We start from the raw sequence: 137,123 nt of genomic DNA, 5'->3' as shown, positions 1-137,123 counted from the left end.
CTGATCTCAGAGGTGGCCCTTGGGGCCTGCCCTCTTGGGTCCATCTTGTTGTATGTCCCAGAGGAGGAAAACACAAGATGCCCTACCTCTCAGTGTAGAGTGACAACAGTGCCTGCTGAGCCCTTCAAGTTTGGAGCAACTCTTACTGTAGGTGGTAAGAACATTTGCCAAGTGCCTTAAGGTTATTCACTGCAAGCATGAACACATCATGACACTGCTGTGTGGTATGTACTGTGTTCACAGTCTGATGTCTTAAGCTCTATCCCTGTAACTCTTCTTACACTAATTTAGCTGTGGTTTGTGGTTGCACCCAGCTGGCAGATGTATGTGATTCATATTGGTTTTTTTTTATATAGGTCTAAAAGCTGTGCAGACAGCATAACTGGAGAGCAATACAAAGTTCTCTTAACTGTTGACATTGTAAATATGCTCTTTCTGTTTTCCTTTAGCATTAAGATTAAAATAATACATAATGGCATTGGCCTTCAAAAGCATAAGTTGTTTTTCAAGGAATCATTTTCAGGTAAGATATAAGTACTTAATATTTGACTGATTTCTCATGTAAATATATACTGCCTCCCCCAAATACCACTCTATTGAAACCTTATCTCCTTAGGACTGGTGTAAGTGCACTAGTTGTTCAGCAGCACCAGTTGATAAGATTTAAAATAAATAAATCTTGAAGTCTTATAGCTGCAGGCTGCATTCCTGTCCTACAGAAGTTTCAGCCAGTGTTCTGTTTGAAGGGGAAAATGTCATTTTAAGTTGGGCTTGGTTTGGGGTTTTTTCTTGGGCTCCTGGCACACCTGGAATGTCTTTCACAGTGTCTAGCAAAGTTTAGGTCTAAAAAACTTGGAGATTGAAGTGTACTTATGTGTAATGGAAATACCTCCCTTCAGTGAGATAGAAGATCCCTCATCCAAGGCAGTAGTCTGATGCCAGTGTGGTGGTGTTCTCTCCACAGGGTGCCTTCAAGATATGTTGACAAGAAAATATTTCGGACATCTCAGCACTGCCTCATTTGACAAATGAAAAATACCTCTTCAAGTATCTCCTTCTGCACCCTAACAGACTGCCTGAATGTTTCCAACCTCAGTGCAAAGGGGCCATCAGGCTTCTGTGTATTGTACCATCACATGCTTCAAAAATTATAGTGGTGCAAGAGAAGTAATGCCCTGAAAAGAATCATCTTAATGTGGCACTGGTTCAGATTTGATTAGGAGTGAAGAAATGGTTTTGTTTAGCTCTGGAGGTATGTTAGCACATAATGCTGCATAAACAGAGCATCACCTTTCAAAAGATCAAAGCTTTTGCTTCTTGCTAAAGAGATTTCAGGAACAGCTGTCAGCAGTGAGCATAGTTCAGTTAACTAAGGAATAGTTTTGTGAACTTCTCACTGGGCTTGTCTTCCATTTGGCAGGCAGCAGCCTGAGACAGGATGGTGGCAGCCAAGGGCACCCCCTCCAACCCTGCATTCTGAGGAGAGCTGATGCTGAAATGGCCCAGGGCTCCAAGGAACTCGGTGTTACAGTAGTCAGTCCATGCCTCTCATCCAACAGTGGCTTCACTGCTGAAGCAGGAGCTTCCTGTCCCATCTGACACCACACAGGTGTCCTGGACCTGGTGGGCTCAGCCTCCAGGGAGCTGCACTGTGAGCGGCCCAGGTGCTTGCCTGGGCTTGTGCTCTGTGAAGCAGGGAATTGGACACAGGTTTCCATGCTGCTGGATGTTTCCAGGACACAGGTTTCCATGCTGATGTTCTGGAAGAGGACAATCCCCACATCATCAGCTTTAAGGTGTTTCCGTCGCACTGTTGTAGCCAGTTACCTCCAGGTAAATTTTTCTCACAAGAGGATTAAGAATTTCCTGGTTGCCTCAAGAGTTTTTATGAATTAGGTGGAATGTTTGAGCTATGCTTTATTTATTATGCAGAAAAACTCCATCATTTCAGCTTGCAAGATGGAGCAGCAATTCTTCCAATTTCTTCCAAGTTAAGCTATTCAAAATCAAGCCTTTCCTAACAAGAGCTGAGTTTATTATGCTTAGTCTGAGTCACAAGGGTTTGTGATAAGTTACTTACAGTTCTTGTTCATAGTTGAAAGTTTAATAAAAGTATCATAAGATTCATAAGACCATAGGGGACTTAATAAAATTAATTTTTAAAAATTCAGATTTATACTAAATCATGAAAGGAATGCTGCTTTAGAAAAAAGAGCTAATACTGGCCCTAGTCTTTAGGTCATTTCTTACCCAGATGAATTCATTTGGAAAACCATGAAATGTCAGTATTTTTCTCTAGTGCTCCATCTGAAGATGTCTTCAGCTGTTGGTTCTTATTGTTCTTCTTCATTAACCCAATTAAAAAGTGTGTGGGAAGGTGGTTTTAATTGCAGATATACAAGTATAGTTTTGTTCTGTTCTGCTGTATTTGAAGGATACATCAGGAGAGTGATTCTGATAAATAGCTGAAGTTTGCCTAGTGTGCTTGTGTTCATGGATGTCTTGCTCAATATAGATCCTGTGTTGGGATTTGTGTGTGGGGAAATGTCTAAGAGACAAAGACATTGGAGATGCAAGTGGAGGGTGGGAATCATTATTCTATTTTAGGACAATGAGATTGCATTGAGAACTCCTACATTGTTTTGCTGGGTGGGTCTGTGCATAGTTTTGAGACTTCAAAATTGAGACCAGAGCTGACTGTGACAGTCAGCCAGCCAATTGCTGGAGTTAGACTTCTGCCTTTTGAAGGACAGGCAGCACAGCTCAACTACAAACAACTGCACGTGCAGGGATCCTGCTGCTCCTGTGGCCTTGGCTCACAGCTTGGACTGACCAATGTCAAGTGAAGATAAAAACTGCAGATTTGTGGCTCAACTGCTACATGCAAAGCTGACATGAAGCCTTTCTTAATATCACCAAAGGTTCTGGTGTATCTTCTGTACCACTGGGGTCATGTACAGAGAAAATCCTTTAAAACTGTCCTCCCACTGCAACCTTCTGCTTCCAGACCTGTACAGGACAGCAGAGGGAGTAACAGTGCTCAAAACTAAGTGGCCATGGAATGGCAACTAGCTGAACTTCCCTGTTCCAGGCTGAGCTGCCACACATCATGTGTTGCTACCTTTGATTTAATATTTCCCTTTTCAAGCACGCTGTGTTTGAGCAGCAAGGGATAAAGATCAGGTAAGCCAATATGTTACTATTGAAGGGGTTTTGTTTCCTAATATAACTGATGTTAATAAAAATTGGAAATGCAGCACAAGAATGTTTTCTAGATGAAAGGGTATTTCCAAAAGAAAAATCAGTGTGCCATGCACACTGAATTTTAATTTTTGTCATCTATGCATGAAGAATACTATGAATTTTTTAGCAAGGCACCTGAAATAAAACATGACATTTTGGTTTCTCCAATATCGGTATTTCCTTCAAAAGCACAACACAGATAATGATAAGGGTTGCTCTTGCACTGTTTGTTTTACACCTTGACTCTCTCTGGAGAGTGTCTCATTCCCAAACTAAAATCCCCAAGATGATATTCCTTCTAACAAAATTCTTGTCTGGCTCATGTGGTGTAAGGGCTGGAGCCCAGCCTCTGCTTTCTGCCTGAGCTGTAGTAGCCAGCAGCCAGCCTGGGTGAGAGCATTGCTCCTGTGCCAGGAGTTGTTCCAGACAACATCCTCAGGCTTTTCAGAAGCAATCCCGCTCCAGACCTGCAGCAGTTTGGACAAGAAGTTTTGTCATCCCAAACAGCTTGTGTGCTAGCTTTGATTTTGAAGGAGAGGATTTCTCAGTGTTTAAGCCTTAGGAAAAGTTTCCTGGGTTTGGGACTCTCTCTATGGGACCTGCCCTCTGTTGCCACCTTCAGAGGATGGATTAGTCCCTTCTTTCTCTTTTGTGCTCTTGGCTTCTCCAGAGCAAGGGCTGGCCTGGAGGCTGTGCTTTTGGACACCATGTCCTGCTGCAGCCCAGCAGTGACCCTTGGGGCAGTTGGTGGCAATGATTTGCCTGCTGCCTCCAAGCCACTGCTGCAGGGCTGTGGGTGGTAAAAACAGACTCTTCCAGCAGTTTCTTCCCAGTGTCTGCAAGGTAGGGGCCTCCAGCAGCCATACTCTGCTGGTTTTTACCTTTCCTCTGGGAACCTTGGGTCCTGAGGATGATTGCAGCCTCTGGAGTCTCCTAGTGGCTGCTGCTAACATCAATTGTTCTCAGCACCTCCTGAGTTTGTTCTGAAATTTTCCCTTTGCCTTGCCCAAGTCAGAGTGAAGCTGTGTAGGACTGAACCCTATATGGAGCAGGCAGCACTGCTATGCTGCACAGCAGGTTTGCCCTTAGCACTGGCAGTGGCTGGGGAGGGGGAACATGCCCTTCTGGAGTCATTCCTGTCACCCATTAGTCTGGCTTGGGCCCCTTCTGGCCACCTAAGTGTAAATCAGTTTAGAAAACTCTGCAGAGGCTCCCCTGTCTGCTTTCTCTCTCTGGCTCCAGATTGCAGCATCCCTTCTGTACTAACCTCCCTTCCCTGGTGGCAGGAAGCTGAGCAGCTTGGGGTGTCTCCCTTGTCCAGCACATCTGTCACCCCTGCTCCAGGCTGGCTGCAGTTTTGGACTGCCACCAGCTCTCAGAAGCGCTGCATGGCTCTGCTCTTGCTCCTCTTCTTCCTCACCACACTTACCCTTCTTGGGCTGCCAGCGCTCACAGCTGCTGCTGTCAGGTTATGGCAATGAAACTGCCAGCCTTGAAGCCTTGAATTGAAAGTGTTTCTGCCTGGGACAGCTCCTTTGTCAATCTGCCTTGAGCCATGAGCCTTCCTTGTGCTGTCACTGCTCAGACTGAACCATGCATCTGTGAACCAAGCCTGGCTGTGGCTGACAGGCTAAATGAGCTGTGGAGGCAACCAATGTGTTTGGAAAGGCATGAGGTGCTTTGCTAGAAAAGCTCTGCAGCTTTGTGCTGCCAGACATAAGCTTTTCTCCTAACCTTGATGCAAGTCTGGTCAGAGGCAGCTTTTATTGCTAGGAGATGAGGCATTGGGTTTTCAGTAGTCAGAACTTAAAATTCACACCTCTGGATCATTTCCTTCACTGATAGTACCCAAGCTGCTGCTGTAAGAGAAGGTTTCTTATGCCAAGCATTGGACCTGTAAACAAGCAGCCTAAGGACTTGCTTAAAACATCCTTAATCTACAAGTAATCTGATAACAGTGGGAATCCCACTGCAGGAAGCTGGGTTAATTATCTGCACTATTCTGCAAGTGAAATATTTGTACTTTGATGAGGAACTGGCATTGGTTCTCCTAAAAAGAGTAGATGTTTACAGCATGGTTGGATTGATTCATCAGACCTGGCAGCAGGCTACACAAAAAAAAAAGGTTTTGTGCTTCTCTGTCTCCTTCTCTGGAAAGGCAAGTAGTGCCCATGGGTTCTTGCCATGCTACTCACCTGAAGGGGCTGCTCGGGTGTGACCACGTGGAGGTGGTTCCCCTCCCAGGACAATGAGGGGATGTTACTGTTGGCTGTGAAAACAGAATGGTGTGGGGTTTTTTACTTGTCAGAAAGCTAAAGAAATTACATATTAAAAAGCTGAGAAATTAATAGCTCTTTATCAAGCTGCCCATTGTTTTAGAATACAGCCATGCTTTCCCTGATTTTCCATGTTAGTGTTCTTCAGTTGCCCTCTTACACAAAGGCTGGTACCAGGCACCACAAATGCTAAGGAAAGAAAAATGGAATGGCATCCATTCGTAAATTCCTTCCATATTTCTGCACTTCTGGTTTTAGTACTCTACCCCTGATTTACCTGTACAAATAAGAGAGGTCTCTGTTAGAGCTGGCCAGTGTCCTCAGCCTCTTGGGAAGACAGCCCATGGAAGCTGAGCCATTGGCACTGCAACCTGCACTCTCCCAGCAGGAGCCCAGGTGATCTCCCAGCTTCTGATGAAGGAAATCTGTGAGAACTGCTGCTGCTTCTGGAGTAAAGCTAATGTTTGTGTTCATCCTTAAATAACTGCTTAAAGAGTAGCAAGCCTTTCCTCCTCCCTTTGCTCCTAGGGCGTGGAAGGAGGAGGATTGCCAACACAGAACAGCAGAACTGTATCTGCCGCAGTGAGGCTGCAAGAGCAGCTGGCAGCAGCAAGCCTCAGCCCTCGTGAGCTGGAAATGATTGCAAAATCTGAATTTCAGAAACAAAAGGCCTGACCATCTTCACCCTAGAGCTTGTTCCTCAGAGCTTGTGTGGTTTTCCCCCCTCAGGCACCCTTCTCATGCTCTGGGCTATGAATGGGACTGGGGAGGAGAGAGGAGTCCCAGATTGATGGCTTCCCTCAGGAAAGCTGCCACAGCTGAAATCTTGTGTTTTAACTGCCTGTACAGTTGCCAGATCCATTTAGTGCATAATTTGTTTTGCTCTCAGGGATACATGAGATGTTTTTGCAAATAATGAATTATGTAGAGAAGAGTTTGATTCATTCTGTTTGTTCCAGGTTGGAAACATTAATAGAAGAGCTGGGGGACCTTGAAGCCAAGTGCAAATGCTGTCATCTTGCAAATCTTGAGGGTGAAGAGTAGCTCTCCTTTAGTCTGCCTGTGTCACCTCACTGTACAGCCTGGCCAGGTTTGGCCTGTGAATGTCTCATCCTTGGTGCCAGCAGTGATACAGACACAAGTGTGTCTTTCAAAGCCACCAACACACGGACCAGCTCAGAGAAAGCACCAATGCTTTTGTGGGGGCAAGGACAATGAGCAGTTTGGTTTCTAATGTAAAGTAGAGCCCTTGTATTGTACATTAATAAATATTTGGCAGGAATGAAACTCTGAAGCCAATGCCTTGGAGAAAAGAGTTTTTAAAGCATGATTGTACTTTCCCTGGGCTGTTTCTGAAGAAAGAACTGCACTGTAAAGAAAACCCCAGTCCTTGGCTGTACAAATACATGAGCTGTTTTGCTGTTACTGCTGCTTCTGAAGTCCAGTTCATTGAATTTGCCAAGGCAGTTTTCTGCTCTAAAAACTGTAAAATAAAATAATAGGGAATGAAGGTAAAAGGATGGGGAAAGCCCTGAGAGAACTTCAGAGAGGAGCAAGGCTGAAATCATTTGCTGTCAGGGTACAGGGTCCACAGCTTGAAGCCCTTCCCCTGGCAAAGCTCACTCCAAGCAGCAGCTGGAGCATGGTGTGCCACTCCACCACCTCTCCTCTCCTTTTGCATGTGGAGCAGCTGTTCAAACCTCTCAGACTTTGCCCATCTGGTGTCTCACTCAGCACAGGCAGTTTGGAGCAGCAGTGCCACCCATGGCTACCTGCTTAGGCCCATGTGAAGTGAGTGCTGTGGCCATTAAATCTATTTCTAGATTCAGGCCTATGTTCAAATGCTCTGTAAGCACTGCCCTGTGCCTTGCTTTCTCTTGTGGCAGGGTCAAAGAACCAGCCCAGCCCAGTCTGCGCCTGGCAATTTTTGGTAGGTGACCTGTGTGCAAGTAGCAGAAAGCTGCACACACTGATTTCTGCTAGACAAGCCACTGTCCCTGCTGAGGGACAGTGCCAGCCTGCCTGGAGCTGGGAAGGGAAAGCAGGAGACAGGTGGCAGCAGCCTGGCAGGCTCTGTGCCCCGTGGGACCTGGCAGCCCTTGGGCAGCGACATAATGGTCAGGCTCTTGTGCCTGTGTGGTACCTGCAAACACAGGGATGGTGTCAAAACTGGGCCCAGGACCAAAGCTGTGTGCCAGCTGTGCTGTAGTGAGGAGAGACACCATTCCCACATAGTTTTCTGTCACTTCAGATCTCTGTTCCAGTTAGCAATTTTCCAGGCCATGTAATGGTGATGTGATCAAAGTCTGTCTGAAACACTAAAATCTAGAGGGATATGGGTAAGAGAAAGCACAGAGTTGCTTGAACATTACTCAAAATATTTTAATGTACATGCTGTAGCCACATTAAAGAAGAGGAAAAAACATCTTACAGAGATGAAAGACGCCAAAGGATGTGATTTCATCATGCCAGAAGCTGTATGTTTCAGAGTGACTGAAGCCAATAGCATCAAAATGCTCTTTTTCTGGTGTATGAAAACCAGATCAAGAGGCATGGAAAGGGAAGAGCAAACATGCATTTAACTGACAGATTAGGCTGTTCTGATCCACCAGGTAAAGACGCAGTCCTGTGGTTTTTAGGGTTTTTAAACAGGTATAAATTTGGTATAAAGAGTACTTTGAACAGTTTTACTCATACATACCTAGTGGGCTGGAATAGCTGTGCTATGTTGGGTATTTACAGAGAATGATGGAGAACATGTCAATATGCATGAAACCCCTACCACATACAGTGGGTTTGAGTCACACACCAGTGAATGTCAGCCAAGGCGAGTGTGGTACCCGGCTCTGTCACAAGGTGGAAGTTGAGCAGCCTGTGACAGCCCTGTCTGTGCTCACAGGGATACCTGCAGTGAGCCCAGCTCCATTTCAGCCCTGCCTGCCCCTGGGTGGGACCAAGGGCACTACCCTCCTGCCAAAACCAGCCTCTCAGCTCCCCCATTTCTCTCAAGCCCTTAAAGAAGGTAAGGCCAAGATTCAGCTGATGAACCAATACTCCTGAGTGCCACTGGCCACAAAGAGACATTGATTACTTTCCAAACTACTTATTACAATCAGTGGATATTTTGATAATAGAGGTTAAGCCAAATCTAGGGAAGATCCATAAGCATAGCTGGCTTCTAGGCTAACACTAACAGGAATTTAGACAAGGGCCATGTGTGGACCTTACTACCCAGTTGTCCCTTTGCCAGAGTTGTTGGCAAAGCTCCATTCCTTAATCACTGACAGATTTGTCTCCCTCACCAGACTCAGAAGTGTCAATAGAAGGGAACAGCTGCTTGCCTGGAGACGAGGACTTACTCTGAGCAGTTGTACTCAGTTTAGCAAAACTGTCTCTTTTCATTCCACTGTCATCCAGTTAAACCACCCTCTTCTCAGCGGGCTCCTCACCAATTTTCCAACAGGCCATTGATCCCAGATGCTGTCATAACTCAGGCCTGAGGACAACTAAGGTCAGAGCACTGCTCATAGAAATACCTAATGCCACTGGAGGATCCCACGCCATACATGCTGAACAGCCTCTGCTGTTCCATACTTACCAAAAGCCAGTGAGATTCAGGAGGATGAAAGTAACATTGAGGAAGTTGCATGACAGCAAAATACTGTACAGCAAAAAATGAAAGCTAGTATCTTCTGTGTTCTCCCTAACTAGTAAAAACAAGGTAGTGTGACAACTACTTTGGAGAAAAGAAGGCAGCAAACAGCACAGGGAGATGGAGTAGACATCCTCAGAAGAAATAAAAAGGAAGAAAACATAGGCCTAAGTGACCAGAATGACTTTGCAACACAGGGCTTGTTATCCTTGCCTAGCAGAAAACCTGTTGTGGGAGCAAGCTGCCTGGCAGGCAGTGACAGCCTGCCCTGCCAGCCCATGGGATTTCTCAGTAGCTCAGGCAGTCCCTTGGGATTGCCCCCTTGCCAGGGAGTTCACTCAGCACCCTACATAGGGGAGCTGCACACACCAGGGCCCTCTTTTCTCCTCCCAGGTTTGGTGAAACTGTATTACCCTTCCACCAGTGAGCTTTAGGGGGACTCCCTTCCAAGTGAGGGTGTTACCAGTGCTAATGGAACTGCGCTAAAAAAACCAGAAGGGAGCATCCCCCGCTCTCTCCCCTGGCGAAGCAGTTGCAGAGCAGCAAAGGCTGTCACAGACCCTGCCAGAAGGGACATGAATGAGCACTGCTACTCTGTCAGCATGGTCCTTTGTGCAGAGCCCAGCTCATTAGAGAGAATCACACTAAAGCATCCGAGCACATGGCCATTTCAGACACGTGCAGGGTGCACTGTAATGGCCAGGTACCCGACACTGCTTAGCTGTCATCCAACTGTTTGCACAGACTCTAAAAGAACAAAAATTTTGAGAAACAGACATCCATCCATGCATTTAATCAGCTACTAAAGTAGCAAGTTAGAGCAGGGTACCCTATGAACATTTTTTAAGCTCTTAAAAAGGAAAAAAAATTAATCTCTTCTACTTAAGTACAATGCCTTCTTAACGCATGATGTGCAGGAAGAGACAATGTGTCAAGACCTACAAACACAACAGACATTCTGAGCAAGACTTGTAAGAAGCCCACTCTCAGTACAAAAAAGTACCAAGTGCTGGACCAAATCTCCCCCCAAGAAGGTGACAGTGTTCTATTTACAAGAAAATACTGCTTCAGTTAAAAATGCTAAAAACCATTCTCTTGAGTTCATATAAAAATAATTATGTCTATGTATGCACACACATATTTACATACATTTATGGCTTTCAGTGCTTCAACCTTCTCCAATAAATGAGGAAATATAAATAAATACTCCATTACTGCTTTTTCTCCTCCTCAGGTTTTTCAGCCTCTGCTTCTGCAACTGATAAGCTGCCACTACCGTATTTTTTTACTCGGGTTTCTACTCTGGCAAGTCTCTGTTTCACCTTTTGTTGAGATGCAGTGTATTCTGCCATGAGCCTTGCAAACCTAGTCTGCAGCGTATCCAGAGCTACTTCAAGTCGTCCTATTTTTTCTTCCAAGTCTTTTGGGTCAGCTCCCGCTTTTGCTGCCTCCTCATCTATTAAATTGTCTTTCATCAGAATTTGACGTCCTTTCTCTTCCAGAGCCTTTTTGGCTTCTGGATATTCTGTGAGGGCTTCCATTAAATCATCCTTAGACAAGCAGAACAAATCAGAATAACCAATACTCCTAATGTTGGCTGTCCTCCTGTTGCCAGATTTGCTACCTTTGATGTTTAGGATGCTGATTTCACCAAAGTAGCTGCCATCGCTTAGGACTACAAATTGGGTTATGCCATCATCCGCCACCACAGCCAATTTTCCCTCTTTAATAATGTACATTTCTCTTCCAATATCTCCTTTTTTGCAAATGTAGTCACCAGGACTGAAGACCGTAGGTTTCAGTTTCAGCACCAGCTCAATGAGAAGTCCAGCTTCACAATCCTGGAATATACGCACTTTCCTCAGCGTGTCCAAATGGACGTTGATGGCAATTTCAGCCTTCAACTTGTCAGGCAGATTTTTGAGAACTTCCTTCTCATCTACCGTTTTCTTGTTGGTCCAGAGGTAATCAAACCACTTAATAACCCTGGCTTCCAAATCCTTAGTCACCTTTCGGAACTGCATGTACTGTTTAATGGAATCCACTTTGGCCTGGAACTCTGCCCTGGAAGCATTCATGTTGGAAATCATGGAGCCGACGTTCCCGACAATGGTGGCAAAGATGAGCACGCCCACCAGGAAGTCGATGACCACAAAGAGATACTCCTCATCCTTCACCGGGGGCGGTGTCTCCCCGATAGTCGTCAGCGTGAGCGTTGACCAGTACAGACTGTAAATGTACTTCCTGGACAGGCGCGCGTACTCCGGCACGGACACGTTGGGATACACCCAGGTGTCGGTTCCGAACCCGATCACCTTCGATATCGCAAAGTATATGCAGGCGTTCCAGTGGATGATGATGAGAATGTACAACACCAGATTGCCAATGCGGAACATGTTTGGATAATTTGTCCTGGTCTCGGTACGGTCAAAAAACTCAAAGAGCCGAGCAATCCTCAGCAGGCGGTTAAACCGGAGCTCGGGGTAGTTCAAACCAAGCTTGAAATATGCCAGGTCTGTTGGCACAAGAGACAGCACGTCCAGTTTGAACTGCACAGTTTTGGTATAATGTTCTCGTAACTTCTTCTCATCCTGAACTAGCAAGCCTTGTTCAAGGAAGCCTTCAGAGAATAAAAAGATTTTACATTAGAGTAAAAATACCATCAACAGTAGTGAGTAACTTAACATTTCAGGCCTAAGAATGTTACAATTTGTACTGTTATGCCTACAGATATTGAGGTCATTTAATTGCATATTTAAATATTTCAATCAAGTTTCAAAGCTGATATATAATGACTAAGAACAATGACTCTATTTTCACCACAGTGCTCCCTGAGGCTTTCTACTCTTTCCTGCGACAGCTGTATCTTTTTCTTTTAAGTATCTTTGCAAAAAAAAGAGGGATATTCAAGTGTCTAATTTTTCATGAATCATTGGCATGAGTCATAACTAAAGTTAAGCAAGTGTATATAAAATAGGAGTGGAATATTTTAAAATAAATACCAAGAATAAGTTGGCATAATAGATTGTTGGAAACCTTTTCCAAACAATATAGATACCCTTGAGATAAAGAAATGCAGTCACCCCCCTCCCTAAGTCATGCTTTTCTTCTTGTGTCCAGTGTTAAAACTGACGTGATTTTCCTTGGTTTGCACTTTGCGTTTCTAGTGAGAGAGCTGCTAAGCAGACTTTCACACATCAAAATTTCTTCATTCCAAAGACTTTGAAAAGTATTAGATTTTAAAAATTTGCAAATAGATATAAACTGCAGTGAGAGACAAAGAGTACAGCTCTTTTGTGCCTCTGAGGGCATTAAAAATGTTCCACAAGGAACAGCCTATATAATTGATAGGTATCAAATACTTGCTGCAATTGGAGATATCCAACTGTCAGCCCATTGGGCCACTCAGGAGAAAATGTCCACTGAGGAAAAAGCAAAACATTCCTGGTGTATCCTGGATTATCACATTTTACTAACCCCTTAGCAATCTACAAGGCACCTACAGCTTTCTCAGGGAAGCCTCTCCTGAGGAACACCAAGCTGTATTTCTTTGTGCCCTACACAGCACGGTATTTCTGGAATGTGTGGTTCATCTGAAAATGCCACATCTATTTGTGTGTATCTGGCTTTGGATCTGCAAACTGACAGCAATTACGAATGGAAGTAGTTCCTGTGCCATGCATGTGCTGCCTCCCAGAAGACTGCTGAAAAAGCTGGTCAAATATGCCCTTTGGTTGTACAACTAAACAGAAAAGCTGGCCAGACTGATCAATTTCTGATACACAGTTATGAAAAATAACTTTGAAAACACCTTCCTCCTGAAAGGAGATAAAACCTCTTGGCTTTTTGCTCCCTTATGGAACTGGTCTTACAGTAAAATCTTCTGAAAGCATTAGAACACAGGGTATGCTAAACACAACCAGCTGCTGAGACATGAATCTTTTCTGTTTCACAGTGCACAGTCACCAAACAGGTGAAATGCAGTCCAACTGGCCCTGCAGCTAGACAGAAATGCACCATGGAGAAGCTGCTGATCAGAGTAGTCGTGAGGCTACTAGATGTCAGTTCCAAGGCAGACCCTGCCCTCAGACAGCAGAAAGTCTCACTCTCCCCCAAAGGCTTCCAGGACCTCCATCCCCAGCACAGATGGACCTTGTGGACTCACATGAAAAGGCAGCAGGCAAAGGCAGAGCCAGGAGGAACTGTTAAGAGAGCTGACAAAGATTCTGCCACCTAAAAGAAGCAACTTCTTTCTTGGAGTGCCTGGAACTACAGCAGACACCTGCACTGAAGCATTTGGGAGACAGCTCCAGCAATTCTGCAGTTGCAAGCCAGGCCTGAAAATTCAAATTGCAGTCAGGCTTTAACAGCCATATAATTATTATCAGGACAGCCCATGGAAATTTATAACTCGCTTTGCCTGGACATGCCTAATTTCTGCTCTGTTCTTTCCCATTACATTAACAGATGTAACTGCAGAAGGTAAATTTAGTTGGCACAGTAGACATTTTAACTACATAAAGAAGATGAACACCCCTCCCCATCCTGCCCCAAATACAACACTCTTGTGATTTTGGCTGGTACCTGAAACTGACTTTCCTGTTGAACAAGGTACTTGCTAAGTTTAAGAATTTGGCTTGCCATGGGTTGTGTGCTTCCCACATGACAGCATTTTTAGCCCATCTTGTAGTTACGTTTACAACTTCTCATAGGCCATAATTAACATCAAGCTGTCAGCACAACTTAAAATAAATAAATAGATAAAAATGGATAAGATGTTAAAATGAAAGATCTAAAATTACTCTCATTTTTAAATGATCAGTGTTGTTTTGGACCCTTTCAAGGGACATTTTGAAGCTGTGTCTGTACCAGTGAAGAGAATGAGACAGGAGATGTCTTCTGGCCCAAGACCAGCTACTATGACAGCTTCTATTCACATGTAAGTTCTTCCAGGCCCTTCCAAAAACACCACGATGAACAACACCCAACCCCTGCTGTCCTCCTAGCTGTCCCCAGACACTGGGTGCTCTCTGGCATGGACCAAAGTGCAGCACCAAAGTGCATCAAGGACTATTCAGTAACTTGGTGACATGGATCACTGAATGCCATTGCTTAGGCCTATATTATGACCTTGCTCAGTTTAAAACAGATACCACTTTAAGGCTGGAATCGCAGCCGGCTGGATTACAGAAACAAGGACAAGAAGCTGAAGAGAACCACTTCACACATAGCATGGCACAGTCCTCATAAATCCTCTGGGTTTACACTTCCTCCAGGAAGGCAGGACCTAAGCAGGGGTTCCTGGGTTAACCCTGTAGCATCACCAGGCAGTGGGAACCTGCCAGGACCTCGCAGAGCTGCAGGAAGCACAGATGGTGGCAGATGGTGGCAGAGGGGCTACACTGCCTGTTCCAGGCATAGGAGCACAGACAGAAGGCTGGGACAGGTGCCAGGTCTTGATCTTGACCAACTCAATAACCACTTCTGACCAGGATGCTGCATAGCTTGGTTAAGGAAATAGCACTTGTGGGGTGCAGCTGGTTTCCTGCCCCAAGTGCCCTATTGTCCCTTCCCCACACAGCCTGTTACAGTGGCTATGCACTCAGCATCTGGCACGCCTATTACTGACAGAACTGAATTTAGAGACAAGTGAAGAGCAAGTGTTGGAATGTATGGCCTTAGAAAATCCAAGCTGATCAGACACTTCATCTTCCAAAAGCCTCCACTGTTGCACTCTGACAGGCTATTACAGTGGTCATACCCCACAGGGGAATTTTGTTTCCAGCCTTTAAATACATGCAGTATTAGAAACCAAATCCCAGAAAGACTCACCTGTTCTGAACCTGACGAACATGTCAATAACATAGATAATATCAGAGAGATAATCCAAGAACAGCCATATTTTAACATGGTCCATTTGTAGCTCATCAAAGCAGGCTCTAAATAAACAAAAATTTAAAAAATAATTAGGCCAACTGCATAAGCAGAGTACTTGCATTACATGCCCTAGCAGCATGTTAGTGCACATTTCTGCTCCAGAAATATTACAGCATATCTCCATCTGCAGACATCTGCATACTAGAGCTGTGTCCAAACAGACACCAGGATCTTTCAGAATTCAAAGGTGTTCTGGACAGGAATAAAACTCAAACACATAAATGCCCCACTTATGGAGGATTACACATACCCCTCCAAGTAAAAGTGCACGAGATTTCATGGGATACATATCTCCATGAAGATAATTCCCAAATAAAAGATTTGTTTCTCAGTGGCAAGCAATCCTCATCTCTCCCTACCATCTTACACAGTGTAAGGAAACCATTTCTACAGCCCTCCATCACTTTCACTGAAACTGATTTCTACATTCTACCATGGAAAAGAAATACTTGAGTTATATCCTCCTGCTCTTCGAGCATCCAAAAGATGTATTATATGAATTTAAGATGCCCCATCCACCACTGCCCACATCCCTCCTTTCTGTTCTCTCCTGGGTGGTGGGAAGCCCTCATCCCTGGCAGTGCCCTGGGATGCAGTGGCCAGGACACAGCTCAGCCGGCAGGTGGCACACAAAGGCCACACCAGCGCTCATGAGGACACTCACTCCAAGTTACATCCACCTGCTTTTAGACAAAAAGGAGAAAAAAAAGAAGAAACATTGGCAATCTATTCCCAGTGGTAGGCATATCATACATCCCTAAGGGTGTATGAACTGTAAACCTTCTAGGTAAGTCATTCAAAAGATACTGCAGGGAGATAAGAGGGTGATTTACATAGGAAACATAATGATTGAAATGTAAAATTGTTATTAACTTAAATCCATACCTGCACACTAGCATACACCAGTTATAGAATACAGGTGCTGCAATTACAGTCAGCCAGTTGTAGTACAGATTGCTTGAAGGATCTATCACAAAGACCTCCTTTTTCTGCCTGGAAAGTAAAACATGCAGATTTACACTGGAAATGTAAGCAAGCAACCTGCTGGATTTCCCTCTTCTTGGGGCTGCTCATTTCACCATGAACTCACAGCTGCCCAAGAAGAGAAAGTATCCATGCAGGCAGTGCAGATGAGATACCAGGCATCCCATCTGACAAGCTCTACTTTTTTGTTTGACCCAGCTTTGGAAAAAGTAAGTAAGAGTGGAAAGAAAAACACAGACATTCATATCTCCCTGGATGAAACCCACAGCCTTCTGTATTAAGCCCCACACTGAAAAAAACCCCTTAATTGTTAAATGTCTCTTATTATCACTCAGATTAGAAGGTTACATTTCATGCATTTCTTTTGCAGGTTGATTATTGATTTTCAGCAAATTCTCTTATGGAAATGACTGTATAAGCATGCATTTGAACAAGTAAAACATGTATGTATTCAAATAAATGTCTGTACAAGTAAGAAACTCTGTGTGCATATGCACATACAGTGTGTGTGACTAGAGCTGAAACATGTCTTTGTGTAAGGCAAATTTAAAACATTCACAGTCCTGGCCCCTTAGGCCTCACAACAAGGAAGTGATGCTAAAGGAAGCATACAGGCCTGGAATGTAAAGATTTGAATGTAAAGATTTGAAGAACAGCATGGCTAATAGCGCAGGGTATGCTCAGAAGTGCCCACCACCAGCATGAGAAAGGTTGATATGGAACAGAGAGCAATCAGGCTTGTAATCAGAGGAAATCAGTGGATTTGAGGTCCACAGCTGCAAAATTAATTCAGCAGCAGAACTGTGATCTGTGGACTGTATAATAGTGTGCAGAATATGTGGCAAGGCAATGCTTGAATATGTATTTGTGGGACTTTTCCTAATCTCCAAGAATGCAAATATATTAAAATATAATGATAATTTATTTCAAATCTGTGTGTATTTCTGGCATTGCCATTGCTGTCAGCTGAATACCCAGGCAATGTGAGTAAAGGAAGCAGCTTTAATCTAAAATGTATTTATTTACCTTACTATCTTCACTACTGGTTTTGAACCATTTCTTCTAGGAAACTGATCACCACCTCAAAACTGAAATGTGACCATGAAATATGGTCCTTATACATCAGAGTATACTACCTTGTAGACATTAAAACATTAATTTGCTTTGAGAAAATGTCTTAAAACACTCTTGGCTACTGCAAAGCTCACACTTTCACTGCACAGTAATTAAAGACAAAAGAGAGTGTTTAGAACAAAGGCTTTGTAATTGGGAAAAAAAAATTAAAAGCTTTGATTAATAAAGATCTTGGGATCAATCAGATTCCATTTGGAACACCCTCATGTCTATGTAGCAGGTGCCACCATATACATACATATAAACCTACAATACATTGCTGTAACATACTCCTTAACTGTCAAATGCACTCAAATGCATTCTTTTTTTATCTGGCATCATCATTACTTTTAATCCCTGGTAATAGTAAATTGAAGTATATTTGGGTCATCTTTAGGGGAACAAAGCAAGAGCAGGATCCATTTCTGTCAAAAGCATTCGACTTATCTCATTTTGTTGCAGAAATACACCATCTCCTAACCAACAGAAGCAAATTTTAGTTCTTACTAGCAATGAACTGCACTGTATTAAGTAATTAAATAACTAGTCAGTGAAATAAGTAAACTTATTAGCAAATCTTTAATTTTCTTCATATAAGATATTTCTACATGGTAAGATGAACCAGACTTTTGGTTCATCTTCTCTGAATCATTATGGAAATTCTGGAACAATGAAAAGTCTGCAGCTCTGCAAAGCAGGCTGCTGTCCTAAAGTGTTGTCATAATTGAAAAGTGATCTTCAGTTCAAAGTGACCACAGGTAGCTCAATTCCCTTTTACTGATGTAGGCAGCTGTTTCTAAAAGACCTAAACAGAGGTCTTTAAGATACAACTTTGCTGAGCAATTGAAACCTTCCCAAAGAGGAAAATGTATTAAAGATTTGACAGGCTAAGAATCTGCAGTCTACGGAACAATTGTAACATTATAATGAATGCTATACCATGTTTTGTAATGTAAGAGACGTGCTACGATCACACATTCATTCTTCATACTTACTCTTCCTTTTTTTTATCATCTTTTTTGTCATCTTTTTTGTCATCTTTCTTTTCCTCTTTTTTCTCCTCTTTTTTCTCCTCTTTCTTTTCCTCTTTTTTCTCCTCTTTAACCTCTTTCTTTTCTTCCTTTTTGCTGTACAACATAATGCAAGGCTTAGCAGTATTACCAATACTGAGCAGTTAAGGGAGAGGGTGGAGGTTTGGGAAACTATTCTAAACTCCAGACAGAATAGGACAGGGATCCAACTGGAAAAAAGGGTTCTCAGGCTGAGGCCTCTCACCCTTGACACCACCACACCATCACATCAGGTAACCAGCTGGCTGATTCTCTGCATTAGTCACCCACACCTTCTTGACCTTTTCAGACATCAGTGTACCAGGCTGATTTTAAGTAAATGCTTTCAGTTTGATTGACCCTTAAGAACCCAGGCACTTAAAAAGAAACATATCAAATGATGACAGAATGTGAAATGGCTTAACAAACTGTCAGCGTTCTTTGCACAGCTAAAACCTCAACGTGACTGTCTGAAGCTTTTGTAGTAATTATAAAAAATCAGGATGAATCTCCTCTCATGGTTCTATAAAACCAGAAAAAAGTCTATTAATTAACTGCCTCTGGATGTGAATTGTCCCATTCTTAGGTTTGTCTGAACATAAGAGTTCTGAAATATGTTAACTTAGGCAGACAGGCCCACAAATACTTTTCAAACCTACAGGAAGTTAACATCTTTCACAAGATTCTGACAATACTTAAAGCTAGATTTGCTACATGCCTTGGTCATCAATCATGTAATGTGTTGTGAAGATTGGTGCTCACTTGCACAAGCAGAAAATCCATGATCCGAGATCTCCTTCTTTTTTATTTGAACATTTCTAGTCCTTGAAGCAGAAAATGTCCCCCCCCAGAGAGAAAAGCCTAAGAGTGTTCCTCACTACAGTGTATGTGGATCACAGAACTCCCCACACATAATGTCTGGTTTGAATGAAAGCCATGGATTCCTGCTCCCATGGGAGCTCTGTTTTCTCCTCTGAACTGCCAAGGCTGGTTCTGAGTCTCCCTTTGCATGGGTGTCAAGAAAGGACAAATTATTTTAATGAGAGCAACACCCCACAGCAAGGACAGAGTATGCAACAGTGCTGCTTACAGGACTAGTGCTTTCTGTGCACACCTGCTCATACTGCTCAGACAGAAAGGTCTGTGCTGTGAATGGCAGTCACATCTAGGAAAGTGCTTGATACAGGGAGAAAGAAGTGCTCCAAAGGAGATGACAGCCACCAATTTTAAGATAGTAGCAGCTTTCACCAATCAGCAATGAGCACCTGTTCCAGTCCTTACACTTAGACTTTCCACAGTGATGCACCACTACAGTGTACTTTGGAAAAGCCAAGACTCATTTGCTAAAAAAATGCCAAGATCCCACACTCTGCCACATCCAGGGAAATACCTACCAAGCTGACCAACACCACTGACACCTTCAAAATTACACAGTAAAAGGGAGCAGAACTGGAGGGGAAAAGAACCTTTGGCTTGACTGATCTTCTATTTCTACTTGCATCTCAAATCAAAGAAAGAGTTTTTCATTTACCAAAGATGATTCCTACACAGCAGTGGGAACTGCTTCTCAAGAATTTATTTCTCTGGACTGACTGTCCAGAACTTTACCTCTTCATTTTCCAATCTACCTTTTAACCTTTTTAAACCTACCTGTTTAAAAAACACGTCAGGAATTCACTTGAGATTACCATGCATGGTGTCTGACCTAGAGGGAAATGCACAGTTGCTGTTGTTAGCATTAATGTAGATCCTCAATACTTCAAGTGCCTGGCATTCTTACCAGAAAGGAAGAACTACTAGTAAGCAAAATTTTCAAAGGGTAGGGCTGCCTTGTGCATTTGCGGATCCTGTTATAAAGGGAAAAGTAGGCTGAGATTGAGAATCAGCCAAAAAGTCTCAGTGGTGGTGAACTTTGGAGGGAGTATTTTGACAATTACAACTCCCTCCTATATTTGTGTTTTATTTTTTAAAAAGTGAAAAAACTTTATTTCACAGAGCATCTAATGCCAACACTTATTTTTCTCTGGCCTGAGATCTCCTACAAACTCATCTGTCAACTACAGGTACCTTTTGTAAATTAGTTTCTTCCATTCATGTTGCCTCTGTTGTTTTCTGTTGTGGTAACTCCCAATTTATCATACTCACATCTACTTGCAGTCTGACTGGAAATTGCTCAGTGGAAAAGGTTGGCCATAATCAAAGACTTGAAAGCATCATGTACAGTTCCCCAAGACATGGCACACTTAGCTCTTTAATATAATGAAAAGTCCACATTTCTTTTACTTTACCAGTAACACTGAGCAAACTGAAATCCAGTAACCAATAAAACAGTTTGTGTCTGTCCTCTTTGACCCCAACACAGCAGAATCCATGCTCTTTTTTAAGCTGTGTGCGGCTTTAGACTTAGAAATCTACTTCATCAGCCCTTCTAAAAACACTGTCATAGTCTTTGAATGACTCAAATGTTTGCATTTCTCATCTGTCAAGTACTTTGCAAATCAAGTATGTTTCAGACTGTTGGACAGGTAGACAGACAGGTCTTGTCTTCATTTAAAAACAATGAAACAGTGAAAGGATGAAAGTTCTGCCCAAGGTACCTGAGTCACTGTCAGAAACAGAGTAAGGCAGAAGTGTTTCTGTCCTAACCAGTCCTTTGGGCTCCATCTAGCAGGCTTGGCTCCAAGCTTATAGCACTTCTTTTGTATCAGTCTAAATAAAACCCTGCATATTTCTGTCACTGTTCACTGAACACAGATTTTCCTTTTGAATAAAAACTACGCAAACCAAACCAAAAAGTTGCATCAGGAAGATCTCTTGTTCAGCTATGTGCACAAAGGTTTTGCAGCATCATTTAAAATGTATGGTTTACACTTGCCTATGATAGAATTATTTGGAGAAAAAAAAAATCCAAGAGTTTTCTAGAAGTATTTCTGACACAATCAAAAGATGTACTGATTAGTTTTAAATTTTTTGTTTTCATCTAGAAAGCAATGAAAAAAACCTACTATCATTATGCATGAGAACATATCTGCTGCTGGATACTAAAGAGCAGATATGTCTTCAGATTGCTGTGATCTAAGACAAGCAACAAACATTGATGTTGGGTAATTTTAAATTACAGGAGCTCTTCACATTGTTTAATAAATTTCTCTTTGGTGTAACACTGTGAAATAGCTTGTCAATTATATGAAATAAACTCAAAAGGACAGCTTCTGTCAGACACTCTGTGGCAATACCAGCCTTATTGCTTATTATGGTGCCTGTCACTCTCTCTAAGACAACAGTACCTGCTGAACTGAAACACACACTTTTAAAAGATGGACATATAAATTGGTTTTGGTGCCCTCATCAGTATCTACTTCTCATTTGACAAATTTTTGGGACACTTGATTTGCAAAAAGGTACCAGTGTGTTAAAAGAGGAAAACCACTATTAGAAAATTTACACATGAATCTCATTTAAAAACTGAAAAATGAATGCATCAATTGGTAATGCAGTAAAATCAGCCAGCTGAACTACAGAAGGTAGGGACTAAATGCTTAGTCAAATTCACTCCTCGAGAGGAAGGGGTAACTTCAGACAAAAAGAAGTTCACAGGGAGCACAAAGGATGCTTTTCATACTAAGAAAACTGGACCTTTCTCAATAATAAAACTATACTCGTAGGAAAGGCTTAGCAAGAACTAAGGAGTTTATACTACAAATGTTACTAGGCTGGATAGGGGAAAAGAGAAGGTGCTGGTAGCAGAAAGGTCTTTGGAGTTAACAGTATACTTACTCTTCATTAGTGTTGTTGCTGAAGTTGACATTGAACCTGGCCAAGGGCCAGTGACTGCAAGCAAGTTAAATAAAACACATTAAAGAGTGTCAGTAAAGGCTGCTGGTGTTTCACGCACGTGTTTGCCGACACGACAGACGGACTCACGAGCTTCTCACATAGGCACTGATAAGATTAGCAAGGTCAATTTTGACTGCTGTGATAAGCCCCTTTGCATAACTGCTTCAAGGCACCAGTTCCTTTCAGTCATGTGCCTGGCATACACATTTGTGACCACATCTGATGTCTGAAGCCTGTTCTTAGGCGTATTAGTGCATGGCAAGATGCACCGCACTATTTTTAGTCCTGTACTCACTGGGCTACTATTTTAAACTTTCTCCAATCCTTTCAAGTCCTCTTCACAGATGCAGTGTCAAGGCCTGTGGATAAGTAATGAGCATACCTACCCATTGCTGCAGAAGTAAGCCTTCATGATCCAACAACTGAGAGTTACTGTCCACCAGCATAAAACTGAGAAGGCAAGGATGGGTGCCCACAAATTAATTTCCAATAGCTTTGTGCAGAGGTTTGTTGGCCTATGATCAATGTTGTTCTCTCTAATTACTTCCCATCTGCAGATGCTACTGATCCAGACACCTGAGAAATCAGGCAACAGTCTGGCTAATTCAATAAAATGTGCTCTTGAGATAAGTTTTTAAGAAGCAGATCAAGTGAAGATAATAAGGCTGTGCTGGACTACAACAAATCAAAGTAACCTGTGTAATGCACAGATATTCAAAGGTTTTTGCTTTAATCTGAATTGCTTACTGAGATTTTTGAAACTAATTTGCTTACCTACCAGTCTTTAATTATGCAAAAAAAATATAGGAGTCTCTGTTTCAAAGCCTAACGCCAAACAGAAAGTCAGCTTTTGTCTTGGGATTTCATTTTCCCATTTTAGCTGGAGTTAAATTTAAAACACTGTATTGTACATTTATAGAGTAATAAGTCATCACGTCAAAGAACTGTAAACACATAAAGGTTTCTCTTTTGTTTTACTGGAAAAAAATTAAGACTGAACCTGCCTTCCATACCAAAGACCACGTATGTGCTAATAAGCAAAGTCAGCATCCAAACGATTTTGTCATTTCTGCATCAGAAGCTTTCTGTAATGTTATCAGATGGACTTCTGAATAGATATAACAAAGCAATTACACATTTTGCACAAATGCTTCTTTAGAGTTTCCTAACACTTGCAGATAATGCACATTAAGATCCTGAAAAGCCAAAAGTAGAAACATCCTAGATTCTTGAGATAGAAATTGCATTCTCCTCAGTAGAAAGCAGTTTAGCAACATCAAGTTGCGTATGATAAAATTCCAGTTCTGAGAAATCACTCTGCCTGAAGCAGCATGATCAAAATCCTTCAATTCAAGATCTTGGTCACAGCGTGCTTGAGGAAGAAAATCTGTTGAAAGTGCAATACTTTAGTTATCTGAAGATTCCTGGGCAGCATTAGATACTCTGTTCATCTCCCACGCTAAGCTCCTTACTCTCTTCTTAAAATACAACTTACATCCTAATTACCAAGAAAACATGATAACCTCAGCTGTCTTCAAGTACAAACATGTCTTCTTACCTGTTGGCTCCCCCGGGCCGCTCCCGGGCACCCAGGAAGGAGCGGATGTTGCTCTGCCTGGTGGACACCTCCACGAGCTCTGGGCCCCGGATCCGCTCCAGGAAAGAGTCAGGCCTTTGGTCCTCGTGGTGCGAGCGCCTTGTGGCCCATGACCTCACGGATAACACAAACCGTGACAGCCTGCACGGAACACACACACACAATGGACTGAACCAGACAGAAACATGAGGTGGCTTAAAACATACCCACAAACACCAGCCAGGATTCTTCTCCACATCTCCACCTGTGATGAAATTAAAATTGATGGAGTAACTGTATGAACTTGGCACAATTTCATAGATCACCTTCTGCACTGGATCAGGAAAATACCTCACACATCAGTTCTTATTCTACTGTATCCCCACTACAGGAGCAGTAGAATATTCTTGCTGAGTGAGGGCCTTTGCATCTCAAAGTGAGATGTCAGTAAAGTCCATCAGATGCAGTTGTCTTAGATCCTTGAGAATTTCCATTCAAGACTCATGTTGTGTTACCCTAATATTTAAATTGCTAGGCATTCATGTTTACATTACACCACAGACTTCCCTGTATATTCAGAGCATACATAACTGTAGCTACACACACATCATTCAATCTATCCTGAAAAAGGGTAAAGAAATTAAAACCAAAGATTAAAAAGGAAGCTCTCTGTATGAATTTATATATTCATGTGCATTATGTTTACACAAAACAAACAACTATAATCTTTTCTCATCTAAACTCAACTTCTTGCAGACTTTGTAATCTACATCTGGTGGTGTCATTACCTGAAAACCAAGCAGGAAATGTTAAGTTTACTCTCCACTATCCAAAATGATGAAGTGTGAATAATACTCTTTAAATTACCCTAGATTTACAGTAATTTTTTTCTTTGCTCTTTGAAATACACTGTGCTTAAAGTGACTGTGGTCTGTGTTATGTGGAACAATGGTATCTGAAGGCAGAGCCCTGCTGCCTCAGACACAAAGCAGACACAACAAAGTTTTGAAGCTCCACTTCAGGTTTATATTTAAGTCCCAGTAATACAAACAACTTAAGACAATGGTCAGCTTCAACCTTGCTGACTAGGGCTCCAAATCCATTATAAACATAACTGGATTCTAAAAACTGAGGGAAATTCTTGCACTCAAAACACAAAGACTCCCTGTCTCCTCCCTTTCCAGAGCCATCTACAAAAAGGAGACAACCATTATGTTTCATTTGATAGGGAACAAACAATGCATCAGCTATCAGAACCAAACACACATTTATTTTAAAGTCTGGCCTCACAACTCCATGCATTTCCCCAGCATTCAATGTATTTTCAGATACAGTTATGTAAAAATAATGTATTCTTTTATATTTGAAAAATTTCTTTGGGCTTATTCAGCCTCTCTCAGATTCTAAGACTTTTATTAGCAATAAGTAAGTGATGAATCAAGGTCAAATGCAACTTCTGTTACTTCTTACAGACATTCTTCAGCTGGACTCCATCCACTTTCTTTGGATGTACTTACTTCTTTCTTTGACTCCAAATTGTGACCAGTCTCTTCCAGCAAATCTAACTTAATATTTGAAATTCTATTAGTTAGTTAACATTCTATTAGTTAGTATGTTACCTTGCCATTGCTCCCCTGCCAGTGAAGGAGCTTGCCTGGGACTCAGGCACATGTCCTCCCTCCACAGAAATGACTCCCTGCAGCTCTGCAGATGCATCCTCATGAAGTGAATGGGCTCTGCAAAAACAAATTTATTTTTTTTTAAGGAATTCCATGCAGACCTTCCCCCATCTGGTTCTCTCCACCACTGCATCAGGAAACAGTCCAGCACATTGTCCTCGCCCTAGCATATATTTGACAACCTTATTGCTAAGCCTGTGCTCCTGTGCTCCTATTCTTCTGGAGCCATCCAATATGAACTGAAGTCAGAGGAGGCTCTGCCATACATTCCAGCAAGCTCAGAAACTAAAGACTTATTAGCACTTAAAAAATTAGCATTTGGGAGAAAAAAAAGATTAAATTTTAGCCTCATCTTTCAGAAACAGAGTTTTGAAATTGATTTCACTGGAAGCTGAACCTTATGAGGGTTCACTCCAGATTTTTTTATAGTACTCCTTGGTTTTCTCAGTGTTTTTCAGTCTTCAGTATTCACTTTTACAAGACTTTTTTACGTCAATTAAGAATCACTTTCTTCCCCCTTTGTAATGGAAACAAGAACTCTCACATGGGTCTGTTAATCTGTATTGCCAGGAAAACACTGACAAAAATGATACTTGCAGCATCTTCATAAGAGCAGCAGCATTGTGAATGCCCACAAAAGGATAATCAACATCTCAATTTTATGTGCACTCACAGCTGAAAAACTAACAAATAAAGAATTAAAACTTATTATTTCTACCCAAAGAACAATGCTAAAATAGATACTGACGGTCCTAGGATTCTCAGCTTGTTAACTGTTTTCTACTTCTCCTCCATTAACAAAACACCATTTAGTATTGAAAAACTTTTATAACCTAATTTATGTTGCCAGTGCTGAGAATACTGTGGTTGCCAAAGTTAATATCCTTCTAAGGGACAATGAACAAACTCATGGAATAGGCATTCATCACAGATTATCAGAACTCTCTTGAGCTGAATGCTGAGAGAATGATAGAGTTTGTCCACCTTTTTTAGTATTTCCTGGAGAAATTTCCTACAGACCTGCTGGAAAAAGGATACTGGACTAGTTAGTGTTTTAGACTGCACTACCACGGCTGCTTTTAAGTATTTTATTCCCGTTTACCGAGTAATATACATTTTATGTGATCTTAGCAATAAATTCTAATATTGTTAATGGCAGTGCCTAAGAAGTATCTAAGTTCCCATCATAGCCAATGGCCATCTCAGGGCTTGATTCAGCTGCTTCAGAATAGAGTCTGGTACAATCTGTAACACCTCAGAATACTTTATTGGACTTCTCCAGAGCATACAGCTACATCCACTAGTGCCAGCTAAATGCTTCAAATACTCTGTAGTATCTCAAATAGCATTAGATGCCTATTTCAGGCAACTAAATACCTCTCATAATCAAGAGAGCCAAAGGAGCCTGAAGAGTTTCTGAGTTTAAGTTGAGCAGTTCCCTGGGTGCTGCTACCATCAGTACTGACCACAACTCCACTCTGGACAGCAGGAATGTAGGCATCTGCTCACATAAAGACACTGAAATCCAGATGTCTACAGGGCACAGCTGAATCCTACTTTCAACTTTAGATAGCAAACCCGTGTCTATAAGCTGATGTGCTGCCTCTCCTATTTGAGCTGTTTCTATACAGAGGCTGGGTTTTAAAAATGGAGATTCATTTGTTATTTTTTGGGGGTTTTTTGATTTTTGTTTTAACAAAATGAACCAACTTTATAACACACTACAGAGTAAGAATATGAGCACATGAATCACTGCAGCATGAACGAGCACAGCATTTTAAAGATCAGTAGCAACTTTCTGTAAACTGTTGCAGTGAATGCTTTTTCTTGGTGACACCTCATTTCACAGCAGAAAAGTGCTTAAGCACATCCTTAGCATTAAGCATAAATTTAACACCCACTGACTTTATTAAGAACTAAGTAATGTGTTTAATTGCTCTGTTGAACTATAGCAAATAGGAGCTGGAGGAAAGCAAAGGCAAAGAAGAAAAGCTGCTACTCTAGCAAATGTTCTTTTCTTCCCAACATCTATAGTTGCATATTTTGATGTAAGATAGAGAAACCTAAAATCCTGGATGGTTTCTATCTTTTGGTACAGACATATTCTAAAGCAAATCTGAATTAGAAAAAAAAATGGTATTATAAAGATATTGTATATACTTAGCAGCACTCATTTCAAAAATCCAGAAATCTTAAATATGAGATCTTTTTTTACAGAGCAAGACTATATCTCCTTACCCATCTATGAAGTCCTGCAATTAATGCTGATAATATCAAACTTTCCTTTAAAAAAATGCCTCTTCAAGACCAACACCATGATGATAAAGTGCAATTCATATTTCAGTCCCTCTATCTGTCAAAGTCATTGCCTCTGAAATTGCAGATGACCGCAGGGATTTAATTCTACATTTAAATCCTTAAAACCCCACTCTCGCATCCCAGCCAGTAATTCCATTCTGTGAGCTGCCAATCACTGACATCCACTACAAATAGGGCATTAAAATAAAGGAAAGGAAGAGGCTCATTTCAATCTGTGTTTTCACTTTTTCTAACACATCACTGTTAATGGAGGGAAAGGGACAGGGCTCTTAAATCTCCCTAAGGAGACCATGGGGTAGTGCAAAAACAGCAAGCAAGCCTTACTGTGCAGAACAAATCAGATCCATTTTCACTACTGTAGGTACATCCCTGTGACAGAAGGTATCATGTAAGCAAAGCAAGAAGAAATAAAGGACCAATTCAAACAGAGCATCCATAGCAGCTGCTAGGGATATGCAATCCAAAAATCACCAAGTGCAAGGAGTCCCATCAGGATTCTGGGTGCTCTAGTCTGGTGTGCATTTGAACAGCAAGAGACAGCCTGGCAAGATCCACATAGAGGAGGTGGTTGGCCATAACAAGCCAAAAGCAGAAAACTTTTTCCAGCCTTAATGGAGACGCTATGGATTATCAGGCATCTTTCCACAGGCCCAGCAGGCTTTGCCCAATCTAGAGGAATGACTGCTACTGTGCAATAGGTAAGTGCAAGCTCCCTGGCATGTTTCAAACAGCCACTTTAAAACTATCAAAACTAGAGAAAGGTGAATGTAAAGAAACTATTACATTTCCTCTGTACAGTGAGACATTCTGAAAATCCAGCACAAAAATGCTGATACTCTTTATACACTACAGATTTTCCCTATTACAGGAATAGGCAATTTGTAGAGGCTGCTTTAAGAAAACCAAATGTTCCCAAGGCTTCTCACTGCATGGTGCTCAAAGGATCTTTTTCTTGACCATATCCTACATACTTTGTTGGAAGCATAGACCCTGTGTGCTACCTGTGTGGTGACTTGAGAAAGAGGTTTCTCTTCAATGAGTTAGTGCAACCTCCTGTGTCTGTCTCTTCTATACTTTTGGATAGATGTTGTCAAGACTGTAAAGTGCACTGGGCCAACAATACCACAACACAATATTCCCATAATTCTAGCTGCCATTCCCAGAGCTACAGGAGTTCCACAAACTATGCAGCAACCTGTTCTCTTGACTGTGATGAAAGGAAAATATTACCTGATATAGCCATTTTCAATCCTTTCGATATCTTCATCAGCAGTTCTGACAGACAGGCTGTGTACACCAGGGTAGGAGTGCCGGGTGTTGATTTTTGCCATTTTGTTTTACATATCAACATCTAAATGACAGCTGAAATGGGGAAGAAAAAATTATGAAGGCTTCAAAAGGAATGCGCTCAGTACTCAAAGAGTTCTTTATTAAAACAGTGGAACAGCAAAAAGCAATTTCAACCATTTGAAGGACGGTCAGTGATATTTACACACACATATGACACGTGTTTCTTGATTTATTTGCAGTAGACAGAAGAAAAAGTATTGTTAGTAAAAGTTCATCATGACCAAAGAAAAAGGGTTACATGACATCATATTCTTTTAGTCTCTGGGCTTTATGGAGTACATACACTCTCATACCTATTATCCATAGTGAAATTGCTTTTAAAACCTCATTAAAACACGGTTAGTAAAAAAGTCAACTAAAAAAAGCCTGGTAATACATGTGCTAGGACAACCTATTCCACTTTACATTGATTTCCCTGTGCTAATTTTATCTATTTTATGATTAAGACTTTTATTCCAAAAATCCATATTAACCAAGCAGATAATTAATGACATTTAGCCCTTAGTTTAATGCAGGCCATGCTATAATTCTATATTATTAAAACTCTGCAGTAAACACACACTAGGGGGTTTTATTACAATGCTTCAAAAGAGTCTCTGTTAAGATATTTAGCAGCTCAAATCCTACAAGTTTTAAAATGTTTGTCTGAATTTCTTTCCAGATTTGATCTTCAATGCCTTTCCAAATTCATATCACATCAACTACTTACAAAATGAGTTTTAAGACTCAAGACAAGTGTCTTACAAATGAAGGACTGAAAGAATTTCAGTGAAAGCTTTGAATTTTTCAACAAGAAAAAAAAACGTTTAGAAACTCCATTCAGGAACCTTTTTTCTTTGAAATATGACTAGAATGAAATTCCCTCAGGATCAATCAATTCCCTCACACTAGGTCGTGTCCATTTTTCGCCTGTAATCCTCTGTGTCACTGACCACACAAGATCGACCTTCAACACCAAATGAAACACAGATCTTTCAGAACCTTTGTGACCTGAATCATTCAGGTTATTACCCATGGTTAGAACATTATGCACCCACTTTCTTGAAAACAACATACCTGACTTACCCTCCACTCAATTCCCAGACAATTAAAGAAAGTAATACACAACTTTAAAAATTATTTAATGTATTTTAAAGTGTTTTTTTTTAATCCAGAAATAATGAAATTACTCTAGAAACAGCCTTGGGCATCACTTCATATTCAAAAATTTTATTAGTACTCCCCATCACTAATTTTGCCTTAATTTAAATCAGTTACTGTCTGTGTCTCACCTTAAACTGAGCCTTGTTCATGCTGATTAACTGAAGTTTAACTGCGGAAAAAAATGGCATTTTTATTACACATTGATATGAAAAAATTCAATTCTTTCAACCCACTCTCAGATTGGAATGTTCACTCAGAAGAATTAACTTCTAAAGTGTAGATAATTTATGTTAAAAAACAAAACTCAGTTTTAAAAGCTTGATAGTGGGAAGAATTATTCATAAGTAACAAAGCATTAACCTTTTTTCTAAAGTTGTAATTTCAAAGTAAATTTAGCACTGAGTGAAGCTCTTGACTAGTTCTGACACTTAACAGTTCCACTTATCAGTTCTGGTGATTCACAATCAGATTGATGTCCACCTACAGCAGTTCTTAAAAACAAGGGTCACCTGGTTTATAAACCTGCTGGTTTGTTGGAGGTTATAAAGTAAGCAACTCTGTTAAAAAAAGTAAAACTGTTAAAACAATAAAAGCATGAGATAGTGAAACCCTTCTGAAGTCTTGGGGTGATGTAGATAATTTGCTGCTAACACCAGGGATTCCCTCACTGATAAGACACATTGCTTATGAAACTGGAGATGAGTGAGCAATGCCTATCTATGTTTCAAATGCTGTAGGTGTGGCACATGGATTTCCAGATGCATTTGTGTATCAGTTCCCAAAAGTTTGGTTAAAAAACATGAAGTACAGCGCTTCTTTACACTTAAAACTGAAATGGCTGAAATTGGATATTACTAATCTGGAATTAAACACTTTTAAAAGATATTGGAATTAGATACTCCAAACCTCCTGAAAGGCTTGAGTATGCCAGTGGAGCACTGAATACAGGAAACCTTATTCAGGCTTTCAAAAGCTATGCCACTAAAAAAAGAAAAAAAAATAATAGCATATGAAGTCAAACACTATATTGAATTAAAAAAACAAGAAGACAGAAAGCAAGAACTGGACTAAATAGTCACCTTCACCACTACAGAAGTTTAATAACAGTATTCCTCAGGGCTCCATAGGAAAACCTGCTGTTAATGATGCTGGTAGAAAGATGAAGTGGTGATACAGTAAGATCTCAGGATGGCAAAAAATTATATAGGCAAGAGAAAAAAAAGGACTGCAGGGAACCTCAGGGTGACCAACATCAACTACAGCAATTTCTCAATTTGATAAGTGATATACAACACAGGCAAATGGAACCCATGAATACAGGTGAAAAGCATGCAAACTACTGCCCTACATGCTTCCAAATTAACCATATGCACTCAGAAAGGGATCCTGAAAGGGTAGTTTTGGATTAAATATTAGGAAGAAATTCTTCACTATGATGGTGTTGAAACACGGGACCATGCTGCCCAGAGAAGCTGTATATTCCCCACCCCTGCAAGTGTCCAAGGCCAGGCTGGATGAGGCTTTGAGCAAACTGGTTTGGGGGAAGAGGAGTTGGAACTACATGGTCCTTATAGTCCCTTCCAACACAAACCAATTTATGAGCTTAGGACACAGGTACAGCTCAGTGAAACAGCGTGCTCACTGCAGGGCAGCCTTGCTGACACAACTGACAGTGTACACATGGAACATGTTAATGACACAAAACCCACCAAAACTGCCCCATGAAACAACAGTGCAGACTTATCTGGAGCACTCCAAGTCCTTCTCTTAATCAGAAAGATAACGCAGAATAACAGCATGGCAAGAATGATTAAAGACCTGGAAAAGGGAGAGAAAGGAAAATGGGGCCTGCTCACCCTAAAAGGTGAAGACTAAAAAGTTACAAAATAAAAACATGTAGGCAAAATTTCAGGTCATTTCAGATCCCTTACCATCATTTCAGCAGTAAAATTCATGTTTAATATACAGTGGGGTCTGAACTCTTATTCTGCCCTATACTGGAGGAAAGGAGGTGAGAAAATTTTCACAGAAATACAACTCTACTACTAAGCAAAAAAATACATTAATATATTTTTGGAAGGAGGTAGGAAGAGTGGATGAAAGTGTGTTACCTGTGCCCAGCTGTGGTAGAGAGAGACTGAACACAGGACAGATACAAATAAACATTGAGGTAATTTGGGTACAGTGAAGGTGCTGAGACCTCCTGAAGCAACGTGGTTTGGCCCATAAAGCCCATAAAGTTCTGACAAATTACTAACTATCTGATGAAGAAGAAATATTTGTTCCTTACAGGCCTCTAAGAACCCTAACGACAAGTGTTTTTAATAGTCTAGGGAGGAGATTGACATTTCAACATTGGATCCAAAATATGGCAAGTAATTAACTAAGGAGCAGCTTAACAGGAGTCAGCCAGCAGGAAAGTCCTGAAGAGTCAGGAGGCTCCACAAACACCTTCTGCAAGGACACAGAGAGACAGCTCCAACCATCTGGGACCCGCAATCCCAAAACTGCCACTAAACACTGGTTCTCACAAGGCAGTTTTAAGAAGTGAGTAGAGCTGTTTCATATTTAAAACCAGGCAGAGTGGTGGGTTGGCCTTGGCTAGCTGCCAGATGCCCACACAACTGCTATTGCACTTCCCCTCCTCAGCAGCCCAGTGGGAGAAAGCTCACCATTGGTCAAGAGGAAAAAACAGGAAGAAAAAAAGACATTGGAAGACCAATTGTCATCACAGGAAAATGGGCTCAAACTGGAGAAAACTCAATTTAGTGCAAATTAAAATGGAGTTGGATGGCAGGAAACAAAGGCAAAACACTCTACCACTCATTTTCCCCAGATTCAACTTTACCCCTCTATTCCCAACTCCTCCAGCTCCTCTACCCTACCCAGCAGCACAGGGGCTGGGAACAGGAGGCTGCAGTCAGTCCCTGTTTCCTCCTTGCCACTCCTTCCTCCTCACACCGTGCCCCTGAGCCAGTCTGGGTCCTTACTGCAGGCTGCAGTCCTGCACAAACTGCTCCACAGGCTGCAGTCCTGCAGGACAAACCTGCTCCACTGCGGGTCCTCCATGGACCACAGTCCTGGTGAGGAGAACCTGCTCCTGCACAGGCTCCTCTTCACTGGCTGCAGTCTGCTTCAGGAATGGCTCCACCAAAGGGTCCTCCACAGGACTTGCAAGGGAATCCTGATCCAGTGCCCACAACACCACCTCTGCTCCTTCTTCTCTGACCTTGCCTTCTGCAGAGATGGTTTTCACCCTTTCTTTTCCCCTCAGTCCCCAACACACTGCCCTTGTGGCATCCCACTCTTCTTTAAGTGCTTTTTCCCTGAAGTGCCACCCTCTTGGCCACAGGAGGGATGAGTTGGAGCTGGCTGGAGCCAGTTGTGTCCAGCACAGGCAGCCCTGGCTGCTGCTCACATCAGCCCCACAGCTCCTGCCAGCCCCTGGCACTGCACCCACCCTGGTACCTGCCTTTTATAAATAACAGCTCCTACTACAGTCTCTGCTCTGAATATTTAATGCTAATAATTACACTGAGGGTAAAACTTGATTACCTAAAGGCTGACAAGTCTTGTAAATCCATGTTAGGCACTTAGAACAGGTATTTAGCTTACAAGTCATTTAACAAAAACATAGATAGACAGACAGACACATTGTCCTCTGAGCCTCAGTCTAGTCACCCAGCAAAATAAAACTTGAATCTCTCCTAACTTGTGAAAGATTGGCATCTTCACCAATGCCCTAAGCAGAATTTTAATATGCTTTCTCACCTAGTCTTTTCTTCCTTGCTACCTATTGGGTAGGACTGAAAGAGATTAATAATCCCACACTCAAGAATATTGCTTTTCAGTGCCTAAATAACTGAGACTGAAACTACAGCTAAACAAGACAGATGTATTATCCTAAAAATGTAACAATTTACATACATGTAATTATTACATACATGATAGCACTCCCTACTTGAAATGTAAATTGTCAGGCTCTTCTACCCTCTTCCTTTTGGATTCAATAGCAACTAAGGTTTTGTGTAAAACTATTTTAAAGACACCCTCTGGTATAAAAGGAGCATTTTTAACAAAGCAGACAGTTGTTTTTACAAGTATGAGTTCAAGTAACATATGAAAATTTTGGATTCACTTAAGTATTTCCTAGTTTTGAATATCAAGTTCTACTTGTCTCTTTAGGGCTGCATCATTAAAGACCTAAAAGTAGAGCTACAAAGGCTGCAGTATCTAAATTTTAGGAGCTCTGCCATCCAGTGAATTTCCTGAAGTAGGAATGCAGAAATGCAGGTGAGCAGGAACATGGCACTAAGAAAGAAGCTACATATGTGAAATGACTGAAACCAAACTGGGATATGGAGAATAACTGGGCTTCTAACTCCAGGCCCAAAGCAGTGGCATCCAATTAACAGCCATAACTCCCCTCTTTCTCAAGTCAATTCACCTGTTTGCAGCAAATGGCACTGTGCTGAGCAGCTGCACCTCAAAAATGAGAAACCTTTTCAAGTCTGCTTCAAAATAAGCAAGGAAAAACCAATTTTCCTCCCTTTTCCAGAGCCTGCTATCAGTAGCTTATGGGCTCCAAATAGCTTTCTTATGGGTTTTCAGCACTCTAGAACACCTATGGCAGCAGCAGTATCTGTTTTCAGCACCATTGCAATCTGGACACAGTCAAGGCCTCTGAGCGGCTTTGTGGCCTGGGTTTCAGACAATGCATTTTGCACCCTCTCAGCAGGAAAAAAAACCCCATCACACAGGCATACACTTTAATATTACAAATTATAACAAATTTAGGAAGTTGATAGCTATCCACTAAGCCATCAAAGTGAGCTCTGCAGATTGTCAAATATCTGTGAAGGATCTTTAAATCACTGTAGTCTCCCTCTCAAGAGCACTGAGAGTTCATATTTGGGCTACTCTAGCAGTCCCCTTTTGGGGTAGAATATGTCAACCCAACCTAACTTAATCCAAAATTGTTAACCAACCAAGAATTAATACACCTGATACAAAATAAATGTAGTTGTTCATCAAGTAATAATGACAGATCAAGCTATTTATACCACCACTTAGTATTCTTAATGCTTATTTGTTTAGAGTAAAAGAACTACAGAAAGAAAATATGGCAGAATTCAAAAAAGAGCTTTTCAAGGTGAAATATGTATCACCGCCACAAAGTAAAAGATGACTTTACATATGATTTTGTAATGCATCCTGTGTGTTTGTGTAGTTGTTAAAACACTGTTGTTCTTGAAGCTTTCAGCATTTTATTGCTGTAGAAGCAGTGATAAGCTGTATAGGATCACTAACATCATTTTAGTTAAGACACGTTCCAAATCCTCACACAGCCTCTCAGGTTCAACCCTGATAAGTCTTTGGGATTTATTCTGGGATTTGACCTCCACCTACATGATCCTTGTTATATCACTTGCTAATAGTTGTGGCTCAGCTGTGCATTATGTATCTTGTGTGTGTTCTGTGTGACAGGCTGCAGCTCCAGTGATGCAACCACTAACAGCAACAAATGGACATCAAACACTGGACACTGGAACTTCTAAATGACGACATGTGTGGAAGACAAGGCACAACCTTTTCTTCAAGGATTTGGAGGTTTGCAAATTCACCTGCACACTGGACTCTGGCACACTCATCTGGAAATCAGCTTTGTATGAAGGCTATTAGATCAAACTCAGGGAGTTGAAAAAAACAATCAGCAGTACCAACTTACCCTCAAGAATTCATTACAGTTTAAATCAACAATTCTTAAATTCTAGGGCCTCTTTTAAATCAACAATTTTCAAAATTTATTAGTCTCTGCTACATCATATTGCATTTTCTACAGTCTATGAGCACTGAAATCTCCTGAGAATTTATGCACATAATTTATATGCATAGCCCAGCAGCCTCAGGACCAACCAAGGATTTCAAATACTCTACCTTTCACAGGTACTTTAGATGTGCATACACTTCATAAAGCATTGCATTATTCATGTATGTATAATTTATAGTTTTACAATGAAATGCACATGATTACCTTTGATCTATTTGATGGCTGAGTCTCTGGCACCTTTTATAATCAAAATAATCATTCAAACAAACCAAAATAACCAAAATAATCATTCAAACAAACTGAATTATTGGGACTGAGTTTTCCTTCTGTAATTATGAACTATTAGCATTATAGTTCAATTTTCTAAGATTTACTAAAGTTTTCTGCAGACAAATTATTTTTTAGATTGGAAACTTTTCAGGAGAAACTAGCTGTGGATATTGAATTTAATATTGTAAATTAAAACAAAAAATATTTAAAATTACAGCTGACAGCACAAGCAAGTCTCATCATGTCGTTTCTGCTGCCACTATGGTTAACAAGGCCCAGGTGCCCATGTTTCTATACAGCAAATAAGCTCTGTGCAAAGCTTCTGTAGCCACTGCCTAAAATTCACTGGTTCTGCCAATGTCTCCTGTCAATGCATTCATATATCAAGGTAGCTCTTAAAAGCGAACATAGCAGGGGCATGAATACAGCGTGAACACAGCAGGTTTGCAGTCCTGAATGTATAAAATAAATATGTATGTTTGCATACGTGTGAATGTCACCCATTTAAATTCACTCCCTGCTCACTTTATGCAAACCATCGGAGCCATGCCTTTTGCCTGGGGAAGGGAAACACGAGGGGTAGGTACATCGTGTCACGTTTCACAAGCCGTAAGGAGGCATCCTACCGAAGAGGATTTAAGAGATGCTAATGAAAAGAGATGGCAACACTGGAGAAGGCTGCCGGACAACGTGCTGAACCGAAATGACTGAGCTTGGGTGCAAATTGGATGACAAAGGCTGGGATACACAGAAGGCCAAGCTGACACATGCTGATATGGAAGGATGAGGTATAATTTTTTAAAGCTGATATATTCTTCCCTCAAGTCATTCACTACTTGTTTACCATGATTACCCTTGCTGATTCAACATCCCGACAGTCCCATTTTCATTTGCAACATGTATTTTTCTAATCAGATGGTTTTAAAATACACACTCAAAGAAAACAACATGAAAAATACCAGAGGGAAAAAACCAAAGACTGTGCTAACTGAAGATACATAGTTACGCTATTCCAAAATTTCTAACATCTGAAACTGCAGATGTAGTTTTACTCAGTAGTAAAAATGAAAATTACAGATTTTAAATACAACAATCCTTTAACTATTTCCTTTGAATGCAGCAACTACAAATCTGGAAAACAAAATATAGTTCAAACAGGTAGATCAACAGGTACCAACATCATTTCTTCAGAGATCTAAAGTAATGTCCACGTCATTTTCCCTTATCTTCTTTAGGCTTTTCCTCTTGGCAAGTGAGGGGACCTTGCACTACAGAAAGACACTGATTATTACTGCATCTTCTACATTCTTAGGCAGACTATGGCCTGAATTACAGTACAGGATTTTTGCAAGAGATGTCATATTTCTAGAACCAAAGTCAATTTATGGGAAGCACCAGGAATCACTGGAAAATTATTCTCTTTCACTGCTTGTAGTATTTGCCAGCATTTTTTATGCAGGGTTTGATAGCCTCATGCTTAAACCACAGGCACCAGACATTGGAGAAGTGAAGAGACACATGGATCAAGCTAGTAAAATTAAGTGTCAGTCAGCGGGAGTGGAATAAGTCTCCTCAGCTCCATTTCTGTTCAGATTTGTGCCCTGAATCCAATTTAATTGTAAGTACAAAAATCACTGCATCAATTAATCAAATTAACACTTTTCTTTAAAATTAAATAAATAAACAAAGTTTACGTTTCCATTTCAAGCTTTTGAGCTAAAGCTTGAAGTCTGGTGCTGGATGCCACTCTCACAGGCATGACAGAAGGCTTACTGCCTCCTGCTTCACACTCACCTGCCCACGCTCTCCTCCGCAGCATCCGAACTCTGCAGCTCCGTCCGTCCGTCCGTCCGTCTGTCTGTCTGTCGGTCCGCGTGCCTGGATGCGGGGCCCCGGGGCGTTCTCGCTGCGGGCAGCGCTGTCCCTGGCCGGCCCGGACGCGCTCCGGCCGCGCCGGGAGCCGCGCAGGGCAGCGCAGCCCGCCCGGCCCGGCGGGGGCGGCGGGGCAGGGCAGGGCCCGCCGGGCCGCCCCTCTGCGCGGCGCGGGCGGATTACGGCCGCAGCCCGAGCGCCTAAACCCGGCTCACCGGGAAAAGCCGCTCGAAGGGCTTTGCGATCCTGTTAAGTTCTCGGAGAGGATCAAGACGTCAAAGGGGCTCGGCGGCGCCCCGGGCACATTTCGTGCCACGCCGAGGAAAGTTGGGAGCGCGGCGCGGGCAGGGCAGGGCCGGCCCGGGGCCGCTGGCGGAGCGAGGATCCGCAGCCCCGGGCGGCGCGGCGAGGAGCGGCGGGGCCGTGAGGGGCGGCCACACGCCCCTCTGCCCGCGGCAGCCGCTGTGCCCCGGCGGGGCGGAGCCGTGCCGGGCGGGCCCTCACCCCTGCCCGCCGGGGCGGGGGCCGCGGCCCCAGCGCCCCTGGGCCGGGCAGGGTTCGGCTGCCGCCGTCCGCCCCTGCCGCGCCTCAGCCGCCGCGGGCCGCGCTGCAGGGAGAGCCCGTGCGGAGCGGGAGGCAGGAGAGCTCGGGGCCGGCACGGAGAGCCGGGTTCCCCGCCGCCCTCCCGTCGCACACACCGCCCGCGGCTCCCTCATCTGCCGCCGGCGGAGGGGCCGGAGGCAGCGGGGATGCTCAGGAGGGCGGTGGGGACGTGCCGCTGCCGCTCGAAGCGCTTCCCTCTCGGCAGCCGTCGGGGAGTGCATTTCCCAGGGCTCTGGCTCCGCCGTCCCTGCGGGTCCTGCCCGAGGGGAACCGCGGGAGGACGGATGGAACCCCACAGCCGCTCCCAGCGCTGCTGCTGGGGCCGACACCCTCTCCATTGTGAGAGGCGCTTCTCCTCGCCGTACCGATGAATAGGTTTCTTCTTCAACTCTCTGGCCCTCGCTCCCTGACCTCCTTGAGGGTGCTGACCCTCATTTTCCTGTGCTGGAGTTTCCTCAAGGCTTTCACGCTCCCCCAAACTCCATCTGTTTCTGCTTTTCACAGGGTTCAGAAGAGCTGGAAACAAAGAGTGTGTATGATTCATAAAATGTTCATCAGCTGGGAAATGTCAGCAGTAGCCATGTCATTCCTAACTGAAAGGCTGCTGCACTTTGCTGCATGTCAATTGAGCTACACTGAACACAACGGGACATTAGAAAAGCATTCTGAGTGCTCGGGTTATTATCGTGCTTGTCAAGAAGGATGAACCACATCACGCAAAAAGGACTGAGGAGAGGAAAAGACGATGGCTAAAACTGTTAAAACCCCATCAGAAGCTCGAGTTGTTTGTCTCCTATAGCTGTCACACCAGTCTTCAGAGTAACAGGGTTTTTAAGGATTAGAATATAAACCCTAGGCAGAAAAGCAGAAGAAAGAAAGCATTTCAAGAGCATCCTTTATCATGTCCTATCCTGCTGGGCTGACTCCTCAAGAGTTCTCCAGGCAGCATTTTGGAAGCACTGGGACCACAGCTAACCAGCCAGGTGTGCACCAAATGCCAGGCTGCTGTTGTCCCTCCAAAGGCTCAAGCACTGCTTGCACTTCCCAGGTGTTCCATGTAGATCCTTGCAGGGCCTGGCTTCCTCCTTAGACAAGGTTGTACATCTTGCTCTTATGTTCTGGTTGCTACATGAAGGAAGCCTGTGAATGGAAAACAGGAAAAAGCTATGGAGACTTCCAGAAGGTCCCAGATATGGTCATTAAGGGGACCAGGCTGAACCAACAAAAATGAATGAACCAACATCCAGAATGGCATCACTGTCCAAAGTCTATTGGTGAATTCAGTAGTACTGCCGCAAGGGAATTCTGGAGAAAAGACTGTGTTAAAGTTGTAATACATCTTCACAGTACCTCTAAACCAGTTGCCTAGGAATTGAAGATGACAAAACCAAAAAATTCTGTTTTCCTTTTCCATTTTCTGAATTGTTAAGTATAAATTAAAACATGCTTATTCAGGGAGAAAATGTTGCTTCTTTCCAACATATTAATAATTTCCATGAAATTTTCTTTCCAAGTTTAGTTCTTGCTTCATTTGTACAATCATTAAGCCAGTCCCCTGAGAGCCATCAGCAGGTATGTTCAGCCTGCTTACAGCTGCAAGGTACCATCCATCAAAATTATTATGTTCATCAAGGCACTACTGGTGATTTATCTCAGTGGCCTAAAGTTATTGGTCTTAGATAGACACCTCTTTAAAACACAACCATGAATTACCATGCCTAATTTCAACAAAGCATTTTTCAGTTTTATATGCAAACTAAAGATTAATTTTGTACCACGGTGTATGCAATTAAGCAAACCCTCCATGATAGTTTGTGACTGGAAATTATAATTAATAAGAAAAGGAAAATCAGGAGTTCCAGCACAGTTGGACTTCAGTGATGCTTGTGGGTCCCTTCCAGCTCAGGATATTTTATGATTCTGTATAATGATAGAAAGGAGTGAAGAAAGCATCCTTTCACTGCAGTAAACTGCCAGTTCTCAGTTGCTGTAAACTGATATAGGTCCCAGGTAATCAATGGAGTTGAGTTTATTTACAGTACCTGGCTTTGTCTACACAGCTCCCTTTTGAGGAGTTCTGACATTACTCTGATAGTTCTCCCAAGACCACTGTGCTCTGCAGTGAAGCACTGCCAGGATGCATGACAAAAGAGCAAGGCTTAACAAATAAATAAATAAATAAATAGAGGAATGTGTTATAAAATCTCATTTTCTTCAAATTGAGAAACCATAATTTCCTGTTTGCATTGTAGCTCTGCCCTGTTTCTTCTGATTGTTCCGCTTCAGAGAATTAAATGAACAAAGATCTGTGAAATAATTGGACTGAATTGCCAACCTTGGAAAAGCTCATTTGGTTTTGTTCCCAAGAGAAACACTGATTAGATCTGCCTTACAAAGCCATTCTCATTTGAACAATGTGAGTTATGATTCAGAGAGGACCTGCAGGATTGGAGCTCCACTGAACAAAACTGTGAAGTCAACATGTGCAAATGAAGGACAAAAAGATTCAAAAGACAGAATAAATAGAAACAAAGAATAGAAACATCCAAATGAGGCATGTGAAATCCACATCATAGGTATTTTCACAGTTTTTGAACAGCCTGATCCTGTGAAGAACTAACTACTGTAGAAAACTGAACATAGCCAAGCTGCTTTCATAAACAAGCCCCACCAGAGCCAAGGATGTCCTGATAAATAAAAGCAAAAGGTCACACATACCTGTGTAGTGTCCTACACTGGAATCTCCATGTTGTCCTAAGTATAAGTGAACAAGCTCTATTTATTTTACCTTACTCTGCACCACTGGGGTGAGGTACAGTAATGGGGCAAGAAAAGAGTCCGTTATTCTTTTTTAACCAAAATTAATGAGTTTTTACCTGGCTTGAGTAAAAAATAAATGCGGAATGCAAATTAGCTGTTGTGTCCCTGTGAAATCAATGAAAAGCATCCCCCAGGTTTTGGTGTAAGAGGGTTGGGTCCTTGTTATGCACACACTAAAGCCCTAGCATCCACCTAAAACCAGTCCTTTTTTCAAGCAAAATCAGAGTGCAAGCCCTTACAGGCTGAACTCTGCAAAGAGTGAATGGTAACCCTCTAACTTTACTTGGTGACGGAGGCATTGCCCAAGAGCAGGGCAGGGCACGGGCAGGTGAGGATCCTTCCCCCGTGCTGTCCCTGCTCAGCTGGAGCAGTTTTGCCACATGGCGTTTCACAGGTGCCCCAGCCCGCTCTCTGTCACCAGAGAGCCCCGAGGTACGGGGAGCACACGGTCACCTGTCAGCAGGGACACTGGCTCCTGGCCCAGGAGAGGTGTGGAAATTCCTGCTGACTGCAGCCGAGCTGTGAGCTCCCTCACCAGCCTGTGTGAGTCACACTGCCTGAAGACACCAGCTCCTACAGACGAGCGAGCGGGGAGCTGTGGAATTCTCCTGTGGATTTTCATGCTCCTCTATTTAAACAAACACCTTTGCAAATGCAGCCTTGTTAGTGTTCCCCAGGTGGCTAGCTGCAGATAATAAGTATTACTATCACACAATAGCGCTTCTTTTGTTATTATGGTTCTCAGGACAATCCTATCTCTTAATGAAAATAAAACTATCCTGCTGTCTCTTAGGGGAATTTCAGCAAAATGCTAGTCAGGCCTGAGGCACAGACTGGGAGACAGCCCAGCTCCTGCAAACAGAATGAATTGACATTTCCATTTTTGTGAATTCCATTTCACATAATGGTGGTCCATTAGCAGCAAGCACAGGAAAGAGAGACACTTATGTGAAATATAAATTAGGGCTTAAAAACCTTTCCCCTTGTGCTATATCATGGCAGTCACTGCCATTGCTGGGCCTCACTAATGAGTCTGAGGAAAGCCAGCTGACAAGTCTGCAGCCAAATGTTGGTAATCACAGATTAAAGATGCCTCTTTCATGGACTCAGAAATATCTTTACTTGGATCTAACAGCAACCTGCACAGGCTCTGTGAGGAACTGTTCTGAGATACAGGAGACAAATGATGAGTGGTAGATCTCTGACTGCTGTCTGTAAGCACTGTGTCAAGTTGTAAACTTAGAACTACAGAAATCAAAGAACTAAAAAATGTGTATAGGAGGGCTACTGGGAGCTAACAGCTCCAAGTGTCCTTGTTCTGACCCTCATTGTTCTGACCTTCATTTCAACAGCAATTTGAGTAGTCAAATGCCTTTTGCTATCTTGCAGATAGCAGTGACAATCCTATCCTAGCCAAACTTCATTTTAGGGGTTGCATCTAAATGATCTGTAAGGTTCAACCCAAGCCATTCTATGATTCTATGATTTGTCTTGGAGTTTTTTAGGCAACACCCTTTATTTCCATCTGCTATATACAAGGCTCAAGGTATAAGATATATCTCCGTGGTCATAAAAAGCAAGCATTTGAAAATGTGACAGAAAGTTCAATATTTCAGTAGAGTGCTGAGTTCTGCTGAATCTTTATTTATCTGGCACTCTTAAATGTCTCTCTAAGGTTTCTGTGGACCAGAGATTAAAGCAGGGCAGGAGCAGTCCAGCTAATACAAGTTGAGATAAGGCAAAGGCGAAATACTGAAATAAGAAATGCTTTTAAAGAACAAATATCACTGGCTGGAACAGGTGGTAAGTGTTGTCTTATGAAGTGGAAACAACCACAGACAACAAAGGCAAAGACTCAGGAAATCTTTGCCAATGGGAACATTCTGTATACAGGCTTTGCTTAAACAAACAAGCTGTCTGAGGGCTGGGGTCAGTGACTGCTGTGCTGCTCTGCTGATGTACCTGATCTGAGTAGGTTACTGGCTCTCACTGTAATCCTGGCAGGAGAGACAGGTTCCTGCTGGATGACTCTTGTCTCTCTTTGGAGGAGATGCCTTCTTTTGTAGAGTGAGTGCCAGGCTATCCATGGCTTGTCCCCTTTTGGCTTACACACACACATGGCTACAGCATGATAGCTCACCATGGCCTGGCATAGCCCATCAGAGCTGACCAGAATCAGAGATTCCTCCAGACAGTGAAATCATCTTGGTTCCAAGCCAGCTTGTCCTAGTTCCATATCAACAGGAGTTTTATTTCAGCAAACTAGTAACACACTTGAAAGCACCATTACAGTGCTCAAAGACCTTCCATGCAGTAACTACCAGCAAAACCTAAGTTTCAAAGTTGGTGCTGCCTGTGCATTAGGAATGAGGAGGACTTTTGAGGAGGAGCTGGGGGAGCTGGGGTTGTTTAGCCTGGAGAAGAGGAGGCTCGGGGGGCACCTTATTGGTGTCTACAGCCACTTGAGAGGATGGTGCAGCCAGGTGGGGGGGTGCCTCTTCTCCCAGGCAGCCAGTGACAGAACAAGACAAAACAGCCTCAACAGCCTCAAGTTGTGCCTCTTTGCCCAAGCAGACCTGTGGAATTGCCTGGGGGGTGTTACAGCTATCTTTGGGGGCCTCAGGGGTATCAAGATGTCTTTGCCAATATCTCTGTAGCACCTATGAACACTATTCTGTTTCTTGTCAAATAACGTCATGTTCAGAGGGACATCAAGGCAGTGTAATGCAGCAGTCTGGATTAGCAGCCTGCAAAGAGATTGCAACTAATCTTCTGATGTCACTTGAAAGTCAAATGAGACATGGCAGCACAGCTGCCATTGGGATCTCCCAGAATGGTGCCTTCTTTTCAGCACAGAGGAGACTCAAGGAATACTCTAAGTGGTTTTCCTGAGGGCTAGAGACAGACCCAGAGAGTTTTTGGGAAAAGCTTCAGAGGCTGGCAGTAAGACAGAAGAATTTATGAGATTAACACTGCTAAAATCCTGAGTGGCTAATAAGACTTCACAATGCTTGCACCTTCCCATGCACAGAAGAGCAGATAGGGGCTGATTTGATGCTGGTAATGGTTAGAGGGGAAGGAATGATTTCACAGAACATATTCATCAAGATTAGCTTCCCATTTATTGCCTTACCTATAAAGAATAGCCTGAAGGACGAGGTTCATGAGCTTAGCAAGCAGCATTCCTAAAGTTCATCCTTAAACCCTTTTCTTGCCAAGGGAGGTGGGGATTGTTAGAAAGCATGATGTGCTAGGTGTTTTATACAGAAAAAAGGAGATTAAAACTGAGCTTCAGACACTTGTGTCATGCTACTGAGAGACTGGCAAGGAGAGCTGGGCAGTTTCTTCTGCCCCTTCCATTGCCATGCAGCTGTCTTTTCTAGAGAAGAGCTAAGAGTCCTTTTGGCATTAGAACCCCTCTTTGAGTGACAAATAATATTTAATTCTGGGGCTATTTCATTTACATTGTCCTTACCCTCAAAGCAGGGACTGATCAGTATAGAAAGAGCTGATGACTGGCATGTAGCTGTAATTCAGAGGAAGGCAAGCCAGATGTCTGGTTTGCATGGCAGTTCTGAGTCAGATAACTCATTTACATGGACTCTAAAGACAGATGAGGACTGTCTTCTCCAAAATCAAAACCTTGAAATGTGAGCAATCATCATTCACAAGGAAACTCCATTCAACTTTCATAACTACAGCATAAAAATGAGAGAAGTCAACTTCAGAAACTTCTGGTTGCTAGAGTAAAGCCCCAGCATTCAACAACATCAAATTGTGATCAGGCTGTTCTTGACACTGCAGGACTCACAGTTATTTTCAAAAATAAATCATAAAGATGTGTACTACATCAAAACTTTTGAAAAGGGACATTGCAGCCTGTTTCTTTTTCTGAAAGATGTAGGGAGGTCAGGTGACTAAGTCACTGCTGCACTCATTTCAAAGAATAACAAAATAACAAGCAACTAAAATTAGGGCAATACTTTGGAAATTGCTGTACCATTACCACACTCAGTAGTCACTTTAATTGTGGCTATGTTTTGTTTATGGATAATATGCAGGAGTGAACAGTAGAGGGTGTTAGCTTAAAGGAAAACTTAACTCTGTGGAATATGTCCTGTTTAATACAATTCACAACAAGAAAAAATCAGGTGCTGGGAAGTACTTTGTGTCTTGGGTAAATGGCACTAGGGAACCTGTCCGTGACCTTACCTCAAGAGCAAAGTAAAGCGAAAAAAAAAGAGAATTGCAAACAAACTCCTCTTCAAATCATAGAATTTTAGAATTATTTAGGTTGGAAAAGACCTCTAAGATCATTAATAGCATCCATGAATCTGGCACCACTAAACCATATCCCCAAGTGTCCCATGGTTTTAAATACCTCCAGGATGATGACTTCACCATTACCTGGGCAGTCTGTTTCAGTGCTTGACAATCCTCTCAGGGAAGAAGTTTTTCCTAATATCTGGTCAGAACTGTTCCTGACACTGTTTGAGCCATTTCCTCTCATTCTGTCATTTGTTCCCTGGCAGAAGAGACTGCCCCTCTGTTTTTATGTCATTCATGACTAATTAGTAGACTTGAATGATTTTTCAATGTAGCTTGCAGATTGGATAATTAGTCTTTTGATGACTTTCTGGATAGAAGCTCAGAAAATGTTTTCAAGTTGATTTTTTTTTCTAGCATGTCTCAGTATCACTAGATTTGCCTTTGTCTTCTGCAGTTTCCTAATGTAAAACAATTTCTTCCACTCTTCACATAATTAGGCAGATATAAATGGTAATGGATATAAATGGACAAACCTAAGCCTCTCATTCAGTACTCACCAGAGGGAGTGACTACTGACAGGGCTCAGTGCTATTTTAGGTGCTGTGGATTATTTCCCCCAGCATCTAGCAGCCAGAAAAAAATGAGACTTTAATAAGTATTATGTCATATATGCCAGCCTAAAACAGATGTCTTGGACACCCTTAAACATCTCAGATAGCTCTGGACTGATGCTTAGGCAGCTGGACTTCATCCTGTTTGTTTCAATTCTGTGGGTCTGAAGAGGAAGAATATATAGAGAGATTTTAAAAATTCCTTTATTTATTTATAGGTCCTCAGGAAACATATTTGTGGCTACAGCAGTCATGAGCTGTAGCTCATTCACGTGCTGTTCTAACATGTGAAATCCTGAATCATGGGGCTTTCCTCCCTTCCCATTCACTTAGATGCTAAATCTGTGTCCTGGACACACACCAAGTGCTTGCATTTAGATTTCAACTCTCAGATGAAAATTGTCAAGTGTAGGCCTTACCACAAACTTGGGTACCTTTATTTTTGTACATTTCAATGTTCATTTTAGTTCATAAAACCCCATGAACATCACAAATGAGACACATTTTTGAAGTATTGCATTTTATTGTATATATAATCAGGTAAGTATTATGGGGAATTAACCAAAGTCACATTGTGTCCAGAGTTCCTGTAACAAGAAGCCCTCACTCTTATCTGGGGCCACTGCTTGGAGGATCAAAAGGGCAGTGCCACTGAGCTCAGCATCACAAGTTTGTAAGAAATCCAAAGCCCTTGCAGAAGTGTTCATAGTCTAATAAAAACAAAAAAAAACAAAAAAAAAAAAAAAACCAAAAAAAAAAAAAGCCAAACAGCAATAGATGTGTATATAGAAACAAGGTATAATAAAACTTTCTCTCTTATTACCTACTTTGCCAGAGCCAGTGCATGAATATTCTGAGCTCTGTGTTTTCTGGTTTCTGAGCAGGAGTGGCCTTGTCCTCTCAGCTTCCCCCTGACTTCTTTGAAGTTAAAAAGCGTTTGCCACTGCAAAGCACCTGCAAACCACGTACACACGGGGTCACATTTATACAGGAACAAGAGTTTTAGTCACTGGTGGGAGGTGAGGAATTTTGTGTTCAGTGCTTTGGCATGCTGAGAACTTCAAGGCTTCTGCAGCCCAGTTGTGAGGGTAATGGTCAAAACTGGTCAGACTGGTCGTTTGATTGTATTGATCTCTTAAAGCAACACAAGTGGGTAGGCTTGGAAAATGAAGAAAAAAAGGACCACAAGCTATTAGTCAGCTGCCAGTTTGTCACTAGGAACGTTCCTCTTGGTGGATCAGACACCCTGCACAAAATGTTACACATTTATGAGAGAAAGGATTCCCAAAATTGCCACCAACCAGGGAAAATGTTGGGGTTTTGCTGTTTTGTGCCAATTAAAAAGCACATCCCCTGAAGTTTTCCAGTGTAACCTATTTCTCTGTAGAGTTAAAACCTGCAATCTCCTACTGCTCTTACAGCCAGAATTAAGCTAAAGATTCCATAATGAGAAAGAAGAGGCAGAGAAAATTAATTTTTGCCCTTAGCACACAAAGGAAGTCTGTGTAGCTTTTGTGCTCGGGCTGAAAACACAGTGACAGAGGGTAGCTGCTCTCTGACCACAAGGGCTGGCAGAACTGAAGGGATCAGCAAGCACAGCATTGCTCATCCCAGCCAGAGCTAATGTGGCTGAGTGCATTTAGCCATATATTTAATTAAGGCAACAAACAGGCCAACACTCAGCTTCCAGCCCTGCAGGCATACTCACAATGTAATTGTCTGGAAACATATTGTTAAATTCACGTGCAAAAGATATTTAGGCACTCAATACAAAACTGTTAGGTTGAAGGGCTGCCTCTTGTTTGTTGAGGGAGGGTCACAGTTTCCTTCATCAGTAAAGCAGCTGCATAAAATAAAGATTGATGGTAAATCCTGGCCTGAATTTTCTTGTGAAAGAAATTTTCTCTGGGCTATACCTCTTATAATTTATCCACAGGCAAATTACCCCATGTCACCCATTAAGATATAAGTAAAAAACAAAAGGTCAGTAAATGCCAAAATATGTTTCTGTTCAGGAAGAAAAGGACCAAGATAAATGATGAAAGGTATAACACATATAGCACACCCTGCCTTGATGTCTAGTCTGCCACCTTTCTATGAGCTATCTATTAAATCCAAGAGCATCTTGCCTTTTTATAGACAATTCAGATTCAGTACCCATTACTTCCTGTAACAGTAACCCCTACAAAAACTTGCTTAGTCCTTGTATGCTTGTATGCTTGTATTTATATCTTTTAATACTTTGCACACCTAGCAAAGCTCTTTCAGTTCAAGGTGACTTTCATGTTAGATCAATGAAAACAGAAGAGAATAAACAGGCAGCATCTGTGGTAAATGAACGCACTATGCATGAAAAGACTTTCAGAACAAAACCAGGCTCTGCAGACAGGCAGAGAAGGTTGAAAATATGAAGTATAGTAGAAAGAAAATAAACCCCAATTCTGCTGTATTTGCCATCTGTACTCACTGCATTGCCTGAATTTACTCCCTCACACATTTCTTGGTTAAAGACTTAAGTTTCCATTTCGTCTGTGTAAAGTGAGTAGATTCACAGCATGCTGTATTAGAAAGAGCATGGGGAGATGGTGATGTTATGAATTTCTGGCATGTAAGGAGACCATCTCCCCTAGGAGCCCCAGTCATGTTGCCAGCCCAGTCCCACACACCCCAGCCAGCAGGGAGAGCAGTGCTCCAAGGCCTGAAGAGCCAGGGGCTGCAGCAGGGGCAGTAGCACTGGCTGTGCCCGCAGGCTGGGGCTAACAGGACACTGCAGGGACAGTGGCATGCCAGTGATCTGTCTGAGGAGAATGGTGGGCTTGAAGAGTCATCATCTCCAAATATTTATCACTTACTGCTGTCCCAGATTCTGTTTCCAAGCAGAAGCACCCAAGCTCTACATTAACTCTGAGCCTATGAAAAACTGTGTAGCACCAGTATTGTAGAGAGGGTCTTAAACCAGTGCAGGCTGCTTCTTGTCTGGCTGATCAATGCAGCATCGGTGCTGCAACAGCCACTGTCAGGTGGCTTCTGGTCAATTCAGGGGACTGACAGAGCTGTTTGCAAAAATAATCTGCATACATACCATATAAAACAAAGGTGAGGTGTGCAGGGATCTCCAGCCTCCTCATCACTGTCTGATGCAGCAAAAACTCAAAAACTCAGCGGTCACAAATCTGAGCTCTAGATCAATGCATGCAGGTCTCTGTCACTACATGTCAAAGCCTGTATCACAAATTTCCCAACATCCTCTCCTCAAAACCCACAAGCAAACAAAAATCATGTGGAAAAGAGTCAGAGAGGCAGCTGCTTGGATACTGTGATGCTCAGCTCTCAGTTACCTGTCAGGGAAACTGCCTGGAGCAGGGGATGCCACTGGAGATGGACAATTACCTCTTCTAAACCTGCTAAGGACTGAGACATGGGGCAACTTTCACAGGATGGGATGACACTGCCACTGCTGAGACCCCAACCTTAATAGCTTTTGGAGTGGAAGAGCTGGGCAAAAAGAGCTGATGTTCAGTTTAGGCCACAGATGTGTTTGTATTTGTTTGCTTCTGACCTTTTCTTACTGCCCTGTAATTAGAAGATTGAGCTTACAATGTGTTGAAATCATCCCTCACACAGTTTTTCCCTCAGCATGTTTGCTGTTAAATTGGAACCTGAGCTGTGTCTGTGCAAAAGCAGCAAGGCTGCATCACAAACCTTCTCTCATAGCTTGGGCAGGGACAGCACTTGCTTAATGCTGTTGGCCTGGCTCCAGAGCCACTGTGGGGAGGACTGGGATCACTCACTGCTCAGTTTTCAAGGGCACTCAGCATAAACCTGCATCCTTTCCTGCTGAGCACTCCCCCCTCCCAGGAGAAGCACCTCTCAGCTGGAGGAAAACCTCAGCTTTGATGCCAACACTCATTTTATCAACAGGAGAGGGTTACAGTTGGCCCTGGAGCACTCAGGGCCATGGGGATGTGTGATTAAGAGGAGCTATGTGCTCTCTCACAGTGTTGCTGTATTTATGCAGCAGCCAAGACCCAGGCAAGCAAGGAAACAGCCCTGGAAGAAATAGTCCATTGCACACCTGTGCAGATTGAGTCAAAGTTTGTTATACAAACTTCCATGAAGCTTCCCTTTTTCTCAGAAGATAGCACATTGCTCTGATTTCCCATTTTCACAACTGAGTAGGAGGTTGCTGATGACTTTGTAAAGGAATTCAGGCTCAAACACTTTGCAGCTTCCTGCTGTTCTAACAGCTGGTACCAACAGGACAGCTAGCAGGTGTTCTCTCTTATGCCTTTCATGAAGAGCTGAATGCCAGGGCCTGAGTCCCAACCCCTGGGTCCAAGGCTTGATCCAGAATGATCAAGCATACATATCAAGGAATACATATGCAGGTGAATATTCTTTTCTATTTGTTTGTTTGGGGCTTTGGTTAAGTTGTTTCTGCTGTGTAGGCTATGTTTCTTTAGCAAGTAGGAGAAGTGCCATCTTAGTAACTGGGAAAGAATCAGAAAGAAGTAGTCTGAGCATAGCCTTGGCAACCCAAATCCCACCTCTGCCAGCTTTGTGTGAGGCAGTGTGATGAAGCAGCAACCTGGGTTTTTGATGGTCTGCTTATGCTCCCTTGACAGAATCTGAAATTAGGCTTTCCTGGTCAGGCTCAGCTATCTGATAAATCAAAAAAATCTGGAAATTTCATCTTGTTGGCAAACCATCCTAATACTACTTCTCCTTTTAAAATAGATGGAGAACAGACACAAGCAGGTGAAAGCATAACCTCCCACACATGTGGACCAGGGTGTGGAGCTCAGGACAGAGCTCACTTTGTGCAAATGCACCAACAGGAATGTTTGAATGAAAAGAATAAATCATCCTAACAATTCCAAAGCTTACTGCAAAGCAATGCAACAAAACATTTAAGCAAACTCAGGCAGGAAAAAGTCTTGTGGCCACAGTAGGGAAAATTAATAAATGTTATCCCATGACAGAGGCTTCTTGAGGTCAGACTGCACATCCAGAATGGAACAGTGCAATGGATCCTTAATAACAAGTGAAAAGGAAACTCATCCATCACCATCCGTATTTCTATAATACATCAGATTTTAAAGGTAACTTGTTTAAATAACCGACAGTGATTGATGGCCACCCTTCATGCAGAAGAATTAGCCATTCAGACTACCTGTGCTGACAGTTTTGGTCCTGTGCTTGGTTAACATTCCTGTTTGTATTTCTCACAAGTCTGTATTGCACCCAGTGCAATACTAAGTCTCTTCAGCCATTTTTTGAAATGAGATCTGAGTCTTTGTCATGTGGGATGGCACATAATCCATCTGCACATACTTAACAGTAACTACATGCAAAATTGGCCCCCACTCCATTTTCTTCATGTCATTGGAATTGCACCTGCTCAGCCTCAAACACACAGTAATCACAAGAGACATAGGTGAGATGATCATGTCAATGATTAATTTGATTGAGACACATCTTCCTCAAAAAATGTGAGCAGGCAGATTCCAAAGTCTGTGTGACTGAAAGATATTCTTGGGGATAAAACAGATATCTAAACTTTTCATTTAGATATCTTCTCTACCATTAGGTATGGGGCTTTTCCATCCATTGGTGGTGCCATTTCCTTCACAAATGAAATGTTCATATCTGCAGTAAAGTATTTCTTTCCAGATGCCCTGTCCTAAAATTTCATGAATGCTGTGCTTTAGTGATATCTCTTCCCTGTACAGAAAAGACCCTCAGTGACTGCCTGTAACCAGGGGCTTCATGTGTGTGGCAGCTCCACTCTCCAAGAGAAAACTCTAGGACGTGATGAAGGAAAGAACAGAAGGTAATATGAGCTATGCAAACTGCAACCTCCAGGACAGACCATTTCAGTTTCTGCTGGATTTGAGTCTTCCCTAAATCAGGCCAGGGAAAAATTTCCACAGTCTCTCTCACATCCCCACCAAAATATCCTGGCTTCATAGTTATTTTGGCTGCATAAACTATATATTTCTCCTTTACTAAATAAAAATGTCTCTCTTTTTTTTTTTTTTCCTCCACACTGAGACAAAAACAGATATCCAGCCCTCATGATTTTTCCAAAACTGATCTCCAGTGAAATAGTTCTGAGTGAAATATTTTCAGAATATTTCTCTGGTGAAATATTCTGAAATAGAATACAGTTCTCCTGGGAAATATCTGCACAGCCACCATGTAGTATTTTCCTGGGCAAGTACACCTGAACTAGCTACCTAGAGGAGGCAATTGAAAGATGCCTAAAGGAAGCACTCAAGATATATGTAAATATATCCTCAAAGACTCTGCCTCCATTGACTATAGAAATATTTTTTTTAATATACTGTCTATTAAATGATTGCACAAGGCTATTCTCACTTTTGTCTCTATTACTCCTTGTTTAATCATGCAGCAATATTTAATATTTGCTAATTTGCTCAGAATGTAATATTAATATAAGAATATTCTTCATCTGATAAAGGCATTTAAAATAGAAGAATCAAAATGTAGAGGAGGTAATAAAGGAGAATAGAAGACCTGAGATATTATTGCTACATCAAAGCAGAGCAATATCCAAATAGTCAGACCCAGTTATAAATTCATCATGCATCTGGAACACAAAAAAGATCTGTGATCAAATTGGCTACCACAAAAACTGGAATTCACCCAATATAAATGTACCACTGGGTTACAATGTGTACATGTGTATACTTAAATTTTCCACCTCTTTCTATTTGGTTAAATGTATCTTTTCAACACCACTTTACTTCAGATGTAAAGACAAATACGTCTACCTGGAAATTGCAGAGTCAAGCTTGAGAATTTTTTTAATGTCCATTCACTTCTCTTCTGATATTGAAACTCTTCAACAGCACAGCTGACCCTCTGCTGCTGCTTCTCTTTCAACCTCCAAAGTAAGTCAGCAAACTCATAAATAATTTAATATTCATTCATAAATCTATTTTTTCTTAGAGAACTAAAATTTCACCATTACAGGTGTTAAAACCTTTCTTATCTGCAGCTTCATCTATTCCTCCCACGCTCTTTCCTCCTGCACCCTTCCTGTGGCTTCCTTTGCTCTGTGCATGTGCCGAGGCTTTCCTGCCAATCCTCACTGCTCCATGCCGACTCCAACAACCCTGGGGATGCAGCTTTTACCTGGCTCTGGAGAATGTCCTGCCAATCCTCACTGCTCCATGCTGACTCCAACAACCCTGGGGATGCAGCTTTTACCTGGCTCTGGAGAATGTCCTGCCAATCCTCACTGCTCCATGCTGACTCCAACAACCCTGGGGATGCAGCTTTTACCTGGCTCTGGAGAATTTCCTACAGCTGGACTGTGCAAGCATCAGGGAGACTTCAGTGGGGTGGAAAGTGAAGGTCTCAGCAACTGCAGAGTTTAATACCTCGATGAACACCAGAATGATGAAATGGAGAGGGAAGATGCTAGGAGAGAACCAGGACTCTTTAGTGAGAGAAAACACTGACCCACCATGAGCTTGGATGTCACAATTCAAACACTCCCTGGAATTTATCATGAAACAAATAACTCAATGACTGTGGTAACAAAGCAGTAGTTCTGCATAAAGATTTTTTGCTTTCTTCCTCACAAGTTCAAACCAGTCTGTTTTTCAGGTATTTTTAAGTATTCTCATTTTCTAAGTCTGTAGCTTGTAGCTGTTGTGTTCACAGGCCAATCTTTGATCTCACTCTTACTCAGGGATCATCTTCCAGGAACTGCTGGGGATAGGGAATAGGTTACCTTTGTGAACCTTTGTCTGACCATTCTTTGAAGGGTCACTGAAAGGTCACTTTTTAGTCACATCAAATGAGACCACCAACTACTAGATACCCTCCTGGCACAAAATGATGAGAATCATAATGAATGACAAAAGACCCAGAAGCTGGAGGAAAAACAAAAGAGAATAAAATAGGAAGAAACAAAGTAAACAAAAGCATATACCCTATTTTGCTTCACACTTTGATTTTCAATGATCATATAAAAAACACTTGTGTAGTAGAAAAAAAAAACTGTGGAAGGAATCAGAATAAAGAAGGATAAGTATAAGATGTACAGGTTGGGGAGCAACAGCCCAGACTGAATCCTTACAGAGTATGAGATTTGAGTATGATTCATTTTAGGAGTGATTGTCATCCATAGCTATCCATAGCTACCACTGAAACTCTGAAGTTGCAGTTTAAAAATCAAAAGTGTGTCTTTGAAAATTGCCTAATAAATGTGCACCATCAGCACTTACATACACAAAAGAAACATTCTGATCCTTCTTCTGCACCCAAGAGACAGAAATCTAGAGTTCACATGTGTAAGGGTCAGGAAATTTCTTGACTGTGTCCTGTCTGCCTGCAGTACAAAAGCATTGTCAAACTGAAATACTGAAAGGTATTGTGGCCATACTGCTTCCCTGAGTAAAGTGAAAGCTGCACTATTAAATGAGTATTCCCCATCAGACACAGTTCACAATCTGTTTGTTGTCTTCAGCCAGTCCACAGGCTCTCTCTGTTTCTTTCTAAGATGCTGAAAGAACCTGTTCCACTCTTGCTCTTAGGATCTGGACTGAACTGCCCTCCAAATCTGCCCTCAGATACCCCCCAACACGCCTCCTAAACCAATGGAACTGCACTTTCCCCCCTTGCCTGTTTCATTCTTTATGGGGAAAGAGAGAGAGTGTTTAGCACACTTTCCTCTTTCCATGAGCAGACAGCCCTGAGACAAGACAGAATGTTTCTGGCTGAGCTGTAACATGGTATGAAGAGACAAAAGCTAAATCTGGCTGCTGTTGGGGAGCCCTTAGCCACGCACAGCTGCAGCAAGGAACAGATGCAGGCATTGCTGAATTGACATCAACTGCTCGTTAAACAAGCCATGACCAACAGATGGGAACACTGCTTTATTGTGATGGCCTTCTCCAAATGCTGAATGGACTAGATGGAAAATGAGACTGGAAAACGAGTGGGTGCTAAAAATGGGAAATCCTACTGCAGGAAATCCAGCCAATCCACTAGAATGCCAGGTGCCACAGCTGCTCCATTCGTGAACCCAATTCAGACAAACTACGTTCACCACAGAAAAGGATAGAAGATGTTCATTTGCAAAGGTCTTCCAACTACCCCATATTGGCAGTTACAGTAATTATCAGCATAATTGCTTCAAGTCACATCTCATTATAAATAAAAAAGGAGATTTTGGCTCTGATAGCTATTATTTGCTAATGCATCAGACAGTGCAGTGTAGTACTGTGTATCATACCTGTACTTCACGCCAATTTTTTTCTGTTTTTGTTTTTTTTTACTAGATATACATTTTAGAAAATTGACAAGGAAGTTACGTGGAATGAACATTGATTTTAGGCATTACAGAAAAGAGAAAACTAGAAAGATAAAAGAATTTTTCTACAGAAAGAGATTTTATTGCACCTATAAAAAATTATTGCAATAACCAAGGACAGAATTAAGTATCAATGGTCTTGCTACATCAAATAGTATTATTTGAGTTACCAAGGCAAAGAATCATTGGCCAACAGTCAGCAGGAATTTGCCAGGCTTTCATTTGCTCTCTTATAAACACACAGAGCTAACTAACACAGTAAGAGTGGCAAGCCTGCACATCAAAATAATAATGTTTCAAATATAGTGGTTCTGGAAGAAACAAGGCAGAATTCACTTCAACACAATAATGAAGCTAATATATGCTAAATAACTAACACAATTACTTAATCTTTATTCACTTCTGTTTATGCTGTTTCTGCAAGTAGGACCATCAGGAATGGGCTGTTGATTCCTCTTAACAATCAGAAATATTTTAGCTGAGCATAAACCAAAACACAAATTTGCTTTATGTCCAAAGTCCCTTAATTCATACAGGGCCTACAGGTCTGTGGTGGAAATATATGGGAATACAAGGTTTCATCAACCACCTATATAAGAGCCATGTAGCTGAATCCACATTAACTTGGGGAGCACAAAAATCCATCTTGGTAATCTGGCAATGCTCATTCAAGCTCAGGAGAACTTACTTCCTTATGTAACAGATGAATGATCACATGAAGGCAACAGAAACATAGGCAGAGTGTTGATTAACACATCAAATAATTACAAAACATAGCCCAGTCAGATTACTAAATATATATATATACATGTGTGTGTGTGTATGTGTATGTATCTGGACAAAAAAAAGTGACAAGATAAACATTTTTAAAGGAAATGCAAGAACCAGTGATGGCATAAATGCTTTTAATGCCTTAGACACATACATACATGGAGAAAACGTTTATACAAATATGAAGAAAATGCCTTTACTTCAGTCAAACAGATCAGGACTATTGAGCTTTTTCAGAAGTTAAAAGATATCCAAATTATTTAGGTGTTTGATATTACAAGGAAAAGAATACATGGGAGGAATATACATCTTTCAGAAAAAAAAAAAAAAACAGGTTAACAGACTGCTTTTAGAAGTTGAAAAAAAAAAAAAAAACCAAACCATAACCTTGTTACTGTAAAAGATATTTCACTATAAAAATTGTCATTATCGCAGCTATTCAAAACATTTCTCTGAGATGCTGACTTGGAAAAAAATCTGCCTTTGATATAAACAGTCCAGAAATAATGAAGTAATTAAGTCAACTACTAGGAAAACCTGGAAAGGGATCACTCTGATGAACATTGGTGTGTCCAGCATATGAAAGGCAATATTTGAGACTTCAGAGTGATACAGAGGTCTGAAGAGGAAAACAGGGTGTTTTATCTCACTTGTGCAGTTTAGGCTCCTGACTTGAATATCCAGCCTTCTTTCAGCACTACAAAAACTCCATGAAGGCAAAGTCCATTGTCAGATACCTGATATTTTTAATACCTGGTCCACAGAGACTAACTAAATAATTAATTAGAATGGCAGGGCTTTCCAACTCCTCATCTGTGTTATTTAACACCTACTCACATCAATGTAATCAAATATGACAACTTCTAAGGAAAAGTGCTAACCTGCATAGGGGAATCTCACTGGTGCTCAACACATATTGAACTGCCAAGCAGTAAGTGTAAACTAATAGTTCATACTTGATTGGAAGTTGAGCAGATGGGAGAAAAAAAGCCAGGCAAATTTGTTTTCTTCATTCTCTTCATCTTTAAAATGAAATCCAGCATTAACACAGTTCAAAAAGATGTGTATATCAGGGGTCAGGCAGCACATTTGATATAACTTACAAAATTATATAACTTACACAGAGTGCTCTGAAACATTTGCATGGTATGAAAATGGGGCAACTATCTACACCCAAAGAGGATAAATATACAGTCATGTAGAGAGATTGGATAAAGAGGTATGTAATGAAACCATGTGAGGATGACCATATACTGTTACTTAATATCTTTATCAGCTCTGACTTTTCCCTTTCTGACAAAACACAGAAGGATATGTGAATGAAAATAAATTTTAGAAAAAAACTCCCATATTCAATATTTATGGTGTTACAAGAAGAAGACAAGGTACCTTCTTCAGCATGTTCAACCTGCATATGACATTGAAGCCTTGTTAGAATACTATGAGATTTTTTGCTAAATCTAGGCAGGATTAAAATGCATAGATAACCACTGCTCTGGTGTAATCTTTCCTGCAAGCTGCAGGGAATCAGTTACAGGACTTGCTGATCACATTAGGATTATTTCACATTTCCTCAGCATCTGCATCTCAAAATGTCCAAGAGGAAGGTGTCTGGGATAACTGAGCATTTCCAACGATGTAGCCCCACCTTTGGAAACCATGATTTTTCACTGGACAAGCCCAACACCTCTGCTCTCATATAATTCTGATCAGGCCACTCTTAAAATGTGCATTATATAATGGGCACCATAATACCCACTATAAGCAATGTATTATGGAATTTGCAGGCAATCTTTAAAGGATGAGAGAGAACACAGAAGGAACATTCAGATGAGCCAAATCAAGTTGATTGAAAACATGATGATTGAGTGAATTTATAACCCATCACTTCTGAAAGTAAATAAATAATGAGGCCATTGAAAACATATTTAAAATGGTAGAAGGAGGTACACCTACCAAGTATGGATAAAAATCCCCTTATCTTTCCACTGACAGTAGGATCTTGAAAATGAAGAGCTGACAGACATGTAATGGCAGGCCTACATTAGCCCAGTCTCTGCTCCAGAGTGACAGGGAGTATAGGTACTGCTGTCAGCTTTAACTGAGCCAGCTCTTACACCAAAATCAATTTAACCTCTGAAGCATTGAGCTACAGGTGCAATCATTTAATACCCACAATATAGACATAACTTTAGTCTAACAAAGAACAAACAGTAGAGAGACTGGAATAAATACTCTGCTTTGAAGCAGGTATTAAGGTTTGGTGTTACTGCATCCTCACTGCTACTACAACTGTTAGGGAAATTAAGGTGGGATATGCTGGAACGGGCTTTATTCATTTCTTGCTGCTGTTGTGAAAACACACACTGAGAAAGTGTCAAGAACAGTTTCTAAAGGAGGTAAAAGAATTTCATCATATAGGACACAGGAAAGCTAACTTGGCTAACACCCAGAAATGCAGAAATCTGTTCCTTGTGTTGGGAATAGCTAAAGGCCCTCACAAATGTTTAATTTCTTACACTTTTTCAGAGCTACATCTTTACCTCTATTGCTTATATTCTTCCTTATTGCTAGACAATGAATTTCTTTCTCTCTGTTTTACTTCACTTCTGGAGACAAAAGATTATCCAAGTTTGACATCATCTCCTTGGGATGCCTTTTGTCTACTCTTGTCCTCTTCTTTTTCTTTTTTCCCCTCTTTTCTTTCACTATACTTTTTCTTGCTTGTTCTCCGCCTTCATCTTCCACAGCTGAGTGAGGGCAGGGGTTTTTAGTCTTAGTATCCCGGCTGAAAAATCAGAAAAGGAAATCCACTAAGCTAAAAGGACATATCTCATAATGCCTCTTTTACAAGACATAGATTTCACCTTTTTCCACATCTCACAGTACTGACAAGAGAAGGACTTATCACACTCTTGACCATTTGACAGGGTTGTAAATGTCCTACAATTCAGTTTCCCTTTTACTTATAGAATAAGTAAAGGATAGCCTAAAACAGGGCTCTGGCCCTTAATCTTATCTGCCTCTTATGACTCCAGAAAGGATGTGGGCAAAAAGGACCCTTTTGCTGTGTGGGTCCATATCACACAGTATTGTACTTTGCATATGGAACTTGTTAGCTACATTTGCAGAGTGCTTATTCTGCCATAATTATTTCTTTCCACAGTGATGGCAGGAAAATGCCCCAAACAGATGCTAATGTCTCATACTGAAATCATAAGAGCTATATTAGTACCTCTAAAGATTAGTCAATTAAGAATAATCCCGAATACACACCACAAAAACATTAAAAGACAGTCCCAAAGAACTCAGAGCTGGAGTTACCCAAGACACTGTATAACATCTATAGGCACTGAGGACTTCCTGTCAGCATGGAATCTGTGCCTTTTAATTTTTTTTCCCTTACTACTCCAGCACTTAGCACAAGCAGTTTGTCTCTTTTGAGGTTCTAATGTAATACTGCATTCAAACTTTTTGATTCCTTTCCAATTAAATTATGCTTTTGCATTTTTCCTATCAACAATGTCAGCACTTTCTCATTAGATCTGTGCATATCCATGGGCAATATGCTGCACTGTCCCCCCTTTAAGTAGGACATAGGAGGTAGGGATTTATTTTAGAAATATAATAAACAAGTTTCATTGGAAAGCACACTTCCATGTCCTCATAAAAAGTAGGGGTTCTAATAAAAACTCCATTTAGTGCATTCATTTCAGTCAATTCTCCAATGAATTCCTCCAATTTGCCAATGTAAAATTCAATTTTCTCCTCATTTGTACATAAAAATGGCAAGTCAGCGTGATAATAAGTTCTCTTTGGAGAGTGAATGGTTGTACCAAAGCACTCATTCATGAAACAAAGCATGTAGAATGGACATTATTCTTATTGCTCATGCATTTAATCACATCTTTTCTTAATATGATACCTCAGAATACAATCCATCTCAGTAGAAGGGAAGGACTTCTGCTGCTTTTGCTGGAACTCAGACCAGTTATATACCTCCCTCTTTTCAACTGGTTGTTTGCATTGAGAAGGAAACCATGGTCTTCAGGTTTGCTTCTTGGTGAGAAGAGGCTACTATCATATCAATTATATGGCCTGGGAAGGCATTGCTGTATTCCCAGATTTGGAATTTTGCTCAGCAAAGAGAGGGCATTCATTTGTTTGTGTGCTGTAGCTGCAAGCTGGTGGAGGGCTGAGTTTCAAACTCTACTAGGATCACTATTAGAAAATACATGGGAATCAAAGGATTTGAATCTCAGATGCTTTTCACTCTGTCATTCTCAGTGAATCCATACATCAAGCCCACAACTGGTACCCTCACCCATAATTTTTAGATTAAATCTTTAGTGATGATAATCATATTAGAACATTTCAATGAAAATTAAGAACACCTGTGGGTGAACAAGCCCTGGAGCACATTTCCCAGAGAGAGTGTACAGTCTCTTCACTGCAGGTATTCAACTATTTGGATGCAATCCTGCACCATGTGCTCTGGGATGACCCTGCTTGAGCAGGGAGGTTGGACCAGATGACCCACTCTGGCCCCTTCCAATCTGACCCATCCCATGATTCTGTGATCTAAAATTGCCTTTAATGGTGGAATTTATTTCTCTCCACAACTACCAGAAAGGAAGGTGCAGCTGGGTGGGGGTTGGTCTCTTCTCCCAGGTCACCAGTGACAGGGCAAGAGCACACAGACTCAAGCTGCACCAGGAGAAGGTTTAGGCAGCACATTAGGAAGAAGTTCTTCACAGAAAGAGTGATTGGGCATTGGAATGGCTGCTCAAGGAGAGCGTGGAGTCACCATCCCTGGAGGTGTTTAAGAAAAGACTGGATGTGGCACTCAGAGCCATGCTCTAGGTACAAAGTGGTGTTGGGTGATAGGTCGGATTCAATCTCAAAGGTCTTTTCTAACCAAGCTAATTCTGAGATTCTGTGATTTTCCTTGTTCATGTTTCCTCTTGGAAACAAACTTCCCATGATGGAGATTATATTATTCTTTTGCAGCAGTGCTCATACTACATGTAAGAGGAAATCCTTTGTTCTGTAGATGTCAAGGCAAATGGAAGACTCAAAACCAAATTATGTTTTCTCACACATATGAATGTGTGAGAAAATGTGAAACTGTGCAACTCCCCCTGGGAAGAAGCTATGGATGATGAAGTTTTACATGCTTTCAAAAAAAGAAACTGCACAAATTCATGGAAGAAAATTCCATCAAGGCTATTTAATACAGAGATTCCAATTCTGCTTCAGAGAATTTTTAAATTCCAATAATTGTAGGTTGGGATTGTATTCTGGAGAAATATCCCTAGATGACTGTTCTGATCTTATTGTCCATCCTAACGTTGTCTGAGGTTGTTAGTGCTCTGAAGGCTGTCATAATTTCAACTGGATTAAACTAGAACTTAATATAAGATTAAAAAGTAACCATAAACACTTGGAACACTTGCATTTTCAGTGCACACTTCATATCTTGCTGCCCATTAATTCTGCAGAACCTAAGTAGGGGCTCATACTCATGTTACACACTCTCTCTCCATCTCCAGATTTAAGTTCAGAAGATGAACAAGTATCTTAGAAAAAAATTGCAATTTTATGTGCAGCTTTACTTTACAATAAGTATTTTAAAAGTAAAATAAGGTCTACAACAAATAGAAACTCCATCTCACATTTCAGCAATCCCCTTAACAATTTTCTGGGACTAAGCTTCAAACCATCAGATCCCACCAATATTTCTGGAATGAAAATAAGGCAGTAAATTCTCACATGAACTTAGTTGCAAGTGTAGAGTAAGCCAGTTCGCAATAGCTGTAGTTAGAGTACTACGTATGGAAACCTGACAGCATAGCTGAACTCAAAGTGCAACATTTAGAATTCAAATTTTAAAAATTTGGTATTTTTAGGTTCAAACATACTCACATCTCATAATCCACCGTCTGCACCGTTCTTATGTACTGACAGGAATAAGCATACTTGGTTTGGCTGATTTTAATGAGCTCACTTCTTATACAGTGTTCCTGCAATAACACAAACAATATTCATCTAATTAAAACTCAAATCTCAAAAGCAATGAAGATACATATGCATTAAAAAAAACAACTGTTTAAGTGTAACTGTAATCAGCCTCTAATAAAGATAATTAATATAAAAGTTTCAAGTACAAAGTAAATTTTATTTGATGCATGCTGTGAAAAATGCAGTAAAATTATCATAATGGCTTACAAACAAAAAACAAACAAACATAATGGAATTAATGTCAGACTATAATGACTGTGTTAAAACTCCCTGTTTCTTATTTTAGAAGCATGGGACTTGTGAAAGCCACCAAATGTATTAAAGAAGAAAGAACAGAGTATAATTTAAGAATAAATTATCCAACAGAATTTCTTCGTTCAGGTTTATTGCATGAGCTGTTCATTGCACTCTGAATTCTGATTTACTCTGGTTAGCTGGAGACTCGGATTGGGACAGAGAGCCCATTAGCCTGGAAAATTCTATCTGCCTCTCCAAAACCAGCCAGCCTGGTATGATCCCCTAGGTTTACTTACCTCTCTATTGTTGAACAGCAGCACTGTGTAGAATTTGTCACCTGTCTCCACCCTCTGTGGTGTTGCTATGACAATGGCGGGTACATAACATTCATTTTCTGCCCGTGTCCCGGTTCTGGCAAACACATAGTCCCCAACCTGTGCACAGGAAAGCATCACTGCAACAACCACTGCAAGAACCACTTCTGAGCTCTACAAGACATAACTACTAAGGTATTTTTACATGAATCTTCATTCTATCATGTTCCCATGATTTAATATGGACCACTGAAAGAAAAGAAGAACTTGGTCCTTGCATGTTCTGATTATGCAATTTCCACTGAATCAGGGAGAGAACACAAAACAAAAATAAAGGACTGAGCTCTGCTAAATGTACCTGGGCTTAGCTAGCAAGCTGAACTGAATGAGGAAACTCTTACAAACTGTACATTCCCTTGGATTCTAGGCAAATTTTAAGTCTTTCAACAAACCAACCTTGGGAATTTTAGATAATTCCAGATATAACTGATTTATCCAAAATTGTTTTTAAAATTAACGCAGAAGTCACAGTTTTATATCAAAATCTGCAGGTCTCTAGAGTTGGATACAGAACTTACAGAGTTATCAGGAGCTACTATATCAGGATTTGTCTTTATCTCAAACTGAAAAAAAGGGTATGTCTCTAGTTTTATATGTAGCAGTGCAATTATAAACATGTTTCTTTTATTCAAAACAGATGGATCCATCCTGTATCCTCTATGCAACCATCACCATTCTGGTGTGTAAAATAAGAATCACCAAAAAAACTCATCTGTGATTACACATAGTTAGCTGATAAATTTTAAAGAAAATCAGAAATGAACAGGGATTATAATTTTTTATTACTGTTATTTACCTTAGTATATGGTTGTTTTCTGGATTTAAAACATGCTGTGAAAACTGAATGATTAAAACCTGCTGTAAGTAAACTGCTCACACTAAGTAAAAAAGGCTCTCAATTTATAATCTATGTGCTATGAAATAATAACTGTACTAATAAATAGTTCACCTTTCTTCTATGGCTGGGGAAATATTCATGTTTTATAAAGAAAACAATATAGATTAATTTAGAACACATAATTTTAATAAACAAAGGAATAGAATTACAATGAAAATAAGCTTCAAACAAATGAAAAACTTCATGTTGAAAATAGTATGATACTACTATAATGAAAAACTCTTCTTTAAAATAAAGGTATTTAAAAGACTTTTTAAAAAATCTATAATTTATTACCTAAATATAAAATGAATTTCATATTTTTAAATATAAAGTGCATATTTGCAATCATGAAAAAATACAGTTTTTCACCTGCAGATGTGGGCATGGCATAGCACCTCCCACAGGTATAGTGAACTTGACAAGGACATCACAGCTCTCCCCATTGCTGAAGTCAACAAGTGCACAGGTAGAACTGATATTCTTTATCACAGTTCCTGAAAAACAACAGAATAAAATATTTAAATTATTTTTCTTTCACCCCTTGTGGAAATTATTTTGTAAAAAATCCTACAGGCTGTCACACATCACTGAGGCCGCCCATGTCTATACTATGCATTCTTCATTTTCATTTAGCTACTATAAGCTGTGCTAGGGCAATGGAGACATTTGTACCTAAAAAACCCTGTCTTATTAACCAGTCTTAATAGTGCTATAAAAAGAAACAAAGTCTTTTTCAAGCACAGGTCTGAAATTTGTAAGCTGATCTGGTTAACATAATAAAACTGATAGTTAACATAATAAAACTACTACCACAGTTAAGAATATGTAATTAAAAAAATCCCAACCAAACAAGTAAAGATAACACAAAGATAAATGCATACACACAGAGAATATTTAATATTCTCTGTGTGAAATAACAGAACTGAGTTTTACCTACTAACCATGCTGGCTTAAAATTCAACAAAAAAGCAGCACCATTTAGTGATCTTTATGCACACATGCAAAAGCTTGGCTCATGATTTCCTTCCATACTTTTCATAGATATCATTACTCTCCAACTTTACAAAATGAATGTCTTCTTATAAATGTATATATATGTGCACATACATATACAAAATAGATATTCCTTTTCATTAATATGCACACGTAATAGTAAATGTCATTAAGAAAAAATAAATCAATTATGAATATAACTTATGCTTTATCAGTGTAAAGGAACATTAAATAATATTGAAAATGTGGACAAAAATGTATACCTGGATAATAAAATCCTGTGATGTCTGATCTTGCAATTACCTTTTGGCTTTTGTGAGTTACAAATATTTGATGTTTTTGTCTTGTCTTAGACTTCAGCTTCCCATTTTCTTCTTTAAATCTCTGTAATTTGAGACAATTATTTCTCTACAACAGCTAATGCAATCAGCCTTAATCAATTATTAGAAATTATTTAAAAACTGAGGCGGTGTAATGCTACAAAATCTGTACAGAATTCACAGCAAACTGGAAATGCTTTAAACTTTAAGAATAGTTCTAAGTACAGGAAGTACTTATATAAGTGTTTTCACTATAAAATCCTGTTCTGTATGGTCATAACAAAACCTAATTTTCATGTGTTCTGGCTACCATTTTTCTACAAAAAAATGTCACAAAGATGCACAATTCATATTAAAGGATGAGGTAAGGAAAAATCAGCTCTTTTTTCAGAATAAGGAAATTTGTTCTACATATTTCTTTTGTCCAGACAGGAGAGTTTTCACAGTAATCTGATTTGCATTAGAAGTACCTCACTGTATGGGATGAATCATTAAAAAATAAAATATGAAATCAAAAAATGTTCAAACAAATCTTCAAATGTCTGGGGAAAAACATTTATTTACTATAAATTCAAAACTCAATTGACATTTTCAACCATGTTAAAACATTCCAGTTTAGCAAAATATTTTACCAGATCTTCCAGACCTGCTACTGTCCATTATTCTGCCCAACTAGTTGGGGTTCTTCATGCACTAATCATTTTTGCCATTCTGCTCACAATAATATTCCTAAATATAAATTACAAGCAAGTGCAAAACTTGCTTATAATAAATCAGTTTCACCACTAAATGAAAATAGTGGCATTTATTTTCACCATTAAATTAATTAGTTTCACCATTAGTTTTTAAAATATTTATTGGTCTACCTTGTGGACAATTTGCAGGCATCCATCTCTTACGTGGTTTTTCTGAATCATAAAAATGTGCAACTTGAAATCTTGAGCTTTTCCACAGATCTACACATTGTTCTGAAAATGACCATAACTCACAGACTCTTAATAAAACTCCTGCTTGCTAGGATGTGTATGACTTGCTTCTTTTTCTGATGAAATTTTTTTTCTAAAAAAGTGTATTTGATTTAATACTTGATTTTCCCTAATAGTCAATAATTATGGAAAATATATTAATAACTTTGATTTGTTTGTTCTCAGTTTCACTCTAATTATTAAAGTATCTTTTTTTCAAACTCCCTCTCAAAGATCACAAACAACCCTAGGAAAAAAGTCCTAAAAATAAGCAAAACACACAAAAGAGGCAAGGAGATATTTTAAATTAGAGATACACGGGATTTTTCTAGCTTTTTCTTTACCCCTACAGAATATTAATTATATGAACAGTCTGGGTTTTTAAACTCAGACTAAACCAGAGGCTCTTCACAGTGCTTAACTGACTGTTTGAACTATAACTCAACAAAGGCTGATATGAGAGCAGACCTACAGGTCCACAGACACAAAATAGTATTTGGGTAAAGCATTTACTTAATTCCTCAGACTCCAAAAGGACAGCTGCTGCTGAATATTTATTATCAACTAATTTGTATTGCTTGACTAATAACTTGGGCAACTTCCAGCACTCCACGTTAATCCAAATACTAAAGACGACACAAGCATCCACAATGAGGATTCCGAGTCGTGCAGAATTCAGATGGCTCAGAAACACTGTCTAAATTCAAATCCATCTTTCTTTTCTCTCACACAGCTTTTCAGTGTTTAGCAGACACTGTTGGAGTGGCCATTTCTGGCATTCAGTATTTTTATTACAAAAGAGCCCTATCTGATTCTCAGAGATTTTTACCATGTTTCGCACTGCTTCTGTTGAAGGCAATGCATTAATGGGTGAAGGAGACTTTGTTTACTTCTTCCATTAGCTGCTACATTTTTTAATTCCCTTTCAAAAAGAATAGTCTTTGCACTTTCCTACTATAAGTGAGAACAGACATGAAGAATACCCTCAGATCTCCATGTATCTTGGCTCAAACTTTGGGTTCTCATAATCCTGACACCTCCAGAGTCAAGCAACCACCACTCTTCCCTGGGTGCCAGTGGGAACAAGCCCATTCCGAATAGACCTAGCCCATTTTTATGAAAGGGCCAAAACAGAAAGAGATGAAAACTAAGGTGTTTTATTTAAAATTTAGTAAAAAAATCATCAGGAAATTTAAAAGTCTGCTTTGTTGAGTAGTTTCAGGATAATTGTGATTTTTTTCAATGATGTCACAATGATAGTTTTCATTCAGTGCCATATCAGCTATTTCCTGGCTGTAACGTATTTCAGTTGGCAGTTTATTTCTCTAGACCCATTTTATGGGCAGACATCACAGTTGCCAAAACCTTCAACAAACTTTTTAAAGCCTTCCCATTTTTCTTCTTTTTTTCCCCATTGTTTTTCTGCTACATAAACAGAATTCTAATTACATCTGCATTTCTGCCTCTCACTCCTGAAGCCTTTCAGTTGCAGATTAGCAATTACTGAAGATGCTGCTCTGATTAGACTCCTAAAGCAGGTTGACTCAGGATCAGTGATTGCACAATGTTAATCACATCATGTCTGAGAGGACACACTGGTTGTTCCAAGCAACAGTAAAATTACACTCAACAAATGAAACACAAACATGTTTCTGCTGCTCTTGTATTGGGACATTATACAGCATAGGTAAATCAATAATCAAAATAGCTCTAATAGCAATGTCATATTTTCAAACTAATGTGAAATGAATCAACATCATCTGTTTTAAGAATACATTAAAATGCTTTCAAATGTGCAGTCTTTAAAAACTCAAAAACTACAGAAAACACACACACACACACACACACATATATATATATATATATATATGTATAACCACTAATTTCAACTGCAGTTTCAGAGTAGCTAATGTATTAATGCTAGACTAATGTATTAATGAAATGGAGAGAGAAAATAAGCCTCTCTGCCTAGCCAAAAATGGGTGTCCACTTCAGAATGAGCTCCAGATGCCACTGACTCAGTTCACAATGGTGTGATATTTCCCACCAGTTCACATATACCCACATTTTAGAGACAGTTAAATTGTAGTGTACAAAAATGAAGCTGAATCCCACCTCTTCTCTCTATATTTTTTTTACAAGAAATGTACCATGGAAGATCACAGTGAATTACTCCAATATTAGAATACCTTTTATTCCTGTTTCTCAGATATTAACCCAACAACAAATCTTGAATCTAGACTGCCTTTAATATATCTGTTATTTCTCTTTCCTGCTATCATTACAGCAGAGATAAAGATCCTTTGCTGTGATTTACTTCTAAGAGGCTCAATTTCTGGCTGTCTCTGAAACTTCAGAACTTCTACTTCCCCAACATTTAAACAAAGTAATTGAAAGTTTGCTCTCTTCTTAACAACCTTCTTTCCTCTATCCATTTTATTTAGCATCATGCTACAATTCTACTTTATCACCTATGATAATAGAAAAAAAATATTCCAGAGGTACATAGTGAAGAGGAATATCTAAGGGGAAAAATCCCTTCCCATGTATTACCTTTTTATTGTTGCTTATGTATGATACTGAGCTTTTCTCAATTTCCTTTTTGACAGCTTCCTGAAGATCAGAGGCTTGTTGTATATATGTTAATGCTGTCAATATCTCATCTTCTAACAATTTGACATCTTCATAGGAAACTGGCCATCCCAAATTTTCTAAAGCCTCCAGCAAAGTTTCTTTATGCTGTCTATATGGGACTGGCCCGTCCTCTTCAAATCTTAAAAAAATATATATTTTTAAAGAAATTAATAATCACAAGTAGGAAAAGTTGTAAAAAAAGTTTAAAAGCTCTACAGATAGAGTCACAAATTGTGGAGGCAGAATAAAGAATCAGATTTGCCCAATTTATCTTCTGTATGCTACAAGTTCTTGCATTTCATCCAGATACTGCTGTGTTTGGTGGAACAATCATGCCCGGTATAACTATATCTTATAGAAACACAGCTACAGAGAAATTCAAGTGGCTGAGCCATAATTTCTGAAAAATAAATCAAACATTTTAATATCTATGCACAATACTATAATGATTTATATGCTCCTCTAGCAATAGACTGTGCAATTGCTATGACATTTTTTTCATTACATGCATAATTGGCCATATGTTATCAATAATTAAACATTGTGGATGACACCCTGTCAAATTCTTACATTTTGCAACTCATTGTCTATCAAGAGACAACTATTTCCTTTTTTTTTTCATTACATGCTGTTTTGTTTAACAGTCTTCATTTCCTCTTTGCACCAGAATGAGGTTTTAGTTCTCCTTATAAATTATAAAACTAGGTTTTTTACTCATTTGCTTATATCTTCTTAAAAACATTCTAGTTTTCATTCCCATTTTTCTGAGAAGAACTATTTCAGGCACATTCAGTTTTCATTAATTGATCTTTGCCTTATTCTCTGGCACAAACAGATGCTAACTTCATTGATGTTTATACAGCAATTACTTTTCTAAATCAATAGAAAAAAATAGGCTAACATAGTACAAACTTCCAGAGTGATATACAGCTCCAGCACATGCTTTTAAGGTGCTTATTACACCTTAACAAACCAGCCACTAGAGAGCTCTTTACAGGATGAGAGAAGATTTACTTTGATGTCAAAAGCAATGACACACTGCCCTCTCAAGGCCCTGCATTTGACACTGATAAAGGATACAGAAGCAAAATTCAAATGGAATGCAAGTCCTTTCTTTTAAAAATAATCAGCACCACAAAAAGGAGGTCCAGAATTTAGTATTACTCCGTATCATCTATACATTTTTGAAAACAAGGTATATTTATGAAATAGTTGAAAATTAAAACTGGTTGGTTATAGAAATAGTGATAACAATCCACCAAATATTTATGACCTTCAGAGGCACATTAGAAAACTAAAAGTGATAGCTTACTTGTCTCTTTCCTCCTGAGATAGTGCTCTCCAAATAACTAGGTTCAGGCGCCTATTAAAGAAAGGAAAGCAGTTTTTGAGGGAATGCAGCTCCTTGTGCAGCTGATCATCTCAAAACTAGCAAATAAACACAGTTTCTTAAGATATCTGCACTGATTTGTATTCCAAGCACACTGTATCATCAACTTGTATCCTTATCATTCAGCTATGAAATTATCAACTGCAAAAGAAGATGGGAAAGCAGTATCTTCCATCAAATAACAGCATGACTGTTTCAGGGTCATAGAAGGTTTAATGGCAATCACTGCTGCTTCCTGCCAGAATTTTCTATGGATGGTTCTCTTCAGCACCAGCAAGTTAAATCAAATAACAAAACTGATTAAATGCCAGTTAAGAGGCACAGTTCCTCCAATTAAACATTTTCAGAAAATGTAGTCTGAATGTAGTAATGCTAATTTCTAATTTTTTTCCCTGCTAAGATTATCCCTCAGTTGTGTCATTCAAGTTTCTAATTCATTAAACTCTGGCTATGAAAACAAACTACTGACAGGAAAACAGAAGTGATTATCCCAAAGCAATGCAGGTCTGAAATTTTTTAAAAGCATCACTAAACTTTCTGCTTTTGCTTTTTAAGACAGAAATTTTAAACTCTTACAAGATCATCTAGCTTAACATCCCAAACAAGCCATCACTCAATTACTGTATTTCAGCTATAGAAATAAACCTTACTGATGATCCTAATTACTGTAATTCTAGAAAAAGTTTCTGAATTTCCTTTGGATACAAGAACAAATTCATTGCTCAGAAAAATTCAGATTGTAACCTAACTACAAGTAGTCTTGCCAGATTTACTGGTGCACATACAAAAAAAAAAAAAAAGCACATTAACAATAGATTCTGAATACTAAATTCTTGATGATTCATTTTATCTACCAGAAACTAAATCCCAGCATTTTAAGAATACTTAGTTCATTCCCAATATACAGTCTCAGCATGCTTCAATGCCTATTTCATCCTTCTAAATCTGCACACCCATAACAGTTGATTATAAAAGCTTCTGGCTCTATAAAATCATACACATTATGAAGCTTTCAGTGTTTTTCTCCTTTAATACTGTATATTCTCTTTGTCAGACCACAAAAATTCTGCCCTTGCCACTTTTCTCCCTCTAAATCTGTTGCTAAACTCAAGCTGCATATGGGGAAAATACTGGCATGTTTGTTTCTGTGCTTGAAACCTGGATGCTGTGATGTATTTTTTCATCTACATATGTCAGAATAAATTTCTGACCAACCACTATTTACAAAGCTGAAATGCAGCTTTTGGAAATTCAGTTACCAGAAAAGGGCTGTGACATCTAGATTAAAAAAAATTTAGTATTACTCCATATCATCTATACGTTTTTGAAAACAAGGTATATTTATGAAATAGTTGAAAATTAAAACTGGTTGGTTATAGAAATTGGCTTGCTGTTTTACAGGTAGAAAAAAAGCAAAGAGGTTTTTTTTTTTTGCATTTTTTGCCAATTATAAGGATCTTCAGGTAGATTTGTCTTCTATACCTCTTTTTCATGGAAGTAGGAACTCAATCCTACTATTGTAAATACACTGATTCATTGATCTCTGTTGGTCAACAGAAGTAAACAGTAATCCTTATCATCAAAGTCTTAGGGAGACTGTGGCAATGCTATCAGAGTTTAACCAGAAAACTATTTTCTTTGCCTTAAAATCAAAGTCAGTAAATGTAAAACATTCAATAGTATGGCACAGCAATGAAAAATTTGAATTTTTTTCAGAATTCACCATCACAAATAAACTTGAACCTTCTATTAAAATGAGTGACAAATCAATTTCTATTAATTCTTTATCAGCCTGATAACAAGAGTGTTCTCTCAGTGACAGAAAAAGAAAACAGGAGACTTTTAATCACAGAACTCCATTAATACTAGACATATCAAGAGCATTTCCAAATCAAATTTCTTGATTTTATCACAAAAGATCCATCTAGGATAATAGGATTGAAAAAGAAAGCGATAACATGCTTTAGAAAGAACTGGTAAGATCATATAGCTAACAAGGAAAATAATCTCAAACCTTAAAGATGCCCTGTGGAATTAATCAAAAACCAAGGACTAAACACTTGTCATCAAGGGGGTTTTGCTCATATAAAATAATTACATTTGTAAATGTTGTTAGAATACAGCCTAAAAATATTTATTAAAATAATTCAAGTCAAAGCTCTCATATGATTACTGAATTACCCTTTAGTCAACTGCATTATTTTTTTAAAAATTGCACAAAGTTAGATCATAGAAACAAGTACTTTGGAGATCTAATGCCTTTTCCTCTTTACTTCTGTTGTGTTTTTACTAACACTTAATTTAAAAGTACAATACATATATATGCCTCTCAAAAAAAATTCACCAAATCTAAATTGTCAGTTTCTTACTGGTGTCTCAGTTATATTTTTGCATGCATAGCTGGGTGATAGAGAGCTGGCAGCAAAAAACAGGTGCTTAATTAAAGTATCAGCCTGTTTATATAGGAGCTTAGTTTTAAGTTACAAGTCTGGCTAGCAATGTATGTTTATGGCCAAATTCCTCCTGAGGGATGACTGGTTTCAGGTTTGCTCCCAAAAAGTAAAAGAATTTTGCTTTTGTTACTGAAAAAACATAATATGAACAACATGTTGTTATTTATCTCCTTGCCTATTATCTGTTTTTACATTCTGCTTTAATCTTTTTAAAGAAAATAAAATTTCTCCTAAATGTTGATGGTGGATTAAAGTGTGTCAACATGCAGAATTATCAATATTGAGCAAAGTATGTGTGAGGAAATACTGAGTACCTGAGAAAAAAATATGACTGCAACCATAATAAATTTCTGGTGAGTAGACTTGCCTCTCATAGGATATAATTGCTTGTTCCAGCTTCTTTTTATAGGCATCAAGATTCACTGCCCAAGGATTAATTAGTGCAATCTCCTTCTTGTCACTGCTAACATGGGCCAATGGTAACATCTATCATATAATAAAAGACACAGATATCATTTATCATACAAATTTATGAATGACTGAATGCCAAGGCTCAGAACAGCCAGAAGGAACACTGGAAGCTGCAGAAAGAAAAATCTAAGCACCAAAAATGTCATAATTAAGACACAGTTTCCAGCCATTTCTTCTAAAATAAAACAATCTCATTATGAAGAAGTTACAAATTAAGATTCCTAACTATTAAGTAATTCTAAGTAAATCAGTACTGTCAAACAACTCGCTCCAATAATGTAAGTCAGAAGGAAACAAGTATGTCTAGTGTATGACCATATTCCATGTTTGACTGCCTTAAAACACTCTCATACTTTCTAGCATCTCATTGTAGCATACAGGTGTGAGAGTAGATATTTAAATGTATTTAATGCTCTTTTTCTGGAGGACTTTCTTTTGCAAGGAATTAGAGTAGTAAAGCTGTAGAGAGGTATTTCTCACCATCAAACTGATCACCAAAGAGCAAACAAGGTGGACATTGGTCACCAAAACTTGTCTGGACTATTTAGGAACCTAATCAGGTTCATCAGAATCAGGAACTTTAATATTTTTCAAATCTCCCAATACAACACCTACATAACTCAGCTTCATTATAAAAATAAATTAATACCACTGCAAGTAGATCTTCAAAAGGCAGAGAAAAAGTTAGAAATGGATGATTAAAGAGGAGGAAAGATGCCTTCCAAACTCTCAGTCCAAAGTCCCACCATCTTTCAGCCCCTTAAATTATTCAGTAGTTTGTAAACAAATAGCTGTTTTTCATATCAATGTCTTGATGCTGAATATAAACAAAAAAAAATCCAAGGAAGAAACTGCAGAGGAAAGAGAGTGTTACTCTCCCCCTAACTGTCTTCAACGCATATGATTGAGTGGGAATCTTCCCCAAGTGCCTGCCTGAGATCAGGATATAGATGAGCAAAACATGGATGAGGTTCAATTTACACTAAACTAAAATCCCTGTTGGGGGAATAAGACAAACTATCAGGAAATAGAACAATAAAGAGAATTATTTAGCTGAGAACATTTTTCAGTAATGCCGTACTTGTGTTTGAATCAATTTCAAATTGCAACAAAAATCATTTTTTAGGAGCAGCAGTGTGGCTTTATATGACCCTCTCTTTTCAAGGACAGTGTCTCTCTGATTAATAAATCTGTGTCACATCAGTGCCAGACCACATCAAAGCTCCTAATATGAAATTAATCTTAAAATCACTTAGAAGCTAAAGACAATGGGAACATGTCAGTGAAAGCATCTTGCTGGAGACAGATGAGGTAAATCTCTGCCCATAATTCTGAGCAGTGATGTCTGGCTACTTGTCATTTCCAGGTGAAGTCTGAAAGCTGACAGGCAGGGAAGTGATGACCCCTTCAAGTTCTGTAATGCCATGATTGTTTTCTTTGATGTTACTCAAACTGTAGAAGTTCAGCAGGGCCTCACCATGTAGGAGCCCACGTCTACATAGCCTGACAAATTCTGAGAGGAATTTCAAGTACAAACAGCATAATTTGCAACATTAATATTTTATACAATGCATAAAATATTTTGTATAGAATAGAAGGACCAGACAAGCATGAACACATTATTACACTTTTGAAGACAAAAACCAGAATGGAATGTGTTCTTAGCAAATACTAAACTTGAAATACTATGAATAATTTGAGAACAATAATTTGACTGCTCACGAAGTCAAGTGAAATTTTACAGATTCAGCTGATAGAAACCACACAGAAATTTTTTTATTGCCAAAATGTTTTCCCATTTTCTAAATTAAATACTTTAACTTTTACACTAAAAGAATTCACTTGTTTAAAAATGGCTTTTATTTCAAACCTCAAATTTCAAAATCCTAAAGACAAAACCAAAGCACAATAACCATATAAAAAATGTTCTTATTTTAGACCAAAGAAAGATGGTTTTGTTGGCTGAATCTAATTCTTTTGAGCAAAGCACTGAGTCAAAACTTCATGACTTGCAAACCTGTACTTAGATGCCACATCCTGTAACATAAATTTACATGATTCTACAGGGAAGGTTTCCCCCAGAATTAACATAGCATAATTTGGACAAGCTCCCAAGCCATTTTACTTTTTTCTGAATATGAACCTGGATGGGTAGTTTAATATATTAACCTCTTTGAGATAACTCAGGTGTAACTGACAGATAGCACAGAACTGAAAACAGGTCAGACTTTTGTTAATGAACAGTTGTCATGGAAACCTTTTTCTTGCTGCATCTCCAAGATAAGAAAACTGTTCATACTTATTCCATCATCACTGCCAGCAAAGGCCAAAAATAAAAATTATACTATCCCCTGAAAAGCAAACAAGGATGTCTGCATTCCACACCAAGAAATCCAGGATCTCAGAAGGAAGAATGCAAAATTGTCTATACATTTATTATCTTCAGTGGAATCTTCTGAAGTACTGGAATAATCAAGATCCTGAAAGTCTCCCATTCAAGCTCACTGTCTAGTCTCACCCTATTTTCTTGATATGCTGGCTTGAAGCTTGAGGTCAAGTGGGTTCTGTAGCTCAAAAATTCTACTGCTTTCACCTTGTGTGCAACCCTTGACCTTCTTTTTCTTTTCCATACTCAGCTTCAGATCCAGAAAAACCCATTCCTTTACACATAGAAAAATAATTCTCCACTGCCTGAGAAACTGAGTGTCTTATTACAACTAATGGAGATTAGTAGGTATGAAGAAATTACAAAAATTATTATTTTGCCTTTACATCCCTGAATCTAAAGAAAGCCCATGGATCACTGTTCGGATTCTGTACAGCACCTGTCAATTCAAATAACACTGAACTTAATTCAGTCCTGAACTAGACTACCAGGAGTTCCTATTAATTGCTATTAAAAACTACTTGTACACAGCACTTGCTGAATCACAATTTAGGCTACTTTCAAAGACAGACTGTTTTACAGACTGCTTTATTTTTTGCCATGGTTGTCTGTAAAGGACTCAAAGGGCTTTTCATTGAGAAACATGGAAGAAAGAGGACCTTTCAGATATATTCAGAAGAAGATGGAAAAAGAAGTGACTGCTCACAAAGGAGATGTAAGAGTTTTATGCAATTCCCAATGTCTTTGTTTGACATTTATGGTAGATTGTTTTGCACAGTTTTGTAACTATTAAATGTCTGAATTCTTTGAATTCTTTTGAAAAAATGGCTATTTTACATCTGAAATGTTAAAATGTACCTTAAAATGTTCTTATATAAAAAGACATATTTTAATTCTATTTTTAAAAAATCACACTTTAAAAAAAATCCTTACAGATCTTGATTTTGACTTGGTTTTACCAAAAGAGAGGAACTGGTTTTACCAAAGAGAGGAACTGGTTTTTCTTCTACAGTCTGCATGTTTTAGCAAAAATTCCCACTCCTAAATTTAAAAAACAAGCATGAATACTTTAAAATGTAAAATTGTGTACATTTGGTATAAATCTTTTACTTAGTTCTATACTACATTTTATTACAAATCCCTTTTTCTTTCTTTATTATTTTAAAAAACACTTAGCTTTTCCTTGAGCATTGTTTAAAGAAATAGTTTGTATTAATTGAAATGAGTTGCAGCATATTCATGGCAAATTCCTCTAATTTTTCATGTGTGATGCATCCTGCATCATTTGGCAGGATGCATCACACAAGAAAAATTAGAGGAATTTGCCATGAAATGGATTTCCTGTAAGTGGAATAGCAATTTAAACTTTATGACACAAAATTCCCCCACAATTTTACATAATCTTACAACTGCCTTACAGCTCTCAAAATTTAATTTTAATTCCTGAATGACAATACTTTTCAAAATATCTTAGCAGTTCCATGTAAAAGTTGAGAAGGCACAAATCCACAAAGTGTGCACCAGTACCCTTTTCCAGATGATTTTATGGAATAATAGACATCCTCCAGTGAATTAATAAATATTAGTGGAGGATGCAATGCTCAAGAAATTGCCAAACACCCAATGGCTGCACACTGACATCAGCTGGTAACTGTGAAAGAACTTAAGGGTAAAGCATGCAAGACATACTACTAACTATCAGTTTTATCTTCTTACTGATGCATGAATGAACATTCAGATATGCATGACAAATTTAGGGTACATCAACAATCTACAATACCAGAAAATGTTATTATGACATTTCAAAAAACCTTTTGAAATCACTGTCAAATTTTGTTCTAGCTTTCAAACAGTATAGGAATTTTACCTTATCAAATACTTTAGAAACTACATGCTTGTCCAGAACTGGGATGTATTTTGTACTGTGAAGGACAGTTGTAGGAGCTATGGCATCCATGATGGTGAGTCGCCTAGCAGCCAAGCCATGGGTCTTTAACCAAAGAGCTGAAGAGACATCTAGAGAGCTAGAAAAGAGAGACTGTGACATGTAGCTCAAGGTAAAGCACATTTGAAAGGCTTGAAATGACTGAAGAAAATATGTAAACTGTAAATTTTGTTGTGCCTTTATATATGCACACACATACCTTTCAGATGCCCCTTTCACAGTCTGCATTTCCAGATCTAAGAGAAAACATTTGCATTTTGTTATCTCAGAGGTTTTGTGCACACAAAAGTATGCCTAAATTAGTTGCCATATAATAGCATCATTTTTTTAATTGAGCCTACAAGCAGCATCATGCACAACTGTACAACATTTCAGCTGCTAAATTAATCAGTGAAAATTAGTTTTAGTTTCCTCGCCTTCCTGGTGCATGATCAATAGTAACAGTGCTACTATATGCCTCATGAGCCCTAATCAGCCAGAGAAGAAATTTATAAAATAGGAAGGCAATTTGTTTTTTAAACTGGAATTTGTTTCAGTTTATTTATTTTTGACCAAATCCAAAGATTAACCAGCTTATTTCCCAAGTCAAGATGTAACACCAAGTACTACCACTAATGAGATGGCCAGGAGTAGCTAATTTAAGGTACACCACTATGAAAATCTCTATAAAAGATATATAAAAAACTAAACATAAGATGCTGAAATGTAAAAAGTCAAACATCTTCAACTGTCATAGGTAAGGTTTTAGATTTACTTAGAAGATGCATGATAAAATTCAGACTTGGACTAATTACTGAAAGAAATTAATACTATCTGGATGTATTTCTAAGCCCCATTGAAAACCCAGTTGTAAACAGCTAGTTTGAGAACTGGCAGGAGTCTGGCCACAGCTGTAAGGACACTGCCACAATACCCAACTTCATGTCCAACTCTGTATCTCTGTTGAGTTTCATTTCTTTGTACTGCAGATCTGCACAGCTTTGCCTCAAATGAGGCACCATTAGTTACAAATGTAATGGGAGAAACCTTACCATCTTCCCCAGTCAGAGCTTCTTGTTCTGTCAACTTTCCTTTGAAAATGGTTGTACATTTCACACTCTTTTTGACAGAAAGACTCTTTTCCTCTGGAGACACTCCTTCCTCTGGGCTTTCTTCCCTAAATTTCACACCACTGTTCAGGAATTGCAGCAGACTTGACTTTGTTGGATCTGTAGTTGTTGAAAGAGAAAGAAAGGAAGAGCTAACTTACTGCTCAAATACATGCCTGAGATTTTTGAGTTCCTCTTTGGTATTCAGTTTTTAAGGGACTGCCTACACAATACATCAAGCAGAAAACTACTTCAACGCTAAGTTGTACTTTGTATTTTCCCCAAAGATGAGGGTTTATTTTACTTTAGCTGGGTAAATTTCGTTTCAGACTGCCTACAAAGAACACTTCCAGGAGAAATGTAGTATTATGGGTGTAGTAAGGGGAAACATTAGTGTAAATAATTCTGTAATTGGTACAATATAGATCACCTCTTCATTCTTGCCAATTATGTACTTAGAATAAAAAGAGATTAGGGTTTAATATCTACTGTTAAAAAACTGTTTACAGAGCTTTCAAAACATTCTGCTAAAATAGCTACTTTTTCATGGCAGTGCCTATGACAAAGCACAAATGAGAAGACATTTGTCTGTTTGCACCAAATAAGTAGGATGGCTGAGAAGTACAGATGAAGAGAAGTTTGCATTTTCAAAATGATGATTACTTAAGTCAGCAAACTATTAATTTGTTCCCAAAACAAGGGATGATTTTTGCTATTTGCAACAGAATCTTTTCAAGCTAGTGAATGAATTCTGCTGAGAATTACAGCTCATATGAGTCTCACCTGCATATAATGCTTTCTTTCTTTGGGCTGGACTGGCAGCAGTGCTTTGCCTGGTTTGCTCGTGTGATGGCACTGATGGTTCTCCTGAAGCACAGCACGGTCTACTCCTAAGAGAAGTACTCAGCTCTTTAATGTGTTTAGAAACAGGGACACAGTGTGTGTCTGCTTGTGATTACAGCTTGTAAGTGACAAAAAGAAATTACTGCAAATATATAACACCAGTTTAAATAACACTAAGCTGAAGCTTTCTGGCAATTTAAACACTGATTTCAAATGCTTTGAACAGTGCAAAATATTTTCTGTTATACTAATATGCATTTCAAAGGAGAGTTCAAAGCAGGTTAAAATATTCTTAGATTTTTTTATTTTTTAAATGTAATTTTTTAGTTTAAGATATGTTCATTACTTTTAAGATAACACCCATGTATTTGGAATAAGAACAGAATGCTCTCTAATAGCTACTTTGAGTCCCAGGGCTAAGTAACTACCATCAGCAAAGGGAATATCTGCCACATACATACATATGCACATATATATATACACACACATATATTTATGTCCCAGCATTAATAAAACATAAAATATGCAAATTCTGAAATAAGCACTTAAAAATATTTTCATACTGGACATCCTACCTTCTCTTTCATACATGAAATCATAACACATCACTGTCCACTTGTAATAATTTTTATTTTCATTCTTTTACTGTTTTAAATAGATTTCTGTCTTAGAAATCTAATTTCTTTTAATGCATTTTTAATGCTTTTAGTATCACTGCACAAATAAATACACAACTATATTTGTACATAATTCATGTTTCAGTCAGCATATTCCAATGAGCAGCCATTTAGTCATGAGGTATCAGGCCAGCTCTACATAGATGACAATAATTTTTCATGAATTCTCTAGGTCAGAGGGACCAATTTTACCATGTGTTGGAGACAAAAAAATAATTTCCCCTCTTCGCTTTAATTATTTGTAATATGTTGAGACTATTGGTATATTTGAGATAATTTTGTTTCAGGCATCACAGAATTAGTTAATTTTTCCAGATTTTTCTTTTCCATTACTTTGACTGTTAAAAAAACCCTGAGAGTAAGAAAGCAACAACCGTCTTTTAAAAAGGAAAAATGTAAGATATAGTTCAGACCTATTATTAACATAATAGCACAATGAGGACATACTTATTCTCTGGATAATTTTCTTCACTATAAGAATTCATCATCAGACTTTTCTCATGAAAGGTCTTCACTTTCTCTAGATCTTTCTCTCCTTGATCAATTTCTCTTTTCAAAAGATATATGTCTTTATTCTAACAAAGAGAAAATCAAATGTTTTAGTACAATTACTCCAAAATATGTTTCATTTCTGAACTGAAATGATGCAAGTTCTGATAATAATTCTGAACAATGATTCAGGGCAGCTTCCAAATTTTGTATACTTTTTCAGGTAGGCTCTTGTGCTTGGTATTATAGCCTTTCAAATTATTCTTCCTTTCTAGGAAAATGGCAAGCATTCCCTAACTAGCCAGTTCCCCTTGAGATATGAACAGCTGTATTTCAGGTAATGAGGTAATGAGGTCACTAGTTCCACTCATTTCAAGCAAGCAAGAAAATGAGCAAATAAATCAAATACAATGCAAGATATGTACATTACAAGGTGTAGCCTGTTATTCTACAGATCTCAGCTGTATCACATACTGTCCCAGGCCCAGGGAAGCAAAAAACATACTCTTCAAGTGAACACTGGAACTGACTAAGAATCATTTAGGCTAGAGGAGGAAACAGAAGGAAATTCCAACAATGATCCCTGTACAGCTCCCACAGGACCACAGGCTCCCATGTCCAAGTCTGGAGATGTACAACACAGACTCTGGCCCTCATTTTTCCAACATGAGCAGTGTCCCACAGTCCACACCAGCAGAATCACTGAAATTGCCCAGTAGACTGACATTTTGCAAGAGCTGGATTATTTTCACATCTTCATTTTAATTGGTGTCTGTAAAGTTCAAATTTCCCAGTAGTGTCCTGTTCTCATGGTTCAACTACCACCATTTCCGAAATCTATGCAATCAATTCACTGAGTGTTAATTTTAATTAAAAGCAAGAATATGTTTCAAATGGGTGTTTCTGTTAGTCTATTCAGAAATGTCCTGTTGGGGATTGTTGAGCTGCTTAGTCACATTTGATAGATGATTGCTATTCTAGTCATCTTACTTCTTATAGATCTCTCCCAAGCAGCTACTGTAGAACAAACTTGTAACAAAAATCCATAGAATCATTATCATTCAAATTCAGCTCTGCATTCTCTCATTTATTAACAGGATACAAACCATGCTTTCATTTTAAACAGTAACTTATTTCTGAAACAGCGGAGATCATGTGTTCCCTCCAGAGCTGATTTGGTCTACATGTTTTACTTTTACGTTTTAGTTTTCAAGAGGGGGGCATCAGGAGAGGGAGAATGTGTTTGCAACAGTAGCACTACAAATGTGATTTGCATTATATTTAGCCTTTTTTTGTTGTTGTCTAGAAAAATTTTACAAGCAAAACAATCATATTATTGCTTTCATATCATGTCAAATCTGACTAGAATTAACTCTCTTTTTTTAGTAATCTATTGTAATATGAAATCACAATAGTGCAAGTCACGTGGCTTTCCAAAGTAGCATGAAGCAGCAAATATATTGATTTTCAGATACTCACAAAAATAAACTCTGGAGTATCAGGATCACTCAAATAAATGTTGTAATAATGAAACCGTCCCTCTGTTGTTGTAGATAGATCATACAAAAATTTATTGGCTTCTATATCATCACAATTGAAGGATACAGTATGGATGGGAATTTTACAGTGAAGTTGGACTTCAGCCAAAATTATCTGGGGGGGCTGAAAATCAAAAAAAACTTTATGTTAAAAATGTGGATCTAGAAACATATTCATCAAAGCATGGAGAATTTCTAACAATTTAATCAGTTGTTCTGTTGCTCAGAGATAGATATAGATCAGTTAAAAGCATCCACTTTATACAGATTGCTATTTCAATTAGAAATTAGCTAAATGAGCTAATTTAAAACTGAGTTTAAAAGACTGATAAGTGCATTAAGGCACATGATGTAAATTGTAATATACTCAGTACTCCTTGTTTCTGAAGTTTTAAAATAAATTACTAACATTTAGGAAATTAAACTACCACATTAGTTTTTAGCATCACTGGATATATATAAAAATATTTTTGGAAGTATATGAGTGTGGATCCTTTTAAGAAATCAAATTAGTTCAAAGAAAAGTTGTTTCAATACCAGGAAACAAAGTAGAGGCTGAGAAAATAGGAAAGCTAGTTTCCTCCTCCCATAACGAAATAAAAACTAGGTGAAAAAGTAGATCTACCATCTCCAAAAATGATGAAGGATCTGGTAGAAAAAAATTATTGACTCAGTTCTCTAAATTCAGATAACATTTCAGTTGTTCAAAATACTCAAAAATCTTGACAAATTAAGTTATGTTTGCAATATAATACTTGCGTTGGTTGAACTTTAATACTTAAAAGCAACATCAACCATTTTCTTTATTTAACTGTTAAAAAGGTATAAAAGACATTATTAACAAGCTAAAAAGAAATTACTTATTCCCTAATTTTGAACTTGATAAAAATATTAAAAATAGGAATATGAGTTGTACATGAAGCCAAATTATTCTTTGGTAAAGTATTAATTTATGCTCTTAGCTAGAAAAACTGTGAAACAATGCCAATAAACATCCAAGAGACTCCACAAGACTCAGCACTACAGGTATGACATTCATCTCATAATTCCAACTGCTGACACCTCTTTTCTGCATTTTCTGTTTTTCTCATTTTGAAATACCTGGTCAGGTCTCCCATCAGTCAAGAGATAAATAGCCTGAGTGTCAGTATCAGCAAGAGCAGTCTGGAGAGCTTTGAGTGTATTTGTGGAACTTCCAACCTAAGAAAACAAAGAGAAAAAGACCAAGAAACAGCTATAAATACAATTCTTTGCCTCTGCTCTTAAATTCATAATGACAGTGTACTGATTCAAGGGATAATACAGAACCAAAATGACTAATAAAATGGTGAAAACATTTATGTCATGTAGCTAACAAAAGCTAAGCAAGTGTCAATGTAAAATAAATTGGTACCAGATTGGTATTCAGTGCTTATGCAAACACACAGAAGCAAAATGCTGGCAGCAGCAATCTGAGCTGTACAAGCAAAAGCAATCACTAAAAGACTATAAACAGACAGGAAGATGTAGGAAAAAAGACGCATTCTCTTCGTTTTTACCACTGATGCCCCTGCTTGCCAACTCATCGCACTCCCTTGAAACACATATTTTACTTAATCAAACAGTTCAAAAGTTGCTCAAAAGAGTTGCACAATTTTATTTCTCCAAAACTGGTAAAGGAGTTCTTGGTTTTCCAAACATATTTTTCCAGACTCTCTTCCATCTACCCCTTTCACACATTAATGTAAGTATCATTTATATTTTAGCACAAAAAAGTTAGCTGTAGCAACAAAGTCTGTTAGTGTTTTCTGAGAATACCAAGTTATTGATCTTGCTTTGTAGTCTCAGAGGTATTATGTTGCTTCCTCAATTCCCTCATCCCCAGGAATTTCATATTAAGGCTGAAGAAGAGATGTCATAATGCTGAGGAGTTTTATTACATGAACATGGGGGTTTGTGCTAGAAAACATAATGTGGGATGTATCTATACCTTTGCATGACTGATTTTTAGTCCTGTGTTCATAACATTGCTGTCCACATTTTACACATTAAGTGGTCCTAAACCTGCTGATAGTTACAATCTGGTGGATGACTGTGACTGACTACAAGCAGTTCTGCTTTGTTTTGAAAAACAGATTTTGGCCACTGTCAGACAGAGAATACTGGGTAGATGTTTGATCTGAGTATGTTTGTTCTCATGTTTCTATGGCACCTAAAGTTAGCTGTCTATCCATCAAAAGGGACTAGAAATGCTTCTCCAGTTTGCTGGTTTTGGTCTCCTGTACCACCTCTGAGCAGTAAGTTAGCCAGCAATACCTCTCACCCATGCAGCAGCCCTGCAGCAAGAATGACAAATTTAAACGCAGGCTCTGAGTGATTACAGGATTCCTACAGAATTCAAATGGGCCAATGCTCACATTTTGGCTACTAAACATAGCAGGCTGCAAGTTGAATTAATGTGATTTCCTAAACAGGCCCATTGTTAAAGGATTATTATATATCTGACAAACATATTGTATTCAGATCTTCTTAATTTTATCCATCATCTATATTGTCAGTTTACTCAAGTCAAAGACATCTATGCAAAATCACCCCAGCCATACAGAAAGTGGAGAAACATACACAACTTTAAACAAACACTCTTTGTAATAGTTAGCTGCCATATTACCTCAAGCCCTTTTATCCAAAGCCAAGCATCTTGCAAATTTTTCTCATTCACTTCAACAAGTTTCTCTTGCCATGCCACTGCTTGGGCACTAAATTTCACAAAGTTAAATCTCTTCTTGTGTCTCAGTTGCTCCTGCAAGAGACAGCATCTGAATTTTACCTACTATTAAAAGAAAGAATACTTGTATCCTGAAATACTGAGTAATGGCAATTATTTTAATTATTACACAAGTAATGATATTATTGCAATAAATTATAACATATTAAAATATGTTTCTATTTTATTATTATTATATAAATTATGTTTAAAATATATTTATATTTTAATATGATTATTGTAATAATATTAAAAGATATGGTGTCCAGAGAGACATAAAAAGCCAGAGACATTTATTGCTTGCAACTATTAAGATTGCTTGAAATTCCCAAAGTAAGTCTCCATATACTCATATTTCTCTAACAATTTAAACAGCAAATGTGTAGGAGGGCATGAAGGAGAGAGATGAAACCGGATATGATCAGTGGTGTAAGAAAGAGATTATCACTGCTTCCCAGAGGAAATTGAAATCAGAAAGTAAGATATCATTTAGAGGAGGAGAACAAGAATCATATAAAGAGCACTGGCAAGGAGAACTAGGACAGCAGGAGAAAATCAAGACTTTGCTGAAGCTACTTTTGGACAGAAGTTATAAGTTAGGGAAGATTTGTGCAAGCAAGTACAAACTTTCAGAGCCTGAATTCTTTGCTTCCCTTTCATCATAATTTTTGTGCAGCTTCCTCTGAAACCTTATGGCACAGTATCTAATATATTTCTAGTGCTGATCTGCTTAGAGGACCACAAAATACTATATCCTATGACTTGAGCACTTAGTTCAAAAACCTCTCTGTCATAGTTTCAATTTTTTTAGTCCTACCAATGATTGCTATCAATGCCAGACTGGATTTTCATCTCAGTTACTTCTCTTAGGACTAAAGAAATTTAAAATTAATCATGTCTCTGAAATATTAATTAAGCTTAGGTGACATCATTTTAGACAAGACAATCCTTTCTTAGGTGTGTCTCCCAGTACTCATAGCTTTTGAGGTACTCCTGCACTTTGCCAGTCCCTGTGCAAAGTTCTGAGTCACTGTAAAATGCAAGGAAGTCCAAAACATTCTACACCCTCTATTGTAGAAGCATGAAAGTGAATCTAGAACGCTCATTACAAATCACAACAAGCCAATGGAATTGAATGACACTGCTTAAAAGTGAAAATGAAAACACCAAAAGGGGTTTAATTGCATAGCTTGTTTTTGGTTTGGCTTTTGTTGTTGTTGTTGTTGTTTGTTTTTTAGTTTGCTTGTTTTTATTTTCTTTAGAAGTGAGGTGGCTTAAGGGAAGGAATGACTTAAACAATTTTAATTTTTAATATTTTCCCTTGCTTTTTTCAAATAGTTGTATAAATGAGGGGAAATAACTAAAAAATGAGCACGTGAAGAAAAATCTAAATATTTTTATAAAGCTGCTGTTTTCAAAAATTTTTTTAAAATAAGGAAAAAATAGAGTAACAACTATCCAGAAGAGATCAGTTTACTCTAAAATGTTCCTCAGCCTTCAGAGTCATCCCTTTATCATACCTGCATTAGCTGAAATATTTTTTCCTTCACTAGTGGCAGCTTGTTTTTCATAGACTGTGATGTATCAATAAGAATACAGAGATCATCTTCAAACACATTCCCAAAAAGCCCTCTGCTTCCTTGTTGAAGCCACTTAATCCTGGGGGACGAAAAAAAAAATCAAAACCTGTTCTGTAACATCCTTGGAGCTCTGTGTATCAGAATCTGAAAGGTAGGATCTTTTTGTCACTGCCATACTTCTTATTCTCTTTCCCAAAGGACCTGTTAGTAGTCACTATCAGAAGCCATTGATGAATCAGTCCCCTGTCCCTACATCACAAGGCATTTTTAGTTTTTTATTAGTTTTTTATTTCAATAGAAAAGAATACAGCACCTTTCTAAAGGCAGTTATCAGGTAATTTGGGCTGGGAAATCCAACGTGGAAGCAACATGTAACAAGTGGTATAGGTATAACCATGGTCCCTGTATCTGTTTTCCAGACTCATCTCAGTAAATCATTTAAGCCTATATTACTGTGGCTCCCTTCTCAGGAAACCACTTGAGAATCTCTTCTCCAAGGAACTTAAGCACTTCAAAGAGCCTTAATATAACACAGATGCTTCAATGGTTTGTGGACCTTGAGCCTTAAATACAGAGTTTGATTTACATTTTAAACAGGACTGGGATGTACCAGCCAGTTAAATACATGCATACATACTGCTCTGCACGAGAACATTTCCTCAGTAATGGATGCAGCAAGTCCAAATCTGATTTCCCTTGAGAGTCATAAAATATTTATCTACACTGAAACAGAGACATTTAAACACATGGAACATCATGGCCCTGGGAAAAATATTCATCTCCACAGGTTTCAGAAAAGTTCTAACATGGAAATATAAGGATACTGCTACATTAGCTACTGATATATATTTTGTCATTAGTTATTTCATCCAAAGTGTTTGGTGAGGTCTACCAAGACTTTTTAACATTCAGATGAAACATTCAAAACAGCAATCTTGATTTGAATTTCAAAAATTCACACTCACCACAACTGCTTATCTCAAATTTTCCTTTGACAGTATGTAAATGTTATCCTAAATACAGTAAGATGAAGGTAAACTAGAAGGAATAACACAACTCTGTTTGACCTTGCTAAATGTAATCAGATTGTTATATTTTTGGCAGGGAAGGAGAAATAAAATGAAAAATTCACCAATAATATAAAGGTTCACATCCTTCTTTTTTCAATGAGGCATCTTGTCCTAATATACAAACCAGAAGGCAAAATTTATTTTTTTTCTGTTCTACAATAGGTTTTCCTTAGATTACCTATTATTTTGTAGATGTCATACAAAACCTAAGTGTCCATATGGCTGAAGAAATGTAAATTACACAGCTAGTTTGAGCCGTGAACTTGTGATCATATGCATTACTGACTCTGATCTAGACTGTTCAAACTTGTCTTCAACATAAAATTACAAAAGGGCAGATAACCACCATCAGTACAGGCACAAGCCAAGCTGTGCTTCTTGGTGTCACAAGGCATCCTAGGTACACAAGATGAATGTTTACTAAGTTTTATTGATGATTCTTGAAGTTGTCTGCCACCTTATAGTCCCAATACTTTTTGGCACTTTCAGCAGTAATTAAAAAAATGTGCAGACTGACTTTCACACCTGTGTTTCAGAAGGAGACCAAAAGTTCAAAATCTTCATCAGTTTTCTTCTATGGCTACTAAAAAACCCAACACACAAGATTCTGATTTAAAATAGATTTCTGGCTTAGTACTGCCGCTGTCAGTTTACCAACCACTCCAACTTATTATGACAGTAAATGTCAAACTTTTCAACACTCATGTAAAATGATCAAACTGATTTTATGTGTAAGAACACAAACCTTCCTTCCACTTGTCTGAGAGCTGTCCTCATTTTCTCTTCATACTGCTTATACTTTTCTGTAGTAATGTATACATGAACTACAGATCCATCTTTCCAGAGGGTATGTACAAACTTGTCACAGTATCTTGCATGAATTATCTTCCTCTTTGTCTCCTACAGAAAAGAAAAACACATTTCATGTGGAAAATAAAACATATTATTTTGCAGTGCCTTTAATATTTGGGGAACAAACTTCAAAGATACATGCTTGTTGCACATGAACAGGAGTAGAAATAAACCATGGGATATGGTCTTCACAGAATTTGCTCCTAAAAAGATTCAATAGAAAGTGGTTTTATTCTTGCAGCTAGCAAAAAACAGAAGTTTACCAAACAGTCAATAGTAAAGCTTGAGAAAAACAAATAGAAGACAGATTAATCCAAATTTTCTTAAGGAACTAGAGGACACTGCAGCACCTGAGACTAACACACCCTCTAAAGATAACAAGAAATCTTTGTCCCACCCCACAGAAATACAAAGAAAGCCAAGCCATTTCTGAAGCCAGTCCTAATTCTTCCTTTCAGAATGTATGTGAACCAGCAAGAAGTCCTTAAAGCAGTCATTCTCAAAAAGCTCTTTGAGACATTGTTATTCTGTCTCAATAATTAATAATCTGATTTTAACAAAAAGCACAAAACAACGATGCCATACACTATATTATCAATTTATCCATCAACCAAGTTTTCAAGCTTTAAAAGAAAAAAAAAAACAACTCATAGGACATGAGGGAAAATGAACAATACTCACAGCATCAGTTTGTGAACATTCATCCTCTGGTTTAGTGTTTATGCCAACAGGCCTATCTACATGGTGAAAAACACTATCAGCAAGTGCATCATACAGTGTGAGCTTCTGAGCTTTCAAGCCATACTTCTGCAACCACTTCTCAGAAGTCAAATATTCATCAGTTATATGTTTTGATAATGGATGATCACCTTTGCCTGCTAATAAAGAAAATAAATAAACAAAATCTCCTATATAGCATGGTTCATTTTGGATAAGCTATTTTCAAAAACAGACTGATACTGGAATCAAAATCTTCAAACTTGTTCTACTTGCTCTGACAGCATTGGAGTGAATAGATATTTCTGAGTGATTTTTAATAGTCTGTACCTTGGCTGTAGGGTTTTTTCTTATCAGAAAACTCACTGCAACAAATTTCTTTGTAATTGGAAAAAAAAAAAACCACCAGAAGACAGGAAGCAAAGACAATAAATAGTGAGAGGATCAACATACAAAACAAAATTTCTTAGTAGCTGAATTACAAAATGCCAGAAAGTAATCCTGAATAAGATGTCTAACTTCAAGGAGATTAATTTGAGAAAATGAAACAACAGAAGGTATAATTGAAAATACAGTCATGACCATAACATTAATCTGTTTAGAGATGGCTATTTAAAGTAAAAGGCAAACTACAATGTCATATTGTTTCACACATTTTCTAAGGACTATCTTAAGGTAGGGACCTGTACAACTCTGGACACCAGTTCAGTATACAGATAACATAAATAAAATAATAGGATTCAGGATTCTCCATTGACTCATCACTATCCCAGTAAACCACTCCTAGACCAAATGACAAGGCAGTGGGTCCCATAGCAGGGTGAATTTATTTTGTTACATTTTAATTTTGGTAGACAAAGTGGTATAAATGTCTACTCAGTTTAGATGCAGCTACAGTGACCACACTAGAGAGATCCTGAGCCTGTAAATATGGAGGCATCTACTGTCCTTACACACACAGAGATCAGCCAACATCAGGGCAGGTGCACAATCAGAGCCTGTTCATGTGGAAAACTTTGCTTTATGATTGCTTGTGGTCCTTAGAACAAGTGTCACAAATGTGCTCACACAGTTTTGAAAAGAAAACTGTTGTTTTCGTTCTTCCACATGCTTTACATAGAGCATCTCCATTTTTGCAGGACTGAGTAGCTTCTCACCGTCCCTTGTTAAAGCCTTCCAGAACAGAACTTCGGAAACCAGCTACGCTTCTGTCTCCAACAGGGCTCAATCCAATCAGTAGGCACAGAACAACAAATGAGTCATGTTCTAGGCCAGACACAATGGCAGAAACTATGGGTTGGATGAACAAATGTAGGTGTTCCTCTATGTTTCTTAAGACAGGAGTTGTCAGAGTGCTTATTCTGAATCGTTTTCAGATCTCTGCCCTTGACAAAAACGCAACCCCTCTGCTCTTCCCTTTATGTGGAATGAACTAGCTACCAGGTTGGAGGCTATCCCAAGAAGACTGTGATAGGAGAGGGATAAGGTATTTCACCAGCACTGTGTAGAAAAAATGGAAGATTTACTGGTTCAGGCAGACAGGAAGAGATCACAAAAAACCCCCCAAATAATTTCCATATCCTAAAATCCAGGTAACTTCTAAACCTAGTCACTGGTAAACTAAACATGGCGTGTTTCAGCCTGAGCTGCTAAACTTTAGCAAGCTTAAACCATAGTAAACAGAGATTTGTACTGGAAAGTTTTAAGCAATCCTAAGTTTAGATAACTATTACAGTGCTATATAGACACATAGGTGCTATACCCAGCATACAGACATTTTGGAGAAAATCATCCCCAAACTGATGTGCAATCAAAACTGTTGAAAAAAGATGTTGATCATTAATACAATGGTAGCTGTATTTCTTATGACAGAAACATAAATGATACCATCTTGAGAAGCAGACTGGTCAGATTCTGATAACATTTCCTGAACTTGTCTCACTGTACTCCTGGCTTCCTCCAGCTCCTTCCAGATCAAAAACACATCTTCACAGACACCAGCTACTGCAAGAGAAATAATAAATAGAACTTCACATTTTTATTCAATTTCAGCTTTTTGTAAGTGTAGAGAGTTTTTTAGATTATTGGTTAGTTGAGAAAAGACATTTTGATGTGATACTGATAGATAAGGGTAAGAGAAACAAGTTGAGAACTGAGTAACTGGTGCTTAATTACTGACGAAGGTCACAGTGACTTTTTCTAAAACGGGAAGACGGGGGAGAAAATTACTTGCCAGAAAATGTAGTTATCTCAAAGTAGAGAAATTAAAAAAATGTACACATAAAAGCAAAATAATTGTTAAGAAATAGAAGTAAGTGTATTTAATTATAGTGTACTTTAACCAATAATGAACTCAGAGTTTACAATATGCATAAACTTCATTAACACTAATATAAAAATGTGTAAACTTTCAATAAACTTCGAGATTTACTATTCATCGCATATAGTGTGTCACATCTCTCCCGCCGTTACGACATGTAAGTCCTCAATCACAACAAAGTCATTGGTATACCCAGAACTTGCCATATAACCTCGTTTTCTTGAGGCTCCGTTGCAATGACAAATGCTGTTCCCTGACAGACTTCAAAAAAAGGGCTCAAACCTGGCTCCAGGATATGAGAGGTGTTTAGTATATTGGAGCTAACCTCCAAAGTTGGCCACAGATTGCTCCCACATTGGAAGCAAATACATTTTAACACTCTTGGAAAATAATAAGGAAAATCCACAATGAAATTCACTTGTTGCCCCCTGGACTTTATTGCAAAAGTTGGCTCGAAAGAGTAAACCCAGTTTTGACATTTTAAAGAGAAGATAAATTTGACCCTTTCCATATCCTAAAGTACATAATTAATTTTATTTATATCTTCTTTTCCTGATGACTATCTAATGAAATTTTGCTAAAGATAAATTTATTTTCCTCCCAACAATCTTCAACAGTCATAAACAAATGTTACAAAAAAAAAAAAAATTACTGCCAAGCTATATTTTCAAAAAGAATTAGAAAGATCCAAAGCTGGAATTGAGACAAGGTTTTCTCAATTTCAACAGATATGTCCTTCTTGATGAAAATAATAAAAGACTTATTTATTTCATAAAATAAATTACTAAAATTGAGACACCTTGTATACCTAAGCAGTAGGATAGCTATTAAAAATGTGTTAAATTAAGTTACTCTCAGAGTTTAAACTGCAATAGTGGACAATGCAGAGAAACCATGTGCAGTGTTACAGTAAAAATCTAAAAGAAGCTGAATCATCAGCTATCCTAACCACAAATACAGGTTACAAACTATTGCAGATCACAACCTATTAATGAATGCACATAAAAATGCTGAACAAGGCAAACTTTATCTTACCATCCAGTGGTTCAGCTAATATTCAATGATGGTTCACTGTATGAAAGATAACACATGAAAATTTATCTACTAAAGCAGGCTGCCAGTTCTTTGATAAACTTTTTGAAAGAAATAATACCAATACTAATACTAAAAATAATAAAATTATACAAATAATAACTCGATTTTAATTGTGAAATGCTTTCAGTTTCCAACAAGTATTTTGAATTGTGCTATTGTACACTGCCATCTCCTGGGACCTTCCTGCATTTCAAAACATCTGTTGCAGCCATTAGAACAAAGATCAACATTTCCTAAATCACAAAAAGCTTCAGTAAGGCAGATCATTCCACAACATAAAACACACAAGGGAATAAAAAAAAACCCTCAGTCTGTAATCATTACCTGTTAAACTTAAGAAGAATATTCCCTTCAAATATTTCAGAAAGAATTCTACTTTTATTTTATATGTAATCTCTCCCCAGAAATGCAAACACATGCATTCACACCACACATGAACATAGTTGTAACTTTAGGGCTGTTAAGAATGCCATTCCAGTGGTGCTGTCTCCAAATAAATCTGGATATCCTCCACAAGCTGTCAATTACTGTCACCCAGATTTAATTTTATTAATATGTTAACATTTTAAAATATTTTTAATAATTTGAAAATATTTAAAGAAATATTTAAAGAAACTTAACTACCTCTAAATCAATAACAATTATATCATTGTGTTGCTTCATTTCCTCTTAAGTTAATGATATGGACTCATCAGTTTTATAGCATTATTGTTACTGTCCCCATTAAGATAGGTGAATTGAATTGGTATTACATGAGAAGATATTTTTTCCTCATTTATGCTTGTAGCACAGCATGCCTTTCAAAGTAAGTGTGCTTGATGTCACTTGCTACACAGGACAAATGCAGGCACCAAGAACTGCACATTGTAAAATTCCAGCTGCTTAAAACATTTCTTCCAACAGCATTTTTCCAGGATTCAACTGGGATAGAAGCTTGCAAGCAGTGATATCCATAGCAGCTTTCTCTCTCTACACAGGAAGCTCAACTGCACCTCTGCCTCAGCCTCTTTTCCTCTAGAGCTAAGGAGTGGCCTGTGTCTTTCAAAATGGAACCCCCAAAATCAAAACCTACATGCATAGCATCTTCTGGATGTGGCTCTCAGCTGTGGCCCATCCCTCAAAGTACATTTCTGTTAAATGACCAAGAAAGAATGCACCTCACTTTCTTTAAATTCCCTCTGCTCACACCTCAGATGTGCCATTTTTTGGGGACCACCAACCAAAGAAATTCACCCCTCTGGAGGGTGCAGTTCACAATTACTCCAAGCCACTGTCTCTTATACACATTCAGGCACTCATGTCCCGGGAATAATCTTGTCTTAAAAAATTACTTTATCCAGGGAGAGAAAGGGCCTTCTTGGTTCCCCCTGCCATGAAGCACCTTCCCAGCTGCTCTGGGTGGCAGTGTAAGAGCTAGACCTCTGAGGACCCCTCAGTTCTGATTCAAAACCCACCCCACTGCAATGGCAGGAGGGTGGCCACCTGTCACACACAAGGGGACTGGCCTGAACACCCTGCTGCACATGTCCAGCCTGGGCCAAGTGCAGTCAGCTTCCCTTGGCTCTCCCCAAAGCCATCCTGACCCTGCAGAGCACCTCACCCTGGGCAATGTTCCAGGAGTGCCCTGCCCGCAGGTAAAGGCGTTTCTGCTCTGCAGAAGGGAGGGTCTAGGAAAGAGGAAGAGGATGAGGAAGGTTGTGGGGAGAGCCTGTGGCAAGGGGCAGAAGCATTTTGCTGACTCCCACGAACTGAGAAGCAAGATGTTAGACCTAAGCAAAAACACAACCACACTCGCACATGTACACGGAAACTCATAACTGCCCTCATTTCCATTTCCCAGATATTGAACTGGCAGACAATCTCAAAAGAAGCAGCTTTTCCACATGTACCTCCCCACAAACAAACTCACCCGGTTTTACAAGTCACTGTAACCCATCTGATTTCCATACTGCTAATGAAATAATCCTGCTTTGAAAAAAAAAAACCAACCAAAAAAAAAACCCCAAAAAACCTACAAAATATCCAAAATGCCTACAACATCTTTGAAACAGGAAGCAAATACCAATACAAAAGCAAATCATGGAACACAGAAGCATTTCTTACTTGTCTGAATATTTGACTTAAACCATGGAAGCAAGTAAATTCAAATATAATGAAATAAGATCTATCTGAAAATGAATTTGCTGGTAAGGAAAGATGGGGAAAATTATTTTCTTCACTGCCAGTCCCTTTCTCAGCCTCCACGTGGCAGCAGAACACAGCAATATACCCTTAAGCATTGATTTTTAAAATCTCCACTTAGAGGGGGATGAATGACAGCACAAAGAGGTGTAAGAGGGTAGTCCACAGCTTTTACCTGCATACCTGCCAGGTCAAACAGCACTGAAACTCACTGCAGCCCAACCTGCCCCTTTTCCACTGGGCAAATGGACAAAGCAAATGAACTTTGTATCCCATGTGGTATCACAGAACAACTATCTGCATCATTCTCTACACATTAGCGAAGAGATTTGCCAGGCCAAGGTTAGGCTGCTAAAACTAGACAAAGAACATGCAAGAAAAAAGCAGAGGCAATGATCTTTGCTACAACTTCTAGGAAAAGCAGTCATTATTCTGGCTCTCCAAAGGGAGGGCTCAATCTTTCCCATGTCAGTTGTACATAAACAGCGCAGAGTTCATTGACTTCAATGTCATACAGGAGAATGACGCTCTTACGCTTTCCTTTTTTACACACAATAACCTGAAATATTCCCTATCATATTTCCCCACATATGAAAAATCAAGCACACCTAAGAACAGAGCCTTATATTGTTCACAAGGAGGTCAGACACTTTGGATTTACCACATCAGTAAAATCCTGATTTCAGTCCATTTGCATTTCCTCTACGCTTGCCAGCTCATCTATTCCACCACACAGAAACCACTAGGCAGAAATTTACTGTTTCTGTGTCAGCCACCAAGGACCCTCTATTCATTTTAGGATCTAGTTCAAAGCACTGTTGCTTTTCAAGCACTATGTAGCACTTATCACCCTGTTACTCCAAGCAGATGACACAAATGTGCCCTTTTTCAGAAAGACATCTTTTCTTCACAGCTTCCACCATTCCTTGCCTTCCTTGTCTTCGACTTCCAACTTAAATGTCACCTCCTTTCCACTTATAATTTTAACTACATAACAAGATTGCTTAATTCTACAGCTTTTTACAGATGAATAAACTGCACAAAGAATGTAGGCAGAAGTGATAACAGGAAAATTAGTGCTGGATGAGGAGATATAATCACATTGGTGAAATAAGGCCTTATGTAAAAGCATTTCTCTGCCAGAAGTAAATCTGAGGCTGCCAGCAAAAGGACCCTAATTCTTTAATGAGTTACACCTGTTTTGATCTTGAGCATCCACTCAAAATGAGTGTCAAAAAATTGTTAGTTTATCACACTTGCTTTCTAAATGTCTACTCAAGATGCAAAAGAGGGGAGAATTGAGCTCTTATCTAAAATTTTAAATAGTTCTGACTTGTTTTGTTAAGCAGATGAAAAGGAATCAACATAAAGATATCCAATATTTGCAAAATGCTGATATTCAGTGGATACCCCAAAACTATCAGATGTCGCTGAAACAGCTTTTCCAGTCCATATAACATGGTTATGAGTTTCACCCTCCAGCTGTTGCATTTGTGGTGCAAAAAGGAGCATAATCAAAATACTCCTGTGCCTCCTTTTAGTTTTTAGAAACACCACATTTGGAGGATTAAATCTCTGGTTCATTCTCTATTTATTTCCTTGCGTAGTTTATGCCACATATCCAAGAACCAGTTTCAGAGCCCATTAGTGAGTAATCAACACTTTTATTTTTATTGCCTTATTACTACGCCCTTGAAGGAGTCTCTGAAACAAGAGAAATCAGACACAGACCAGAATAATGTCTTCAATGTGTTTTCTTTTCTGAAAGGACTTAAGATTCTGCATATGACTGAAACACTCCAATTGGCTGCCAGTGATGTCACGGCTGTGCTTGTAATACCCAGTAAATGCAGAAAGCTAATTGTGTTCCTTTTTAATGTGTAAATTCTACTCCATAATAGCAATAAGACACAACTGACAATGCACTTCAAGGGGATTACTGCCCTTTTGAGCGATTAAAGCTATTCAGCCTTCAGCTTTAGAAACAGTGGTGAGGAAGTAATTTCAGTCATACAGGAGCTCTAGGCTCATCTATTGAAACAGGCTGACTGCCCCAGGGGAAGAGGGAGGCAGCTCCCCCCATGCACACCCCCAAATGTGGTACAGCAAGAAAGCACTCACAGCAGACTGAAGGCAATCATTATACTGCTCTGCATTAGTATGAAACGACACTGTTTTGAAGCAGAGTCTGCTGTTGGTTTCTAAACTCTGCTTGGGTGAGCCATGAGTGTCCTTTCATGACTCAAAAAAGCAGGTGATACCTCACTTCTTTATTTCTGGCCCCCACAATGGTTCTTTCTCTTGTGCTGTTATAATCATGATCCTAGTGAAGGATAGATTAGTATGCAAGAAGCTTGATTACAACCCAAATATGGGCCACTCAGTCCAAGACTGACAAACAGCCTTACGTGAGACACCAAATCCACCTTATGCCATACATTCCCTAACAGTGAGAAGAGGATAACATTGTTCTACCTTTGGGGCAACACTAATGCCCCCAGCACAAAGGGAGAGAAGGGGGTAGGTGTGTTGAGCCACTAGACTAAAGATATCTTATGATTCCTGATGCCTAAAAGAAATATTTTTTTTAACTCTCCTGCTGAGAAAGACGTCAGATTTGACACACAAAGCCTCACTTCATATCACAAGCCCCTCTCCTCCCACCCTGGCTGAAACCACAGTCCAGTCCCCCACTGAACACCCAGAGGAAGTAGCACTGTGACTAATACGAAACACATTGAGCTTTCTGCCCAGCTCCACCCACCAGTGAAACTGTTTATTTTGGTTATTTCCTCCTGGTATTTTTTCTATCAATCCTCCCACCACCACTTTGCATTGCCTTCTCTATGGTCACTTTACTGTGCTTTTTGTCTTTGTGACAAATTCTTGGGACAAGCAAGTAAGCCTCATGTTGCTTTAATCCCCTTATATTACCAATGAAATTGGCCTATGTTGATGTTGGCTGTTGTATCATATGGTCTGCCACACCATTCCTCTTCCTTTTAACCATTTCTCCATACATTTCCACAAGGTCACTGCTATAAGTACACAAGTACCATTCCTCATATTCCTAAATAAATGATCTTCTCCCTTTTTTTCACTTTTCTTTCATTCTCACATGCACATCTTCTACTCTCTTCATTTTTTTCTTTTCCTTGCCCTCTCCTTCCCACACAGAGAATTTCCATTTCCAGAGCAGTCCTGTCCTCACCCCACCCACACCTACAGGTTTCCTCTGATTTTACATTCATGAAGTTCCTAAACTACATCTCTCTTCTGACATGTTGCTGATAATATCAGTGTAATCTTGGGGTTTATATTGTCTACCTAGTGGCCTTCTCCCTTTCACTTTTCCAGAGTTCAGGGCAATTAATCTTTTTCCATCCTCTTCATATTTTAGTGCAGGTCCAGTAGTATCTCTACAGTTATTCTTCTCAGCAAAAGCATGGAATCTGTAATGCAAAATGAGTTTCAACCAGTACATAAAAGACACAAACATTTCTCTAATTTTAAAGAGATGTTTTTCACACACACAACTACAGAATTATATCTAAAGCTTCGACAACAATAAGATTATATTAATTAAGATTAATATTTTCAAGCTTTTTATATACATTTATGTACTTTCTGAAGTCTTCTCATGTAGAATATTCTTTCTTTTTGATATTACTAACTGCAAAGCACCTTACTCTTTAATTTCCTGGAAATCTATTTTTAATTAATGCTTTTAAGAGGCTGAGCAGGCATGTAATTTGAGATGTCTGAGATGACACTAACACCTTTTTATCAGATTATCCTCCCAGTTGAAAGGCTAGCAGGAACATTTATTTCATTATGGACATACAAATCAGGATGACAAGCAGACTTCATTTATCCTCATTGTCAAAACAGATAAGCTCTCAGAGCAGGAAAAAGATGCATTTCTAAAACAGAAGTACACTAGAAACAGGTTCAAGGCATGAAAAGTACATGAACTTGGCTGTTCCTGTGGGAAAGCTGACTTAAACTTATATACAGTTGCTGGGCCATCATCCACCAGCAAGTTATTAACAGGCCCTGTAAGTCTCTGCACAAAAGCTAGATTCATGCAAAAAGATGACAGTGAGAATAGTATCAAACAAAAAAACTCCTCTTAGCTCCCTGCCACAGCCCTTTTTGCCTCTGTCTATACCATACAAGAAACACTCACTTTCCTTTAAATAAAGAAGGTATAAACACTGCCAAAAGAAAATGAGGAATAGTGACTGGCAATATATCTGGTACCATAGAGGTACCATGCTTCTAAATGACCACAATCATTTTAAACACACATCAGACCAGAGCAAACATAACACTTTCCCAGTCTTGTTTTTGGCAGACGCTCCCATCTCCTAAAAGCTATTTCTAAACACAGATGGCTATAAAAGAGCTAAGCAGCTGCCATCTTACCAATTGCTCTGCTGTCATTTGGGAGATTTCTACAGTTGGAGGGCTTCCCACTCTTGCACAAACAACAGTGAAACAGAAAAAGCTAGCAGCAATTTCACAAGTCTGAAACTGTATGGTGACTTCTGTTAAGCAGAGAAACACCTACTGACTCCTACTGCCTTCTTGCCGTTGAGCATGAGTTTGGTCTTGTGGGTTTTGTATTTGTTCATTTGTTTTCCTTATTTTGATAACAGAATCAAGATTTAAGTCATCTTATCCATTTCTACTAAAGGCTGATTCTCCCCACATGTCTGATTCCCAGGATAAAGCAGACAAAAGCCACATGGAATATATTAATTTCCACCAACCATACCAAAAAGATGCTAGAGAGCATGTTACAGAGCTGCTTTTCCACACAACCAGGCTTGAAGAATTACACCCCATCATTTTTCTGTTATTCCATGAGCTGTTCATTTAGGACAGACATCTCCTTTTCAGTACTTGTCTCTATGGCACTTGACCCAACAAAATTCTAGTTCTTTTTCTGGTGCTTGTCGATAGGAATGTAATACTTTATACTAATGTACAAAGCAACACAACAAAAACTTATTTCAGTTTATGTTGTGACCATTTCCCCTGAACAGTTTTTTTCAGACTTCAAGAGAGAGGCAGATGGCAAATGATTTTGGGCATAAAAAGGGAATAGCCTTTCTGCAAGCCAGTGAGAACATATGCAGAAAAAAAAATGGACTGTTTAAGTAGGGCCTGCATACTAGTCATATATCTTAAGACTATTTCCATATCCCCAGATCACTTACTGAATGGCTTTGTCTCATTTTCCTCATGAATTATACTCAGGTATGTCCCAATATCACTTCTAACAGCAAAGAACTTCATAAATACTGTCATCTTTACTGTCCTTCTTTGTCATACCTGCCAGAGGCCAAGTGGCTCAACTCCTTCAGAAAAATAATAGTTTCATCTTCCCTAGCATTGAAAGACACCATGTTGACTGGACAGGAGACATCTGAAACTTTCTCAAGGAGTAGCTGCTTTGTGTCCACTGGAACATCTCCCACAGCAAAGTAATAAACAGCTTCAACCTGTCATTAAACAGAAAAAAAGGTAATTGGAAGACACAGTTTTATATAAATGACTGATACTTACTCAAGCACTGTCCTGTCCTCAGTAGGAAAATTTGGTAAAACTGATTAATTACTTGGGCTATAAGATTTTCAGACCTTTGGTTCTTCCTCTCATTTATGCTAGTAATTCAAAGGAAGGCCACACAAAATTTCCTCAAGTGAGATAAGAACCTATCCCACAGTCCCTGGCTCTGATTCTGCCCAGTGCAAGCCTCTTTCCACAGACATTAACTGAAGCCAAAGAGAGGAGTAAGGAAGGACAACTGCACCATTAGTCAGAAAAAGGCTCTGTGCCATATGCCACTTTTATCAAGAGATGTGCTATGTTGGTGCCTTGCCAGCACTGAAAAGTAGGAACTTTATACCAGACATAGTTTTACCGGCAGCATGTATGCTGAGGTTAGGAAAGATGGCAATCAAGAGAGGTGATTTTCCTGTTGTACTCTGCACTAGTGCAACCTCATCTTGAATATTGTGTGCGGTTTTGGTCACCACAATATAAGAAAGACACTAAACTACTGGAGAGCACCCAAGACAGAGCAATAAAGATGGGTCTTAACAGAAGCTGTATGAGGAGTGTCTGAGGTCACCTGGTCTGTTCAGCCTGGAAAAAGGAGACTGAGGGGAGACCTCATGGCAGTCTACATGAGTGGACCTCATGAGTCATGACTTCCTGAGTAGAAGAGGAGGAGTAGGCATTGATTTCTTCTCTGTGATGACCAGTGAGGGAATGGCATGAAGCTGTGTGAGGGAAGGTTTAGGTTGGATATTAGAAAAATTTTTTACACAGATGGTGGTTGGGCATTGGTTTGGTGGTCACAGCACCAAGCCTGCCAGAGTTCAAGAAGTGTTTGGATAACACTCTCACCACATGGTATGATTCTTGGGGATGGTCCTGTACAGGGCCAGAAGCTGGGTTCAATGATCCTGTGGGTGCTTTCCAACCTAGCATATTCTGTGATTCTGTGATTATTTGAATGCTATTGCTGGTATTTACAGATGATTTGTATTTTTTATACTTCCCAAGGCAGAGGGAGCTTGGCAGTTTTACTATAACCACACACACTTATATTCTGAAAATGTTATTACAAGAAGTGAGAGAAGCTGGAAAAATATACTTTAGTTATTGCTTGAATATTACATTATGAGAGATTTTATGTTACCTGCGCTTATCCATGTAATGATCCTCATGGTGAGTATGTTTCTTGAATTTTCACCATCATTAAAAATAAATGTAATAAACAGCTATCCCATGATGACTTTCAAGACAATATGTGCAGTATATCAGTTCTATATCATGGCACATACCAGCTGATAAATACCTGATAAATCATGGTTTAACTGAAAAAATACATTTGAATATACTCACCTCTGAGCCCAGTATGGAGTGGATTATCCTCAAAACTATGCTAAGGCACAGGGAAAATAAGAAGCCAACATGGCTTCACTAAGAGCAAAGCATGCCTGACAATTTGATAACCTTCTACAATGGAGCTACTGACCTCATCCACCTGGACTTCTATCAAGCATTTTACACTGTTCTACACAACACCCTTGTCTCTAAATTGAAGAAACGTGGATTTGGTGGATGGACCACTCTGTGGATAAGGAACTGACAGGATGCTGCACTCCAAGAGTTGGGGCAAACACTGATGTCCAAGTGGACTGTCCACGGTGCTCCTGAGGGGTCAACATGGGGAATGGCACTTTTTAACATCTCTGTTGGTGACAAGGGCAGTGAGACTGACTGTACCTTCAGCAAGTTTGCCAACACCACCAAGCTGTGTGGTATCTGATGTCCTGGGAGGAAAGGATGCCATCCAGAGGGATCTGGACAGCCTTGAGACATGGAACCAAGGGAACCTCATGAAGTACAAGACCAAGTGAAAGGTCCTGCTTCTGGGTAAGGGTAATCCCAAGTTCAAGCACAGGCTGGGTGGAGAATAGATTGAGAGCAGCTCTACAGAGAAAGACTTGAAGGTATTGGTTGATGAGAAGTTCAATATGACTCAGCAATGTGTGCTTGCATCCCAGATATCCAACTGTATCCAAGGCTGCATCAAAATCAGCATGGCCAGCAAGGCAAGGGAGGTGTGTCTGCCCCTCTACTCTACACCCATGAAACCTTTCCTTGAGCACTGAGTCCAGCTCTGGGACCCCCAACATCAGAAGACATGGATTTGCTGGAAAGAGTCCAGAGGAGAGCCACAAAGATGATCACAAGGCTGGAGTACTTTTCCTATGAAGACAGACTGAGAGAGTTGGAGCTGTTCAGCCAAAGAAGAGAAGGCTCTGGGGAGACCTCATAGCACCTTCCAGGACGTAAAGGGGCCTGCATGAAAGCTGGAGAGGGACTTTTGAAAAGGACAAGGAAGAAGCACCTTAAACTGAAGGATGGTAGATTTAGATTAGATGCAAGGAAGAAATTCTTCACTATGACGGTGTAAGGCACCAGGAGCAACGGTCCAGAGAAGTTAGGAATGCCCCATCCCAGGAAGTGTTCAAGGTCAGGTTAAAGGGGGCTTTGAGCTACCTGGTCTAGTGAAAGGTGTCCACACCCATGGCAGGGGTGTGGGAACTAAACAGTGTTTAAGGTCCCTTCTAAGCCAAACCATTCTGTGACTCTATGATTCTATGGATATGAATATTCTATATTCTATGAATATGAATCCCAGGATATGCACCACAAAAGACAACTATTTGAGTTTGGGATGGAACTGAGGAAATGTCTCTGCACTCACATAATTTTATGTAGTAAAGCAATGTAGTATGCAAATTCAACATCACCTACAAGTGTGCTCATACATTTCCATTATTGCCTTGGATACTGATTTGTATTCCAGCTCCCCGAATAGTTTCTGCATTTCAAGTGTCCTCCCTCATGGACCTTTTGGCACCTTCCTCAACACTGGAAGATGTCTCTCCCAAGTAGCAACCCAATTTCAGGCTGGATCAGGCAAACTAACGAAGCAGCACCTTGCCATCGTGAACTTCTCTTGGATCTTGCAGAGGAGCCAGACTCTCCATGCGGAAGGCAGGAGCCATAGTTACAGATTCCACTTATTTGGGAGCAAGCAGGACCAGGTGTCCTAGCATCACTGATAATTCTAGATAAATACTAAAGAGATAATGAATGTATTTTATTAAAGTACAAGATTAACAAAATACTTACTACCTTTAGAAAAATGTAGCCAGAAACAAAAAGAATGAACTCTTGCACCTATCTGTCTTTTAGTTCAGTTTTACAAAGTTCCCTGTCTGCCTCCTCCAGCTAAAAAGCTATCTGAGCCTGCACAAAGGTCTCCCAGATGAGACCCAGTCCTTGGACAACACCATGTTCCTACTGCTTTTGTTGAAGAGGCTCCTGGCCCAGAGGTATGCATGCACATTTGCACCACCATTTTCCCCGGTGTTCCTTCAGATTCACATCTTCTCTCCCTCCCTCTAAGACTGCCATTAATTCATAAACTTGATATTCAACAAGAATAGAAATTTTCACACTTTCTTCAAGGGATTCTCTGCCTGCCTCTGCAACTTTCAAAATGCTGACATTTATTGGGCATAGCTGAAAAAACCAACCCCTCACTAGAAAATTTTAAAAAATTATGAACCACAGATTATGAACCACTCTACTTAACCACAAACCCAGCAATGACATACCACAAAGGAAATGTTCCTCATAGGCTAGTGGGGAAACGTTAAAACCTTTCAAGTAAGTCCTTCATATTTGGAAAATTGTAATTTATACATTTAAACAAGCAAACAAACTTCATGTAAGAACAGAAAGGAGAGCAACATGAACAGTTCTTCAGAGTCTTGTTCTGGGTGGCGAGGTGTTTTGGATAAATGATCCATACTTCATGGAGTGGCACTTGTACAGAACTGGAGGCAGTTGGGGCAGGTAGAGCTCAAAGGATTGCAACATTACAGCAGACTGATCTTGAGCTTGGGATTTACAGGTCATAAGGAAAGGAAATCTAAAGAATCACCACATATAGAAAGAAAAGACCAGCTGAAGAAATGACAAGAAGAGCCATGTCTAGGAAAAAAAAAAAAAAATTGTTTTGGAACAACATCTGTGGATGAAGCCAGTTCTTAGGAATTAGTTATTCATGACTGCTCAGTAAGTAGACAAGTTTTCTCTAGGATTGGATGGGGTATCCCCCATCTGCACTACACTGAACATTGCTCTTAAGTGAACTTTCAGCTATGAATGATAATGACTCTGTTTAGGAGCAATTGAAATTTGTTTTATGTTGAGCACCTGCCACAATTGACTCCCCCAGATTGCCTATTGGCCCACCAATATCTGGAAAAATAATGATACATGTTTCATTGTCTGACAGGTTTTAATTTCTGTTTATTCAAACAGAGACCCACCAGGTCCAACAAGACTTTTTTCATCCAGACAATGCTGAAATCTAAGTACAATACTTTAGTTATTCATCAGGAAATCAGTATTAATACTGCAAATTGAAAATGCTAATAAAATTTATGAAGGTGGCATAAAAAAGCATTCATAAAAAAATCTCACTGGTAAACAATTTGTTCTTTACTCAGTTCCTTTTTAATATTAGTTTCCAAACATCAAGGCTCATCTGGATGATAATCTAGCAGCATAAGGAACCAGAAGGTAACTCAAGCAAAATTTACCTTCTCCCTCAATGTTCCAGAAAGAGATTTACATGAGTTAGGATTTGATCTGTGCACAGGGATGGATGTTAACAGCAATGAAAGCCAATGACTCTACTCCACAGACAGTAGGCCAAATTTTCCATTAAATTCAGGTGTTAGAGAACTGAAAGAATATATATTTTAAGGAAATGTCATAAAATATCTCTTTAAAAACACAAATTTTAAGTTACTAGCTGAGATGATGGCATATATGTTTCATTTCTTGTTACTCTAATTTAATGAATAAAGTAATAGGGCACTTTTAAAAATGAACAGCATTTAACTGCAGGGATAACTGTGCATGCTTTGTCTCTGTCTTGGAAGAAAGTCTAGCTATCACCTGGCTGATGAAAAAGGATTTGTGTAGCCCTATCATAAGCTAATATTTCCATAAATCTCTGTACTCACTATTTTGAATTTTAAATATAAATTTTCATGAGCAAGTTGGATGCTAAACAAAATAAAAATGGTTTCCCTGCCTTCAATAATGTTGATACTAGAAATTTTCTCATAAACCTGAAGCCCTGAAAAACTTATATGGCAAAGAAAGTGGAAAGGAAGATGCTTTCTCTTTCGGTTAATGATTGAATGTTATTTATTCTGGGTACTCTAGAAAAGAAAATAAACAAGTTTCTGCATTCAAAATACAGTACATTTACATAAAAAGACAATCATTAAGCATAGTATGGAGCTACAATTGAGGGGAAAAAAAATCCTTTCCAAATGCTGATATGAATATTTATCTTTGCAGCATTGATCAGGGCAAATCGCAGCAGCCAGCCTAGCACTGAACACTCTTGGATTTACTTGGGCTTCTGAAAAGAAGCATGAGCTTACCGCTTCATCAGCCATGGCTTCCAGCAGAGCTTCAGCAGAGCTGCTGTGGCTGACAGCTGTCATATGCTCCAGCTTCCAGAGCCATCTAACTGCAGACTTTACAGCATGCTCAGTCACAGGAGTGCATTTCTGCTGCCACTTCGTAAGATCCTGAGCAGCTCTGAAAATGAGATTAACTATAAATCAGAAAGAGTGAGAATCATGCCGGCAGAACAAGAGAATGGAGCTCTGCTATTGTTACAATTCTTTTATATTCTTAAATAAGAATTACAGTACACCACAAATACTAAATCTAGACTTGCAATAAAGGAAGCAGAGAAAAAATGGAACCATTAGAAAAATACTGTAATTTTACAAGGTGTTTTTTTTGACACAACTGTTTCCAAAGTAGGATCAGAGGAGATAAAATCTTTTTTAAAAGAGTTCCTGATTCATAACTCTTCTTATCATAAAAACTCAATCAGGTTTTTAAAGTATGGGCATGAAAAAGAAAAGTGTATGCCACAGGGCATGAAAAAGAAATGTGTATTCCACAGGTCTTGTTCCACAACTTGCTCCACGATCTTGGTGTCAGAGCACTTTTTTTGGTAGTACAGCTGATCTTTACCTAGCCACCAAAAATAAAATTTATGATGCTAGGCTTTTTGGTATTTTAATTGACAAAAGACTGTAGTCTTAATGGAAGAACAGAAGTACAAAGCCAATCAGCACTTTTGCCTGTGCACTTGTACATAAAAAGGCAGAAAGGAACTATAAAACCAACTGGTTCCAGTATCTGTGATATTCCATCACGAACTATTTTGAAGAGATTCCTGCAAATCTAAAAGGCAAATATATTACCCAAGATTCTTTTAAAGTAGTAATTTATATGCTATATTGTCTTTTGTTTCCATCCTACAAAGACAAAAAAAATTGATGAACATAATTATTGTTTCAATTTTGACTTGGCTTTGCAGTTCATTTTTAAAGAAAAAGTTCTCTGTTCTCAAAAACTATGGAACCTATCTGCTTTGGAAAATATCTACTTTTCCAACAGGTTGCCCTGAGAAGCTGTTGGAATTATCCATCCCTGGAAATGTTCAAAGCCAGGCCGGACTGGGCTTTGAGAAACTGGGTCTAGTGGAAGATGTCCCTACCCATGGCAGGGGGCTTGGAACTAGATGGTCTATTATGTCCCTTCCAACCCAAACCTTTCTGGGATTTTGTTATTCTCTTTTTCAAATCTCAGTAGTATCACAATCTAGAGAATTAAGATAGGGCACCTGAATCAAACCTGTGCCTGGGTAAAATAACATTAAGAATCACCATGTAACTGCAAGTTAACATTGTGGAGCCAATTTAAAAATTATATTACCTAATTTGTGCATCATTTTTTTCCACTCTTCAATCCAAACCCAAGCTTACACATTCAAACTCTCATGCATGTATGAGAATTTTTGCAGGTAGGTAAAATACGAATAGCTGCTTCTATTCTTCTAACTAAATGCAAATTAATTTATTCCTCTTAGGGAACAAGCGCTTGGAAATCTTCTTTTGTTATGGAAATCTACTATTGTTTCAGAGTGCTGCTACTGATTTCTGTGACCATGGAAATCTACAGAAACACAAATGGCTATGCCTGTGCCTATGGCACTGGGAGGAGTGCACATTTAGCTGCAAGGCAGAAACCTGTAATGTCTAAAGACACAAGAATGCAATAGGTGGTCAGATAGAACCTCACTGTTTCACTAATACTGCAACATCTGAAGGGCATTACTGCTGTTGCAAATCCTTCTGATTTTGTAGATGGGCCAATATTTGTGTTGTTACCTTTTATCTGTTCTTCAGAAGTGGCAAGTTCAACATGGCTATGGGTGAAAATTGGTGGGAAATCTACAGATATTAGCATGACATGAACCATGACAATTTCCAGGATAGAAAATCCCTTATCCAAACATGTATAACATGCAACTCCTTTTTATTCTCCAGCAATGGGCTGACTTGGACTTCTTTGTCCAGCCTGGGGAGACCTGATTGTGGCCTTTCAGTATTGAAGGGACTTAAAAGAAAAATGGGGAGAGTCTATTAATAGGGCCTATAGCAATATGACAAGGGGTGATGGTTTTAAACTAAAAGAATCTATAATCAGACTAGACAAAATGAAGAATTTTTTTACAATGAGGGTACTCAAAACACGTGAGCAGGTTGCCCAGAGAGGTGGGAGATGCCTCATCCTTGGAAACATTCAAGGTGCAGATGTGGCTTTGAGCAACTTGGTGTAGTGGAAGGTGTTCCTGCCCATTTGAAGGGGTGTTGGATGAGATCACCTTTAAAAGTGCCTTCCAACCCAAACCATTCTTGATTCTGATTCTTTCTGCTTACCGAATGAGGTTGAATCTGGAAATTTGTATCACCTGTTCCACAAGCACCATAGAAAGTGCATCCCGACACAGATCAAATTCAGTTGGAGCTGCAGTGCCAAAATCCAACACAATGACAATGCACTGTTCTTGAATCACTCCAAATATCTGCCGGCTCTCACTGGTTAACCATTCCATTCGTTGCTTATAGAGCTCAATAGCTCCAATTAGACAATCCACAAAATGAAGAATCAGTTCTTTTTTGGCTGTCAGCTTTATTCAAATAAGGGAGAGAAGGAAATTGAACATCAAAACAAATAATACAAATGCAGCCCCAAGCTTAGCACAGCTGCATAGCTAGTTTGTAAGTGTCAGATATGCCAGCTAAGGTAGCAGTAAAAACAACCCATTTTTCCTCCACTGTTTCAAGAGCAAATACTTGACAAATGCATCTAAGCTATAAAGAAAAGGCATTGCATTTTGTCCTAATTGCTTTTCATAATCTTTTTATGTGAGCATGGGACAGTGCCAGTGGGTTGTCTGACTTGTCTGTCTCAAAACTGGAGCAATTAGAATGAGCTGAACACAGGCTAGGATGTAGAAAGGGCTGCAGAGCAGATGGGTGAACAAACAAGGACACAGAAACTTTGTACCTTCTCAGACTAGAACTTTGACTGGCTTTTAAAAAAAAATTTGCAGCAATACAAGGCAGCATACGGTTTGGTTCTAGGGCACTTCAATCTCCACCTTGTCTTTAGCATTTGAAAGGAAAACGTAAAAAGTTTCTTATTTGTACTATTATTCAACTAACAATGCCCAGCATTACAGATTAACTATTTGTGGGTAGGTGCTTAGGCAAATTTAGTTCAACTGACTGCAATCAACAACTAAAACTTCCCATATCTTTTCAGTAAAGTCAAGTCTAGATTCAGTATTAAAATTAAAACCAGCACATCCTCCCTATGAATAAGTGTATACACATTCACCATAGCCTGTGAGTCTAAAAATGCACCACAGATTTCCCCAATATCTCTGGCCCATGTGAGCTGATTTACTTGTTGCCTTCTACCTCTAACTTCCTTTCCAGGACTAAGTAAAAAACCTCAGAAATACAAATGTTTTTAAATAAGAACATTTCTCAGGGAGAAGATATTTTGTGTGTCAGTCTGCACATTTCTCCCTCTCATTTGTATTTTTCTGTGTTCTTTAATATCAACTCAGGCCCTGTAATGTGCCTCCCAGATACAGAGTCTCAGGCACTCTGCCAAAGGAATGTCAGCCTGGGAAGGAGCACTTAGAAATCCAGTTTCCTCCTATGACAGTCAGATTCATACAAAGTTTATTGCACTACACCACCAAACTCCATCTTAAAATAAAGCAGTTTTTTTAGAATATTCCCTCATGTGTAGTAAGCAAGTGCAGATTTCCATTTCTCTGAGGGCCAGGAAACTTCTGAATGTCCTGCCTAATTTTATTCATTCAGTTCATACTCATTTATTTTTGGACTAGCATGCCTTTTAGCAGAGAAAACTACAGCTTCTCCCTATCCCTGTAATTTGCCTTTCTGTAGCATTCAAGGGCAATAATACTACCCTTCTTCTGTCTTCTTTCAGGCTTACATTTCAGCATCAACCAAGCCCTCTCATAAGATCATCACTCCACTGCAGTTCATCCTAACAGCTCTTCTCAGAACCTACTGTTTTAAATGGCTTCCTCTAAGCCTGTACTAACTGTATACAATATGTACTCAACATCCTAAAGGAGATTTGACCAGATTGTATATAGTAGCAAAAATGTCTTTCCTGCTGCTCACATGTCCTAAGATTAAAAGACATTATGTAGGTATTTCATACTGAATTAATGGGACTAAAATGAGGGGAAAAGGCTCCCTGAAATGGTTCTTTACCCATTTTTAAGCATTGTGACATCAGAAGTGACTCTAATCATCAGAAAAAATGACAAGCCATTTGCTTTTGTAAAATCTTTTATAAATTAACTCTCTCCCTTCCACACTCACAGGCACATCTCTTCAATCAGAATCCATTCTCTTAACAATGGGGTTGCCAGCAGCTGTTGCTAAGACATTCCTTAGAACATGAGCCTGGGCAGAGATCCAGCTAGCTGTCTCTGTAGAATAGACTGAGCCTTTTGTGACCTGCTGGCACTAAGCAAAGCACTGCTTTGCATTGGCAATGACAGTGCATTATGTCTTCTTATTTCAGTGTCCCCATTTGTTTTATTGATTACGATTTTATTTTTTTAACTGGTTCTGAGCATCTTCTCTTGAAGGGTTCCCTTTTTCAAGACAGGGTAGATGTTGCTTAGAAACTGCAATCATGTCTGAAGAAGATTTACTGCAATGCTGCACCAAGGCAAGAGACTAAGACTTAGAAAGGAAAAAAGATATCTAATTTTTCTACCACTGACAGTTATCACAAACAGATTGACAAAACAGAAAAAAAATTATCAAAAGATAAAGTTCTCACAAAGAATAAAAGTATTTTTTGTCATAGGAAAGCATTTTAGTCTCATCATTCTGCTACAGTGATAACTCCAAAGTGCATAGGGAAGGTACCACAAGCCAGCCACACTTACATTATACACGCTGCCATCTTGTGCTCTCTTGTACTGAGGAAACAGACCATCTGCATATCGAGAAGCCACAGGTTTCCCCAAGGTGGTCACATAATCTACAGTAAAATTTACAAAATATCAAGTTGCTAATCTTCAGAACTACTTCAAACAGGTATTTTTCAGGCTGATGTGTATGTCATCCATGTGTGAGGCACTTGCATCAGTATTGAGCTCTTGACATTAAGAAACTTGAGAGAAATTCTAATTCTGTTTTTGTTTTATTTTCTGATTATATCTATGATGGGGCCCTGAGGCTTTCAACCTCTGGCTGCATCTCCTGCTGTCCTTGGCTGCATTCCCTGGCTGGACCCTAGACTTGGTTAATTACCTCGCCCTGCTGCAGGACTGTATCCTGTTCAGTGAGGGCACTGCCTGGGCTGCAGTCCCTTTTGGCTCCTGGCTCATTTTCCTCCCATAGAGCAGCACTGCTTTTGCTGCTTCCTCCCAGTTTAGTCAGAAGTGAGGAGAAAACTCACATCTAACTACTTATAGGCCAGAAAGCTACACAGGACTTTAATTATTGTGAGGTTTGGGCAATCTCACAACAGGACTTGCAAATATTTGTCTGTCAAACCAAATACAAAATCTGGTACAGATAATGCTGTTCTCTTACACAATTTAATGGGTGCAGAAGTGAGTGCATCTAAGGAAAAGGGTGCACTCTGCACTTTCAGTAGCTAGAAATCTTCTCCAGGATCTCCACTGATAGGAAAACATTAGGGGTGGGAATAGTTAACGTCATAAAGCAGTTATCTGTACACCATGCTGCCCTGCCAAGCTAGTACATTCTGCTCCTAACACTGTAACAACTTTAACCCTGCTTATAACAGCTTCTTCTTCATCTGCAGCATACAAGATATCAGGAATTGCACTGGTGATCTTTGAATGCCCCATGGACACAAGCCAGCCAAAACCTTAAATTATGCAACCTAGAACTATGGCAATACATTACAATTCCTACTTCTCAGGCAGCAAGCTGTTCAAAGAAAAGAATATATTACCATGCTCTGCAAAGCACCATTATGGCAGTGGTTAATAATTATTAGCAAACTCTTCCCCTCCAGCTGTCAGATAACTGCAAAGGAACATTTCTCTATAGTCTGACTTTGCATGAAAAGCAGACTGAATTCTAATTAAATTTAACTTTTTCCTTAAAGCTGGATACCCAGAAATAATATCCTATTCCCAAGCACGTTTACTAACCCTGATGATCAATAGTAGATCACAGATTATGGCATGGCATACATTATGTTTGCCATCTGAAAGAAGACAGAAATCTTATTGTGTGTTATTTGCAAGAAAAAGATTAACAGTCCCAACAGCACCAGCTATTTCTGAGTGACAGCTATATTGGTGAGGATGTGAACTGCAGCCTAGGGTAAAGAAACAGTACAGTTGGGTAAGGAAAGCCATTCTCAGATCCTAAATCCCTCTCATATCAAAAGGAGAAGGAGTTTCTCAGTTCTATGAACTGGCAATGTCGGCAACTGTAGATACAGCTTCCATTTCTGCCATTATCATAAGAGACAATGTAAAAATCTCCACTGCATACATTGGGGTGCAGAATGAGAGTGACTCTCTAGACTGTTCAAAGTTGAGGGATTTATTATCCTATTATTGATTTGTCTTATACCTTTCCTGTGCTGGAATCCAATCTGGAACAAAATCTGGGACAGGGACAATTTGTTTCTTTTGAGACCATAACGCTGAAGCCATTTAGAAGAAGAAACAAGGGACTGTACATCTGTTCTCCACTGACCAACTGCCAGTCTCTTTTTCTTCTCTTTTGATTTCTTCTTGTGGACCTTGTGGGAATCTTTAGGATCTTGTCTGTGCTTTGAATCAAAGGCAATTGCTGTAAAGAGAAATGAGGGAAACACTACATTTATATTTTAACCAAACAATTTCAAAACCAAATGAGATTAATTTCTCTTTTCTTTACCTATATTCCATGGTACTGTATATATGTATAGCTTACCTCTTGTTTTCTTTTTTTAATACTGAATAATGTCCTTAATCTGGAAAGCTGCTCTCAGCCCTACTCATCCACTTGCTGTTACATCTTTCTATTCATCCATATATATTCACTTTCAATTTATTAAAGTAAATGTCTCTTGTATGTTGAAATTCAAGCCCTGAAATATAAGTCCAGTTTGCCAAATAGCACTTCTTCCAACTCCTAAGACATCTCTCCTAAGTCTTGGAAATCAGGACATATAATAGGCATTCAAAGATTTTCAGACCATCACTACATACAAATTAGAAGAATTATGCAATAAACAAGTATTTCCTAAAAATTTTATGTTGAACTCTTCCCATAAGCAATAGCATTGTCCCCAGAAGAACCTGACTTTATTGCAAGGCTGGTGAAATTCCCTCCGGTCAAATCACTTGCCTCAAGTTTAAATGATGGTTCTGTCAGTTTCTGCTCTGGGCTGTGATGGATCATGTGCATGCACACGAAATCATCGACATGAAGGTCCAGGTTCCTTTTAACTTCTACAGGACATGGAACACACCTGAGCATGGCAGTATGGTTTGCTAGGCTAGCTCTACTTGCATTTGGCAGCAGCAGCAGCTCAGACCCCAGAGTGCTGAGGCAGAAATGGAAGCAATGACAAACAATAATGCCTCTGTTCTTCAGCACAGAGGTTCCAGGAAGACTTTGGTATTTCCTGTTCATTCCCAAAATACTCTGCATGAGCTAAGCTGGCTGTAATTGATCAAATGCCCTTGCTGTATCTGTGTTTACTTTCTGTGGACTTTGGAAATTTCTGTACATTTTCCCCAGTACCAACATCATCTGGTGTGTCCAGTTCTCCATTGCCCATATACCATAAACTGCCTGTAATTGTTCTGCATATATTGAACTGGCCCAAAATACAAAGAAAGGCACCTCTGTCTCTATTGCCTCCAAAATAACCTTCAGCCTTGTATGGAATATGATCAGAACTCCCTACTAAATTCAAGTAGTATAACAACCAACCTGGTTCCAAAGGTTCATAAGACAGACAGCTCCACATTTAACACTACATAAAGGAAATAAGACTCTTATCTTCAGAAATCATCCTTCAGTGACAGAGGGCTTCTATAAAGTGTAGACTGGCATGAGTTCTTTCACAGCCATCAGTCCTACAAACAGGACACTGTGTGGGCATGCCTGAAGAGGCTGGCATTTTACCAGCCCTCCTTTGCTCTGTGCAGAAGCAGCAGTGACAGATGTTAACTCTAGAGAGCGGCAGGTGTAGGTTTGCAGCCGCTCAAGCTTTGAATACAGTCAGGCATTGTTTATAGTCATTTGAACAATCATTCCCAGTTTCCTTCCCCAAAAATACATAAAAGTCAGCACAGCACCCCATACACAGCCCAGGTGAGTGTGGCACAGCTTCAGAATGGCTTGTATACAGCCAGCATGCACACCACAGCGCTCCAAAGGAAGCTGGAAGTTATCTAGGAGAACATGAAATCTATGCAAAAATAGTGATGAAATACTCACAGTCACTCCAGGCAAGTCTCTTAGATGGATTAGCAGTCATGACAGATCTCTTGACTGGCAGCTCCTCTTTGCTTTATTCTGAAACCTTGAGGAATCATTTTTTTAAAAAATTAAAATATTGCCATGCACAGGCCAACATGAACTGGAGACCAGTTCCACATGCCCAGCTAATAATAAACCACAGAAGGATGAGATCAGGGTTTTCAACAAGCATAATGTAAAAATAATGTAAAAATGATAGCTACTCCCCATCTCAAGAAAGGCTGAAGTCAGATCTGACAGGGATCCACAAGCTCAAAAGCAGAAATCAGGAAATTGGTAATATTGTTTCCCTTCCTTCACCCCAAATCATCATTAAAAAGAGCCAATATGCTAGAAAAATGACTGTGGTGCTTTGGCATGCTGCCAGCCAGTGTATAATATTCTATTATTGCTTTGCAGTATACCTTACCTTTGCTATAATCCAATTCATGACTAAACCTGGGAGTATCTGAGATCCAGTTTTGTTTAGAGATTCATAACTTTACATATAAAACTACAAGATGAGTCACAAAGAAAAGGAATTACGTGTGTGAACTTGGTATAAGGCCCAAGTGTGAATAAGACACAGCAGAGGAACAGAAGACAAAATGTTAGACAAAGCAAGGTAGCATACAGTGGCTGAGTGCATTGCTTTGAGACACCAGTGCTTTGGTTTTTCTTTTAGTAAGCAAGATGAATGAATAAGAGATATTTATGAATCGCTAGCAGGCCTGCTGTTAGCCATTGTCATCAAGCAGTTTTTCCCACAGTAAAGCAAAAACAGGATAAATATTTAACCCGAAGACTTAGCCTTCTCCCTCTTTCTTCATTGCAGAATGGAACATGCTATTTATTCCTCTTATATGGGTTTAAATACCCACGTGGAAACATATAACCCATTTCAGTCTTTGATCTGCTCACGAAGAAAGAGATGAACAGTGAGAAGGGCAGGGAGGACTTAAAGAAAGCAGAACTCTGCATCCTAACACCCCAGGTGTTGTGCAGCGCAACCCTTGACAGCCTTGGCATGAGGGCATTAAAAGGAAGCCCTTGCCACAGGGGAGCTGTGGCATACAATACCTATAGTGAAAGGCCACAGCAAGCCACAAGGCTCATGCCATTTTTCTATCTACAGAAGAAGTATCATAGTACTCTCATGGTAATAGCTAAGACACATTCTAGCATGCATCAGAGAATGAATCCCAGGTGCTGACTCATTTCCAGATGCCCAGAGGTAGGGCAACAGATTTTCCCCTGCCTCAGCCTCCAGCACCACCCCCAGCTGCTTGTGAACAACACCTGGACGTGAAATGTTAGCTCTGTATGAAAAGGAGCATTTGAAAACAGATGAAGCAACTTCCAATGGAAACACTGAGTTTTACCTCAAGTCTTGGAAACAGAGAGCTCAAAACCAATGGTAGCGGGGATAACCTTCAGCCCAAGATCTGAATCCAAACAGGTTATTTTCAAAAGGTGAACCAGAGTTCATCTGGGCACCTCCACCCTTTCTGCTCTGGCCAGTGCAAACAAACAGCTAAAGCCATAACCCAGCACTGGCTCCGGGTGTGTAGCATGTGCAGGTAGCAATGTTTGCTGAGGCCATTCCACTGGGCTGTCCCTGACAGGCAGGAATGCCTTGGGAAAGCCCACACACCTTACAGCCCAAGAAGCTGCCCTACACCAGCTGAAGCACCAAAACCCAGAAAAAGGCAGTGCAGGGAGCTGAGGCTGGTGGCTGCCCACTGAGGAAACGGAATCATGGAATCACGAATGGGTCAGGTCAGAAGAGACCACAGTGGGTGATCTGGTCCAATTTTGCCTCAAGCAGGCAGAGCTTTCTGCCAGAGCACATGGCACAGGATTGTGTCCAGGATGTTCTTGAATATCTCCAGGGAGGGAGACTCCACAACCTTTCTGGACAATTTGCTCAATGACCCCCACAGCGGAGTTCTTCCTCTTATTCAGGTGGAACTTCTTGTGTATCAGTTTCTGCCCTTTGCCTCCTGTCCTAGTGATTAGCACCACTAAGAAGAACGTGGCTCCCTCCTCTTGGCACACACCCCCTCGCCCGCCCCCCTCCCTTTAGATGTTTATAAACTGATGGGGTCCCTTTTCAAACAGGGCTGAGGTGTCACAGCCGAACCACAGGGGGGCCTTGGAAGAGGGGAAGAGCGGGACAAGGGCCAAGGTGAGCCCCGGCCACGTCGCTCACCGGCGCTGCGACCTCGCAGAGGCCACCCGAGGCAACGGGCCGCGTCCCTGTATACACCGCATGGCAACGGGCGGGGAAGGGAAGCCGGGGCCTCCGGGGTGAAGGACCACGGTTCGGCGCCAGCCCTGCGCCAGCGCCGGGACCCGGCTGCCTCTGCCCTGCGGCGGGACCAGGGCCGCCGCCTGAGCCGCCTCCTCTCCTCCCCCAGCGCGGTGGCGCCCGCCCGGCCGCCCTGCGCCCTCACCTGCCTCCAGCCGCGGCCTCTCCGCACCGCCGCCTGCCCGGCCGCGCTCGGAGCCGCTGTGAGCCTGGAGACCGCCCGGTTGCTACGGCACGGCCCGGCCTCACCCCCCGCCGCAACCACCGAGCGGCGGGAGGAACGGCGAGAGGGCTGAGCTGCCCGAGGGCCGGCGGGACGGGCATGGGCATGATGGGCACGGGCATTGGCATGATGGGCACGGGCGGCTCCGGGGCCACTGTCCCTGACCGTATCACTGTCCCTGCCGCTGTCCTTGCCCCTGCCCCTGCTACTGGCCCTGCCACCGCCCCCACCCTTGCCTGTTCCCCTGCCACTGCTGCCGCTCCGAGACCGATGCGGAATAAATTCATCCTCAACAGGCGCCTGCACAACGCCGTGCATTCATTCCTTGGGGAGCCAGAAATACGCGGGCCAACTTGGAGAGTTACAGAAATCTATATATAGAGCATTCGAGCCTTCTGGTCTCGTTAATTCTTAATTTAGGCTAAGCCGTTGACAATATTTATAACAAGAGCAGCCACGCATGTCCTTTCTTTAAGTCAGAGGAACTGGCTGAGGAGTTGCTGTGCTCACACAATCACAGAATCAGTCAAGTTGGAAGGGACCACAGTGGGACATCTGGTCCAACCTCCTCCAGCAGGGTCAGCGCATTGCAGAGAATTGTGTCCAGATGGTTCTTGAGTATCTCCAGTGAGGGAGACTCCACAACTTCTCGGGACAATCTGTTCCAGTGCCCGGTCACCCCTACAGTAAAGACCTTCCTCATATTCAGGTGGAACTTCCTGTGCATCAGTTTCTACCCCTTCCCTCGTGTCCTGGTGACTGGCTCCTTCCTCTTGGCATCCCCCCTTTAGATAATTGTATGCACTAAGGAGGTCCCCTTTCAGTCATCTCTTTTCAAGGCTGAACAGGCCCAGCTCCTTCATCCTTCTGGAGAAACCGAAATAAAAACTATTCTAAAATATGTGCACCGTAAACCTGAACTTGGTATTAAAAAGCTCCTGTTGACCTAAGATAACCAGAACCCCAGGTGTTTATTTGCAGTATTTGGTCTGTAAATGTTTGTGAGCTCAGTTTCCAGCTGAGAGACAAATAGGGCTGAGATTTGTGCTTTACCTGTTTTGCTCTGATTTACTGTGCAATCACAGAGTAATAAAAGATCTGTCACTTTATAGGATCAACGGATCAGCCTTACCTGCATATTGATGTTCAGATGGAAACACACACCCACAGGCCATCCAAAGCATTGGCTTCAACTCTCCAGGATTGGTAAACAGAGACAGGCAAGAGAAGTTCCTTATAAGGCATGCGGTTGGGATGGGAACATGACTTTCTGGAGCTCCAGTTTCTCATACCAGGAGTTTGAAGACTAGCCTAGGCATGGCAAATGATTTGGGCTTGCACAACTCTTCCCCTGAGGTATAGAAAAGGCATTTATTTCTCAGCTATGAAACAGTTTCCCATCATATCATTAAAAATAGTAGAACTGAATGTTCTCAGGATCCTTTCAGACACCATGACTGCCACAGCACAAACTTCTGTAGAGACTCATATTTTTGGGGGAAGGTTTAAAAAATTTCTCTTGAAAGTGTAAGTGGAATGGATTTGTAAGTGGGTGCCCAAAAATCAAGCTAGTCATTCTCTTGATTTGTTATGCTGCTTCCAGTGAATTTTTTAACCATCACTCAATTATCCTTACTCAGGTAATTTTTTATGCACTATACAGAAAAGCTCCATCCATTGTCATGCATGAATGTCTGTAAATGTAGTAATTACAAGGTTTTTTTTAAAAGTGATCATATGTGCTGAAACTTTCCCTGCATAGAGTGTGCCAGAAACCTTCTCTTGAGGCTTGGCTGCACTAAACAAAACATGTTGCAAGAAAACATTCCTTTAAATGCTTTGAACTGCAGGGCTTATAGAACTGCCTGACAAGCCCAGGGGCAAAGGCTGACAAATGCAAAGCTACTTCTGGCTCCCACGGACTTTGTAATCTACTGGCTGTTGTCTCTTAGGTGAAATTCTTAGGAAAATAAAATGCTGTCTGCATATCTCATAAACATTGTTCATGTGGAAGCCCTGCCTTGGCCATTGCCAGCTCTGTAACTTGTGAAAATGAGGAATGTATTCTCAGATGCTGCCTGCTCAGTGAGGCAAGGCTGAATAATAAAGGAGGTGGGGAATCCAAGTAACTTGGAAGTGGGAATTGACTCCTTGTCCATTGGGATGATAAAATTTAATCTGGAGCCATTCTGTCATCTGACCTTTAGGCTGAATGACAAAGTGATTTTGATGGGTGGAAATGTTATGATGTCATTGTAACATGAGATTGCATGAGCAAGCATGACTTTCTTCTTACTCGAGTACTTCACCTATCTGTAAATATATTTGATCGCTTTTTCTTGGGGATAAAAATCAGAATTCTCAGCATTTTCTCTCTAGTGGTGCTTAGAACAGGTTACTGTTGCCTTGTGTTTTATGATTACTCCTTTTGAACCAAAATAAAGACATAATCCACTCTTCTCCTGTCTTTCATTTATTAAAACCCCCTGACTCTTTAACATAATATCTTATTTCTTTTAGATAACTAAAACCACATTTAACATAAACTTGCAAAATTTCTTTATCCATGAAAAGCAGTGTAGATGATGTGTCTAATCTAACTGCTCATGTATTAAGAGACTTTTTCTCATGGTGCACAGGATCAGTAGGTAAGGATACTCATGGCACTGATGCTTATGGCTATGATAGTACAAAGAATGAAGCTTCACCAGGAAGTTTAATGCTGTCACACATCCTTCCCCAGAGTGTCACGCTTCCTGTTGACTCCCTTTCAGAGAGAAACAGGAATCATTTGCAAGGAGTAAGGAAAAGAACAAAAACAAGCTGGACTGAACCTGGGTTAATGCTATCCTTACATATTGTTTACAGTGATTGTCTTAAAAAACCCTGCATGCACCTAAAAACAGTCAATCAGCACAGAATATATAAAGCATAACAATATCATCAAATAAGTAAAATACTTCTTTCAAGTGTATGTGGTTCTGACCTCTCAAGTGCTTCCTAAAAAATTTCTAACAAAAAATTCTTCAGATTATTTAAGAACCAGAGGTAAATCAGCCATAGACGAACTGGCCCTGTCTAACAAACTATAATAGCTGTAGGACTAAACTGTTAGCCATAGAGTGATAATGAAAAGCTGGGCATCACTTGTGAATGTCTAGTGCCCATGTTTAAAAATCTAGTTTCAGGCCTTGAGGAAAGAGGGTCATGTTTCCAACATAAGCCAGCAACTGGTTGTCCTCACCAGCCCACCCATGTTTTTGAGCTGTGCATGTCTCCTCTACTTAGTCATACACTGCTGCTTCCTGAATCTACCAGTGCAATCTTGAAAGAAGCATAGTTGCTGAATATGCATATACCATTCTTCAGCTTTTAAAAAAACATCTTCTTTTTACTTTTTATGGACCTATACTTAACTAGAAGCGTTTCCAAACTGAAACTTTTCCATCCCTATGACTTTGTCTTCCAGTCATCACATGTAGTATGGCCAGGTATTAATGGAGGTGATCTTGTCACTGAAGAGGCAATGCTACTTGGAACAATGCATAACAGATCAATCAAAATTTAAAATTAAAAAATAATGAAAAGATTGTAGGACTCCATAACCTTTGTTTTCAAGACAGGCACTGCAAATCAAGGTTTGCCACTCCCTGGTACCCACACAGTGTTTGTGTCTTCTGGAATGGAGGATGAAAGACACAAATACTGCTGATTCCTTATTGCCTTGGGGTGATATTGCCTTACCTAGATCACATGAATTTCTTTCCAGGTTGCCTGCTTGCACAAGCTCAAAAGCATGCTAGCAGGCACCATGCCAGTACTTGAAATACTGTACTGAAAGAAGAATGAGGCATTCAGCTCAAAGCTCTTGTTCCCCAAATCCATTGTCAGTGATGTTCTTCTTCCCAGTTTTGGAAGTCACAGCTTGTCTTTGACCTGAGGGCTTCTTTTTAAGAAGACTGGAAAGAACTGATTTCTTCTTCCAGTAAGGAATTATCTCATTATTTGCCATGAAATTTTCATGTCTTCCCATAACAGGATGATTCTAGTTAACATGTGTAAAAAGTCCCTGCCTACTTCTAATAACATCTGCCTGCTAATATCCTTTGGTCTGTGAACCCCCAGGACAGGACATTGAAAACCTAGTAGCTTATCAAGGAATGAGTAATGCCAAGACAGGTAAAGAAGCTGGGAAGCACAGAGAGCAAAAGTGGAAAAATAAGGTTGTTGTATTTTTTTCCATGCTAGTACAACATGCAAACGAAGGAAATTAAGGTGGCCATTAATAACTCTGGTTTAGAAAACAAAACAAAATTCTTGAATGTGAGAAAAAAGTGAGGATCTGGAACAGACTTAAAGCTAGAGTATTGGTGGAACACAAGCTGCTTAAAAGATAGAGGTTTATATAAAAGAGAACAAACTGACCAAGAAGGTCCTGCCCAGTCCTCTATTTTTAGGAGTAGGGATGTTAAGTGCAAGGTAGAAATGAAAGAAGATAATGAGGCATAAATGGAGAGACAGGAAGAGTGAAAAAATGAATGAATGCATGAGTAGATTAATTTGCACTGGAGGGGAAATTTTCAGTGGCGTATTTGAAATAAGAGCATGTAAAAGCCTTACTAAAATTTGCTTTGGGTTGAGACACTCATTTTGCACCATCATAAAAACACTGAATATGGAGAGATGTTTGGGGCACAGCTGTGATAGTTTACGCTGAAGATGCTTCAATTGTTTGGTACCAGAAGAGTTCAAAAACCAAACAAATATTCTGCCAACACATTTAAAAGCCAGTAAATAGCTTAGCAAGCTGAATACACTAGGATAAGCTAAAGCTAAAAGTTCATTCTTTCAAGGCAAGATGGAGAATGAACAATTTCCTCTAGTAAGGGAGGGTTTGGCTTATCATAAGGACTAGGGAGCAACAGTGATAAAATTGTGCAGTGGTTTGTGCAAACCGCCAGACTAAATTGCCTTCAAAAACTCCAAAGTCTTTCTGGCAGCATCACGTGTGAAAGGGTAGAGAGGTCATTTGTGACAAAGTTATCAAGATACCTCAGAGTCTCTGGGATTCCAGCCAAGTTGGAGACAATTTTTTGATAATATCTAAAGACTGTATTTAACTCAAAGGACATAGATTTATAATGCTACAGTCTTTATGAAAGTCAGGTGGTTTTATTTATAAATATCTAGAGCCACATTGCACTCACCGAACTCTACCTGCGCTGTGACCCCACTATTCATACTCAAATCAAATCATCATGGAATTCTGCCATTGTATTTTATTTTCCTAAGTGTGTGCCAGGGTGTTTCATACATTTCTGTCACATTGTCTGCCTACTGTAGAGAAATATGTATTGACTAGAAATTCTTGTTACAGTGACTAAGCCTATGAGATTAGGAAATGTTTGGAATGACAGAAAAAACACTAATTGTTAAAAACAAATTTTTATAAGAAATTGCCCATCTTTATAGCAGCTAACAGAGGATCTTCACTGCAACAGCAAATCAGAGTGGTTATGTTAAGATTTCTAATCAAGCCTAGACAAGAAATAGTGTAATATTGCTGTATTACTGCCAAAACTATGGAAAGCAAAGATGGGGTAAGAGAAGCACCAACTGAGGAAAATAAAGGCAAGACCCCAAAGCAATGGCTGCTGCAGGGGGACACAGTGTGATGGCAAGCAAGAGAAGGGCACAGATGAGAACAAGAACAACAGGAGGGGGGAATCAGAGGAATGGGGGCTGACCCAAAATATCCCACTACCATTCTGCAAGATATATAATGTTATGTGACAATAAATTCAACATTTTAATATACAAATGAAAATCCTATCTCAGTAAGCTGCTTCAGTATAGACCAGGTTTGGATTTTTTACTGTGGACAACTGTAGAGCCAGCTTTTTCCGGTTTAGGTAAAGTTGATGTGGATTCCTCTGCTTGTCAGCCATTAAATATACAGCAAAGGACAGTCCATCAGCTTGAAAAATTATTTAAGCTAAGTAGTATTACTTTCATGCAGAGTATAGTACCATTATGTTATCAAAAGGGATAACTGGAGGTGAGAATTGCAGGTGGCATATTGCTGATCACTTAAGCCTACAAAAAAGGGTTTGCCTCCTGTGACTTCAGTCACCTATGACATGGGTGATTAATCAGGGCCAGTCACCTGCCCTCCTTGGCAAGTCAGTGGAGAAAGATGAGTTAGCCACCTCCTCACACCCACGTGTGCTCTGGCTGCCCAGGCTGAGTGTGCCAGCTTGCCCCTCTGAGAAGGAGGGAGTGCTTGCAGCCTCTCCAGTGTTAGAAATAGTGGGAATGATGGGCAGGTGTGGTCCCACCAGTGGGCTCTGATGTGTGCAAGGGAGCCAGGCAGGCACCCCTTGCTGTCTCTTGCCTGCTTGCAGAGACAGTGTGCTGCAGTGGCAGAGAGCTCGGCTGGTCACCACATTCCCGTCCAAACCAAGCCTCTTTAGGGCAGCAGGGAAGATGGGACAAGACTGTGTAAGGGCCTCGAGGCTCTGCCAAACCCGAGATGCTGGGAGCTACGTGCCAAAATGAAGTCTCAAAGATGCTGCCTAAATCTTAAGCTGAGATTGCAAGGCTTGCTGACAAAAGGGGTTTAAAAGGATTTGTTTCTGTTTGTAAAAGTAGCATCAGCTCAACAACAATCACTGAGAGATTTACAAATACCAATCCCAAAAGCAATGTTTATACCCAGTCACTGTGTTTATACTAAGAGCTGTGTTTTCAACTATAAAATAATTACCTTCATTCATGCTAAGGGTTGTTTGGCCAAAAGCAATATATCATAGATGACAGTTCTTTACCTAGCATGATATATGTTGGACAGTTATTTCATTTAGAAAAAAGTGGTGTATAATTTCCAAAATGTCAGATATAAAAGGGGTTTTGTCTCATTGGCAGATAACTAGACTTTCACATGGTATTTTTTACATTAGATTCAAATGGAGGCATCAAACCTATTAATGTCATATTTTAAAACATTTTACTGTCTTTTAACAACATAAAATAGATTTGATGTTGATAAAATCCTGCACAGCATTTTGATAATACAGGAAAGAAATATGTTGAACAATTAAGACCTGTTTTTCACCTTTTAGTTTTCATATATTTCCTTACTACATTTGTGATGAACCTGTTACTCAGCATACTCTTAGGCAGAATTTTGTTTATAAAAAACTTCAACTCTTTCCTCACTCTAAAGGATTTAAAAATATTTGACTACCATTGAACTCATTCAGAAGAGATCAGTAACCTCAGTGTATTCTAATTACAGTCTAAGCACAATTAAGATAATAATTCTCAAGTCTAAATAATTCTTTACAGCATAGTTTCATAAATATTCTACACAGTTAGGAAATAATTAATAGATAACAACTTTCATGAAGTAGTTGCTGACATTTTAATCCCCAGGTGTCACTGTGGGCAGGACCCGCCTCTCAGAGATAGTGCAATTGAGACACTGCCCAGGTGATTTATAACTTGGCCCTGGTTCCTCCTGCTGGATTGTCACAGGATGTCCATGAAAAGGATAGTGACATGCACCATTCTGTAGTAACCATCAAAGAAGCTGTATTTAGTGACATCTGCACTATGGTCCTCCAGGTAAAGATTTTCAATGCATGTGGGTTTAGAATAAGGAAAGAGCCAGAGAACGGATTCTGGAGGGAATGTTTCATTATCTTCAGGAAAGTGCATTTTGCAAAGGCTTTGAAAGGCAATTAATAGAATCACGACAAAAAAATAAAGAAAAAAGAAAAAAGAAGAAAAAAGAAAAAAGAAGAAAAAAGAAAAAAGAAAAAAGAAGAAAAAAGAAAAAAGAAGAAAAAAGAAAAAAGAAAAAAGAAGAGAGATTGATTACATCATGATTGAAGAACCTGCCGACTAGGCTTGTTGTTTTAATCAGTGCCTTTTATTTCTTTTCACCATGGCTGCCAGCTTCATTCCACAGAGCAGGAGCTGGGATGTCTGCTCACAGCTGTCTTGCTGCATGGCTGGCAGGAGCTGCTGATACTGAGCTGAAATTGCAACCTGCCTTTGGGAAGCAGATGCATGGGTATAATTATACTAATTGTGGATTTTTGCCCCTCCACTTTTCCATCACTTACATCTGCAGCATTTTTATTGTAAATGAAATAGCTTCATGTCACGTTAATTTTAATTTTCCATGATATCCCCCACAGTCTTCGTAACTCAGGGCCCATTTTACACATGACTCACGTAATAGTCAAAGTTATTAGTTTGTTACAAAGCTGCCTGCAATCCCAATTTTTACAGTGCTTCTACATTGCTCACAGACTTAAAATCTGGAGCCACTCACATTGCTTATTAGTTGAGCAAAATAACTGGAAGTGTTAGTGTCACTATTGTTTTATAGGGCCCTGGGCTATGGCATTGCGTGCTGGAGATTCAGTGGAGCCTCTTGTCCCATCTGGGTGGCTCAGAGCTCCCAAGCCAGCCTTTGTCTGGGCCAGGAAGTACCTTTCTTCATGAGCAGTCCCACAGGCTCTGATGGAGCCACTCAGGAGGACATCCATGCCACATGAGTCACAGCACCAGAATGTGCCCCTTAGGTGCTAATTAAAGTCCACTTCACACACAGGAATATACTTCCAATTATCATAGTAGCCTTGGAATGCACTGTGGGATGTGGAGAAGAGCAGAAGCCATTGCAGAAAAAAAGTACTCGGGGTATTTAAATGACAAGGCCCTTGTGATTAATCTGTGTTGTTGTATGAATTATCCCACAATACCTCAGCTCCAGGTTCCAAAACAGATGCTTACGTGAAGGTTTTTCCAGGACTTCCAAGTCCTGGCTTCTCAACAGTCCAAAAATCTGAGGAAATCAGGCTTTTTTAGTTTCCTTCTCTTCAGCTTCCCACGTCAGTGCATGGTAAAGAGCCAAGACTATTGGCTGTTCAAAGAAGTTGAAGGAAAATTTGTAAAGGACTGACAAATATGTCATTCAGAATGTTGTCCTGGGGGAAAAAAAATCCAAAAATCTACATCCACGGGCAACCTCAAGTTTGTTTTTTGTTTTGAAATGACTTCTTATTTTGGAATTTCACTTGGAATAGATATTCAAAGGGTCTGCCAATTCAAGCCTCTGTTGTGATTCAGCTGTTACTCATCCATAAAATGAATAACTTTATGTCCTGTTTCTTAATTCTTAGAAGTTTATCATCAGTTTATCATTACCTTTCTTCATCATTTCTCAAATACTATCCAAAGCATTTTTCAGGAGGGAAATAAGGACACAGCCTATCTGTAAGGCTATGCTGAAGCCTGGGATATTTATATACAGAGAAATACTGGGACTTCTTTTCTTCTACTTTTTTTATTCTACTTAAGAAAATACTGTAACAAGCCCTTACACCACTTTGCACCTAAAAGCTGTGAATCCCATATAAAAAATCCACTTCAATAAGAAGATCTGTGCCATCAAGTGGTCCCCAGTGTGCCCAAGACTTGCAAGCAATAATCGTATCAGACTCAATTTCCTGTATTTCATTGCCTTTCAGATGCACTTAAATTCTGTCTGTCTTGAAGCAACCTTGCAATGAATATTTATATTAAGCTGTGATTGCACACTATGTCCACACTTTGTGGTCTGTTGTCAGCAAAATAAACGGTCTCAATGCCAAAGAAGGTTTTGAGTTCAGCCATAAAAGTGAGCACAAATACACTCTAAGATGTAGGTAACTAGCCAAAGGGTGTTGGCCCTTACAGTTCATATTCTTTTTGTGAAAGCATTGGTTTTGACAAGTATTTAAATAAGCATATGACAGGTACACCCAATTGTTGAGTGCTTTTCTTTTTCTGGTATCGTCACAGTGTCACAATGGTAAGCATAAAAAATGCTCTTGCCTCCAAAAGCAAACAACGAGCTCTTTAGTAAGCTGCTACAGAAAGTCCTGCTCTTCCTCTTTTGACTTCTTGGTAAAGTATCCTCTCAGAGACCTCATCAGTCTTCCTCTTTCAGGTCTTCCCAGAGCAGTCTCAGAGAAACAGAACAAATCTCACTGCTGTACACAGTTCCGGTTCCACCTTTGGACACAAATTATGAACAAGCAGCACCAAAATGTTGCCAAAACATATCTGGTTTGGAAAACATTATCAGCATCCTGGAAAACAGAATCCAGGATGAGCCAGTCTTTAGCTTTGACTTAACATATAGAACTGAGGGGTCATAACTGATGGGTTGAATGAGGATCCATAAGCAAGATAAAAACGTATTTCACCCCTTCGTGCTTGGATGGATCTGCACATTGCACATGTAGCAAGAAAAATAGAATTATTTTTCAATGCTTCAACAAAATCTTCTGTTTCAATTATTTGGTTTAGTTTGTCCTGTGATTTCTATCACTCCAAAGGAATTCATACTTGGAACACACAACTGTATCATCAGAACTTTTTGGGAAAGGAAGAGATTGATAAAATTAGTAAGAGATAAAAGAAATGTTTAGAAGATGTTCACATCTGAGAATGAGGAACTATTACAAAAACACAATGTACATTATCTATTCCTGAAAACCTGCACAGCTGATGACTCTGCTGAAAGAAATTAGAAAATATAAGCAGGAGTGACCATCAGCATCCCCATGACACAGAATGTCAGTGAGAGGTATGTAAGAGTCTGCTTTGAGGCAAGGCATTGTGTGTGGAAGATCATTCCTTTAATTTTGAGAGGGGAAGCCAGGACTACAGCCCATTTCATTATATTGTGCTGAGCTATTGTCTCCTTTTTATTTTTTACAGTGTCCTCTAACACTGGAGTTTCATGAATGGAAGGCTGCAGGAATTGCATTCATTTTTGAAATTGGCTACTGAGGGACAATGATAATGAGGGCTGATAGAAACAGCTGGAGAAAATGGCCAAGATGTAGCAATTTAATAGATTTTATATAAAAAATAGCATGGCACTTTAGAGCTCCAGCTCTTGGCAATTAGTGAAAGTGCGAGGTGATTATAGCTCTGTTACGGCAGAGGTCTTCCTCTCTCAGCAGTCCCAGGTTACCATTCAGTGCTTTCGCACACCTGCAGTACTGTGCCAATTACCGTCCTTTGCAAGGAAATCCCTTTCATTTGCATTGAATTAGGTCATTGCCCTGCTGCTTTTCCCACAAGTACAGGAAAATGCAGAGATGCTTAGAAAAAGAGAGGAAGGACACTTCCTGCTTCCCAAAGCAGCAGAGGCAGGTCAGTAAAACATCTGAAAAATGACACTAAGAGTAAAACAATTCTGCCCTTCTGTTTTCTAATTCCCACTGACCAGAGCTGCTGCTCAAAAGAAAAACCTGCTCAATATAACCAGAGAATGGAAGACAACAGACTATATACAGCTACATATTAACAAAGACAAGCTGAGCAAATCAAGCAATAATTTTAAAGCACAGCATAGCCTCCCAAAGGTGGCTTCCTCAAGAGAGTGGCTATGGTGGAGGCTGTTTGCATCCTCTGCCATGGGCTTGCAGAAGACATGTCTCAAGTCCTGGCTATTGGGGTGGTGTCAGAAACAGGAGCATAGGGCTCCTGTTAGCTTCTAATCTTGCCAAAGTGCTTTACAAACGTGAGGCTAATCTCGTGGCAGCATGAGGAGGCAGGTGTTATCTTCTGCCCAAAGTCAAATGACTTGGGCAGCTGCACACGTGGAGTCACCAGAGTAGAGTCAGGCAGAGAACACAGAAAGGCTTTTTTATTCTTTCTCTATTGGAACCATCCCTAACTGCAGAACTTGTTTCTTTCCTCAAAAACTGAAAGGCAAAAATCATCATGAATGCCAGCCAGCACCTTAAGTGCAGTCCCTTCAATCTGTCACTGAGGAACACCTAGCATTTAAGGATTATTTTACTTCTAGTCAGGGCTTGTTGCCTACTATGGCTTCAGCCAGACTTTCCATCTCAGTCTGTGAAACTGGATTCATATTACTATGAAACTGGCAGTAGCACAAAGTACTTTTACAAATCAGAAAAAACCCTTTTCCAGCTATTTTTGCCAAGCAGGGAGGAAACACCAGCAGCAGCAAAATGTCTGCTTATGTAATCAGCCTTAGTTAACTGGGTCTGGGTGTTCATATAATTGGTTTGAAATATTTAATTAATGTTTATAAGAACCTCCCACAGCTTCTTAGTGCTCTGTGGTGCACTTAAGTTGCCCTTGGTAGACCAGACTCTAGGAGAACAGCACCATAACTGTTCAGGAGAGGGGGAGACTGACAAATGTGAAAAAACCCTCTGTATCACAGTTTCTTTGCTTTTATTTCAGCTCCTGTTTTACAGCTACCTCACTCAAACTGTTAAACAGCAGCTGTTTTCTTACAGGCACCCAGCAGAAAAGAGACTTGAAAACATATTACAAGTAGATAAGATGGCCTCAGGGGGCTTCCTCCATGCACAAGGGGATGCCATGGAGGGACAAGAGATAATAAGGTATCATCATAGATATCACATATAAAAGGACTGTGAGAAGTGTAACCTATTGACATCAAATCTTAATCCTCCTGACAGGTTGGTAAGATACAAAAATTTGTTGATTTTCAGTTGATTTTAGAGTTGATGAGGCCTTCTTAACACAAGCTGTTGCACTTGCTTGAATTAATGCATTTCCCAGCCCAGTAGCAGTAGTTGAAGCATCAAATATCTCTTGGAAAAGTTTTTCATTTGTATTTTGAAGTTACTTGCAAAGGAAAAGCAACCTCTGGCAACTTTTCCAGGTGTTATTTTCCTTCCCAGATTAAAAGATCTGTCAGAATGACACTGAGAAACTTGTGCTTTTTTTAAACTTAAAACATTGCATCCTCCTTCTTGCTTATTACTTTAATGGCATTTTCAAAAATGTTGCATTTCTCTCTGCATATTCTCATCCTGTGAAGACCTGTGCGAACTACACAATTGTCAGAAATGACAGCAGCACAGCTGAAGTCAGCAGTGATAATGTCAGGCTTTGCATACAGAGTCCCATTTTTAAACTTTTGTTTTGTTGAGAGAGGAGGGAGGGGTTTCTGTGAGTATAATGAAGTGGTGGTTGGCTGCTTGCTGCTAATAATTTCTTATGCAAATTTTACCTAAGATTGTACTGACAGTTCTCTTATAACCCTGAATGGAGGAAATAAAATCAGCCACAGAGGGAAAAGAGTTCATTATTTTAAAAAACAAAAAACCAAAAAAAAATAAACCCCCTCCAAAAAAATATAATGTGTATGTGATATGTCATTTACATGTTAGAAAGCATGAAATCACTTTTCCAGAGGAAACAGACATATGAAAATAATAATGTACCAACTGGAACACAGCTCTAACCCACTGAAGCCAGAATCTATAGGAACCTGAGGGGAGCTCCCTGTAGCTATCTGTATGAGCTGGGCCAGGCTGGGGTTTCTGAGCAGCAGCAACCAAGAACCTCAACTCTAATCCTGGTCTCCAACCACAGGACAGCAAAGCTCTTGTCCTATAGTACAGCAAGGAAATGCTCATTTCAAGACCTCACTATGTGACTCAAGAAACACTGGAAAACAATACTCTAAAAAAATGTTTAATTTCATCACTTAATCATTTTGATAAATGCATTGATGATTCAGTGATTCATTATTTAGTCCAAAAGTGGATTAAAATGTGCCCACCACTGAAAAAAACCCAAAACTTTTAAGCTAGTATCAGTAATAAGCAATCCAGTAATTTCTTTCAGGTCTGAAAATATATGTGCTGCAGACAAGAAAACCTTATTATAAATGTTAATTAGCTTAGTATAGTTAACGGATGTGTTCTGCAGCATGCTCGGAATTTAAATTCTGTAATTGAAAGTCATAAATTAAATAAAATCAAGAAACACATTTTAATTCTTAATCCCATTATATATATATTGTATTTTAAGCATGAGGAAACCTGAAGTTCACAGTAGATGTTTCATGAATAATCAGATCTGGAAGATACAATTTGTCATAGCCACAGAATTAGCTTGGTAAAAACCAAGCCTGACAAGTTAATTAAATAAGTCTAAATATACTGGATAGTTTAAGTATTTGCCAGCATGTTGGGTTGTTTTTTGGGTTTTTTGTTTTGTTTTGTTTTGTTTTTGCTTTACACCTTATTTATATGTAGAAAAAATAAGAAACAAATAAGAAAGTCTACAGCTTATGGAACTACAAATCTTGACCAAAAAAAAACCCTTTAAATATTAAATATCTAGGGGATTAAATTCTTTGTGCTTTTTACACAAAATCTCATTCTCATAAAACTCAGCCAACACTTAAAAGAGTATTTTCATAAATATCTTGACCTTACAACCCTTTAACCTGATGAGTCATTCCAGATCATGCTAAAGCTTACTCATGAGGAAGAGTGTAATTTTTGGATCCTTAGCATCTGACCTCACAAAGTATGATGCAAACTACCACCACGAGTGAGAAAACTACGTGCAGTATCAGGGTGCTGGAATCTCTTGCTGGAAGAGAAGGAGCTTTTGTGCTCCCTCCTAGGTAGCTCCTGTTCTCTACTGACTACCACCTCTAGCCATGTGAAAAACAGCTTGAGTGGATCAAATGCTTGCAAGATCCAGCCATAAGTCTTCTGACTCCTAAAGGGCCTGGTCTGGCAACAGCCTGAGTCTTGTCCAAACTGGCTGAGTATCTGCAATCCTTCATTAATGGGGTTTTTTAGAGGGTTCATGTTGCTAGGAACTGCCTTGCCAAACATGATGTGAATGATCCTTGCCTTCACAAAGATGGTGAAATGTGCCTCTCCTATCCTCCCTCCACACAGGTAGAAAGATACACAAGGGCATGCTCACACACACCATCTACACATAGACCTGTGCTTTCTCTTTTTTTAGGCTTCAAGAAACCTACACTTTCAAATTCTTCCATGATGGCTGCCGACATCAACCTCTGATAGGAGGGGAAGGACAAGAAGGAAGAATTTCATAAAAATCACATGACTTAGCTGGGATACACATGACTTAGCTGGAATTCAGGATAAAACCTTGTCACTCATAAAGAGCATGTGAACATGGACAGCAACGGAACCAAGTCTACAGCACAAGTCAGCAATACTTACATGGTTTCCCATTTTGAACTTTTCTATCTTGAGGTGTATTTTTGCTGCTACAAGAAAGCAGGTACTAAGAAATTTGGTATTTCTGTGACATTAAGAAACTGTTATCCTTTAAGTATTATTGATTTTTCTGAGCAGTTAGAGGTTTTACCCTTGGCTGGTGGTTTGTTGAAATACACCAAAAAATATATTTTGTAGCAGTTGTCTTAAATCAATCTCCTGACGCCAGAAAGCCATGTCTAGTGGAACCATGTGGCTATAAAACCTCCCTGCAGCTGTTGCCTTTGCAGTGGACCCTGTCCAGATCCTCCCTCCCTCATGGAGAATGTAATCAGAAGATCTATTGCAGCTTGGGATGCTCTATTCCATAGCTATTTTTTCAGCTGAGAGTGAGGTCCAGTTCCTGATCATGCTCTCTCCCTGACTGCAGATGAGGCTTTTCCTGCTGTTTCAGAAGAGAGGCTACTGTGACAACCCACACCACAATCAGAATTTGACAGAAAGTAAAGTTCTCTGGGCATCTACAAGTACAGTGTCTGGGGAGATGGTGGTACTTTCTCCACTCATACATATGCTCTCAAGGCATACTTTATCCCCATTCTTCTGCCACATCACAGACACAGGCTGGATTAGTAAATAGAGCAAGCGTGGAGCATGGAATGGGAGGTTAAACATTGCACTGGAAAGTCAGAGGTTTTAGTCATTGGGTAAAATCTCCTGTGATGGCATTCCTTTCTGAAACCTGATCCTGAACAGTTTACAGAGCTGAAGAGATGCCAGGCAATGATCTACAGCCCTGGCCTTCCTGAAACGTATTCCTCCCAAACATCTGTAAGCTGTCAAGTCATCCACATAGTCCTCACATATGTAATACATCCTTGAGCCATGAGTTTTCTCCCATGGTTCTAAGCTGTGTTTTCATGTGGCTCTGAGCACTTCAACTATGTGCAATATTGGGACACAGGTCCAAACAAAACAATTTTATATCAGCTTCCCTATTTATAGAGGACAGTTTATGTTCTGCTTGGCTGAGTGAACAGAAATACTTGGGAATGGCCCCCAACAAACTTCTTGTAAGCTGGAAGTCTAAATGCTACAGCTAAATTCAGGCAATCACATGGTTATGAGTGCTATCAGAACCTTACATCTGCAGGATGTCTTCAGACTTTTCCAGGAAGTTAGGATCTGTCAGAAGAATTGCAAAATTTTAAAAAATTGAAGTCTTTCTGTTCAGACCTGTTATTACATAGAGTAATACTATTGCTAGCTAAACATGGTTGGAGTCAATGATCTTAGAGATCTTTCCTAACTGTAATGATTCTATGATTCTCTATACCTTTAATGACATGGGGGCTTTTCTTCCAGATTTTAGAACCAGGCATGAGGGAAAGAAGAAGAGAGAGAATTTCGCCTTGGAAATTTGGACATTTGGATTTTTTTTCATCTGACTCCCAAAGAAACTGCAGCCTACATCATAAATCAGCTAAATTAAATAAGTCATTTGCATAACACATTCCAGTACTGAAATAGTCAGTATGTGTAGAGTTTGAGAGGAATGTTTAGGACTTTTAGCCAACCTCTGGTATTCATGTTGCAATCACAAGTTGCCCAGATTTTAAAGTAGCGCTCCAAGACAGAAGGCAGCTCTTCTGAATGGGACCTGTCTGGCTGTGTATAGAAAAGGCATGACTGTCTCCTTATTTCCTGGATAAGGTTGGACAAAAATTAATTACTTTGGTGATTTTATAGAACATTTCAAAAGGTCTCTAAGGGTAGTAATGCTTATAACAGCATCCTGAAATGCCAGCTGAAGGCAATGCTGCTAACAAGGAGTATCTGCAGCTCATGGCTCCTTCTTTTCCAATTTGGTTACCAAACCAAATATGGAATCTGCTGTGGTTTCCCACAGTTGTTGATCCTGGGAACTACTTGTAAGGTATACTTTAATTGCTGATAAAATTATATCCACCAATGCATGGGTTACGTTGTAGAAACCCATAAACTACATTATTGCCCTACAGCTCATTATCCATGTCATCACCCATGTATCATAGGCACAAAACCACGTGCTCTTTACTGAAGAAGTCTTTACTGTCATTTCTGTACACTTCTCTCCAGAAATTCTCCTGTAAATACCCTCCAAAATGTAAAGAGTTACTTTTATTTGATAACTTTTTCTTGTTTTCACACGGAACCACTAACTGACACATCTGAGAGCAAGCCCAGCCCTTACAACCAGCATTCTTCCTGCTCCACATTAATTCTTCTATCTCCATCAGGCATTAGAGATGGCTTGTCAGAGGTGGGATCATTAGGCATTGCAATGATAATTAAGGGAATTTTCAACACACAATGATATTTGATTTTTTTGCCTGCTAAAACAGACAGTGAGAGGCCACCTTCCATTCAGGATTGCCCTAAACCTTGGCAAATATGGTACTCTGGAAAAAGAAAAATCAGCTAAAGCTGATTAAAGCAGCAGGAAGTTTTCCAATTAAGAGCATATTTTTGGTTCAATTGGCATGCTGGCCTCCTAGGACAGGTAACATATCCTACCTGGTATTTACTTTAGGATATTCCCTCTCCTCTTGAAATTACTGAAAACTTGACATGTCTACAATATTCACTGTAGTATTTGAAAATTACTTACAGATGACAGGAAGGCATCTGGTGGCCTCTCATATTTGTCTTGAGTCTTTTCCAATTAAAGAATTCAGGCAGTGGGAAAACTTCAGCTGTATCTGTTTAGTCAAAAGAAGCTCATGACCAAAACTGTTCAGCAGTCAAGCACAAAAATTAGTGGGACAATTGAGTTAAGGAAAATTAACAAAGTAAGACCAGCAGAAAGCATAACTTCATAAACACCTAGAAAAAGTCAGTCTCCCTGATGTAACTGGTATCCTTTGCTCCACTTCAAATAGTTGTATTTAAGTGATTTCTTTTCACATTTTTAAAATATAGCAAAATTTTTAATATATATGATTTTGTTCACCATGCCTGGATTCATAGGAAAGTAACAGATTGCAGAACTGAAACATGCATATATATCAATTCTTTAGGAACATACAGCATTTAATTGTTTATTGGTTTTATATAGTATTTGCAGGAGTGTCTAGTAGCTGGTAGAAGGAGTAAGAGGAACTGTCTACGGCTGATCTCTCGATCAACTTAGAAAAGAAATGGTTTTATAGATGGGTCATTTTTTTGCTGTATAGCCTCCTGTGTTCCTCTTTTGTCAGCACCTTTACTGTTAATAAAAATTTACAGTATGCTTGGTAAGCAGAAGGATTACCAGGTGTGATGGGACCAGAGGCTTCCAAAGGCCCTTCTCCCTCCTCTGAAAAAGGAAAGCACTGGGATAGGAGGTGCAGCATCATAGTCTCAGAGGTACAACAGATGGCGGGGCAGATCTCAGATATCTTTGGCAATGGGGATTCAAAAACTCTCACTGTCAGAATTATGGAAAAAAAAATTTAAATGGCCTTCCTTCAGCAAGCAGACAGGCACAGAGACAGGACATGCATCCAGTATTTCTATTTATGAGCCCAGAAGGTCCTGCTTACTAAGCAATTTCCCCATTAGGAAAATAAAAAAAGCAGAGCCTTCTGCAAAGGGCCTATTGGATCACACTGACTGTTTAGAGTCATCTGATACACTGGGAGAAGGATAAAGAATTTGAATATCTGAAACCATCACAGTGAGGACTGTACAAGAGAACAACTAAGTTATCAGGGGATGGCATGTGCTATAATTGCTAGGTCATATGGAAATAACATTCAGCAGCTGTTATTTTACCAGCATTAACAACTCTAGTTCTCCCATAGACACAAAGGAATAAAAAGTCTGTCTGCTGCCTGCGAATCTTAGATCACAAGCCATGGGCCTCAGACAAGACTTTTGCCCCAAATGTCTGCATTTTATTTTAGAGGTAGATATACAACATAAATTAAATGAACTAAAATATTCATTTGCCTGCACATCATTTGCCTACACATCATTGTGCTCCACAAAGTCTGAATAAATGTGGACTTATATTCAGTGAGTCACTGTAAAAATAAAATAATGCTGTTTACCTTTACACGTCAGCCATAGTGCTATATGGAAGTCATTCCACAATAAAGAGCTGAAAAAGTTAAATGAAATTTTAATACCACAATATGAAATTATTCTAGGCCTTTCTTTCCTGTGAAGAAATAAGAAAAAGATAGCAAAAACAGCATTAAGCACAATTCTAATGTTAATCTTCATAAGAACATCTATTTTACTTGAGACAAAGACTTAAACAAATATTTTATTGCCAATACCAAAGGTATTGGTAACCCACCTGGATCAGTGCCTTAGATCACCCTACGGATCTTTGACCACACAGCAAACAAACTGGCAGATGTATGAGTCAATATTCTTTCATTCTAATAAAGAGGACAAGGCAGTTTGGCAAACTGCCTTGGTTACTGTTTGTCTACCAAGAAAAGCATATTAGCAGCAAGCCTGGTCACCTAAAACAGGACTCTGCAGGATACTCACAGCTCAAGGGCCAGATTCAGGTTTAGAAGACTCTTGTAAGTCTCCCATCGTTGCCCTGACTTGACTTAAGCATTCTTCTGCAAAAACCTGAGCAGGTCTTTAACTCAGCCATTACCTTTCTAGCAACTCATTTGCCTCCAGGTTGCAACACCCACTGCCTGCTCTCTCCTAGACAGGTGAGGGAATAAGCAGTTTAAAAAATATTAGGCCAGACAGCACTTCCTCCAAAAGATGGTACAGTATTTTATTAATAACATGCTATGCAGCTTTATACTGTAATAGCTGCCTGTGAGCCAGAGGCAGTAAAGGAGGGCACTGCTGCTCTCTGTGCTGGGCCTTCCCCTGGTAGCTGTTGTGTACTTTGGACTTGTGCAGTGGGCTCAAAATAGGAAAAGCACTTCTAAAGAGAAATTTGTTGGCCTTGAGTAGGAGGGTCTTCCAGTCACTGAGCTGAAGGGAAAGGGAAAGCAGGACTGCATCTTGACAGTGTGTCAAGGCCAAAAGTGTTTGTCAAAATTTTTCATGTGTAGGCTGTGCATCTTGCAAAGCAAAGTCTTATAAATCTTTTCTTGATGTTCAGGAAGGAAAAATGCAGAAATGTGTCTCCTTGGAAATTCAGACTAAACAGC

General features: G+C 39.6%; 2 protein-coding genes across 5 annotated transcripts; both read right to left on the bottom strand.

Moving 5' to 3' along the window:
* Nucleotides 1–7,880: 7,880 nt before the first annotated feature.
* CNGA3 (cyclic nucleotide gated channel subunit alpha 3) lies at nt 7,881–39,668 on the bottom strand. 4 transcript variants are annotated; one of them, XM_054627917.2, is made up of 10 exons: nt 38,053–39,668; nt 30,287–30,327; nt 28,896–29,027; nt 25,287–25,403; nt 23,650–23,829; nt 22,032–22,085; nt 18,201–18,332; nt 15,994–16,101; nt 15,004–15,110; nt 7,881–11,791 (listed from the first exon to the last, which is right to left on the bottom strand). In XM_054627917.2, exons 3-10 carry the CDS (start codon nt 28,994–28,996, stop codon nt 10,383–10,385), a joined length of 2,208 nt encoding a protein of 735 aa, XP_054483892.2. In that variant the 5' UTR covers nt 28,997–29,027; nt 30,287–30,327; nt 38,053–39,668; the 3' UTR covers nt 7,881–10,382. The 4 variants fall into 4 exon arrangements, with proteins under 4 accessions (XP_054483892.2, XP_077029566.1, XP_054483893.2 ...); XM_077173451.1 differs by lacking the exons at nt 22,032–22,085; nt 30,287–30,327 and having other exon boundaries at nt 38,053–39,667; XM_054627918.2 differs by lacking the exons at nt 18,201–18,332; nt 22,032–22,085; nt 30,287–30,327 and having other exon boundaries at nt 38,053–39,664.
* Nucleotides 39,669–55,823: 16,155 nt separating this feature from the next.
* VWA3B (von Willebrand factor A domain containing 3B) lies at nt 55,824–117,006 on the bottom strand. Its single transcript, XM_077173447.1, is given in 29 exon segments — nt 55,824–59,172; nt 59,175–59,341; nt 62,479–62,576; nt 63,108–63,245; nt 64,435–64,559; nt 65,322–65,442; nt 68,897–69,116; nt 70,290–70,340; nt 73,188–73,306; nt 77,545–77,701; nt 77,822–77,858; nt 78,654–78,830; nt 79,494–79,600; nt 80,678–80,805; nt 82,199–82,381; nt 83,359–83,457; nt 84,905–85,036; nt 86,521–86,659; nt 88,396–88,550; nt 89,184–89,377; nt 91,107–91,223; nt 98,143–98,267; nt 100,156–100,325; nt 105,879–106,038; nt 108,240–108,490; nt 110,813–110,907; nt 112,485–112,706; nt 114,348–114,444; nt 116,825–117,006. Coding segments are annotated over 28 exon segments (3,801 nt in total). The 5' UTR covers nt 114,388–114,444; nt 116,825–117,006; the 3' UTR covers nt 55,824–59,098.
* Nucleotides 117,007–137,123: the final 20,117 nt, after the last annotated feature.

This window comes from Agelaius phoeniceus, chromosome 2 (genome assembly GCF_051311805.1).
Source record: "Agelaius phoeniceus isolate bAgePho1 chromosome 2, bAgePho1.hap1, whole genome shotgun sequence".
Taxonomy (NCBI): domain Eukaryota; kingdom Metazoa; phylum Chordata; class Aves; order Passeriformes; family Icteridae; genus Agelaius; species Agelaius phoeniceus.
This window is presented reverse-complemented; position numbering and strand designations above follow the sequence as displayed.

Excerpts from the sequence above, each read along its gene's own strand:
- CNGA3 (XM_054627917.2), bottom strand. The coding sequence starts at position 28,996 with ATGGCAAAAATCAACACCCGGCACTCCTACCCTGGTGTACACAGCCTG. Across the intron at positions 15,111-15,993 it reads TGGTGTATGCTAGTGTGCAG|AGCCTGCTTTGATGAGCTAC; the intron begins GTATGGATTTAA and ends TTGTTTATTTAG. Across the intron at positions 11,792-15,003 it reads GTTCGTCAGGTTCAGAACAG|GCTTCCTTGAACAAGGCTTG; the intron begins GTGAGTCTTTCT and ends TATTCTCTGAAG.